Raw genomic sequence first — 144179 nt, forward strand, 5'->3', positions numbered from 1 at the left:
TAAGCAAAGCCTGGCATACTTTTTTGTATGTGATGATCTCTCATGGGTGTCTTGGGCAGTGGTTTTTCCAACTCATTGACTTCTCTCCTTTTAAACATCAATTCAGGAAGTGTGAAACTGGTTGAAGAGTGTGGTGAGTTGTTAATGGCTTGTTGAAATGGTGCAACAAACTCATCCCATTTTGTGTGCTTTGTACTTCTGGGGTGTATGGCCGTGTATAAACCTGTTAAATTCTCTGAATATCCTTTCTATTGGCATTGCATCAGGGTGAAATCTGGATACTAATATGTTTTATCTTGTTTGTGGTAGTAAATTCCTTTCACTTAATGCCTACAAAATACAATGCATTGTCTGTTAACAATCTCTGCAGCTTCCCTACTCTCAGGAGATAATCTTCTGTAATCCTCCTACTAATAGAACCTGGGTCACAGAATGCAGTGCATACAATTTAACATGTTTTGTGAAAACATAATACAAGACAATAACATATTTGACACCTCCCTTCCCTTGTGGAGACGGTTCAGCAGCATTGAAGGACATTAATTCTAAAGGTTTTGTGGGCATTATAGGATGTAGTTCAGTGAACTTGGACTTGTTTGAGTGCTTCGTCTTTTGACCAGTAATGCACTCCCGAATTACTTGGTGATCTCTTCTCCGTAAGTTGGGAAGATAGCATTACGTATTTATCTTGTTGGTGCATTTGAAACTCCATGGTGACCACATACAATGTGAGTATACAAAATGAAATCATCTACACAACTTTCTGGTAACACATATAGAATTGCTTCAAATTCTCATCATTATTTTCAGGCTGTTTACCTTTCTCCATAACAGGTCTTCCTCTTGCAGTTGCTCCAAACTCTTACACAACTTTACATAGTATAGCTGTTGTGTACTGTCCTGCATAAGCAGAACCCTAATTTCAGAATTCTGTTCTGTGAATTCTAAGAATTCATGGAGCCCTTGAGGTAATCTTGACAAGGTGTCTGCAATTATGTTCTGTTTACCTTTGATGTTTATGGTTTCAAAACTGAACTCTTGCAAGTACATGCACCACCTGGCTAACCATTGATGTAATAATTTGCATGCCAACAGAAAAGAAGGTGCTTTATAGTCACAGTAGACTTTGGTGTGCTTGCCCCATAAGAAGTACTCTAATTTCTTAAATGGCGATATAACCCCAAGAGCCTCAGGCTCTGTCATGGAATATGACTGCTCAGATTCAGAAAGTGTTCAACTAGTAAAACTGATTATCTTAGCTGTCGGTTCCCCTTTATCTTCAGTGATCTGAAATAAGCATGCTTCTAGTCCCAGTGAAGATGCATTTCTACCCAAGCAAAAATCCTGTGACATGTCAGAACATAGTAAGGCTTCCTTTATTTTGGTTAAGTCTGCTTCTTGACATTGATCAGTTTGTAGCCATGGACTGTTTTTCCTCAAAAGAGTCAGAATTTCCTAAAAAATGAAAGCAAACCCAAATATGCCTTGAGTTGTTTTTTATTCTATGGCAGAGGAAAATGTGTGATCGCAAGTTTTCCTGGATCGGGTAGTGTACATCCTGTGACGAGATAATATGAGCCAGGAATCTGACCTTTTCTTTTCCAAACTCTGATTTCATTAAATTAGCTGTGGCCCTGTGCCGAACAACTTCTCCCTCCAGAGCCATGGTGAAGTACGTTAGCGGATGGGATCCAAACTAGTTCTATAATCAAATAGACTTATCTGATAGTAGAGACAAAAATGGTTGACTACAGCCTGTACTGAGTTTTGATTATAGAGACTGAATAATAGGCATATGCCCAACAAGCAACTCCTCAGATAATAATAATGTGAGACAGAGTAAAAGATAACTAGTTACATATATATACAAGAAGTAGACAAGAAACTCTTAAGTATAATGGCTTGAAGGCAATGCATTGTTAAATAAATGACTACAAAAACCATAAGCAAGTTGAAGTAGTTTACTGAAATATATTAAAGTGATATATCTATATAGAAAGGCAGATCATTACAGGACAATTTCTTGCATTGCACAGGATGTAAAGTAAGTAAGATGGAGATGCACAAAGTAGATTAACACTGTTTAGCACAATTTATCTCAAATGAAACAACAAAATTGAAAAGATTTGTTATTAAAAATAAAGTTTTATTCCTTTTTAAAGAAGGAACACACATTGAGTATTTTTAAGTTTGTGGGTTGTCGACAGTTGTATGTTAATGAGAAATCAAACTCTTTTTTTGAGATTAGGAGAGATCACAACATCTTTCCTTCAAGTGGGGGAATATGAAGTGTTACATGCCATTAAGGCACACCACATTTCACACTCGTTGTGAAGTACAAGGAAAGATGATCCTAACAAAATAGTGTTAAGTAGGGAGTAAGTCGCAGAACATACACTGTGTGCAGAATTTAAATGGGAGGTGTTGAATATGAGAAGACAGCAAAGTGTGACAACAAGTAAAAGACTTCATATGCTGTGGGAGGGCCTTTTACATTTTGCGGTCACAGCTTGGTGGTAGCTTGACCGCCAAAAAGCAACCACACTCTCCAAGAATGAAATCGAAAGATAAGGTGACTGTCGAACAGAATAAAATATAATGTAATTTGGGATTTCATGTTGAGCCTTCGAGGTGTATGATGTATGAAAAGTTGTGTTCTACTATAATTCACAAGTCACGCTAATGATCTGTACACCCATTCAAGGAAATATATGTTTGTAAAAGGAAAGTAGTGGAAGTGCTTTTTCATGATACGAGTAGAAGTTATTTTCTTTTTCTCCAATAACAGCTGCAGAACATAAAGAAGTCAAGCCTTCCCTCGGCTACAGATGGGATTTCAGAGGCACTGATTAGCATGGACACTATTTCAAGAGAATCACTTACGGAGACCAGACCTTTATAAAAAAGTGATTACATCAGATATTAATTCAGGTGCCACATCTCATGAAGTGTTCTGACTCAGCTTCAACTACAAAGAGTGAGCCAGCATCTTCATAAAACCCTAAACCAACAAGAAAAACACTTAATGCCTCCCCCCTCAATCAGAATTCTCACAGCCACCCCAGTCTATTTTAAATCCCCCTCACACATGGACAGAAGTGCCGAGGCTCTCCATATTCAGGAATACTGCCTCAGCACCAAATGTAAATGGAGGATGCTGAGCTGCTATTGCAGAATATGGAGAGCCTCAGCAATTCTGTTCAGATGTGTGGAGCAATTTAAAGTAGACCGGGGTGGCTGAGAGAGTTTGGATCGAGGAGGTAGGCATGCCTGGGTAATCCATGCAGTTGTGTAACCATGGTGCAAAGGAGGTGACTTAATGGCTAACACAGCTGCCTAGTGAGCAGGAAACATGGGTTCTATTCCCAGCCTTAGTGCAAATTTTCACTTGTCACTTTAGTCTATATACATAAAATCATATCTCTATGAGACCAGTAAAGTCTATAAAATTGTGTCATTTAATTTGTAAAGACAAAGAGGTCATGAATCCTTAGAATTATTGTAGTATTAGCAAGTGTCAAAAATAAGCAGCATAGTACTATAGTCACAAAAAATTACAAGAATAATGTTGTTGTGGTCTTCAGTCCAGAGACTGGTTTGATGCAGCTCTCCATGCTACTCTATCCTGTGCAAGCTTCATCATCTCCCAGTACTTACTGCAACCTACATCCTTCTGAATCTGCTTAGTGTATTCATCTCTTGGTCTCCCTCTACAATTTTTACCCTCCACGCTGCCCTCCAATACCAAATTGGTGATCCCTTGATGCCTCGGAACATGTCCTACCAACCGATCCCTTCTTCTAGTCAAGATGTGCCACAAATTCCTCTTCTCTCCAATTCTATTCAGTACCTCCTCATTAGTTAAGTGATCTACCCATCTAATCTTCAGCATTCTTCTGTAGCACCACATTTCAAAGCTTCTATTCTCTTCTTGTCTAAACTATTTATCGTCCATGTTTCACCTCCATACGTGGCTACACTCCATACAAGTACTTTTAGAAAAGACTTTCTGACACTTAAATCAATACTCGATGTTAACAAATTTCTCTTCTTCAGAAACGCTTTCCTTGCCATTGCCAGTCTACATTTTATATCCTCTCTACTTCAACCATCATCAGTTATTTTGCTCCCCAAATAGCAAAACTCATCTACTCCTTTAAGTGTCTCATTCCCTAATCGAATTCCCTCAGCATCACCTGACTTAATTCAACTACATTCCATTATCCTCGTTTTGCTTTTGTTGATGTCCATCTTATATCCTCCTTTCAAGACATTGTCCATTCCGTTCAACTGCTCTTCCAGGTCCTTTGCTGTCTCTAATAGAATTACAATGTCATCAGCAAACCTCAAAGTTTTTATTTCTTCTCCGTGGATTTTAATTCCTACTACAAATTTTTCTTTTGTTTCCTTCAATTTACAGATTGAATAACATCAGGGAGAGGCCACAACCCTGTCTCACTCCCTTCCCAACCACTGCTTCCCTTTCATGTCCCTCAACTCTTATAACTACCACCTGGTTTCTGTAGAAATTGTAAATAACCTTTTGCTTCCTGTATTTTACCCCTGCCACCTTCAGAATTTGAAGGAGAGTTTTCCAGTCAACATTGTCAAAAGCTTTCTCTAAGTCTACAAATGCTATAAACATAGGTTTGCCTTTTCTTAATCTTTCTTCTAAGGCAAGTCATAGGGTCAGTATTGCCTCACATGTTCCAACATTTCTACGGAGTCCAAACCGATCTTCCCCGAGGTCGGCTTCTACCAGTTTTTCCATTTGTCTTTCGTTTCCATACAGGAACAATATGTCTACAATAATGCAGAAAGAGCTCTAGAGCACTTACTACATATATATGTACGTGTACAAATAAACACCAGACAAGAAGTGCAGAGATAATGCAAGAACTGGAGCTGATGACATGCATTTCCTCAAGTTGATTTCAGAGTGGGGTAAAAGTAAGATAAAGTAATAAAACAAAAACTTGTGCAACTATAGGTGCCACAAAACACAAACAAAAGTGTAAGGGTGCATAGCCAGCATATTAACTGATATATGAATTTCTCCATGTTAATGACAGATAAAATAAGTAACACAAACAATGTGTAGTGATATGGATGGGAAGTTTAGGAACCAATCACTGAAACCGGTGTAATGAGGTCAGTAGCTTGCCAGCAGGAAACCTGCCAGCAAAAACAAAGTTTGAAACGTATTGTGGGACTGGAAGCTGTAACTGGAGTAAGTGCAGAAATAGTTCTCAGTCAGTAGCTAATATGAAAGGTCAGAAAATTACTGTGGAGGAAAGGAAGCACGGCACAATTGTTGTTCTATGGTAGTAGGTCGCAAATATGATTTATGAAACAATTGCTACTAGCAACATTCATACCAGTTATATGGTAAGGTTTAGAACACATTACTAAATTGATGCAGAGGGGCCAATAGCGTGCTCACAGGAAACACACACATGCAAATAACACGCAAGATGCACCATGAGGACAGAAGCAATAAGTGAAGTAAGTAGAGAAACAATCCCTAGTCAGTAGGCAAAATGAAGGGTCAAAAATAACTATAGAGGCAAAGAAGCATGGAAATAGTTATATACTTAAGTTACAGTGAAATAACTCATTCAGGAATGTGTACAAAGTCATAAATGTGCTATGTAAAGTAATTGTAACTAGTGAAATTCATACTAACTGTATGAAATAAGTACAATAGATTTGACCAACTGACATTAAATGACTGAATGGGCTTGTTAACTGTAAACAAAACTTTTAACTATAAGGTAAAACACCTGTCACTATAAAAATAAATGTGTATAGCTTGTATATGGCTAACCATGCTTAGCAAAAAGTATCGGAAACAATGAATGGCTAACTACTTGGTAATGTAAGTGGCTAACCACTTATGGCTAAAAATGAATCACTACTTCAATGTAGACGACTAGCAACCTGTTACTGTAGATTATGTCACATGCCTGCCGAAACACAATGAAAGTGATAACATATGATTTTGCTCTTGATTTCTGGTATGCCATGTGGTTTTTGAAGTTTGGGATTTGTTTCTATTCTCCAAGTTGATGTTCTAATTGAGGTTCTACCCTGTTTAGTGGGACTTTAGAGAATATCTTGAATGTTATGGTTAGGAGTGAGATCCCTCTGTAGTTGTTGTGGTCTGTTTTGGACCCTTTTTTATGGAGTGGGTAGGTGAGAGCCATCTCTCCTTCAGCTGGGATTCTTTCATTTGTCTAGATTTCTTCAAAGATGTTTCCGCGAGAGTCTATGGCATTTTTGTTGACATTTTTCCAAAGCTGAGCTGTAACTTTTTTAATTTTTTTCTAGAGGCTTTATAGTTTTTGAGGTTCGGAATGGCTGTAGTTCCTCAGTGAAGGGTGGTTTTTTCTATGGGTTCTTCACAGTTGAGAAGATTTTTGAAATATTCTGCCAATATTTTGCAAATATCCCTGTTGTTGTAGGCAATATTTCTGTTTTTGTCTTGGAGCTGTAGGGTCGATGAGCTGTATTTGGTTATTTTTGTTAAAAGGTATTGTACAAGTTCCTTCTGTTGTTTTTGATGAAGTCTTCATTGATCTGAAAGAGGAGCTGGTCTTCTTGGGCTTTTTTATTCTTTTGGTATTCTTGCTCAATAATTTTCTTATATTTATCAAGTTTTGTCCACCAGCCATGTTTTTTGTCTTATGCTATGGGAGCTAATTGTTCAGCTTTACTTATCAGGCTTTCTTTTATTTGGTCCCAGTTTTGGTTTTTTGCATTTCTTTGTTGTGAAGGGAAAATCCTTGGAGTTTATTTGTCTTTTCTGAACTGTATTCACCTTTTTGGGATGATTTTGAGTTTTATTTTATAAAGGTAGTGATCAGAACCTAGGTTGGCTCCTCTGAGGACTTTGACATTTTATATTTCTTTGTGGAACATTAGTTTGATTGCCACATGATCAAATTGGAATTCACATAGGTATGGATTTGGTGAGACCCACATTTTCTGTTTTCGAGGTAACTTTTTAAAGGCTGTGGTTTTTGCAATCATGTTGTGTGCTTTGCACAATTCTATCAATCTGATGCCATATTTCTTAGTTCTCTTATGCGCTGGGTACTTCACAACATTTTTTTGTGTTTTTTCTCCTTTCCTATTAGGGCATTGAAGTCCCCCAGAAGCAGGACATTATGTTTTTCTGGGATTTTTTGCACATCAAGTTGTTCCAAAAACGTTCCACCTTTTCTCTGTCCTTTCTATTGTCTTCATTTATGGGGGCATGTGCATTCCCAATGGTGTACAAGTCGTGAGCTGACTTGAAGGCAACTGTGTATAGAGTCTTCCAGATTGTGATTCAGAGTTGATAATCGAGTCTAAAATATTTTTGTCTGTTATGAATCAGTTCCAAGGGTATGGTGCGCTTTTCATATTTTTTTTGCCTACCTTTCCTTTGTACCTTCTGAAGCCTCCAGAAACAAAACTGTTTTAATCCAAGAATTTAGTTTCTTGTAGGACCGTTATGAGAATTTCGTGCTTCTTGAGGATGTCAGTAGGGTGTTTAAAGTTTCCAGGTTTTAGAAGAGAATTTACATTGAAAGTAGCTATATAACTTGGTTTCTATACTTAATCTTGCTTGAGGTTCCAAAATGCTCCGACTCATCTCGGTGTAATGCTGCAGACTCCCCAGAATCTGACTGTCTGCTTGTGCACTTTGGTGTGGTGGATTTCCCACCTGGGGTAATTTGTTTCACTTCACACCCTTTCATGATTAATAATATTAAAGGTGGTGTGGAAACTATTGTTAGAGCCACTGGTTTACAACCATGGTTGTTAGCCCTGGAGGTTTTTCTCAGCCACCCCTTACCTGGGGAACGAACAGATGCTGATCAAAGGCCACTCAGTCTGGTGACAGCCACCTTTGGATTTTGATTTCTGTGTTGGCCTGCGGGTGATGTTTTATTTCCCACCTACCCTGAATATCTGTAGAGCCTTCTCCTATCTGCCACCTGGGGATGCCTGTTTATGTTATTTTTTTGTTTACTATTGAACTCTGTGTCCAGCATATGACAACTTCGGCTTCACTTACTAGTTGTCTGTATATCTATATCTACATATACAACTACACTCCGAAAGCACCTTATGGTGTGTGGCTGAGGGTACTTTGAGTACCACTGTCACTTCTCCCCATCTTCTTTTCCAATCACAAATGGTTATTGGTTTTGGCTATTTATGAATGATACATTACATTTGTTTATGTCAATGGCCATCTGTCAATCGCTGCACATAGCATCGCTCTTCTGCAAGTCTTTAGGAATTTCAATACAATTTCCTAGCATTGCGACTTCTCTGTATACATCGGCATTGTTTGTGAAAAGTCTCATGGAACTTTTGACATTATCCACCTGATCATCTGTGTATCATCTTCTTATTCTTCTTCTTCTATCTATCTGTCCACCCACCTTCTATCTACACATACATAAAATTATGTCCTTTGCTGTGGTTTTGGTCTATTGTTCAGGTTAATGTTAGAAACTAGTGTAGGGATTTCGATAAAGGTTTTCACTAATACATAGACTGATTCAGGAGGAAGGTTTGTGTGTAGAATTTATTCATATTCCATGCAAACTGGCTGAACCATGATGAATTAAACCCTCACACCACTGCGAAAATGATGCCATTGCCATCTAGTGGTGAGTAGCAGATTTCTTGGGATCATCCAAGCAGAGAGTGATTTCCATCAGTGTTACGTGATGAAGGATGCTTTGTACAAATGTTGTGTGGCAAAGGGTACTTCATGCCATTGTTGCATGAATGTCACTAGTATCTATTTCAGTATTTAATCTGACCCTATTTGCTGTGAAATGCAATCTGCATGTGATCAAATTTTTCATTGCTACTAAGTCCATTTAATGTTTTAGATCAACTATTCTTTTCTCACAAAAGACCAAGGGCTACAGTAATGTTACTTTTTATGGCTTCAATGCTTTGAAATGAGGTTTAAAATTAAAATATTTGTGATGTTTCCAACCATTTAATTAACTTGGGCAACTCTTCTGTGTGTTGAAATTTGTGAGTAAACTCAATTGCATTTTATTAGTGTCCCGAATGTTGTGAAAAAAATGTCTGAAATAAGAAGCTATATTAAAAGTAAAAAAAGTGTTACATGTCTGTTTCCCTATGTAGTGAGACTAACCACTCATATGTGCACAATTTGTTTTCATGATCACTGTGCAACACATATCTAGTTAAGTGAATTCTAGGGGTATGTTTACGGTGCAGCCTCGCTGCTGGCACTCGCATCTTGATGCTTGCCAGGAGCCTTGTTGCATTTATGCCGCAGCCTCATGGCTGGCACATCATTACTCGATGGTTGTACGGGCATCTTGCTTCTCACCAGAAATCTTTACCATGCATCTGTTCAAGTCATTAGGTGTGTGGAGTACTTGCACTGTGTGATTCAAAACAATACTTTTGACTTCATCTGATGACAGTAATAGTGGTCTATCATGCTACAAATGTGATTATTGAATATGAGAAGGAAGAAGAGATATGGATCCACTCTTTGAATGTTGAGTATCCACACTGCAGATACTTTCACCTGATCTGCCAACAGCACTTATTCAGACAGTTATGAATGTCGAAACAAATTTTAAAGTTGATTTTAAATCTTATTAGACTAGAATAGTTAAAGATATGAAGATTCAACCCAACATTATTAATATAATTTCTGTGGAGGAACAATTCATAGACCTACTCACTCTGAGGTAATATTTTGTCAGTTTTGAAGGAAGGAAGGAAATGTGAGAGAGTGAGTAAGTAAGTGTGTGGTAGGATACCAGTACTGTGATCATGCAGTCAGTCTTAGAATATTGTTCAAGTGTGTGAAATCCATATGAAATATGAATATACGGAATATTAAACACACAAATGTAAGGACAACACCAACAGCCACATGTTTGTTTGATCCAATAAACAGCTTTACTGAAATGTAGAAAAATCCGAGCTGGCAGATGCATGAAAGAGTCGCAAACTATTTTCTCATAAGACTATTTACAAAGTTTCCAGGACCAGTATCTCAAGGAATCTAGGAGTATACTACAGTCTCCTGCATATCACTTCTACAGTGATCACAAGGACAAGGTTAAGGTAATTACAGCTCACACAGAGGCATTTTCCCATGCTCCGTTCACGAATGGAACAGGAAGGAACTTTAATGTGTTTTACAGTGGGAAGTACTCTCTGCCATGCACTTCATGGCAGTTTGCAGAATATGAATGTATATAAAGATGCAGAAGTGGACTATGACAGCATCCATTGCATGCAGTCACTGTAAAGAAAGTCCTAACGAAACTGAGAGTATTGTATAATAGATGTAAAACAAAGCATAGGGCTATAGACAGAGAGATGGTGAATGAAATGTATTTGGCAGTCATGAGAGCATTGTGTGTGAAGTCTTCAATGATTACTGTAGCAGAATATTGTTAAAGAACCTTAAACAAAATCCAAAAAAGATCATATGTAAAGCCTGTTAGTGGCATTAAAGTTAGCATATAGTAACACACGATTTGAAATTGAGAGCAGAAATGCTTAATTCCGTTATCAAATGTCCCTTTACGAAGGAAAATCCAGGAGTATTGCCCCAATTTAAGTCCTGTACCAATGAAAAGATGAGTGGAATAAATGTTAGTGCCAGTGGCATTGAGAAACGGCCAAAATCATTAAAATTGAACTAAACTCCAGGGCCCAATGAGATACCTGTCAGATTCTACACTGAATTTGCACCTGACTTAGCCCCTCATTTAACTGTAATCTATCCTAGATCCTTTGCACAAAAAACCGTGTTCAGTAGATGGAAGAAAGCTCACGTCACACCTGTCTGCAAGAAGGGTAGCAGAAGTGATCCACAAAACTACTGTCCAATATTCTTGAGATCCATTTGTTGTAGAATCTTAGAACATGTTCTAAGCTCAAAAGTAATTAAGTATTTCGAACAAAATGACCTCCTCCATGTCAACCAGCAAGGATTTTGAAGAGATGGATTGTGTGAAAACAACCTTCCACTTTTCTCACATGACATCCAGAAAGCAATAGATCAAGGCAGTCAGGTAGATGCAACATTTCTTGATTTCCAAAAACCATCTGACTCAGTACCACACCAATGCTTATTATAAAAAGTACGATCATGTATGGTATCAAACACAATTTGTGACTAGGTTGAAGATTTCTTGGTAGGGGAGATGTAGCATGTTATCTTGGATGGAGAGTCTTCGACACATGTAGAAGTAACTGTGGGGTGTACCCGGGGAAGTGTGTTGGGTCCGTTGTTGTTCATGTTGCATATTAATGACCTTGCGGACAATATTAACAGTAACCTCAGATTTTTCACAGATGACACAGTTATCTACAATGAAGTACAGTCTGAACAAAACTGCACAAATATTTTGTCAGACCTTGATAAGATGCCAAAGTGGTGCAAAGACTGGCAACTTGCATTAAGTGTTCAAAAATATAAAATTGTGACTTAAAAAAATGAAAAAATATAGTATCCTGTGAATATAATATATGTGAGCCAGAGTTGAAATTCATAGTCATACAAATACCTTGGTGCGCGTAGTGGAAACATGAAATAGAACAATCACATATGCTCACTCATGGGTAAAGCAGCTAGCGAACTTCCATTTATTGGTAGAATAATTGGGAAATGCAATCAGTCTGCAAAGGAGATTGCCCACAAATCACTTGTGCAACCCATCTTAGAATATTTCTCAAGTGTGTGGCACCCTTATGAAATAAGACTAACAGGGAATATTGAATGTATACAGAAAAGGGCACCTTCACAGGTTCGTTTGGCACTTGGGAGTGTGTCACAGAGATGATGTTGAAACTGAAATGGCAGACTCTTCAAGGTAAATAAGGTAAATGGAAACTACCCTGAGAAAGTCTACTTACAAAGTTTCAAGAACTGGTTTTAAATGATGACTTAGGAATATAGTCCAGTCCCCTACATATTGCTCCTATAGGTATCATTAGGACAAGAGTAAATGAGCACAAACACAGGCATTTAAACAATCATTTTTCCTGCACTTTGTACGTGAATGAAACAGGAAGAAGCTATAATAACTGGTACAGTGGGACATACCCTCTACCATACACTTCACGGAGCACAGATGTGGAGGGAAACTGAGAGTGAGATGCTATGCAACAAGAAGTAAAGGACAATAATGCTACACTGAGCCTGAAATAGCCAAGGACAGCTCAAATTTCAGTATGGGTGGTGACAGTCACAGAACGAAACACAGACCAGTTTGATATCATCTCATGGCGAGAAGCGTAATGAGCAGTGTGGCAAAAATGTCGGTGCAGGTTAAATGGGCTGGTAACATGCATGGGATTTGATTCATCGTTGCCAGGTCATGCCGGCGAGTAGCAAGGTAGCATTGTAAACACACCCTAAGGAACTTGGATGTCACTGGCATAGGGGAGAACTGGAGCTGAATGTATAAAGTAAGAGGACTGAGTAACACTGTTAAGCAAACACTGAAGAATGTTAGTTGCATGTAACCTATTGCAATTAATGTTACAGTTTAAATATATGCAAATGTTCAGAATATACTGTATACGCACTTGGTATGAACTAGCAAAGGCCACAAGTACAAATAATGAAAAGGCCCATTGCTTTCAGTGTAAAACATAGATTTAATAACATAACTACGTTCTCTCAGGGTATTTTGTTTCATGTTAAAGGAGGAACTGTGTGAGCTATATCATGCCACTGTAATTAAATATACTAATTGTTTGAAAGACTAAATCCATTCTGTCCATGAGAGAGAGAGAGAGAGAGAGAGAATCCCAACTTAAATGTTGTGTGTTGTTTGTATTTAAAATTATATGTAGATTTTTTTTAAGCTGTCAACAATTATAGTTTATACAAAGTAATTCTCATCATGAGTTTTCTTTTGCAAACAAAAATATTGCATGCAACAAAAAAGCTGTGTGGAGAAAAGAATTTATTTTCATTTTTTCAGAGTATACAGTGTTTCTTGAAGTTTACCTGTCATGGTACAATAACAAATTTAGCCAGTATTATCTACTAAATAGAACTAAATTCAATAAGGGAAATATAGTTTTCCATTGTAACAGTGTGCAGTTATCCAGTAGCAATTTTTTGTGTGTTCGCGTACTTCATTTATAAATGGGGAAGAGATTAAAAAATACGGCATGCACCTTTACGCGTTGCACATCTGTGGTAAAGGATCACATTTGAGCCCAAGATTAATTTGCAGAAACAGAAAAAATAAACTTATTTAACATATACTGCTCAACCCTGGTGCGGGACAGAGCCAAATTTTAAATCACAATAGCTTGTTTGACAATATTACCTAAGGTTTCCAGAGTGAAATTTTCACTCTGCAGCAGAGTGTGCACTGATATGAAACTTCCTGGCAGATTAAACTGTGTGCTGGACCGAGACTCAAACTCGGGACCTATGCCTTTTGGAGGCAAGTGCTCTACTGACTGAGCTACCAAAGCATGACTGATGACCCATCCTTGCAGATTTATTTCTGCCAACACCTCTTCTTGAACACTCTAAACTTCACAGAACCTTTCTTGCGAAACATGCAGGATTAGTACTTCTGGAAGAAAGGTATTGTAAAGATATGGCTTAACCAGAGCTGGGGGATGGAATTTACACACTGCTGCAGAGTGTGCACAGGTTATGAAGCTTACCTAATGTTACTCATAACACAGACCTGTAAGTGGAATGAGGAGATAATTAAAGAATAACGTCTCTATCCAGTTGTAAACAGGCAGTATCTTCAGAAGCATTTATGTCCCATTCCATTAGGCTGTCACATGAATTAGGGCGAACACTTTTAGTTTTCATACTATTCTGTACCTTGCTCCGTGAACAGCAAATTAACAAATATTAAACTGATACTGCAGTTTGACATTCTCTCCCGCAAGCATTGGGAGAGGGAACAATGCAGGGTAGGAAAAAGTGGGGGTCTAGATTGTGACATACACAAATAATTTCATTGTTTTTATCTTTTGAAAGTCTGCATTTTTTTAAAAAAAAGTAGGAGACTAAGTAATGCATAGTTAAAGAAGATACAAAAATAATAGCAGAAGAATTCAGTTTGAAGCTAGAAGGTTGAGAGGAAATGAAACTAATGGACTGATTCAAAAATTCTGGTTCATTCGCAAGATATATTCATCAAACAAATTTGGGAAAAAGCAACATGACATTTAAACAGTTATTATACATCACATCATACTTGCAAAAAGTAAAAATGTAAGTAGCACTAGAAGAGCTAAAGACTTACTAACATCATAGTTCTTGAACTAATCAGTCACAAATGAAGAGGCCCGAGGAAGAAATTTTGTGATAATTAGTCTGATAATGCTATCTATTATGGTTCTGATTGCACTAAATGTTATTAATATGTAGTTCCACTTACACCCCTAGAAAGTGTTGATGGCTATATGAATCATTTTGTCTTGTCATAGTTTTCTTCTTGTCTGTGAATGAAAACAATGCCATACCACAGAGTAAACATGGCAGTTATGTTGAAATCTTTTAATCGAATAAATAAACGGATGTTTGGACAGCCAGAGAAGTGGTCATGTGTGTGTGAGTTGCATTTATGTGAATGTGAGTTAATGTATGTTGTCTAATTCAGAAGAAGTCCTTTTGGCCATAAGCTTACTTGTTTCCCAGTCTTTTTGCTGTATATGTCAGCGACTCAGCATGTCTACTGTATGGTGAGTAGCAATCCGTCGTCCTCATAATATTTTCAGTATTCCATCCTGGATTTACCATTGTTTGTTTAAGTGTAGCTTAGCATTATACTGCCACCAGTTTAACCACAAATGACAAATGATTTAAGCACAGCATTTATTAAAATTCTGGAGACTTCGTTAATGTTATGAGTACATAAATGTAATGTGAAACATATGCGTGAATGTGTGTAATGTTATTACAGTCTCCCATTTCACCTCGTAACAACAGAAAAATCTATAGTGCTGGTTTAAGGTCCAAGTGAAACAAGCAGCCGCTTGGTATGCCAAGTTGTGTGAGGGGCACCAGGGATGCCCCTAGTGCAGAATTTATATGGCGTACCATAATTAGTAGCCAAAACAACCCATTTCCACACTCACTAGATTTATATTTATTTCTGAAGGTCTTACCAAGAGGCCAAGAACAGCAACTTGTGTGTATAAGGAGGGAGGGAGGCAGAGAGGGAGAGAAATGGTGGGGGCCACCAATTGATATGTTGCTTGTGTGCATAAAAGTTATCAAATACTCCCTGTTACATGTTTTTGGTGCTTAGCATTGTTTTGGTACTAATGTTAAACATTTTGGGTTAGCATTATTTTTATTGGTGTTTAATCCTCTAGAAATGTTTGCCTGTCTGTATTTTTATAACAATGAAAACAATCAATTACTGACAAAATTGTGTAATTGGATAGATAAAAACTCTACTCACCAAGCAGTGGCAGAACACACACATAAAAGACTGTTGTAATTGGCAAGCTTTCGGAGCCAGTGGCTCCTTCGTCATACATAAGGATTGAAGAGGAAGGAAGAAAGGTGAAGGAAAAGGGCTGAAGAGGTCTAGGAAAAGGGGTAGATTTCAGGAAAGTCACCCAGAACTGTGGGTCAGGGGACACTTGCTGCACGGGATAAGAAGGAAATACTGATCGTTGGGGACTGCATCGGCCAAGATTTGAAAACCTCAGGTTTTGGGAAAGTCACCCAGAATGTAAGGTTTTCAAATCTTGTCCGATGAAGTACCCAACAATCAGTTTTTCTTTCTCATCCTGCACGGTAAGTGTCCCCTGACCTGCGGTTCTGGGTGACTTTCCCAAAATCTACTCCCTTTCCTAGACCTCTCCAGTCCTTTTCCTTCAGCCTTATACCTTCCCCTTCAACCCTTCTGTCTGAAGACTGGCTCTGAAAGCTTGCCAATTACAACAGTCTTTTATGTGTGAGTTCTTCTGCCGCATGTTAGTAGATTTTTTATTTATCCAATTATATATATTATATCTAAAAACAAAGATGATGTGACTTACCAAACGAAAGTGCTGGCAGGTCGATAGACACACAAACAAACACACAAAATTCAAGCTTTTGCAACCAATGGTTGCTTCATCAGGAAAGAGGGAAGGAGAGGGAAAGACGAAAGGATGTGTGTTTTAAGGGAGAAAGTAAGGAGTCATTCCAATCCCGGGAGCGGAAAGACTTACCTTAGGGGGAAAAAAGGACAGGTATACGCTCGCACACACACACATATCCATCCGCACATACACAGACACAAGCAGACAGTCTGTGTATGTGCGGATGGATATGTATGTGTGTGCGCGAGTGTATACCTGTCCTTTTTTCCCCCTAAGGTAAGTCTTTCCACTCCCGGGATTGGAATGACTCCTTACCCTCTCCCTTAAAACCCACATCCTTTCGTCTTTCCCTCTCCTTCCCTCTTTCCTGATGAAGCAACCATTGGTTGCGAAAGCTTGAATTTTGTGTGTATGTTTGTATGTCTATCGACCTGCCAGCACTTTCGTTTGGTAAGTCACATCATCTTTGTTTTTAGATATATTTTTCCCACATGGAATGTTTCTCTCTATTATATTCATATCAATTATATATGTTTGTATTTTCAGGAAGAAGCACTGTCTACATCCACTTGAAAGAGAAACAGGAAGTGAGTCACCACATCCTACATCAGGTAACCCACAACACAACTGAAAAAGGAAAAGAATAATTTCTAAGGAGGCAAGAAAAAAGCAAAGACTAAATGAAACCAGACCTTATAGAAATTGTAAAGGGGAGATAGTTTCTGAACATGCCCTTGGAGAACTGAAACGTGACGAAAAACTTTCAGAGGTCAAGAATGATATTTTAATGGCTCCTGGGATCTGCTTGACTTTGACATACTAAATTCATATTTATTTGATCTTATAAAATCATATGCTGTGAAAAGGAGGTATGATCAGCCCTCAGCACTATATTCTTATAAGCGTAAGTGCTATAATTTTAACATCAATAAAGATGGATAATTGTAGAGGGAGGGAGAGAGAGAGAGAGAGAGAGAGAGAGAGAGAGAGAGAGTGTGTGTGTGTGTGTGTGTGTGTGTGTGTGTGTGTGTGTGTGTGTGTGTGTGTGTGCGCGCACAGAAAGTCTTTTCTGGTTGTCAAAGCAGAAAATATAAAGACTGCCCAAACTCTATTCCTGGAATACAGAGTCCAGGATGTCTATGACCATATCATAGCATACCTCCATACGAGATGCATTATAACAAATGCAACACCTGTTAGCAAGATGGCGCCGAATGAAAAATGTAACGACACGTCTGTCTCTACCAAAAAGGAAAAAATCAGCGGTTCTACATGTAAGCAATGCAGAAAACGTGTGATAAAAGGAATCTTATGCGTAAAGTGCAATTTTTGGCTTCATGAGAAGTGTGCAAAAGTGAACCTGAAATTCATTAGTGACAAAGTTCCGTGGACATGCACCGACTGTTTGCAGTGGGAAACATCAGAACTTGTAAGTACCATAAAGTCAAAAGAAGAAATAATTAAAGTGTTACAAAGTGATATCGGAACTCTCAAAAAAGAGATTCAGTCTCTGAAAGAAGAAAACGCAAAGCTAAAAAGTGAATCGGCAAGCTGCGTATGTGGAAACCCATTACAGAACAAAACAAACAAATGTGAGGACTCTTTTGTGCGAACTCCGTTCGCGAGCAAAAAACAAAACCTTGAAAACTTAAATGTGCATATTCCCGCAAAAACAGTGGCAGAAAGCGAAACATGTGGAAATTCAATAAACTCGCGCGTGCAAACTCCGTTATTGGGAAGTAAACAAACCTGTGTAAACTCGTATATGCAAATCCCAGTGAAAACAGTGGCGGAAAACGATTCGTGCGGTAAATCTGTAAGCAAATATAAGTGGAAAACTGTGACGTATAAGAAAAAAGATAAATGTGAAAGAAATCCAGCAAAACAGATCGACAAAAGTGATTTCTTTGTTATCGGTGATTCCATGTTAAAAAATGTAGTGGTTCCGAACTGTAAAGTCGATGTTCGCCCTGGAATCCGACCACAGCAGATTGTGAAACATTTCAACAACATTAGGAACACGGAAAAATCCAACCAAAACAACAATGATTCCAACACAAATTTTAAAGGCGTGATAATTCACGTAGGGACAAACTCTATTAGAAGCAGCAGACAAGAAGAAATCATAAATGATATTCGATATGTAATTCGGTCAGCCAAAGGTTTGTTTACAAGCTCCAGAATTGTTATCAACGGAATTCTACAAAGAAGATCGGTGAGTAACGCGTATACAAACAAAATAAACACCGGCATTAGGGAACAGTGCGACGAACTTGGTGTTGTATTTGTTGACCCAAATAAATTTCTCGACGACAAATGTCTGGGTAGGGATGGCCTGCACCTAAACAGACTAGGTGCAATGACTTTCAGTAAAATGCTCCTGGATTTATGTAAAATTATAAAAAATAAGGGAAACTAATACGGTCTGCAGGGGGTGACTATCCAAGAATAACATATGCAAACAAAAAACGTGAGTGTAATCGTAATAAGGAAGCAGTTGAACCAAAACAGAACGACATTAAAACGAAAAAAAGTGGGAATGCAAATAGCGGTGGAAAAAATTACTTAACAGTTGTTCACCAAAATATATGTTCCCTAGCAAATAAGACCCAACAGCTAGAAGTGGAGCTGGAGTCTACAGAGTGCTCAGTTGTTTGTCTCACTGAGCATTGGTGCAATGAGGCTGAAATTAATCAGTTAGTCTTGCAGTCTTATAATTTAGCGTGTGCATACTGTAGGACTTCTATGAAGTGTGGAGGGTGTTGTATTTATGTAAAACAAAATTATCAGTATAAGACCAGAAGTGATTTATGTGTAATCAGTGAAGAGCAACATTTTGAACTGGCAGCAGTTGAAATCAGGGACCAATACAGGTGTAGGAATTTGATTATCTTATGTATATACAGATCTCCTAGTGGAGACTTCAATATCTTTTTCTCCAAACTTAATCATGTTCTTGACAAGATATCCACTCCAAAGAACCACATTCTCATATGTGGAGACCTAAATGCGGATAAACTGAATCCTGATTCTACATGGGACTCATTACAAAGTCTTGCTCAAAGTTTCAATCTAGTTCCAATGGTTAACAGTGCAACCAGAATAACAAAATACTCAAAGACAGCTGTTGATCAGGTATTAACAGATTTAGGCAAAGAAAAAATAGACATGAGTTTGCCAAACAGATAGCAGGACAAACATGGGACTTAGTATACTCAGAGGTAGATGCAAATGAAAAATTCAAAAATTTCATGACATTGTTTAAATTAAATTTTGAAGAAACATTTCCTAAAGTATTATGTCCACTACCAACAGCAGGAAAAAGCAAGTGGGTCACAAAAGGAATCAAAAAATCATCTGAAACACTAAAGTACCTGAGCTCCATTAAACACAGCCAAACTAATCCCACTTTCTCACTCTTTTATAAAAGATATAGGAAAACATATAGGAAAATATTGTTTGCAGCAAAGAGAGCTCATAACTCAAAAATAGTGCACTCTGCTGAAAACAAAAATAAGGCAGTATGGAAGATTGTGAAGCAGGAAACTGGTACCAGGAAAATGAATCTGTCAAACTTGAAAATCAAAGAGGAAGGGACTCTAATAAAAGACCCAATATATTTGGCAAACTATATAAATGATTATTTTAGTAGCATAGGAATAAAATTACAGGAAAATTTTCTAACAGCCCCTCAGGTCAAAAAGCCAAATAATGGTGTATCACACTCAATGGTGTTATTCCCTACAACACAGGAAGAAGTCTATAACGCAGTCAGCAAACTGAAAAACAAAAAGTCAGCTGGTCTGGATGAAGTCCCCATTTTTATAATTAAGGACTGTATCAAGAGCCTACTTCCACCTTTAGTTGATATTATAAATCAATCTTTCAAGCAGGGCTACTTTCCAGACTATTTAAGATATGCGAAATTACTACCTCTCTTCAAAAAAGGTGATGCAGGAATAATTGAAAATTATAGGCCAATTTCTCTACTATCATGCTTTGCAAAAATATTAGAAACTATTATGAAAGATAGGCTAATCAATTATTTAAATAAGTACAACTTACTGTCTGCTGACCAGTTTGGATTTCGATCAGGGAAAAGCACAGAATCAGCAACAGCACACCTCACAAAACACATTCTAGAAGCATTAGATAAAGGGAACTACACAACAGGTATATTTCTTGATCTAACTAAAGCGTTTGATACAGTAGACCACAACATATTGTTAAATAAGTTAGATGAACTTGGAATTAGGGGACTTGTGAAAAAGTGGTTCCAGTCATATCTAAAAAATAGAAGACAGATAACTGAAATCTCACATATTTCAAGTTGCTCAAACTATATTGTAAAGTATACTTCAGACCCAAATTATGTAAATATAGGTGTCCCACAGGGTAGTGTCCTTGGCCCAGTACTATTCCTCATTTACATAAACGACTTCCCACAGAGCATCAAGCATGGACAAACAATATTGTTTGCAGACGACTCAAATGTTCTAATCAGTGACAAATCACCAGATGCACTAAAAGAAAAAGCCGAACAAACACTAAACAGTGTACGTGAGTGGGCATCCAATAATAAACTAACACTAAATCTTAAAAAAACAAATGCTGTTAACTTCTATGTCTGCAAAAAACCACACTTTAACAACTTTAAGTTAAACAATGAAACTATAGAATGTGTAGACTACACAAAATTTCTTGGTATGCATGTTGACAGTCAGTTAAAGTGGGAACAACACATTAAAATACTTAGTAACAGAATCGCTACAGCATGCTATGCTCTGAGAATTCTGACTGCAGTTTGTGATACTACATGTGTCAGATCTGTATATTTTTCTTATATCCACTCTGTTATTACCTATGGAATAATATTTTGGGGAGTCAACAGTAAAAATATTCAAATAGTTTTCAAATTACAAAAAAGAGCAATTCGTATAATAACCAAGAGTGGCAGTAGGGCTCACTGCCTTGAACATTTCCAAAAGCTGGAAATCCTAACTGTCCCCTGTGAATACATTTTTCAAAGTGTTATGTATGTAAAAAAAAATATTGACTGCTATATGAAAAATTCATTAGTACACAGCTATGAAACTAGAAACCAATTCAATCTGCATCTAGAGAGGAAAAATAAAGTTAAAACTCAGCAGAGCTTGTTCTACAATGCTGTTAAATTATATAATAAATTACCCCAAAAAATAAAAGATATTGACACAATCGGACAGTTCAAAACAAAACTAAAATTTTTTTTACAAAATAAAAGTTATTACGCAGTAACGGACTATCTGAATTAAAACATGTAGTGTAATTAAAGTAGCCTGCATTGTAATACATGAGGAAATAATTATGATATGTAATCAAAAATTGTACAGTACTATAAGAAAATTACAAATTACACAAGGATATAAAACTAATTTAAGATACCTCAAAAATGTGTGTAAATACTAATTTTATGTGTATAATTGTAGGTATATTGTATTGTATATGATTTTGCTGACGAAATCCACACAATGTAAATTGTTACATGGATTAATAAAGAAATCAATCAATCAATCAAAAGCCCAAATAAAGTGTATTTTAATAGTGACTTGAATATAACAGCATTATATCATGGTTACTTTGTAAAGTACTGTGACGAAAGAAACATTCAATCTGTCAGTGAGACAAGTACACGCAGATATTTTGGCAATTGTATAATAATGGATTTCAACTACCAAAGTCAGATACTTTCAAGAGTTGTGACAAACTGCATGTTATACTCACCAACCTGATGAACCCTGAAGATGAAAAGAAAGAAGTCCTTAAAGAAAAACAGCGGTACCTGAGGAGACCTGAAGGTTTTAGGGAGAAATTTCAAGAATTGAATGCCAAAGCAAAAGATAAGCCAGGAAACATACTCACAATTTCTATTGATCTCCAGCAGATGCTATCCCGCCAAAACTTCCATCTGGTCCTGCTTTTTATTTGTGCAAAATTTGGGCATGTAATGTGAGAATTCATGACAGCACCACAGATGTCAACATTACATTTATGTGGGACAACAGTGTTGGTGCTAGAGGCAGCAATGAGGTAGACAGCTATTTACTGAAATAGGTCCATAATATGAAGATTCAGTATGCAGGTGGTAACTGTGATGTCCAAAATAAAAATTACAACATGGTTCCCTTGTAAACTAATTTATCTTAACATATGTCTTTGCAGAAACTGAACATTACTTTCTATTACCTGGTCACTATTTTCTTTCATCTGATCGAGATGCCAAAAAAGTTGAGAAATATCCAAGGAAACAGTCATACTTTTCCACAACTGGGCAGTGAAGAAAACTCATTTCAAAATGTGGGTGTTAAAACACTTTATAATTACACAGTTAACCAGTGAGGACTTTTAATTCCTACACACTGAAAACATAGCTTAACACAGCAAACAAAAATATGATGAGGGTCAAAATATCAACTTCAAAAATAATATTGGTCTTAATTGGATCACAAAAGCCCGACAGTAATGAAGATCAGACACCAAGTAAATGCAAACTTTTTAAATCAAACTATAGAAAATCCAGGATGGAATGTAACAATATTGTGAAAAGGATATTTGCTACTTACCATATAGCGGAGATACTGAGTCACAGGTAGGCAGGCACCACAAAAAGACTGTCACAAAATGAGCTTTTGGCCAGCAAGGCCTTCGTTGAAAGTAGACAAAACACTCACTCACACATGACCAAAGTCTGGCCTTAGCAGCCACAAACTTTCGCTATGTATGTGCGAGTGGTGTGCGTTTTCGACAAAGGGCTTGTTGGCCAAAAGCTCACTTTCTGACAATCTTTATGTTGAGCCTATCTGTGACCCGGTATCTCCACTAAATGGTGAGTAGCAACTATCTTTTTCAAAATATTGTTGCCAACTTTTTAAATGTTTCATAACAAAAAAGAGGGATGGAGACAATTTTCAACATCTTAAAGCAGGCCAGGAATTAACAGTGGCGCACGGCATATGAATTAAAAAAAAATTGAATGATATAAGTCAGTTACTTGCATGTGCACCACCTACACACCATAACTATTTTGAAAGCCCTCGCGTGAATAATGAAGAAACTGGAGATCCGGAGCCACTTTATTAATGTTGTGACTGCAGTTAACTAAAATATGTTGTTTCTTTGTGAGTGTGTTATACATACTGCATTGTAATTTATGTATGTTTGAAGATTTAGTTGCCTAGTATTCAATTTTTTAATGCAAAAGAAAACAAAACATTTTATCTAGTTACTAAATTGTGGATGAAAACTGATGTTGTCACACTGTGAATGTTTCATCATTATTGCAGTAACTGTTTAATCTTTCTTGTGTTTAGAAACTTTCGTATATTATTCTCCGATGTATTATAATAAAGAAGTTTTGCAAGTACTTTTGATGATGAGCATTCAACCACAAAAGTAGGGACAATGTTACAAATAAGAAGTTTTCTGGGACTGACCAAAAATTTTTTACGCATAGATCATATTGTGTAGCTAAACAAATACTGTAACCATCTGTAGAAAAAGTTACAGTTAAATCCATTGTGACACACAATTTGTAGATTCAACCAAACATATAAGATGCAATAGCTCAAAACTATGCTCTTATGGGTTAGCACTTTCTTCCACCGACCCCTTCAAATCATAAGCATGCAGGAATCAGAATGTCTTAAATGAAATTTTGAAGTGCTTCTCTCTGAATCCTGACATTTCACAGTACAAAATTACAAAATTATGAACCTGATACAGCATTTGAACAAATGATTAAAATCCACTCGCTATGTAATCTTCATCTTCTTATTCTTGACTGTGTTTGATATTTTGTCCTCTTGCTTACTTTTCCCACCTGAAAAGGTAAAGAAATTGGGGAATTAAGTGTTATGGCATGCTCTGTTTTATTTTATGAAGATAAAGAGATGAAAAAATTAAAAAAAAATATTCAAAATGAAAGCCAGGAGAAAATGCTTTCTACTGCCAACCAATAAAATTTCAATACCAGGTAGAACAGCAAACAACAAATTTTACTAGAATGAGATTTTCACTCTGCAGCGGAGTGTGCGCTGATATGAAACTTCCTGGCAGATTAAAACTGTGTGCCCGACCGAGACTCGAACTCGGGACCTTTGCCTTTCGCGGGCAAGTGCTCTACCAACTGAGCTACCGAAGCACGACTCACGCCCGGTACCCACAGCTTTACTTCTGCCAGTACCTCGTCTCCTACCTTCCAAACTTTACAGAAGCTCTCCTGCGAAACTTGCAGAACTAGCACTCCTGAAAGAAAGGATATTGCGGAGACATGGCTTAGCCACAGCCTGGGGGATGTTTCCAGAATGAGATTTTCACTCTGCAGCGGAGTGTGCGCTGATATGAAACTTCCTGGCAGATTAAAACTGTGTGCCCGACCGAGACTCGAACTCGGGACCTTTGCCTTTCGCGGGCAAGTGCTCTACCAACTGAGCTGCCGAAGCACGACTCACGCCCGGTACCCACAGCTTTACTTCTGCCAGTACCTCGTCTCCTACCTTCCAAACTTCAGCAGGAGAGCTTCTGTAAAGTTTGGAAGGTAGGTGCCATGCTAGTCTCTTGGCAACTCATGAGCAGGTGACTTCAATGGCTGAGAGATTTGGAGAACCTGCTGGTCAGAGCAGCAATCAAACACCCTCAGTCTCGAGGTAGGTTACGACACCATGTGCAACTTCACTGAAACCTCGAAGGTAAGGCAGCGTTACCATAAAATATGTAATGTTTGGTGTCCAAATTACAGTGTAGGCAAATCAGAGGTGATCATGTTGTGCACACAATAGCACAACAGCACACAATAGCACAACATATCATCATGTCACATGCTGGACCCTCAACAACATAACAATGACAAATGTACCCTGGCAATGTTCATTCTACTCAGATACATCCATCATGATGATGTGTGCACAACTAGTACTTGTTTCAAAAGATGATTCAGTGCTGTTCGTGAGTCAAGGGTTGTTGGGCATATTATTGTTGGCACTTCTCTCTCTGCTGTAGTGTGAAGGGAAGCCATAACAATAACCACCAAGTCAACAGTCTGTGGTGCTCCAGATGTCATCGCCCTATCTGTGTGACTACTTCCCGCAAACAAACCCATTTCCTGATTCGAGGCATGTGATGTGACTGTATGATCCTACACAGCCAAGCAAAAAATGTGTGTGTCCTTTTGGTTAGTAGTCACATGGGCTGTTGAGATCCTCCACGGTGTGGATTATGGAACTCCTGAACCAACTGATTCCATATTTGTATGGCAGTGATGGGATCCCAACCAACACAAACAACAATTATCATATAACTATAGGCCATAATCTCAGCAGGAATCTTGCTGCTGTCGAATTCCGAGATGTACTGGTAGATGCTTCTTATTCTTAAACAAGGCACAAAAAATCGTCTCACAAACAACCAACATTCAGATGGGATACAGAATATAAGTTGTGCTGTTGCATCAAAATGCTAATGATATGCATACCCAAGCACACCAGTTCAACAATTCTTGTTGCTTACAAAATATTTACAGTGGCAAATTGTTATTAATTAGTGTTTTTTTAACTTTATATACAAATGAAGAATTGGCTGACACTATACTAAATTATGGAGAATGATAGCAATGGCAGAAATAGTAACAGCTGTTAATACAGTTATGAAAAGCTTCTGGCTGTTATTTTATGAGCCCACTGAGAATTTTTATCAGAGAGAAAGTAGATTATCAACATCTTTATTACACAAAAAATCCAAAGTGTGAGATGCCTCACCTATATGTGTGGGCTGCAGGAGTAATGTACCCTGAGACCATGAAGGCCAGTTGTTTGAAATTCCCTTGATTCCTATTCAACTGAAAAAGGTCAGAGACTGAATGAAATGGAATAAAGTCCCCACTTCTGGAAAAACTAATCTGTGACCGGCAACTAGCATGTAACTTGGCCACTAGTTTGATCTTGGCATATCCATCACTTACTAGATACAGTGTGCATGGTAATATAAAGTCCTTGGTGGAATATAAATAATAGAAGGACTAAAGGCAACAATTTACTGTTTAGATGAGGCATTAAGTGGCCAACAGTCACATACAACAAACAGGAAATATTACTAAGCTTTCAGATTATCTCCTTCTTCAGAGCTAACAATACATATTACACATACAACCACACAGTTACATTGTCCAGGCTGAGTATATTTAATCAGCACCACAGATCATTTGAGCTGAGGGGTTGCATTGGGAGGAGTGAGCATCAGGTGAAAAGAGGCTGGGAAGGGAAATGGGTGGGCGACAGCTGTGCAGGAAAATTAGAAAGCATACTGGATAGGAAAATGGCACCAGTGAGCTCACTTAGGTAAAAGTAGGGGAACTAGTGAGTGGCACACAATGATGCGGAAGAGGGGACTGTCAACCAAGATGAACGGCCACTGCTAAACTATGGCCATGAGCAGAATTGGCCAGCCACTCACTGTTGAGCACAACACAAGCGGAACTGCTGTGACTGTTTCATAACCTGTGTCATCTGGATTCCCCCCCCCCCCCCCCCCCCCCCCCACACACACCTCCACCTACAGTTGCTTATCTGAACTATACAGATGGAAACTGTACTTACAATATTCCTTATCTCAACTTCCACAAGCCCCTGCCTCTGCCCGCCACTTCACTCATTATGCACTCTTAATCCCCTCCCCCCCCCTCCTCCATGCCATTAAGCACTGCATGCATTACCCCCTGCCTGTAGTCAAAATGAGCTAACCAATACCACACTCCTATTCCATGCACTTATTGCCTGTTCCTCTCAATCATCAGATAACATTCTCTGAATTCCTCTCTACCCTTTCCTTCCTCTGTTCGCACACTATCTGATAAATCCATCATCCCAGTCGAGTTACACAATGTAGTCATCTGGACACTCAATGCCTCACAGTATATGAATTCCTCTCTATCCTTTCCTTCCTCTGTTTGCACACTATCTGATAAATCCATCATCCCAGTCGAGTTACACAATGTAGTCATCTGGACACTCAATGCCTCACAGTATATGGTGAGTTATTACTTTATTCCTTCCATCGTATATTGGTATGTGTGATTTTTATGCCTTTCTATAAAGGAAACAACTATGTTAAGGAATTAGGCTCCCAGAATGCATCTTTGATATGTCTCACAGGACTGTCATCAATAGCATCAATGGTGCACCATTGGCATATGGATATGGAGAGCAGCACACTATTATGCAGGGATGGCATCAATGCAATTTAGTGTGGGTATTTATCACTGTGAACACATCATTCTTACATCATTGCTTTATTGGGTCAGAAAAATCAACAGATGTGTCTTGGACATAGCCCCATCATCAGAACATCGGTCACATGGAAAATAACTGTCATGGAAGTACAAGCTCAATGAGTACATGACAGAAATATTTAAGAACATTCGCAATTAATTAAGTTTACACGCCATACAAATGGCCTAATAGGGTGATGTTACAAGTGGTATGTCCACTGTATAAAGTCTTAAAAAATGGCAGGTTTGGTGGAGCATGGAGCATCATGTAGCTGGTAAGTTACTATGAAGTGACTAGATTACCAAATTGTTTATAACAACACAGACAAATGCTTCAGAAACACTAAATGCGTGCACGAAACACCATTGGATAGGTCTTGGAAGACAGCTGCAAAACAACCATATCTATTTTAATACCGAACACACAATACACAGCGGTGACAAAAGTCAAGGGTACCTCCTAAAATTGTGTCGGGCCTCCTTTTGCCCAGCATAGTGCAACAACTCTACACGGCATGGATTCAACAAGTCTGCCTCTATAATTGTCCATAATTGTGAAAATGTTGCTGGTGCAGGATTTTGTGCATGAGCTGACTTCTTGATTATGTCCCATAAGTGTTTGATGGGATTCTTATCGGGCAATATGGGTGGCCAAACCATTTGCTTGCATGTTTTTCACGCCAATCATGAACAATTCTGGCATGGTGACATGGCGCATTGTCACTCATAAAAATTCCATCATTTTTTCGGAACAAAGTCCATGAATGGCTATAAATGGTCTCCAAGTAACCAAACTAATGATTTCCTGTCAATGATCGGTTCAGTTGGACCAGAGAACCCTGTCCATTCCATGTAAATACATCCCATACCACTACGGAGCCACCACCAACTTGCACAGTGCCTTGTTGACAGCTTGAGCCCATGGTTTCATGGGGTCTGAATCAGACTCGAATCCTACCATCAGATCTTACCAACTGAAATTGGGGCTCACCTGACGAGGCCACAGTATTCCAGTCATGTAGGGTCCAACCAAAATGGTCATCAGCCAGGAGAGGTATTGCAGGTCATAATGTGCTGCTAATAAACGCACTCTTGCTGGTTGTCTGCTGCCATAGCCCATTAATGCCAAATTTCGCCACACTGTCCTAATACATATGTTCGTCATACGTCCCACATTGATTTTTGCAGTTATTTCATGCAGTGTTGCTTGTCTGTTAGCTCTGACAACTCTATGCAAATACCATTGCTTTCAGTTGTGAAGTGAAGACTTGCAGTCACTGTGTTGCCGTGGTGAGAGGTAATGCCTGAAATTTGGTATTTTCCTCACACTCTTGACACAGTGGATTGGGGAATATTGAATTCCCAATGTCCCATGCTGCATTAGCTCCAACTACCATTCCAAGTTCAAAGTCTGTTAATTCTCATCGTGTGGCCATAATCAAGTTGGAAATCTTTTCACATGAATCACCTGAGTAGAAATACCTTGTGTACATAGTAGCACCGCCAACTGTATATGTGCATATCACTATCCCATGACTTTTGTCACCTCACTGTAATTGTTATAAGTAATTTATTCAAAAGTTGTTAATATAGTGCCGTAACAAAGAGTTCTTCACGGATACAGGATACCATTAGCATGAATGATTTGTTCTATTACTCAAGTTTGTTTATGCATGTTAAATACGAATTTTTATAATATAGCGTTTGTAAGATTGATATTTGAGTAGAAGAGTATGGCAGCTGCAAGCTGAATAAAGTTGTGTGTTTGACTAGCTCTTGTCATTCTGTTTTGCAGTTTATAAATATATATCACAGCTGATTATTCCGCAATGTTTAATGTGTAACAAAGTAATAACTGTCTGCAAATTGTCTAAAGAAGGTAGGCTATATATGAGTAGTGTTCAGATGAAAAGGTATTTGAAATTTGCTTATGCTTCTTTGGGATAACGTAGTGAGGCATCTAGGGACATGGATATAGTCTCATCACCTCCTTCAAAAAGATTCAAAAAAATTGCCCTCAGCAGGCAAAGTGATGCTCACCATCATTTTTGATGCCCGAGGTACGATACTCATCGAATTCCTTGAGCACAGGGAAAAACCATTAACAATGACATGTACACTCAGTAGCCTATGCAAGTCCATCAAGAGCGAACGGTCTGGGCTGCTCGCAGAGGTAGTGACTCTGCTCCACAATAATGCACGTCCACATGTCTCCAACATCCCACAAAGGGTAAAGGCCAAGTTCAAGTGGGAGCAGCTTGAGCATCTGCTCTATAGCCCGAACATGCTACTCTGTAAATACCATGTGTTTGGTCTACTAAAAAGACATCTCAAAGCTAAATGCTTCAACTCAGATGACGAACTGAAGGCCACAGTGGAGAACTGGCTCCTGTCACAGCCAAAGGAATCTTTAGGCTCGAGAAACAGTAAGATAGTTGTGCCTAAGCTTATTTCTGTGGAAAGACTTCAATTATATCCACAGTGTTGTTTCATACCTTTTCTTCTGAACACCCCTCATGTGTCTGAAATATGTAAAGATTTAAAATATGAACTTATGAGAATGGTGGCCTAGAGCATGATGCTTACATGACTGTAGTCGTACATCATGTGAAATAAATTTTAATTAGGCAAGCAAGGCATAATTCATGGTCTTTTGATGTTTGTGTCTGGCTGTGCAAGGCCACTGATAAGATCTGAGCAGCCAGTGAGCCGTGTTTGTTTAAGAAAGTAATTGAAAAGTGGGGACTAGTAGAGGTATCAGTGACTGAAGTTTGCTATGGTGAATTGGTTATTGTTCATAGTCTTGAATGAACTTATTGAAGTTCAGGAATTTTATTCAGTTTGAGTTATTTAGTTGAACTAATTGTAAGCTTTGGCTTACATTCATCAATGCCTGTGAATGCTAGGTTAGTTATTTCATCTCTTATTGCTTCACTGTGTTTAAAGGTTATCCTGTGTAAACCCACCATTCGAAGTAACTTGTGTTTGATCTGAACAAAATTATATTCAGTTTTAATCCTGTGGTTAGGCTACATCATTAACCTTTTTTAATCCCTTTATTTAATAATCTATTTATTTATTTGTGTGCTTTTGTAAACTATCCATTGAGTGTCTGCTAGGCACATCATATGAATAATCAGTACTACTTTAGGGGTTTAAAGCAAAAGTTTATGACCGAACCCCTAATTTGTGGACAATCCATATGCAGGTTTAAGTTTGTGTACTCCCCATCTTAGGGTTAGGTAGTAATAAATTATTGGTCTCAACTGGTGATCAATTTCACAATATTTATCAGTTAATTAAACCTACAGTGTAAGTGTAATTGTTTGGTCTCGTCTGGGATTAAAACAGTTGTAGCTAGTAGCATTGCCTGTATGGCCTGTATTTGATCTACAAAAGAACTTGCGCTAACTTGGACCTGCTGAGGTCAATATGAGCAAGCAAATTCAAGCCTTAAGAACATTGTATGTGTGTAATGTCTTTTGTTTTATTCTTGGTCTTTGTCTAGTTCATTTTGGACTGTCTGTGTTAACACATGAGTTTTATGTTGCACTATCATTCCTGTCTAATAAAGTGGTTACATATCAGTATGTGCATCTTATTCCACTTGCTCACCACACTGGCGACCTGTGACGACCGCACAATTTTTATGGACTCAGGAAATGTGCAGCATTACCTGACAACCAAGTAATGAACACTGATACCCAACAAAGGTTATTGGGACTTTTCACTTGTACTGATTGTGTTTCTTGTGGTTTGTTGGGTGCAATGAACAAAACGAACACTATATATAAATGAAGCTGTGAATGGGCACGATTCTTCTCTCACTCGTGTTTAAGAGCACTTAGATCACACAGATCACTGTTCTGTCATACCTTCCTCGGATTGTGTGGATTTCTTTATGGAGATGAGCAAAAGAGACCAATACAAACAGGTGTTCCTGGACTTGCATCAGATTTCTTTGTGCAAGTACTGATTGTGTTTCTCGTGATTTGTGGAGTGCAATGAACAATATGGAACACTATATACAAATGAAGCTACAAATGGAAATGATTACAATTTTCCTCTCACTCATGTACAAGAAAACATGGATTAAGCAGATCACAGTCCTGTCTTACCTTCCTCAGATCATGTCCAACTAGTTCATCAGGCAATTTATTCATAACAGTTTAAGTGGGTGCGGAGGGGGTGGCGGGGTGGGGGGTGGGGGGGGGGGGGGGGGGTGAGGAGGAGGAGGAGGAGGAGGAATGTCTTCACAGCCCTGTACCATCTACAGAACATAGTGGATCCAGTGGATGCCGGACAATACGTTGTGGGCAATATAGGAAAGTGAATTGCCTCACATTACTCAAATGTTCTTGACTGCGAATGAAAGACTCATGTAAAGAAGACCCAGGTCATAGCAATCTATAAAAAAGGTAGAAAATCAGACACACATAATTATTGGCCAATTTCACTGACATCAATTTGTTGTAGAATCATGGAACATATTTTGTGTTCAGACATAATGACCTTTCTAGACTCTTGAGAAGCTCATCTGCAGAAACTGAGAAGCTCATCTGCAGAAACCAGCATGGTTTTAGGAAACAGCGGTCATGTGAGACACAGCTGGCCCTCTTTTTGCATGATATACAACAGGCTCTAGATACCCGCTACCAGGTTGGTGCCATATTCCTCAACTTTCGAAAGGTGTTTGACTCAGTTCTGCACTGTAACTTGCTCCAAAAGTGTGCACTTATAGTCTATCCGATGACATATGCGGCTGGATAGAAAGTTTTCTAACAGACAGAGAGCTGTATATTGTCCTGAATGGAGAGACTTCAACAGAAAAAAGCTTAACAGCAGGTATGCCCCAGGGCAGCGTAATAGATGTGCTGCTTTTTACTATTTACATAAATGATCTGGTTGATGGAATTGACAGTTGCATTAGACTGTTTACTGCTGATGCTGTAGTCTACAGGAAAGTTGTATCACACGAAAGTTGTGAACAAATCAATGAGGATTTGCAGAAAATAAATGTGTGGTGTAATGACTGGCAATTATCTCTCAACATTAGTAAGTGTAACCTACTGCGTATAATAATGCAAAAATCCCCATTAATGTACGAGTACAAAATAAATGCCCAGTCTTTGGAAGCGGTAACATCCATCAAGTATCTGGGTGTGACTATTCGAAATGATCTCAAATGGAACAATCAGATTATACAAGTAACGGGTAAGGCAAACTCTAACAGGTAAGGCGAACTCTAGACTGTGTTTTATTGGTACAATCCTGAAGTAATGCAGTCCTTCAACAAAGAAAATTGCTTACAATACTTTAGTTCGTACAGTCTTAGAGTACTGTTCATCTTTGTGGAGCCCTTACCAGTTGGGTCTGGTTCAAGAGATTGAGAAAGTGCAAAGAAGAGTGGCAAGATTCGTGACTGGTACATTTAGCCATCATGAGAGCATTACAAATCTCATAGAAAGTTTGAAGTGGGACACACTTGCAAGCAGACGATGCGCTAAACGTAAGGGGCTGCTCGCTAAATTCCAAAATCCAATCTTCACCAATGATGTAGAGCATATACTATTACCACCTACTTTCATATTGTGCAATGATCACCATTCAAAGATAGGGGAAATTAGAGCTCGTACTGAGGCATCCAGAAAGCTGTTTTTCCTTTGCGCGATCTGCGAGTGGAACAGAGGGGAGGGAATATGACTTTGGCATGAATAGTGCCCTCCTCACACACCGCTTGGTGGCTTGCAGAGTATATATGTAGATGTAGAATGTCAGACTACAGATCACCATCAATGTTTCCACACTCTAAGATGGACACTTACTATCCAGAAGCCACCAGCAAGCAACACCTAAGGCAAACATATTCAGTTATGACAAGCGTTTGGCAACCAAACAGGGCCAAATGCATCCAGTGTATAATGATGCACCTTCCATGGGTCATCACTTCCTGGCTCCCAAAATTCAATGCTATCAGCTGTATATAATGGACTTGCTACTGCCTGATACCACTAACAGCTCGAACAACAAGTGACTGAGAGCTGAGCACAGGGCACTTTTCTGAGAGGACTGCCATTAGACATGTCAAGAAGGGTGCATACAGGTGTACCAAAGGATCTGTATTCTGATATTAGGTTGGTGATAATGCAAAGAAATAGACCTGTCAGCAGGGAGAAGAGATAGACGTGGAGTATTTTGAGCAAACATTGTGTGTTACAGGTGCGGACGAAAGAGGTTTTTACAGAGGCAGTGTTGCCAAACACATGGAAATAGAGGAACTGGAGGGTTACCGCAGTAGAATTTTGGTAATGGATGTAGTGGTGAACGAGGAAGTGGCAAGCAGCCGTTAAACACAAGGGCGAATCCAAAGTTCACCCATAGGTATTCCTGTTAAAATCAGATGCAATGAATACATATGCAGAGGTGTGGTGTGCAGTAATGGATGTTGTAAGAGGCAAAGAGTGCAAGTTTTTGTTGGGCACAGGGGTGCATGTGTCGGTTACCAGCAGAGACATAGTGGACTGAAGTCAATGGAACCCACCATGCTATACTTGACGTGAGGCCAGGGATAATAATGTGAGACAGTTAGGTTCAGTGGAGACAAATTTTTGTATGTGGGCTGTTTGATTTATGCAGTGTGGAGGTAGTACCGCATGTGTGTGAGGGCTACAGCAGGCAATGTAGAACAGTATTTAGCAGAATGACATCCCAGCTAGAGGAAGCTGTTGACAGTGTAGAACTGTAGTGAGGGACATCTATTGTATGGAACAAACCAGTTGAACCATGTACAACTGCCCTACGGCTTGATTCGCATGAATATCAGTTGGCACCAAGATGTTGCTGTGGGTATGTTAAGTGTTGCAGAGCCTCTGGAAAAGAACAATGAACTTTATCCAGCAAGTTATTTTATTAAGGTAAGTATTATATGCATGCAAGAAAGGTGTGTGTGTGTGTGTATATATATATATATATATATATATATATATATATATATATATATATATATATATATATATATATATATATAAAAAGAAAGATGATGAAACTTACCAGACAAAAGCGCTGGCAGGTCGATAGACACACAAACAAACACAAACATACACACAAAATTCTAGCTTTCGCAACCAATGGTTGCCTCGTCAGGAAAGAGGGAAGGAGAAGGAAAGACAAAAGGATATGGGTTTTAAGGGAGAGGGTAAGGAGTAATTCCAATCCCGGGAGCGGAAAGACTTACCTTAGGGGGAAAAAAGGACAGGTATACACTCGCACACACACACATATCCATTTATATATATATATATATATATATATATATATATATATATATATATATACAAAGATGAGGTGACTTACCGAACAAAAACGCTGGCAGGTCTATCGACCTGCCAGCGTTTTTGTTCGGTAAGTCACCTCATCTTTGTATTTATATATAATTTTTCCCACGTGGAATGTTTCCTTCCATTATATATATATATATATATATATATATATAAAAAAAAAACAAAGATGAGGTGACTTACCGAACGAAAGCGCTGGCAGGTCGATAGACACACAAACAAACACAAACATACACACAAAATTCAAGCTTTCGCAACAAACTGTTGCCTCATCAGGAAAGAGGGAAGGAGAGGGGAAGACGAAAGGAAGTGGGTTTTAAGGGAGAGGGTAAGGAGTCATTCCAATCCCGGGAGCGGAAAGACTTACCTTAAGGGGAAAAAAGGACAGGTATACACTCGCACACACGCACATATCCATCCACACATACAGACACAAGCAGACATATTTAAAGACAAAGAGTTTGGGCAGAGATGTCAGTCGAGGCAGAAGTGTAGAGGCAAAGAAGTTGTTGAAAGACAGGTGAGGTATGAGTGGCGGCAACTTGAAATTAGCGGAGATTGAGGCCTGGCGGATGACGAGAAGAGAGGATATACTGAAGGGCAAGTTCCCATCTCCGGAGTTCGGATAGGTTGGTGTTGGTGGGAAGTATCCAGATAACCCGGACGGTGTAACACTGTGCCAAGATGTGCTGGCTGTGCACCAAGGCATGTTTAGCCACAGGGTGATCCTCATTACCAACAAACACTGTCTGCCTGTGTCCATTCATGCGAATGGACAGTTTGTTGCTGGTCATTCCCACATAGAATGCATCACAGTGTAGGCAGGTCAGTTGGTAAATCACGTGGGTGCTTTCACACGTGGCTCTGCCTTTGATCGTGTACACCTTCCGGGTTACAGGACTGGAGTAGGTGGTGGTGGGAGGGTGCATGGGACAGGTTTTGCATCGGGGGCGGTTACAAGGAAAGGAGCCAGAGGGTAGGGAAGGTGGTTTGGGGATTTCATAGGGATGAACTAACAGGTTACGAAGGTTAGGTGGACGGCGGAAAGACACTCTTGGCGGAGTGGGGAGGATTTCATGAAGGATGGATCTCATTTCAGGGCAGGATTTGAGGAAGTCGTATCCCTGCTGGAGAGCCACATTCAGAGTCTGGTCCAGTCCCGGAAAGTATCCTGTCACAAGTGGGGCACTTTTGTGATTCTTCTGTGGGGGATTCTGGGTTTGAGGGGACGAGGAAGTGGCTCTGGTTATTTGCTTCTGTACCAGGTCAGGAGGGTAGTTGCGGGATGCGAAAGCTGTTTTCAGGTTGTTGGTGTAATGATTCAGGGATTCCGGACTGGAGCAGATTTGTTTGCCACGAAGACCTAGGCTGTAGGGAAGGGACCGTTTGATGTGGAATGGGTGGCAGCTGTCATAATGGAGGTACTGTTGCTTGTTGGTGGGTTTGATGTGGACGGACGTGTGAAGTTGGCCATTGGACAGATGGAGGTCAACGTCAAGGAAAGTGGCATGGGATTTGGAGTAGGACCAGGTGAATCTGATGGAACCAAAGGAGTTGAGGTTGGAGAGGAAATTCTGGAGTTCTTCTTCACTGTGAGTCCAGATCATGAAGATGTCATCAATAAATCTGTACCAAACTTTGGGTTGGCAGACTTGGGTAACCAAGAAGGCTTCCTCTAAGCGACCCATGAATAGGTTGGCGTACGAGGGGGCCATCCTGGTACCCATGGCTGTTCCCTTTAATTGTTGGTATGTCTGGCCTTCAAAAGTGAAGAAGTTGTGGGTCAGGATGAAGCTGGCTAAGGTAATGAGGAAAGAGGTTTTAGGTAGGGTGGCAGGTGATCGGCGTGAAAGGAAATGCTCCATCGCAGCGAGGCCCTGGACGTGCGGAATATTTGTGTATAAGGACGTGGGATCAATGGTTACAAGGATGGTTTCCGGGTGTAACAGATTGGGTAAGGATTCCAGGCGTTCAAGGAAGTGGTTGGTGTCTTTGATGAAGGATGGGAGACTGCGAAACTTGCAGAACTAGCACTCCTGAAAGAAAGGATATTGCGGATCTCCGCAGTATCCTTTCTTTCAGGAGTGCTAGTTCTGCAAGTTTCGCAGCTGAGCTTCTGTAAAGTTTGGAAGGTAGGAGACGAGATACTGGCAGAAGTAAAGCTGTGAGTACCGGGCGTGAGTCGTGCTTCGGTAGCTCAGATGGTATAGCACTTGCCTGCGAAAGGCAAAGGTCCTGAGTTCGAGTCTCGGTCTGGCACACAGTTTTAATCTGCCAGGAAGTTTCATTACTGGGACCGTTGAAAATGTGATTACCCTAAACTGGAGGCTGACCCAAAGACTGTCCAACAACAGCATTTTCAGTACCATGGGACTACTATCAGTTCAAGAGAAGGCTGTTTGGATTGAAAACTACAGCTGCAAAATTTCAGAAGTTATTAGAGCGTGTGTTGAGAGGTTTGAAACTGTGTCAGTGTCTACTTTACTCAAACAATATCACTGCTTTCTCAGAAGACATGGAGCAGCACAAACAATGTCCGAAGGAAGTGTTTAAGATATTGAGGACTTCACATCTGCCATCCAGCACAAAGATTAAATAACTACAATATTTTTGGGGGATCTCAAATTACTACAGAAAAGTCATGAAAGGGCTTGCTGGCATAGCATGACCACTCCTGCAGTTGCCAAGGAAAGATGTGAAATTCATATGGACAAGAGAGTGTCTTGACATCCAGCCCAGTTATAGTATTTCCAGACTTTCAGAAGTAGTTCATCCTTCTGTGTGACTCATCTAATCATAATTTGGGATGTATTTTAAGCCAAGAAATTAATGGTGAAGAGCACCCTGTAGCCTGTGTGTCGAGACGACTGAATGTAGTGGAGAACTATTCAATGACAGAGAAAGAAATCTTGAGGCACATTTATGGTGTCACATATTTTAGTGTTATGTTAATGTTAACAGGGAAAAATTTGAGTAGTGACTGACCTTGCTGCTTTGAAGTGGTTACTGGGACTGTAGACCTCAATCTAAAAGGCTGACAAGATGGGCCCTGAGACTTTGTGAATTTGAGTAAAAAGTACTATACGGGCCAGGGAAGAGGCATGGGAATGCAGACATGTTAAGCAGGAAGCCAGCAGTGTTGAAAATTCTGGGTTGTGGTCTTGCAGAGTGGCAGGCAGTCACTGACAGTGACTAAACAATACAGGATGCAATCACGGTTTAGCACATATGATGGACTTTTGTGTAAGGAAACAAGGATAGGGTCACAGGTTTAAGTGAATCTGAGGAGAATATTTTGAAGAAAGCACATGATCATGTGTTATCTGGTCATGGAGCGTGCAGAGCAACAAAGGAACGTGGCTGAGAGATACTGGTCGAGAAGAAGAAAAATGGATGTAGATCAATATGTAAGGAAATGCATACAGTGAGCTGACTTGAATTGTCAGTGAGTGCCACTGTAGAGGCTACCGGAACCATCAAAACCATTTGAAATGCTTGGGATTGATGTATTAGGACTGTTCAGTCATAAGCAACCAGAAAACCAATTTGTATAAACAATAACAGATCATTTTTACTGCTATGTGAAGATGGTTGATATACTGAATCAGCAGGAAGTGACAGTCACAAATCAACGGTTAGCAACTGGATGTGTAAGTCTGGAGAGCCAGGTATGTTGTTGTTGTTGTTGTTGTGGTCTTCAGTCCTGAGACTGGTTTGATGCACCTCTCCATGCTAATCTATCCTGTGCAAGCTCCTTCATCTCCCAGTACCTACTGAAACCAACATCCTTCTGAATCTGCTTAGTGAATCCATCTCTTGGTTTCCCTCTACGATTTTTACCTTCCACGCTGCCCTCCAATGCTAAATTTGTGATCCCTCGATGCCTCAGGACATGTCCTACCAACTGATCCCTTCTTCTAGTCAAGTTGTGCCACAAACTCCTATTCAATACCTCCTCATTAGTTACGTGATCTACCCACCTAATCTTCAACATTCTTCTGTAGCGCCACATTTCAAAAGCTTCTATTCTCTTCTTGTCCAAACTATTTATTGTCCATGTTTCACTTCCATACATGACTACACTCCATACAAATACTTTCAGGAACGACTTCCTAACATTTAAATCTATACTCGATGTTAACAAATTTCTCTTCTTCAGAAACGCTTTCCTTGCCATTGCCAGTCTACATTTTATATCCTCTCTACTTCGACCATCATCAGTTATTTTGCTCCCCAAATAGCAAAACTCCTTTACTACTTTAAGTGTCTCATTTCCTAATCTAATTCCCTAATCACCCAACTTAATTCGACTACATTCCATTATCCTCGTTTTGCTTTTGTTTATGTTCATCTTATACCCTCCTTTCAAGACACTGTCCATTCCGTTCAACTGCTCTTCCAAGTCTTTTGCTGTCTCTGACAGAATTACAATGTCATCGGTAAACCTCAAAGTATTTATTTCTTCTCCCTGGATTTTAATACCTACTCCAAATTTTTCTTTTGCTTCCTTTACTGCTTGCTCAATATACAGATTGAATAACATCGGGGAGAGGCTATAACCCTATCTCACTCCCTTCCCAACTACTGCTTCCCTTTCATGCCCCTCAACTCTTATAACTGCCATCTGGTTTCTGTACAAATTATAAATAGCCTGTCGCTCCCTGTATTTTACCCCTGCCACCTTTAGAATTTGAAAGAGTGTATTCCAGTCAACATTGTCAAAAGCTTTCGCTACGTCTACAAATGCTAGAGACGTAGGTTTGCCTTTCCTTAATCTTTCTTCTAAGATAAGTCGTAAGGTCAGTATTGCCTCACATGTTCCAACATTTCTACGGAATCCAAACTGATCTTCCCTGAGGTCGGCTTCTACCAGCTTTTCCATTCGTCTGTAAATAATTCGTGTTAGTATTTTGCAGCTGTGACTTATTAAACTGATAGTCCGGTAATTTTCACATCTGTCAACACCTGCATTCTTTGGGATTGGAATTACTACATTCTTCTTGAAGTCTGAGGGAATTTCGCCTGTCTCATACATCTTGCTCACCAGATGGTAGAGTTTTGTCAGGACTGGCTCTCCCAAGGCCGTCAGTAGTTCTAATGGAATGTTGTCTACTCCCGGGGCCTTTTTTCGACTCAGGTCTTTCAGTGCTCTATCAAACTCTTCACGCAGTATCGTATCTCCCATTTCATCTTCATCTACGTCTTCTTTCATTTCCATAATATTGTCCTCAAGTACATCGCCCTTGTATAGACCCTCTATATACTCCTTCCACCTTTCTGCTTTCCCCTCTTTGCTTAGAACTGGGTTTCCATCTGAGCTCTTGATATTCATGCAAGTGGCTCTCTTTTCTCCAAAGGTCTCTTTAATTTTCCTGTAGGCGGTATCTGTCTTACCCCTAGTGAGATAAGCCTCTACATCCTTACGTTTGTCCTCTAGCCATCCCTGCTTAGCCATTTTGCACTTCCTGACGATCTCATTTTTGAGGCGTTTGTATTCCTTTTTGCCTGCTTCATTTACTGCATTTTTATTTTTTCTCCTTTCATCAATTAAATTCAATATTTCTTCTGTTACCCAAGGATTTCTACTAGCCCTCGTCTTTTTACCTACTTGATTCTCTGCTGCCTTCACTGCTTCATCCCTCAGAGCTACCCATTCGTCTCCTACTGTATTTCTTTCCCCCATTCCTGTCAATTGTTCCCTTATGCTGTCCCTGAAACTCTGTACAACCTCTGGTTTAGTCAGTTTATCCAGGTCCCATCTCCTTAAAGTCCCACCTTTTTGCAATTTCTTCAGTTTTAATCTACAGTTCATAACCAATAGATTGTGGTCAGAGTCCACATCTGCCCCTGGAAATGTCTTACAATTTAAAACCTGGTTCCTAAATCTCTGTCTTATCATTATATAATCTATCTGATACCTTTTAGTATCTCCAGGATTCTTCCATGTATACAACCTTCTTTTATGACTCTTGAACCAAGTGTTAGCTATGATTAAGTTATGCTCTGTGCAAAATTCTAACAGACAGCTTCCTCTTTCATTTCTTAGCCCCAATCCATATTCACCTACTATGTTTCCTTCTCTCCCTTTTCCTACTCTCGAATTCCAGTCACCCATGACTATTAAATTTTCGTCTCCCTTCACTACCTGAATAATTTCTTTGATTTCATCATACATTTCGTCAATTTCTTTGTCATCTGCAGAGCTAGTTGGCATATAAACTTGTACTACTGTAGTAGGCATGGGCTTCGTGTCTGTCTTGGCCACTATAATACGTTCACTATGCTGTTTGTAGTAGCTTACCCACACTCCTATTTTTTTATTCATTATTAAACCTACTCCTGCATTACCCCTATTTGATTTTGTATTTATAACCTTGTATTCACCTGACCAGAAGTCTTGTTCCTCCTGCCACCGAACTTCACTAACTCCCACTATATCTAACATTAATCTATCCATTTCCCTTTTTAAATTTTCTAACCTACATGTCCGATTAAGGGATCTGACATTCCACGCTCCAATCTGTAGAACGCCAGTTTTGTTTCTCCTGATAACGACGTCCTCCTGAGTAGTCCCTGCCCAGAGATCCAAATGGGGGACTATTTTACCTCCAGAATATTTTACCCAGCATGATGCCATCATCATTTAACCATACAGTAGAGCTGGATGCCATAGGGAAGAATTATGGCTGTAGTTTCCCCTTGCTTTCAGCTGTTTGCAATACCAGCTCAGCAAGGCCATTTTGGTTGGTGTTACAAGGCCAGATCAGTCAATCATCCAGACTGTTGCCCCTGCAACTACTGGAAAGGCTGCAGCCCCTTTTAGGAACCACATGTTTGTCTGGCCTCTCAACAGATACCATTCTGTTGTGGTTGCACCTACGGTACGGCTATCTGTACTGCTGAGGCATGCAAGCCTCCCCACCAATGGCAAGGTCCATGGTTCATGGTGGGAAGTTATATTAGTGTAGTGATTTTTTCTCTTATAGTTGTTGTATGTGAATAGGCTTGCTAATGGCAGCAGCCTTCTGGGAAGGGTGGTCCTAAGGTTGTGATACATCTAGGGCAAGAATGGAAAGAATGTGAGTTATTTCATTTTATCGCCTGGATCAAGGTGCAGGCAGTAGAGAATCATCACCTGGAAGGAGGAGTGCTGTTCTTGAAGAAAGAGGATGTGATAACTACCAGCAATCGGTGGGCACTGAAGGTGGTTTTTAATACATGGGAAATGCTGAATGAACTGAGGAGGTTGGTAGAAGCATTCAACAGACTTAGGTAAAGTGCGAAGAGTATAGGGGTACACAAGAAAGTGGCACAGGAGGTGATAAACTGCATAGATCCTACAAGCAACTACAAGAACAAATGACACAAGTAGTGGAAGTTGTGCCACATATATGGCAGAAGAGAGGATGGTTGAATGCTGAGGGTAAAATTTTGAAAACAGTGTTAGGAATGCCAGAGAAGAGTGATAGAGAATTAAACAAATGTGTGGAAACAATTACAAAAATTTGGTGAGCGAAATAGGTCAGCAGAAGAACGGCATGCTACACAGATAAGTGAAGTGCTTAATAACACATGGTTGTTCTGGAACTTAACTTGTAGAGTAATAGATTATGCTAAAGCATTGGAGGATGTGATGTATCAGAATTTGGGAGTGTTGCAAGCGTGGGTAAAAGTATGGGACAAGGGAATTGTAGTGACAAGGCTGTTACAAGCATTAGTGGGTAGCATATGGGGGCATGCACGAGTGGTAGTGTCAAACTTGTAAGAAGCCATATATCATGCATAGCATGGACAACTGAGTGCTAATCTTTTGTCATCTGGACAGTACCTGTTGTGGTTACAGGGAGCACAGCATGAGCAATTGGCTGAGTTAAGTCTGATTATGGAACTCAGTAGACAAAACGTATCCTTCTGCTACCACATAGCATCAGTAGAAGTGGAAACTGACGAAGCACAATTGCACATTCTAATTCGATTCCCAGAAACAAGGAAACACACACCATTTAAGTTTTATGCCATTCACACATACCCAGTGAAATGGGAAGTTCTTGGGAAATTTGAGCAGTTGAGGATCCAAGCGGTATTATTAATTTTGGAAGATAGTAGCAGGTATGCAGTAATGATGGAGGAGGAGTTTCAACATTGTCGAAGGGGGGCAGTCATGGTGTGTCCAACCAGGATACTACAAGCCACCCAAAACACATGTGCAGTACAGTTGTTCTTAGCCAGACAGAAGGAGCTAGACTGTCTGGGGATATTGCAGAACCCAGACTGCATTTCCACAAGCAGGTTTTCACTGGATTTACACCCACTTATGATGACATGGTAACAGTGGGAGTTGGTATAAGCATGAGAAGTTCATGGAGGCCAGACAGATTGCAATTAAATGAAATGTGTTATTGATCAATGGGACTACACGTGACGTAACATGGCCAACCTTCCACATTCCACCCACGATTATGGAAATCACACAAGTGAACATCTCACAGCCACAGTTGTATTGGCTAGATGTAACTTTGGAATTATTGCCAGCATTGAATACAACATTCCTAAATCAAACATCCACCCCATGAACCATGGACCTTGCTGTTGGTGGTGAAGCTTGCTTGCTTCAGTGACACAGATAGCTGTACCGTACGTGTAACCACAATGGAGGGATATTTATTCAGAGGCCAGACAAACGTGTGGTTCCCGAAGAGGGGCAACAGCCTTTTCAGTAGTTGCAGGGGCAATAGTCTGGATGATTGACTGATCTGGCTCTTGTAACATCAACCAAAACACCCTTTCTGTGCAGGTACTATGAACAGCTGAAAGCATGGGGAAACTACAGCCGTAATTTTTCCCGAGGGCATGCAGCTTTATTGTATGGGTAAATGGTGATGGCATCCTCTTGGGTAAAATATTCTGGAGGTAAAATAGCCCCCCATTCGGATCTCCGGACAGGGACTACTCAGGAGAAATGAAACTGGTGTTCTGCAGATCAGTGTGTGGAATGTCAGATCCCTTAATCAGGCAGGTAGGTTAGAAAATTTAAAAAGGGAAATGGATAGATTATAGTTAGATACAGTGGAAATTAGTGAAGTTCGGTGGCAGGAGGAGCAAGACTTCTGATCAGGTGAATACAGGGTTATAAATACATAATCAGATAGGGGTAATGCAGGAGTAGGTTTAATAATGAATCAAAAAAATAGGGGCATGGGTAAGCCACTACAAACAGCACAGTGAACGCATTATTGTAGCCAAGAGAGACACGAATCCTGCGCCTACCACAGTAGTACAAGTATATATGCCAACTAGCTCTGGAGATGAAGAAGAGATTGAAGAAATATATGGTGAGATAAAAGAAATTATTCAGGTAGTGAAGGAAGATGAAAATTTAATAGTCATGGGTGGCTGGAATTCGAGAGTAGGAAAAGGGAGAGAAGGAAACATAGTAGATGAATATGGAATGGGGGTAAGGAATGGAAGAGGAAGCCGCCTGGTAGAATTTTGCACAGAGCATAACTTAAATCACTGCTAACACTTGGTTTAAGAGTAATGAAAGAAGGTTGTACAAATGGAAGAGGCCTGGATACACTGGAAGGTTTTAGACAGATTATATAATAATGGTAAGACAAAACTCTAAAAAATCAGATCACCAGGAAGTGCAAAATGGCTAAGCTGGGATGGCTAGAGGACAAATGTAAGGATGTAGAGGCATATATCACTAGCGGTAAGATAGATTCTGCCTACAGGAAAATTAAAGAGGCCTTTGGAAAAAAGAGAACTGCTTGTATGAATATCAAGAGATCAGATGCAAAACCAGTTCTAAGCAAAGAGGGGAAGGCAGAAAGGTGGGAGAAGTATACAGAGGTCGATGTACTTGAGTGCAATATTATGGAGATGGAAGAGGATATAGATGAAGATGAAATGGGAGATATGATACTGTGTAAAGAGCTTGACAGAGCACGAAAGACCTACGTTGAAACAAGGCCCAGGGAATAGACAACCTTCCATTAGAACTTGGGAGAGCCAGCCACGACAAAACTCTACCATGTGGTGAGCAAGATGTATGAGACAGGTGAAATACCCTTAGACTTCAAGAAGAATATAATAATTCCAATCCCAAAGAAAGCAGGTGTTGACAGGTGTGAAAATTACTAAACTATCAGTTTGATAAGTTGCAGCTGCAATATTGACAAGAATTCTTTACAGACGAATGGAAAAACTGGTAGAAGCCGAACTTGAAAAAGATCAGTATGGATTCCATAAAAATGTTGAAACACGTGAGGCAATACTGACCCTACGTCTTATCTTAGGAGATAGATCAAGGAAAGGTAAACCTATGTTTTCAGCATTTGTTGACTTAAAGAAAGCTTTTGACAATGTTGACCAGAATACTCTCTTTCAAATTCTGAAGGTGGCAGGGGTCAAATACAGGGAGCGAAAGGGAATTTACAATTCATACAGAAACCAGATAGCAGTAACAGGAGTTTAGGGGCATGAAAGGGAAGCAGTGGTTGTAAAGGGAGTGAGACAGGGTTGTAGTATATCCCCGATGTTATTCAATCTATATATAGAGCTAGCAGTAAAGGAAACAAAAGAAAAATTTGGAATAGGAATTAAAGTCCAGGGAGAAGAAATAAGAACTTTGAGGTTTGCCAGTGACACTGTAATTTTGTCAGATACAGCAAAGGACTTAAAAGAGCAGCTGAATGGAATAGACAATGTCTCAAAGAAGGATATAAGATGAACATCAACAAAAGCAAAATGAGGATAATGGAATGTAGTCAAATTAAATCAAGTGATGCTGAGGGAATTAGATTAGGAAATGAGACACTTAAAGAAGTAGATGAGTTTTGGTATTTGGGGAACAAAATAGCTGATGATGGTCAAAGTACAGAGGATATGAAATGCAGACTGGCAATGGCGAGGAAAGCGTTTCCGAAGAAGAGAAATTTGTTAACTTCGTGTATAGATTTAAGTGTTAGGAAGTCTTTTCTGAAAGTACTTGTGTGGAGTGTAGCCATGTATGGAAATGAAACATAGACAATAGTTTGGACAAGAAGAGAATAGAAGCTTTCGAAATGTGGTGCTACAGAAAAATGCTGAAGGTTAGATGGGTAGATCATGTAACTAATAAGGAGGTACTGAATAGAACTGGGGAGAAGAGGAATTTGTGGCACAACTTGACTAGAAGAAGGGATCAGTTGGTATGACATGTTCTGAGACATCAAGGGATCACCAACTTAGTACTGGAAGGCAGCATGGAGGGTAAAAATCGTAGAGGGAGGCCAAAAGATGAATACACTAATCAGATTCAGAAGGATGTATGTAGGCTGCAGTAGATACTGGGAGATGAAGCAGCTTGCACAGGATACAGTAGCATGGAGAGCTGCATCAAACCAGCATCTGAACTGAACGCCACCACCACCACAACAACAAATCAAACATAAGAACTCAACCTAATACATTCCCCAGTTCAAGTCATTGCCAGCAATGAAGGGCACATTTCAGCTGAGCAGTTCAGAGAAGGACAACATGTGATGGCGATATGGAGTGCCTCAATGCCACAGTGGCTTTAATTCTGCTGTGTGCAGCTTCTATTCTTTTGAGGAGGAGAACCAACTGTTAGCATAAACTACCACTAGTCCAGTTTCCAATAAACTGTATCCTAGAGCAGAAGAGACAATGATAATAAAACCCTACGTGTGAATGAAGAAAAAATGTAAACGGTGAAGAGGAAAGGAAGCAGTCTGACAAGCCGTGAAGATCAAATTGCTAGAAGTGCAAAACAGTTGTGATAAATAGATTCATATGGAAAGCAGCATAGTAAGTACAACTGGATGCATTGCCTAACCTATGTGGGCAAGCTGCCAATCTCCAAGATCATGTAGTTTAATATGAAACTGGTTTTAAGTTTGAGCCAAGGGACAGGGTCTTGTACATAGAGGGGAAGGTATGTGTAATGTACCATACCGATCATATCTTGGCATAATACTGCATGCATGAGCAATGTGGTGCAGTCTAATGCAGAAAGGGTCAAGGCAGATACCAACAATGACTGTGGCAATGTGTTTTAGAATACATCACTGATAGAGGCACATATGCACCATAAATGCACCACTGTTAACCATATGTGCTGGACATTTTTATAATACAATTATTCTAGTCTTGCAGCCCTGCCAGAATGATGGGGTAGTGTCATATTAGGCTGTCACATGAACACATCAGCAGAAGTCACCAGTTCGAGGCCACGGCAGAGCAGGCAGATGGTCACACTCCATGCACACCAGTCATCATCCACCGTCACAAGACGGGTGTCTCATTGTGGTGGCCATCGACTTCCATGACGCAGCCAGGCATTGCCCTGGGCCATAGTGAATACAGTGTCGTTGGCTGCATACTGCTGGTGCAGGGACCACATGGCCACCTTATGTAACAAGGCCACCAGCATGGTGGAGTAAAGGTAGCGATGCAATGCTCTGCAATGATACCACACGAGCAGCTATGCCCTCACGAGATGCTACAGTGTGGAGACCAAACATTCCCTATCTTGCTTAATAGCAAATGAGCAACTGTCTCTGTCCAACACCTCAAGCCAGTTTTGATGCTGTGGGAACAGGAAGATGAGGATAACCTACCACAATTACTGGAAGATTCTACATCTACCTCTATTTCAACCAACATGAGCCTTCATGCCAGCTACTTTTCCTCCTATGAGAAATACAGTGCCTCACCACCGTCACCATTGTTGAATGGCATACCTCCCTGTAGCCTATCTTTCCAACAAGAGTATCTTTCTGTGTCCCACACTGGAGAGTGTGTGTGCTCTGAGGTGATATAGACCTGTAGAGGCCAATATGAGCAGGCAAAATTGAGCTCTATGAACATTATATTTATGTAATGTCTTTTGTTTTATTCTTGGTCTTTGCTTTTTCATTTTGGACTGTCTGTGCAAAAGCACATGTATTATACTGTATGATCATTCATGTTTAATGAAGTTGTGAAATCAGTACGTGTCTTGTTCCATCTACTCACCAGGGGAAAGAAAAAAAAAAAAAAAAAAAAAAAAAAAGACTTACAATCAGGTGCCTTAATTGTACTCATTATTACTAGTCCATCAAAAGTAAAGAGAATAAGAAATGTGAATTGGAATAGTGTGTGCACTTCCATCTGTTCATGCACACACACTGCCACAGTTAGATTTGGAAAGGTACAACAACGGTCAATGACTGACGTGCTGAAACATTCTTTTCTATGTTTTTTTTAAGAAAATTTAGTAGTCGTAGACAAAGATTATCTCACCAGGTATCTTATATCATCACAACACTGTGTCTGCAATCAGGATGAACGAACTATGAGCATATATTGAAAATTCTTAAATCCAGGCACTTCTGCAGCCAATTAGTAACTCATATTTGTTTCCTTGTGATTTATTTCTCTTTGGAATGCAAAGGACACCATCCCTATGAATAGTTCAAAGGTATTGAAAACAGCTGCATCTGACTCCAGAGCATTCTTGTACAACACTGCCAATGTGGTTTGAAAAATATGTTGGGAGCAGTCAATTTTCTTTGGGGAGACTTTTGATTACATATTACAACTATCAGAGTGACCTAACAAATGTACACTGAATGTGCTACCTCACTACCTGTCAGATGGGGACATTAAAGCTTGGTGGCCCCCTTGGTGCTGCCCATCAAGGTATCATAGTCAACAATGCTATACAACTTTACTATACCTCACTAAGATTATTGGTATTTCTCCCATTAAAGATGAGGAAAACAAAATTCTGATTGCTGTGCTGCCAGGAGAGCAAGACATTTACAAGACGGAAGTTAGAAGATTTATACATTTACATGAAAGCTGGTACAGGAAAACAGGCACATATGACAAAAGAAAAGTACAGATCATTCAACAAAGGCAAGCAGAAGGAACTTTGCCTGTTTATGTATATTAGAAGGGAACATAGAGTGAAGAGTTCCTGAGGACTTATCAAAATTTTGAAACAATATTTTGTGTTACTTCAGAGGAATGCATAGGGCCTGAAAAATTTACAAGTTGAATAAAGAAACTGACAAAATGAAAGAAATTCCTTCATACCCCCCAAATCAACTGACTACAGCCCAACCCTATCCTTGCCAAGTCCCCACACTCTCCCACAAGCAGCACTACACCTTCCCCCACATCTACTTTGATATCCCTCCCTGACCCACACTTCCTCTTTATCCCCACCACTCACACCAGAAGCAGCTGAACTTCAGTCAAGTGCCCAGAGACAGTGGTCATGTGTGCATTAATTCTGCTTGTGTGAATTTGTGCGTGTTTTATACTTCAGAAGAAGGCTTTTCGATCAAAAACTTAAATTTATAGCAGTCTTTTCATTGTGCCTGTCTGCGACTCCACGTCTCCTCAATAATGTTGTTGACACTCCTTTTTATCTGACATATTATGAGACGTGGTTATGAGAGGTTTTCCAGCCTTTACAAAGAGGAATGAAAGGAAGAGGGTTAAGTTTGACATTTTACTAGGCTATTACCAAGATAATAAGAAGCAGAGAGTAACCCAAAGGACAGGTGAAATAATTGCCCATGCTCTTGCTGAAACAAGACCAATATTCCTCTCAAATAATTTAGGGAACCATGCAATATCTATAACATAGTAGGTGGGTGATAATTTGAACTCTGATTCTCACAAAAGTGAGTCAACTGACATAAATCAAAACTGTTAATACATGCTGGCTTTTAAACTTTCTATTTGAAAACTGTAGTTGATTTCACAAAAGCACTCATGTCCATTTCTTTTCCCCTTATTTATTTTCCCGTCCATCCAATTGTTTTCATCTGCTTGTATATAAATTGTTAATTTCTACAGTTTTCTTTTCAACGTGTTTATTAATTTTGCATTCAAGAAATCATTCATGCAGGAGAATCGTACACACATACCGTCATTTGACCATACTGGCTCCCATATGGATGACATAGTAATGAGCATCCCTGGTGTAGAGAAACAACTGAAAAATTTGAAAGCAAAAAAATAACCACGTCCAGATGGAATGCCAATTCGGTTTCACAAGAAATACTGTGCGGCATTGGCACCTTTGCCTAACTTGCATTTAGCATGAATCTCTCACCCAAGCGACTTGAAAAAAGTGCAGTGACTCTTTATATAAGAAGGGTAAAAGAACGAACCTGCAAAATTGCAGACCAATATCCTTAACTTTGGTTTGCTGCAGAATCCTTGAATATATCCACAGTTTGAATATATTAATTTTTCTTGAGACCGAGAATCTTATGTCCACGAATCGGTATGATTGCAGAAAGCATCATTCGTGTGAAACTCAGCTTGCCCTTTTCTCACATGATATACTGCAAACTATGGATAAAGGGCATCAGGCAAATTCCATATTTCTAGATTTCCAGACAGCATTTGACACAGTGCCCCACTGCAGACTGTTAATGATGATACCAGCATAATGAACAGGTCCACAGATATGTGAGTGGCTCAAAGACTTTTTAAGTTATTGAGCCCAGTATGTTGTCCTTGGTGGCGAGTGTTCATCAGAGGCAAAATATCATCTGGAGTGCCCAACGAAGTATGATCACGGTGCTCCATTGCAGACTGTTAATGAAGATAAGAGCCTATGGAATAGGTTCACAGATACGTGAGTGGCTCACAGACTTTTTAAGTTATGGGACCTAGTATGCTGTCCTCAATGGCAAGTGTTCGCCAGAGGCAAGGGTATCGCCAGGAGTGCCCCAGGGAAGTGTGAAAAGACTGCTGTTGTTCTCTATATAAATAAATGATTTGGCAGATATGTGGGCAGCAATCTGTGGCTGTTTGCTAATGATGCTGTGGCATATGGTAATGTGTCGAAGTTGAGTGACTGTAGCAAGATACAAGATGACTTAGACAAAATTTCTAGTTGATTATGAATGGCAGCTAGCTCTAAATGAGAAAAAAAAGTAAGTTAATACAGATGAATAAGAAAAACAAAGCCATAATGTTTAGATACAGCATTAACAGTGCCAGCTTGACACAGTCACATCGTTTAAATATCTGGGTGTTACATTGCAAAGCGGCATGAAATGGAACGAGCATGTGAGGACTGTGGTAGGGAAGGCGATTGGTCGACTGCAGTTTATTGGGAGAATTTTAGTAGAGTATGGTTCATCTGTAAAGGAGCCTGCATACAGGAGACTAGTGAGATCTATTCTCAAATACTGCTTCAGTATTTGAGATCCGTACAAGGTCGGATTAAGGGAGTACATCGAAACAACTCAGAGGTGGGCTACTAGATTTGTTACTGGTAGGTTCAAACAACACATAAGTGTTATGGAGATGCTTCGGGAACTCAAATAGGAATCCCTGGAGGGAAGGCAATGTTCTTTTCGAGGAATTTTATGGAGACAAATTTGAAGCTGACTGCCGCCACCATACATTGTGGGTAAGGACCATGAAGACAAGGCTCGAGAAATTAGGGCTCATACGGAGACATACAGACAGTCATTTTTCCCTCACTCTAATTGCTAGTGGAACAGGAAAGGAAATGACTTATAGTGGTACAGGGTACCCTCAGCAACACGCCTTATCGTGGCTTGCGGAGTATCTATGTACATTTAGATGTAAATTATACATTCTTTCACTCTTATTATAAATGATTTTCAGGCTTACTTTAAACCTTAACACAGTAAATTCTTTCATTAATTGTAAAGTTTATGTGCACTAGAGGTTACAGTTCATTGTTATCAACAAAATGGGTTCAGTATGTTCCATCAACATATCCTCCTTTATTTTCCCAGTTTACAAATCTGAAAACTTCATCTAGGACTGATGAGAACAGTATTGGTGATGTGGTCTTTTCTTGATTGATTTATTATAGTATTCTAATTTTCCACTATCCTCATGATTTCTAGTGGAAGTGATCATATTAAGGTATAGATTCTTCAGTATCTAACACAGATCTAATCAGTGCTTGCTTTTCAAGGACTATTAGTACAGATTCAGTAAGAACTTAAATTTATCACTTTAAATGAAAAACAAGTCTGGAATTCCATATGTATGCTTTAAGGTGTTTCTTACTATGTAAAGCAGTGCTAACAAAATACATAGAAACAAACAAAACAGTGATAATGGAATTGATAATATACACAACACTCTACCACTACTGATGAAGGCTTTATTTTACCAAGTGGGTCATTTACATTTACATTTCCTACCCAAAGAGTTAAATTCTTGCCATGAAAACTGAACAGATTTTTGAGATCTGTCACACAAAGGCAATGAAAGATAACAAGGAGTTTCAAATAATGGTTGACATATTTTTAAATGTTTTTATATGAAACAGTTATTGGAGTGCTAAAGTATTTGGTCCATAAGAAAAAAAAATTCAAAAATATTTCCTTGTATCCCATGATCAATGTTTACTCATTCAACATCATGTTCTTTAAATTACATCAAGAAGGAGGCCTTTCAGGGATGCAGAAAGCATCAAGTTCAATATTAACAGACAGAACTAACCACTGCAGACTAGTTTGGGTGACTGTATGAAAAACTGTATTTGGCTAGTACTAACTGAAACATTAACATCTGTTTAATATGAACATAAGTGTTAACAAGAACTTTCCTCCCCAAACCTAAATATTCTGGTAAACTATAGGAGTGGTTTATAAGTTTCCACATAATAACAGCTGAGCAAGTCTTCTCTCTCATAGTAATTTTCTTAACAGGTAATGACATTCTTATCTCTTTTGCAAGCACTCTTAATGATAATAATGACAAGGATGATGGTGATAAAAATGTATTCACTACACTAAGTTCACCCACCTTTCCACCTTTTGTATGCCTCAGACATTTTGCTTATGTTAATTTTGTAAACATCTTCATGTATCACAATTCTTTTCGGATAATCTTCTCCAACAACACAACCAGCTTGTTTCTGCACAGAGAGTGGTGCTTTCCATGGTTCATATATATATTCTGGAGGGTATTTACGCAAAACTGGGACATATTTCCTGCAAGATAAAGATTTACTTAAAAATTCGTATTCAGTGACAGACTCCAGTAATACAGCACTTAATTTGCATAAATTACTGATAAATTATACACTTTGTAGGATGTCAAGCCAACAAAACTTTACCTCAGTAACTGTCAGGTACCGTAAGAAAAATACATATAAAAATATGGCACAGAAGTCTAAAATGCCTAAATGGTGACCATAAATATTTTATTTAATATTTAAAAAACAATGTAAATCTAGGTAGGAATATCAACAATATAGGCAAAGACAGATTGCAACTTACTGTAAAGAAGACATGTCAAGTTGCAAACAGGCACAATTAAAAGACACTCGCATAAAGCTTTTGGCCACAGTTTTCGTCAGTAATAGAGAGACACACACACACACACACACCATTCACACACACACAGCGAGCACACCTCACGCACACATGAATGCCAACTCCAGCGTTTTGGCCTGAGATGCTGGAGTTGGGTGTGCGCGTGAGGTGTGCCCGAAAGGTTTATATGAATGTCTTTTAATTATGCTTGTCTGCAACTTGATGTGTCTACTTCACATTAAGTAGTAATCTGTCTTTTCCTACATTATTTAATATTTAAAACCTTACATGGTCTGTAGTTTCGAATCAAACATTCACGTATTTTTCAACATTCAGTATTATCATTTGTTGGTTAAAGAGCACATAACTACAGTTTTAATAAACTAGTTTCAATATTCACTACTGTGACAGTTTTTTTCTGTTGTAACAATTTATATTTCACACTGTTTCCTCTTACATAAGGAAAATTATACAAAAAGCAGTGTGTCATACTCAAGTAATACAAATCAGGTATTTACAAGCTGCATGAACAATGGCAAATTGGACAGTGCCAAGACGAAATGGCTAAGATTAAACTTCTAGATTCATAATGCATCATTATTAAAAACTAGATATTATAAAATATATATGCATAAACATGTAAGGGGTAGCAGAGAAGACAAGCTGCTTACATATTTTGTTTGAGAGACTTTTGGTTTTTTTCTGATAGAAAAATTATGTTCAGTATGAAACTACAACCAAAGCAAGATAAATTACCAAATGGGAACAATATATGAATCCCCACACAAAAAATACATTTTCCCTCTGTTGCTTCTACCACTTTTTCAAACATCACATTCAACCCTGTGCTCATTTTCACTGCTAATGCAAAAACCCTAACTTTTGCACATCCTGGCCTACAAACTAATTGCACATGACATTTCTTTCTATTTTCCTAATACTAGTCACAAACCTATTAACCCGTCATGAGAAAGAATTTACTTTGTAATGAATACCATGTCAGGATAGAGTAAAATAAGCCCCATCCTCTTCCAAGCTTTAGATGCCTTTTTTTAATGTTGTGAAATGATGAACAGTATCCTAAAATCATTCCTGCTTCTCCCAAATGTGTATTATGTTGCCATCGTAACTTATGTAATGTCATTGTGCATTGTCTGCCCCTGGTAGCTGAGTGGTCAATGCAACGGAATGTCATACCAAATGGCCCGGGTTCGATTCCCAGCTGGGTCGGAGATTTTCTCCACTCAGGGACTGGGTGTTGTGTTGTCCTTATCATCATCATTTCATCCCCATCAACACACAAGTCAACGAAGTGGCGTCAACTTGAAAGACTTGCACCAGGCGAATGGTCTACCTGACGGGAGGCCCTAGCCACACGGCATTTCCATTTCCATTGTGCATTCATATGGCCCTACTGTTCTCAGTTCCTTATTACTTTAAGCAATGATTCTTCCCACTCTTGAAAGGAAATGGAATGGGGAGAAACCCTAATACACAATACAATGAGAAGTATTGTCTACCATGCACTTCACATTGATTTGCCAACTATGAAAATAGATGAAAGATAAAAGTGGTTAATATATCCGATGTTCCTTCCAACACCAGTTCTGTCATTAGCATATTCAATTGCCTCTTCTCATGCTTAATCTCCTCACACTTCTCCAGATATCTTGTTACACATCCCATTCTGCCTTTTTAAGGTTACTTTAATTTGTTTACACTCCTTTTTTGTTACGAATTCCCCTATTTTCTTAGCAGTCTACCCCTACCTCACTTCATTATCCCTCTGCTATCTGATGTGCCAATAAAGAATGCAAACTTATGAAACTGAGCAAGAATCTCACAGCATCTGCTTTGAATAATGAGGAGGGTTATCTTTATAAAACAAACAGATTCTTAATTTTGTACCAATAAATATTAGGAAACAACCATACACGACATTTTTTAACACATCCAAAAAGTCTATACATTTTTCTGAATCAACATTATTCATATATCAATTCAGTGTTTGGATAATATTATTGGAAAGCTGAACTGATATTTATTTTAATTCACTAGCAGTATCAATATTTTTTTATCAATTACATTCCTCAATTATGTATTTTGTAATTTTGGTCAGGAATTTTGAAGTTTACTGCAAAATTTATGCTCAAAATTAAAGCAAAGAGTAAATGTTACAATACTTAACTATGGAAATCCAGGCTGGAATAGTGAGAGTATTATGAGAAGGATGGATTCCTACTCACCATATAGCGGAAGTGCTGAATTACAGGTTGGCACAACAAAAAAGACTGTCAAACAAATAAGCTTTTGGCCAAAAGACTTCCTTCCAAATTAGGCAATACACACACACGCACACACAAAAATGCAACTCACACACACATGACCACTGTGTCTGCTCTGAAGTAAAACAAGTCACTCTTGTATCTCAATGTTTGAAGTTACTTTTGCTTTCCTTCACTCCTCTGCATATATTCTTCCCTTTATTTTTCCCAGCTCTGTATCCAGGTTAAAGAGATTTGTTTTTAATTCTGAAAACCGGATATTCAACTCTTTTCATTTCTATGTTTGTCTGACCTGATCAGGAACAGTATTATTTACAGATATTAACTAGATGCACTAATATGATTTTAAATTTTTGCCACTTGTATCTAACCCTTCATCTGACATATGAAATGCTTCAGACATCCACTGAGATTTAAACAATAAAAAAATTAATTTATAGTTTTCATGTTTCTGTTGGCACTGCCCAAATTGCTACAGTACCTTCACAGGTGTTAAGCAAAACTTTCCCCAGCCCTCACAGTAATCTCTCAAATCATTTCATTGTAACTTTGCTTTACATTTATTATGATGCAATTCAATAAATTAAAATAAAAGTTACTTTATGTATTCTCCAAGTTTGTCAGTTTTCTTGCCAAATGCGACAGGGCTATAAACCCTGAAGAACTGATGAAAAAATGCAGAAGCTGATAACCACATCCAGTTACCAGCATTTAGTGCCCAGTCAGCATCCAAAAGTAATTCTTCAAACACCTTAAAACATATACGAGACAATGTTAATGAAAACATTGAAACATAACCACAATAACTGGACACCCTGTTCTAACCTAGTAATATAATAATAATAATTTTATGACAATTCATTTAAGAACACATCATAAATGCTTTGCATTAAGAAATTTTAACCATGTAAAAAAAATAAAAAAATAAACATGTAAAACATACCTTCTGTCCATCTTCCCATGAAATCCAAAGGTCTCCGCGTGTTAGGAAACATGCTACAGCATGACGACTTAGGTGATGAATCCACCCTTCAGTGCGTAACTGAATCATTATTGCATCAATGAACGGGTATCCTGTTCTACCCTAGTGAATATAATAATATTTTTAATGACAAGTAATTTAAGAATGAAATAATTAATGCTTTACAATATGCAGCATTTAAAACTGGTATTCATAAATTATTATTCCAATTACAGGTGCAAACCTCTGCCCATGCTGCAAGATGTTCTTCATTTTTATTCCATGGTACTTGACAACATATAGGATTTCCAACCATTTTGTCAAAATTTGGAGTCTCTGCAGCCACAACATAGTAAAATTCTCGCCATAAAAGTTGTCCCAACAGTGACACAGGAGGTTTCGTGTGTGGACATGTACCAATAACCTAGTAACAGTGCTAGTATTCACATAATTATTTACATGTATTTTTATAAAAATGATTCTATGAGCAATTTCTCTTACCTCTTTTAACTTGTAATAAAATGTCCGTGCAGAAAGGCAACCAAATTTCAAATATGGGCTAAGAACGGTTGTGCTGGGTTCCAAGCTATTGGGAGAGGTGTTTGGCTTTTCAAACTTGCGTACCCACTCCTAAATAATGAAAAATGAAACTATAGTTTATATATTTAAAAAACAGAGGTTTTGCTTGCTGTAACATTTCAAGTCAGTTAATTTATAGGATCTCTGTCAAAACGGATTTTGGTTCAAGGAGCCATCTCTACAACATAAAGCAGCAATACAGCTTACAGTTATGGTCAAATTCAGGAATAATGCCAGACATGACACATGAATATTAGATGATTTTATAACAAAAAACTTGTGCTGTTTGAGAGTCTCCTAATGTAATAATTGCTTGAAACATACTCTAGACCAGTGCTGATGGTATTGTCTAAACTACGCTATGTTCTTAATTGTGCCCGTCAGTTTGTGCCACATCTAACCTGGATCCGCACAATGATCTCCACCTGCCACTGTTTGAGTTTGTGTATTGTGGGCTCTGACTGTGGACTTCTGCTGTACCACTTAAACCAACTTCATCACCACCATCCCTTTCAGCAGCCACCTGCTTCTCCGCCCCCAGTGGACCATTCAGTCCCATGGCAACTCAGATATCTCCACATCTCCCATCAAGCCTCATCCTGTCTCAGCATTTTACACAAATGCACTAAAGAGTAAGCACCACCTGTGTCTTCTCCCTCAGAGGTCGCTGCCAGGGGTAACAGCGAGGGTTGTGCACTGTGAGTGATATAGTAAGCTACTGGCTACACTGTATTATAGTATTAGCTAAAATGTTATTCTGGTGGACTCTGTTTGTAATAGTCAAACTACTATTTCACATAATTATTGTTGACTTGATGAAATGTTCTTGAAAATGTACTTAAGATACATTCAAGTTAACATAATAAAGTAGCATACCTTATTTTTCATCTTTAAATTGAGTCGATCAAGAGCAGCAGATTCTCCACCAGGAAAAATTGTTGGTTTTAATAGTTTCTCATTCACTCCAAGCTCAATAAGGGTTGGCACACAATGATTATGATCATCAATCTTCACAGAATTTAAAGTTATTCTCTCAGACAATTTAGATGGTGATTTCACAGGTTTCTCAGGTGGCCCAATGATGTCTACCAATGACAGCAATTTCTGATATGTTAGAGGAGGTTTCCCCATATTTTTCTGTACAATACTGCAAAAAAGGAATAAAAAAACATGGATATTTACAACAACAAAACTGGAACAGAAGAAATAAAAGGATGGTCATTTCTCTCTAGTAATGACTAAGACATAAATCAAATATATATTTTCTTTACTCATTGTTACCTAGCATTTGTTGTGACTTAATTATCTATCTAAATCCAAAATATTGTCATTAAAAACATTGCTTCTGGATTTTTTTCCTGAAAACCAGAGCGAACATTGCTGAACAATTGGATTATGGGTGGATTTTCCTCGGCAAAATAAAGATTCTGAAATCTAGTTATTCAGAACATTTAAATTGAAGGGAGTGGTACTGCAGACATTCCTGTAATAATAAAAAAAATTAACTGAGCTGCACCCACTATTGCCAAAAAGACAATTAGAAATAGTATCTTTGGATACAGCTGGACCCTGTCCACAAGAGAAATGGGGTGTAAAATATATTGTTGCTTTGTATTATGTTTTTTTTTTTTTCAAAATACATCAAACTGCATGCTGTGCAGTTGAAGACTGCAAGGACCATCATTAGAAGAATCACAGAAGACTATATCTTGTGGGTAGGTGAGCTAGAAATATTATTAACTGATAATGCATCATATTTTGTAGGTAACAACAGAAAGGAGTCATTAACACTAACAAAACAAAACACATACTAGTGTCCACCTACAGGGAAGCCCGATAGAGAAATATTTAAAGAATTCAATAGCTTCACTCGCACCTATACCTCTCAAAAACATACAAAATGGATCAAATATGTTAAGCCATTCCAACAAATCATCAACAATCTTCCCCATACCTCTACTGGCTTTACATCAATTGAATTAATGTTTGGAAAGAAGATTGGTAGATGACTGGGAAATACTACTGCCTAAAATTCCTAGAAAAGAAATTCCACTTGAGGATAAAATACGCCAGGTGTTGGTCAATCTTGAGAAAAAGGCAAAGCAAAGAAAGAGATCATATGATAAGAAATCAGGACACACTGTTCAGTTCCATGCAGGTCAACAGGTACTCCTAAGAAACACCAAAAATCCACAAAGAATGGGAATTAAACCACAAATGGCAGCTTTGTATACAGGGCTATTTGTCATATCTAAAATCTTACATCCAGGTGCTTATATGTTAGTCTATGACTCTAAGTGAATGGTAGAAAGGACAAAGGACTCCAGCCACACAAGGATTTGTGGGAATTTGTGCACTAGGCAAAGTTAGCATAGGTTAAAAAAACCAAGAAGTCGTATACATATACACATAATGACGTAGTTCATTTGAACCTGTAAATCGCAATTTTATGCTTAATATTAAGGAAAGATATTCATATACTTATTTCATGTTTGTTGTTGAATAGAATGTAAGTTTTACTTATTTAAGATTTCGATTAAATGTCCATGAGCCATCGAAAGCTCTGAAAACACTTCCATCGTCAAACCCAAGATTTATTTTGATAATCTTTGCACTCTCTAAAGACACTGTAGTAATAAGCCTGAGACACAAAACACATGATGTAATGAAGAGAGGGGGAGACTAAGCACACGCAGTGGGCCTAGCTTAAAGGTCAACAGCTGCTATGCATGCGCACAGCACAGCAGTCCAACACACTGCATAGCCGACAGACTGAAGCAGCTTAGCAAATGAACACCAACCACATTGTACTTTAGAAATTTTACAATATAAGTTAACTACTATAGCAGTGAACAGTCTACATTACAAAGCTGAAACTAAAAGGAGAGAAGAATTGATCTAAGGAATATTTACAGCAGACAAAATAAAAAAACTATCTACGAAAAAATATCCAGACACTGTATTACTACGTACAGTATTTAAACATTAACAAGCTCTGCATACAAGCTACACTAAACACTGTAGGAGGATATCTATGTACAATGAAGGAAGGAATAGGTGTTAAGTTTTGAATAAGCTACGAAAGATAATGAGATTGTGCCCCACATATGACAACACTTGTATTAACACTTGCAATTCAGCATTGTAGCATAGTCTCCAGCCTTCTTCCTCCATTATTGGACCATAGATTTTGTGTAGTATTTTCCACTCATAGATTTTTAGTGCATTTTTGTCATGTTCTGTCAACATCGATACCTCTGACCCATATGTGATAACTGGTCAGACTAGGGAGTTTTATATTAGCAGTTTTGTTTTTCTTGTAACATGGTGATTTCTGGAAAATTGCATGTTTGCAAAGTAAGCTCTGTTTCCTGCTTGTATTCTTTCCCTTATAGCCTTTCCAATACTGTTATCATTAGCTGAAAGAGGACATTCCTTTGAAGCATTTCCCATTGATGTTTAGGTCTTTTGGGGTTCTGGCCACAGATGGTGACATTATCATATATTTTGTTTTGTTTTCATTTACTATGAGGCCAATTTTTAAGGCCTCTGTTCCCATTGTCCAGTATATTTCTTGTAGTGTATTGATATTTCTTCCTACTATAGCAATGTCACCAGTGTATGCACATATCAGGCAAGTTTTCATAAATATGGTGCCTCTTTTGTTGATTTTATTTACTACACTATGCAGAGCTGTATTGAACAAGACAGTGGAGAGACTATCACCTTGCTTCACGCCTTTATTAAAGTGTTAATACAAAGTACATAATAAAATTTGGAAAATACAATGGCCAGAACATGTAGAGAGAATGGCAGACGATAGGATTCCAAAGAAAATGTTAACAGGTGTGATCCATTCAGCAAGGTGAAAAGGGAGACCTAGAAGAAGATGGATTGATGACGCAATAGTAGATCTCACCAGTAAGGGGCACCAGGGGTGGAAAAGAGCAGCAAACAACCAAGAGATGTGGATGAAGATCATTGAAGAAGCCAAGGCTCACCAAGGGCTGTAGCGTTACCAAAGAAGAGATGACAACACTTTTATTTTCAGATGCAAAAGGTAAATCGAAATGACAGCTACACTATAAACATTTGCGCTCTCGTAACATGAGTTGACTGATGAATACAGCTGCGTACAGATGGAAAATGAATATGTGTATATTGGAAAAGTGATGCATTAGTAGCCATCAAGCAACTACATGCCTAGTTTTAAGTTACTATTAAGTTTCCTTCCAGCGAATGTTGCATGAACGCGTCCTGGGATAAATGAGGAACACAATCGTTTCACGTTAGGTACCACAGCAAAAGGGTTGCACCATAATACACACATCAAAAAAAGTTTTGTATTACCCCAGTTCCCAGAATTCCTGAAGATAGATGTTGACTGTCGATATTCTATCACAGACACAGTCCCTTTGGCTGTTCAGAGAAGCCACTAAACCTGCCCAAAGATGTAAACAACCAAGCATGAGCAACACCTACTACACAGAGGGAGTTCCAGTCATTCCACCAGGAAGGAGATACGCCGGTTGTGTTGTGTTGTGTTTAGTTCAACCATGCCTAGACGGTCAACACCGTGGTTTGATCACATTTGCATTATTACTTTGTGCATGGAAGGGCTCTCAACAAGGGACGTGTCCACGCGTCTTGGAGTGAACCAAAGCAATGTTGTTCGGACATGGAGGAAATACAGAGAGACAGGAACTGTTGATGACATGCCTTGCTCAGGCCACCCAAGGGCTACTACTGCAGTGGATGACCACTACCTACGGATTATGGCTCAGAGGAACCCTGACAGCAACGCCACCATGTTGAATAATACTTTTCATGCAGCCACAGGATGTCATGTTACAACTCAAACTGTGCGTAATAGGCTGCATGATCAACTTCACTCCCGACATCCATGGCAAGGTCCATCTTTGCAACCACAACACCACGCAATGCGGTACAGATGGGCCCAACAACATGCCAAATGGACCACTCAGGATTGACATCACGTTCTCTTCACCAATGAGTGTCACATATGCCTTCAACCAGACAATCATCAGAGATGTGTTTGGAGGCAACCCGGTCAGGCTGAACGCCTTAGACACACTGTCCAGTGAGTGCAGCAAGGTGGAGGTTCCCTGCTGTTTTGAGGTGGCATTATGTGGGGCTGATGTACGCCGCTGGTTGTCATGGAAGGCACCATAATGGCTGTATGATACGTGAATGCCATCCTCCAACCGATAGTGCAACCATATCAACAGCACACTGGTGAGGCATTTGTCTTCATGGACGACAATTCGTGCCCCCATCGTGCACATCTTGTGAATGACTTCCTTCAGGATAATGACATCGCAAGACTAGAGTGGCCAGCATGTTCTCCAGACATGAACCCTATCGAATATGCCTGGGATAGATTGAAAAGGGCTGTTTATGGACAACATAATCCACCAACCACTCTGAGGGATCTATGCCGAATCGCCGTTGAGAAGTGGGACAATCTGGACCAACAGTATCTTGATGAACTTGTGGATAGTATGTCACGACGAATACAGGCATGCATCAATGCAAGAGGATGTGCTACTGGGTACTGGTGTACAGCAATCTGGACCACCGCCTCCCTGAAGGTCTCGCTGTATGGTGGTAGAACAAGCAATGTGTGGTTTTCATGAGCAATAAAAAGTGCAGACATGATGTTTATATTGATCTCTCTTCCAATTTTCTGTACAAGTTCCAGAACTTGGAATCGAGATGATGCAAAACTTATTTTGATGTGTGTATAAACAATTATAAGTATAAAAATATGTGTGCGAATGTATGTGTATGGAAAAGATACAGTACGTCAAACATTATAAAAGTTAAATTGAAGTCTCATACTATCAAACCACAAGGGGTCAGACCAGGTACTATAAGATGCTGATAAAGAGTATCACGCATGTGTGTTTATGGTGCATCTGCATATAATCACAAGCTACCCAAACATTGTCTTACAGCTATTCCAGCTATTCACTAACACAATCTTCGTAGCGATATATTTATACACATCATGTAGTGAAAAAGTTATAAGTCACAAACACTGAACAACGATCAGTGCAGGCATTTTCAAACAGTTGTGCTGATGACTAGTATAATATGGTACTGTACTGTCAGAATTACCAATAGGCAGGAAACACTAAATAAGTGAGTTAACACAAAAACAATTATATGTTAACAAAGAATGTACTCAGCAGTTCTCTTATAGATATACGAAGGACTGTCATAACTGAGTAAAATGAATGCTTCTTCCTTTCTAAATAACCATTCCTGTAGACTAGTAGACACCTTCTAGTAGACTTGCAAGAGGCCTGGGTAAGTGTAGCTGTGTTGGCTTATTGTGATTTGTATGCCATGAAATTTTCTTCTCTTCAGCATCTGGAATGACAGATGTTCATGTCAATAGGATGCGTGAATGGGGGTTTATGCTCGTGTCAATACGATGCATGAACGGAGGTTTATGCTCTTCATGCGAAGCTTATGTAAACATGTTGTCCTGTTAATATTGAAAGATGAAACTCAAATTGGGTTCACAAATGTCTTATGTAAAGCAAAACTATGTGAATATGAAACTTAAAAATACCAGCTGCTTGTAATGAATATATAAAATAAAAGGTACTGACCTTGAGCAAAAGGTTGTAAAATTGTAATGTAGTGCTGAAAAGTTCCATGGGGTCAAGAGGGTATAAAGGAATGAGTATAGTAGTAATAGTTTTGAGTGGTGCCATTACAGCAAGAAATGTAACTAACACCTTAGACACACACACACACACACACACACACACACACACACACACACACACACACAGATGTAAATACCTAGTTTAATACAATAATGAGGTATCGTTAAATTCATTTCTATGTATTTCATTGTAAGACCAGGGCTATGTTGAAAGATGGCATCTCAAAAAAGGACTGTGAAGTTATACAAACACTTAACAAATGCAACCAACTAGTGGACCTATGGGTCAAAGTGAAAAACAGGTGTGAGTGGTTACCAAAAGCAAAACATTTCAACATTCGGTAGAGGGTTCAGAATAACATAGAAAACATTGTTAACTTACCTTGACCTCGATCAAATGTCAATGTGGTACTAAACGCACAAGATGGGTCTGATCACTGAAATATGTGAATTATGATGGTGAACCACTGCCCTGGGCCATAAATTATGAGCCTACTCATTGCAGCATTGATAATCCAAGAACTGTTTGTCCACGACAAGTTGCAACTGGCGCAGTGGCTGTCAGGCTGCCCCCACATTATGGCTGCCAATGGGGGAGGAGCGGGGAGGGGAAGCCAGTTTCGGCTGCTTGCAGCAGTACTGGCACCACTATCCATGTTTCGTACTCAACACGAAATCAGAGACGGCACTCGCAGAAATACTGCGCACTTAAAAGACACTCGTAATTTATTGACATATTCATGCTCAAGAGTTTTATCTACAACTTATGTATTACATATTTATCACAAATAATGAAAAATGAAAGTAGATGAATGTATAACTTACAGCACTATGAATCAAAAGTCAAAAACATGAATTTTGAAACTGTTTGCGCACTGCATCTGTTAAATACGGCACAGCAGTAATGTTTACAAAGAGTGATTAACTGTGCCTGAAAGAAATTGTCAAAATGATGTTCACTATAGGTCACTGTCATCTGTATTTGACTCAAGATCATCTTTGTCATAGCTTGAGGGCACGGTATTGATCATACCTTAATCAATGGCCATTTACTTTATTCCATCCCGTGTCCAATACTCTTGCACCAGTTGTTCCACCTTCCTGCAGTAACCTTGCCAGTCCTGTGCAGTAACTGAAAGGAAAGCTGCATCAACAATATTCTGCAGTCATTCCTTCGACATGTCACCAATGAACCGTTCCTTGAAACGGTCTTTTATTTTGGCCCATGCCAATTCTATTGGATTTAGATCGCAGTTGTAGTCCAGTAAACAGAATATTTTGTGGCCTCTGCTATCAGTGATTTTATCCACAATTTACACTTTCACTGCTGGTTTGTTTCCTTTATAGACAACAGGTCAGTCTTCCTCATTGAATTGTTGCACTTTATTTGCTTGTCTTGCTAACACTCTAATATGATAATCCTAAAATCATATTTGTTAGGCTGTCTGTCAAACTTCCTGCTGTGGTATGGCGCATTATCCATACAATAATAAGCGTGTGTGGAATATAGGAACCGTTGTACCTGCAAACACTCCCCCCCACCCCCTCCATCGATGTTCAGCGGTTTTGGTTGGTAACTTCAAGACAAGAAATTCGCAAGTTAGTGAAAACAATTTCTTGCATGAAAATTTTTGCCAAACTAAAACTGTATGCCAGACTGGGTTCCCATGTTTGAGTTCCAGCCTGGCACACAATTTAATTTGTCAAGAAGTTTCAGATAAACACACACTTTGCTCTAGAGTGAAAATTCATTCAAGTTTCTTGCATCTTGCTGCAAGTACTTGCCGAATTTGTCATTTTGTGGCAGTTTTTCTTAAACTTACAGACGTTGTGTGTGTTCAGTACTGATATGAAAAAGTCAGAGTCGAAAATGAGAATGGCACAAAGACAGGTGGGTCAAAACAAACTTACCATTGGAACCACCAATCAAGGAAGCGCAAAATGAGTTTACCAATCAATTTGTTTCACGAGAAGGGAAAGTAGAATGGCAGTATAGATGTCTTTAAATTTTAGCTGATTTTTTAAAATGTTACTATAAACCTAAATGCATCACATTTATAATAAAAGCAGTAAATACTGCTTGCAAAAATCAAAGAGTAATTAAAACTATTGGTGAGATATGGTGCCACATTTTTGTCTCCTGTTATTGAATATTTGATTATACAGCAGTCGAGATGTTCGAAATTTGCATATGACATCCTCAAAGCTTTTAATCTAAGTAGAGTTGTCTGGTTTTACTTAATTGAGTAGTGTTTCTTGGTAACATCAATATACACTACTCTAACATTTTTCTATTTTTTTATTTTTATTTTTCATCAAATTTTATTCCTTAATAACAATGCAACAACAGTGAAGACTGCTCTGGTTTTAAAGAACAACTACACTTCTGCAGCAAGTACTTGCAGAAATTTCCTGAAATAAACTTTCCCCCGTTACTTGAACGAATAACTTGAGTAAGATTTTGTTCTTAATGTAAACATCTCAGCAAGTGCTTACAAAAGTAACTTGCTAGTAAACACAAGCCTTTCATAATACATTGCATCTAGGGCAGCCTGATGTTGGCAGTGCTCGGAGATAAATAAATATCTTTTAAATGGTGTTGATTTTCTCTGCTTCCGGCAGCAAAAGCACAATCGTCAAATTATTGTGGCCAAACAGTATACATGGGCCACAGTGCATCACTTTGAAACAATGTGATGAACACTTCCAGCAAACTTTGTGATAAAAACTGAAATGATATCACCAACTCAGACAGCCTATCTGAAGCTGCAGGACCAATGGACTCACACGGTGTACACCATGTGACATGCACAAGCTTAACGCTGCCAGTAGAAGACAACAGTTATACTCCAATAAGTGGAGCAAAAACTTTGACTTTCAAATTGTTATAAATAATCTGCAAGCATTAATGTACATATTATAACAATGACATGTCCTTGGCAAAGAAGAAATTAAAATTTTAGCCACCACTAAAGCTCTTTCATACCCTTTCAGGGCAAAAATCATAATTTAAAGTGTTTAAAGATAAAAAAAAAAAATGAAGATGTTGTATTGCGCCGCCACTGTACACTGTCGTCCAGTGATAACGGACAATGTCAGTACACAGTAGGGGGCAACTGTGTAGGTACCTATAAGGTTTATCTACGTAGACAAATGAGACACATTAATTCATACAGGCACTAGTTGAATGCACCAAAGATATATTAATTCAAAGTATGACACATTAATATAATCAGAGAGTGTGGAGGAAAAATTAAAAATTATGCAACTTCAGATTTTTTACAATACCTCTCTTGTTTTAATGCTTGTTATATAGCTCTTCTGTTCTTGTCTGCCGCAGTGTACAGACGTATTTTTGTTTCTATGTGTCTAACTGTAGTGGACTGACAAGGCAGCCAGTCCACAGTGACGGGTAGCCGAAAGAAAGGCACGCGTACACACACGCCGACTGGCATGAATTCTGGAACAGGATAAGTAGTGAATTCTAATAAGAAAAGTATGCAGCTCCTCGAATAATTAACTTTTATTCTTTGTTGGTTTACAACGTTCTTGATGAGACATTTCATACGATAACTATCAAACTATGTAAGGCTAATGGCGCCTTGCTAGGTCGTAGCCATGGACTTAGCTGAAGGCTATTCTAACTGTCTCTCAGCAAATGAGAGAAAGGCTTCGTCCATATAGTCGCTAGCAATGTCGTCGTACAACTGGGGCGAGTGCTATCTCGTATCTCGAGACCTGCCTTGTGGTGGCGCTCGGTCTGCGTCACACAGTGGCGACACGCGGGTCCAACATGTACTAAATGGACCGCGGCCGATTTAAGCTACCACCTAGCAAGTGTGGTGTCTGGCGGTGACACCACACTAACAACTAAAAAGTGGATAGTGTAATATTGTGCCCTGCCCGCAATGTAATTTCCTATCAAAATATCAAGAGTTAAAGATATAATTTAACCACTGAGTCAATGAACTGTGCTGCAAGTCAGCAAATATGTGTGCCCAGGATAATGAGAGCGGCGTAAAATTATCATCTGTATTTTGTTCTATATAAGAATGCGGATCATCTTTTCTCTCTCTTCTTTAGTCACGTGCCTTTCCAACAGCATCTTACATCATCAGTCTCTTATTTTCTTCCATTTTGTTCAAATGAATTGAAATTGTATTCCTGTTAGGAATTTGTTTAATTGTGCCATTATTATTGCCAATTGCGATTACTGATATGACTTTACTATGAATACTTTTTTCTTTCGCTCCACAGTCGGGCTAAGATTATTGCAATTTCTCCGTATTTCGCCGGAATACAGCAAAAATTCTTTGTTATGTCCAAAACTGTGAGATTATTGCATGAGATGTCAGATGGTTGTATAAAAAGCTTCTTTCATTAAATACTAATTGTTTAATTTGGCATTTATGTTTTCATTTCATAGTAACGAGCCCCCCCCCCCCCACCCCCCCACCCCCAATGACCCTGGACCTTGCCGTTGGTGGGGAGGCTTGCGTGCCTCAGCGATACAGATAGCTGTACTGTAGGTGCAACCACAACGGAGGGGTATCTGTTGAGAGGCCAGACAAATGCGTGGTTCCTGAAGAGGGGCAGCAGCCTTTTCAGTAGTTGCAGGGGCGACAGTCTGGACGATTGACTGATCCGGCCTTGTAACATTAACCAAAACGGCCTTACTGTGCTGGTACTGCGAACCGCTGAAAGCAATAGGAAACTACGGCCGTAATTTTTCCCGAGGGCATGCAGCTTTACTGTATGGTTAAATGATAATGGCGTCCTCTTGGGTAAAATATTCCGGAGGTAAAATAGTCCCCCCATTCGGATCTCCGGGCGGGGACTACTCAAGAGGATGTCGTCATCAGGAGAAAGAAAACTGGCGTTCTATGGATCGGAGCGTGGAATGTCAGATCCCTTAATCGGACAAGTAGGTTAGAAAATTTAAAAAGGGAAATGGATAGGTTAAAGTTAGATATAGTGGGAATTAGGGAAGTTTGGTGGCAGGAGGAACAAGACTTTTGGTCAGGCGAATACAGGATTATAAATACAAAATCAAATAGGGGTAATGCAGGAGTAGGTTTAATAATGAATAAAAAAATAGGAGTGCGGGTAAGCTACTACGAACAGCATAGTGAACGCATTATTGTGGCCAAGATAGACACGAAGCCCATGCCTACTACAGTAGTACAAGTTTATATGCCAACTAGCTCTGCAGATGACACAGAAATTGAAGAAATGTATGTTGAAAACAAAGAAATTATTCAGATAGTGAAGGGAGACGAAAATTTAATAGTCATGGGTGACTGGAATTCGGTAGTAGGAAAAGGGAGAGAAGGAAACATAGTAGGTGAATATGGACTAGGGCTAAGAAATGAAAGAGGAAGCCGCCTGGTAGAATTTTGCACAGAGCACAACTTAATCATAGCTAACACTTGGTTCAAGAATCATAAAAGAAGGCTGTATACATGGAAGAAGCCTGGAGATACTGACAGGTTTCAGATAGATTATATAATGGTAAGACAGAGATTTAGGAACCAGGTTTTAAATTGTAGGATGTTTCCAGGGGCAGATGTGGACTCTGACCACAATCTATTGGTTATGAACTGTAGACTAAAACTGAAGAGACTGCAAAAAGGTAGGAATTTAAGGAGATGGGACCTGGATAAAGTGACTAACCCAGAGGTTGTACAGAGTTTCAGGGAGAGCATAAGGGAAGAATTGACAAGAATGGGGGACAGAAATACAGTAGAAGAAGAATGGGTATCTTTGAGAGATGTAGTAGTGAAGGCAGCAGAGGATAAAGTAGGTAAAAAGACGAGGGCTAGTAGAAAGCCTTGGGTGACAGAAGACATATTGAATTTAACTGATGAAAGGAGAAAATATAAAAATGCTGTAAATGAAGCAGGCAAAAAGGAATACAAATGTCTCAAAAATGAGATCGACAGGGAGTGCAAAATGGCTAAGCAGGGATGACTAGAGGACAAATGTAAGGATGTAGAGGCTTATCTCACTATGGGTAAGATAGATACAGCCTACAGGAGGAGAAAAGAGAACCACTTGTATGATTATCAAGAGCTCAGATGGAAACCCAGTTCTAAGCAAAGAGGGGAAAGCAGAAAGGTGGAAGGAGTATATAGAGCGTCTATACAAGGGTGATGTACTTGAGGACAATATTATGGAAATGGAAGAGGACGTAGATGAAGATGAAATGGGAGATACGATACTGCGTGAAGAGTTTGATAGAGCACTGAAAGACCTGAGTCGAAAAAAGGCCCCGGGAGTAGACAACATTCCATTAGAACTACTGACGGCCTTGGGAGAGCCAGTCCTGACAAAACTCTACCATCTGGTGAGGACGATGTATGAGACAGGTGAAATACCCTCAGACTTCAAGAAGAATATAATAATTCCAATACCAAAGAATGCAGGTGTTGACAGATGTGAAAATTACCGAACAATCAGTTTAATAAGCCACAGCTGCAAAATACTAATGCGAATTCTTTACAGACAAATGGAAAAACTAGTAGAAGCCGACCTCGGGGAAGATCAGTTTGGATTCTGTAGAAATATTGGAACACGTGAGGCAATACTGACCCTACGACTTATCTTAGAAGCTAGATTAAGGAAAGGCAAACCTACGTTTCTAGCATTTGTAGACTTAGAGAAAGCTTTTGACAATGTTGACTGGAATACTCTCTTTCAAATTCTGAAGGTGGCAGGGGTAAAATACAGGGAGCGAAAGGCTATTTACAGTTTGTACAGAAACCAGATGGCTGTTATAAGAGTAGAGGGTCACGAAAGGGAAGCAGTGGTTGGGAAGGGAGTGAGACAGGGTTGTAGCCTTTCCCCGATGTTATTCAATCTGTATATTGAGCAAGCAGTGAAGGAAACAAAAGAAAAATTCGGAGTAGGTATTAAAATCCATGGAGAAGAAATAAAAACTTTGAGGTTTGCCGATGACGTTGTAATTCTGTCAGAGACAGCAAAGGACTTGGAAGAGCAGTTGAACGGAATGGATAGTGTCTTGAAGGGAGGATATAAGATGAACATCAACAAAAGCTAAATGAGGATAATGGAATGTACTCGAATTAAGTCGGGTGATGCTGAGGGAATTAGATTAGGAAATGAAGCACTTAAAGTAGTAAAGGAGTTTTGCTATTTGGGGAGCAAAATAACTGATGATGGTCGAAGTAGAGAGGATATAAAATGTAGGCTGGCAATGGCAAGGAAAGCGTTTCTGAAGAAGAGAAATTTGTTAACATCGAGTGTAGATTTAAGTGTGAGGAAGTCGTTTCAGAAAGTATTTGTATGGAGTGTAGCCATGTATGGATGTGAAACATGGACGATAAATAGTTTGGACAAGAAGAGAATAGAAGCTTTCGAAATGTGGTGCTACAGAAGAATGCTGAAGGTTAGATGGGTAGATCACATAACTAATGAGGAGGTACTGAATAGGATTGGGGAGAAGAGAAGTTTGTGGCACAACTAGACTAGAAGAACGGATCGGTTTGTAGGACATGTTCCGAGGCATCAAGGGATCACCCATTTAGTATTGGAGGGCAGTGTGGAGGGTAAAAATCATAGAGGGAGACCAAGAGATGAATACACTAAGGAGATTCAGAAGGATGTTGGTTGCAGTAGGTACTGGGAGATGAAGAATCTTGCACAGGACAGGGTAGCATGGAGAGCCGCATCAAACCAGTCTCAGGACTGAAGACCACAACAACAACAGTAACGATCATCAATCCCCAATTTATAAATGTTACAGATTTTGCTTTACTACATTTTTTCTTACGTTGCCAATGCGATATTCATGAAATTAAATCAAACTATTCTGAATTTTCTTGCAAGGCAAGAAGACAGCTAGTAATTTCCCTGAGATTATAGAAACCCAAATTAAATGGTTTTCAGCACATCAAGAGTCTACCGACCTTCACTTCAAACAATAAAAAAAGGTAAAAAAAGAGTAGAATAAACTAAGGAGTGAGGTGATTTTTTTTTACATAGTTGATAATATCGTGTGCATTTTTGGACAAAAAATAATTTTCATTTTAGAAACTAAGAAAGTGGTGTGTGTGTGTGTGTGTGTGTGTGTGTGTGTGTGTGTGTGTGCGTGTGCGTGCGCGCGTGCATGTGAAATATTTAAGTTCATTTTACTTTTCATTTAGTAGATTATCTTTTAATTATTTATTTATTATCAATTATTATTATTATTATTATTATTATTATAGCTCATGAAAGAAAAGTATTTTATTTCTACAAGCTTCAAGTACACCTGTTCCCTCTATGCACATAATGAGCCATTGCAACAAATCTTCAGATGCACAGGAATAATCCTCAAGAAGACGACCACCGCATCATCATCAGCATTGTTGTACTATGAGAGAGAAGTGGTAATCATCATTAATAGGAAGAGAACATTCAAGACTAATTATTTTGAGTTCATGTTGCAGAAGATTGAAAGCAGTACCTATTGTCATGTCCTGCATGGTGTTTGTCTAAAAGAAAGAAAAAACTTTCCCAATCAACAAGCGCTGCTGAGTATGATACTATCATCATACCCTGTCCCTTGCCAAATTAATTATATATAAGTGGGAGGCACTGTGTTTACAAGCTCCCACAGTCAAGGAGGTACTGGCTATTGCTCAGCTGTTCAAAGTGTCCAAGCTGCAACCAAACAGTTTGAGGATATGACGGACATAGTGCTGATGCACTCAGTTCCACAGTACATGTGTTGTTCACCAACACAATCATCATTTTTTACTCATTCACACTATTCACAATCGGACTGTGGCTCTTCTCAATGCAGTTTCCCCTTGTATCTTCATTCGTTTCCAAACACACTCCTGTAGTCACTGTCTGCACCGGCAAGTATGATGTGCAGCTTGCTGTAAACGTGGTCATATGGCAGCTGTCTGCCGTGGCTCCCCAACTGGCCTGTCCATAGACTTGGAGTTTATTGAGATTTATAGTGTGACGCTGGTGCTCAGCCGAGATCTCAGTGTTCCCAGCAAGATCTATATCATACTGCAAACTCAGCAATGCCCATTTCATTTTCAGGTCAATACCAGGACTTCTGTGTCTCTCATTAATCTGGAAGCACTTGGGATGCCCTTCTCTTTCCTCCACTAATCATTGTTTGATCAGTGACAGTGAGCAGCCCTTTCCTGTTGAAAGCCATTCCAGAATCAATGTTGAGTATCAGCATGTCACAAGGCCAGTCACATTTTTTGCTGTATACAGTGTGACACCTGAAAAGATTTTTGGTCTCAATGCGGGACCTGTGGTTTCCAAGTTTGAGGTGCTGTGCATCTCATTTCTCACTCCATCCAGTTTCAGACATTAGAGGATCTCTGCCGCAAGTTTGTGTCACTTTTTTTTTTGCTGGTATTGGATGTGGCAGAAGACTACAAGGCCTACATCACCATTACACAAATGGCCATTCCTAAACTGTGTCATACTCTACTATTCCGTGTTCTCTGCAGCTGGCTGTAGAGGAATAACTGGACAGGGTGCAGGGCCTGGGCATCATTGAACCTGTTCTATCCAGCCAGCAGGATATTCTTCTGGTGGTTATTCAAAAGCTTATGGAGTATTTTGTTTGTGTGGGGATTTTAAGTCCACCATTAATGCCCATTTGGTAGTGGTTTGCTACCCTACTCCCTGTCCCGAAGAAATACTCGTGATATTAGTGGATGGTGAGTGTCATTAAAAATCTGAGTTGGCAGACGCACACCTGCAGCTTCAGCTGGATTCTGTCTCTCAACAGATTACAGTCATCAACACTCCCTTCAAGTTGCACCATTACACGTGCCTGCCATTTGACATCGCGAGCTCTCCTGCCATTTTCTAGAGATTTTTAGAGCATTTAATGCAAGGTGTTCCATGCTGTGCAAACTATCTTGGTAATATTACTGTCACGGGTTCCTCATGGCAGAACCATTCTGCTAACCTTTAGATCCTCTTCACTAAATTGTAAGAGGCAGGCTTGAAGTGAAATCTCCTGAAAGGAAGCTTTTTCTGAGAGAAATCAAATATTTGAGCCACCTCCTTTCGAAGGATGGCATAAAACCTACAATGCACCACATAACAGCTACCGATAACCTACCTGAACTGAGGAACCCACAGAAACTCCTATCATTTCTGGGCAAAGCCAATTATTATTTGAAATTTCTTCCCAGTGCAACAGATATCATTCATCCAGTGAAAAATCTGCATAGAAAATATGTTCCTTCCATTTGATCTGCAGACTGCAACAGAGCATTTGTCCACATAAAGTCTCTACTGAAGACATCACTGTGCCTTGGTACCATTGCACTGAGCAAACTGACAGATGCTTCCCAAATTGGGGTTGGAGCAGCTTTGGCTCACAGAAATGATGATGGCTCTGAACAGCCTATCATGTATACCTCCAAAACTTTGATAGCCATTCAACGCAGTTATTCTCAGATAGAAAAGGAAGCTTTAGCCACAGTGTACACAGTCCGGATAAGTCACTTGTGACATTCTTTGGCCCCCAATCGCGACTTCCTGACAGGATTGTGCAATGACTCCAGCATTGATCTTCGTTTTTAAGTGTGTATTATTATGAAATTCATTATAGATCCACAACACAGCAAGCTAACGCGGGAACATTGTGTTTGCCCATGGGATCCCCATCAAGCCTTCAACAAAGCTGAAGTTGTCTGTTTTTAGATGAATGATCACTTGCGGAATGCAGTGGATAGACTTCCGGTAACATGCCATTGTGTTGTGCAGGCCACCCAGCAATATCTTGTGCTCTGACAAGCAGTTGATTTTGTGTGTAACGGTTGGCCTGAGCGACTGCCCACCAAGCAGTCTGGTCTGCTCTGCATCTATTTCCTCCTCTGACAATGGCTGGTCACTGTTGACAGCACTCCCCTCCTTCACAATGACTTGGACAATTCCCAGATCATTATCCCTCTGGTCCTGCAGGACTAATATCCTTGCTCTCCTACAGCGTGGCCATTGGGGTGTGACTCGCATGAAAGTTCTTGCGTGGCATTTTATTTACTTGCTTGGCACTGACTTGGCTACTGAGTAAGATTATCTGTGAGAGCAAGCAGTGTGTTGAGCAACAGGCAGCACTAGCAGGAACTTTTGCTCCATGGCCCATGCCGAGTTAGGTAGGGTACTACGTTCACATGGACTTTATAGGTCCATTCTTTCTTTCTATATGGTTAGTGATGACCAATATACTATCAAATTACCCAGATATCCTGTCCTGAGCACTTTGCTGTGTCATTACATTTAAGTAAGTGATAGAGGTATATGTGTTCAGTGACCAGTTGAATGCAACACAAAATGGTGCTCATGATAAGACAGCACGTGCTCATTGTCGAGTATTAAGTGAAAACTGTGTGGAACTGTTTGTCCAAGAGTTAATTACTGAAAGTGTTCTGGCACAATTTCCAGCAAAGTCTGCAGCACAAAATCGATGTCAACAATGACCATTTCCAGCATCTTCTATCATTAACATGGGTCAATCCTGCCTCAGTCTTATTGTAAATATTTTCCAGGTCCATTTCATTTTGCCCATCCTGTATGTGATCCAATTATTGCCACATGTTATCAATTTAAGGAATAAATCAAAAGCCACATGGAAAGTCATCAAAAAGTATTTGGCAAGAAAGGCAAACTCATGCATCAGAAAGACGGACATCATTATTTGTTATGCTAAAATTTATGTTATTTATAATTTACATGCATAAAATCTGGTTACAAAATCTTCTTCTTCTTCTAATACCCTCCCATTCTTCCTTTCCTCGGATCTGTTAATATTTCCAAGGTCTCTATTTCTTAGTCCAGCAACAAAATCTGAAATAACAGGCATTACGAGGCAGAAATCAAGGTTACTCTCATATGATTTTGATGGTGTATCCGATTACCTCCTTTAAAAATCTATCATATTAAGTCTTGTCATTTCTCAAATATGATTAGCCCTGGATAAATAATGCCATGAAGTGCGTTTTTAAGCAGAACTGTTTATGCATGTATAGATCAGAGGACACATTCAAGTAAGGGCTTTGCATAGAACTTGCAAGCTGGTACTCATTTCAAGAGGATGATTCTATGGGCATGAAACATTCATGGAAGATATGGAGAATGATAAATCAGCTATGAGCACATGTGACACAAGTATGTATTAGAGTGGTCTGCTTCTTCAGTTCAGTGTGGTCTTGAAGATTTATGGAAGCAAGTGAGAGTGCCACTGATGTAGCTTAGTATTGGGATGAAAAAGTGTAAAACGTTGATGACCTTCTGGCATGGAAATAAAGACAGAAAGATGAAGTTCTAGCGATAGTCCTGATATTGCTGACTTTCCACTATAGTGATGCCTTGAGGCATTAATGGCAAATGTGGTTTCACGAGGCATGGTCTTTACAATGAAAGATTTTGAAGAGGAAATTGGTAGAGCTGATTAAGCAGAATATAGTGATTTGAGCTTGGAACATCCATGGCGAAATTCCTATCATTACACATGGGACAGCCAGTCTTTTATAGGAAAAGATGAGTGTCAACAAAAACTTCAGTATCACAACATCCTGCATCAACAAATCCGTCAGTATTTTTTTAAGCATCAAGCAGTCATTCCCTAAATGAGGTAAGAACAGATCTATCATTAAACATGGGGAGTCATCAAGTACATGAAACACCAATAAATTACTAAGCACTCCAAGAGAGATATTTCTGTATGCATCAAGAAAATGGCCAGACAGAAATATTAATGAATAGTTAGAATTTTTTATGGCATAAGATGCCCTGACAGAAAAAAATAAGTGAATATTGTCCTGGTGTTCACCTCTGCCAGCACACCCGTCAACACGAGGAAACATTGTATAGGAGGCGCTAAACTAGGCACGACTATGACAAGAGAAGACCAACACACACCCCCAGGCAATGCGCTGATAAAAACCCCTGGGCAAAATGCATATAGGCCACCACCACCGAACAAGCTGGCTTTATCTCTCAATCTCTCAACCTCAGTACCTCTGTACATTGCATCGGGACTCAGTTCGCATCGCATCTCAATACTTTGCACTGTGCTCTAGTCTTCCACCGTGATCGTTGTCGCCTCGCACCTTGGCTACCTGTGGGGGAATGTTAGTCATTGTATAAAGTTGTGATATGGACACGGACAACACTCACGAATTAGTACATGTCATTTGATTGCTGTTAATCACATAACTTCAGAATGGACACCATTGACGTTAAGTACTCAATTGGTTTCTGTAATAAAGTGTATTTTAACAATGCACACATTTTGTGTTGTAGTGAGAGGAAACTGGCCACCTACCTATCATACGACCCTCTCCTCACCCAGCTAGGAACCAAAAACATTACAAGAGCGCACAGTCACAACAAATAAAACCGACTTAGCTATAGAAGATTAAGCAATTGTACAGAAATGAGCCTTAAGAAAGGAGAATCACAATTTAGGTAAGCAGAGAAGTCAAGGACAACACCCCATGCACAGCATGAATACAAATGTTCAAGAGAGGGAAGAATCCTATATTACACATACAAAGTACTGACCAAAATTCCTGAGAATTTGAATACTACACCCACACAATCAGCAGTACAGTCTTCCATAACTACACACCTCTAGTTGTGTCTTTCAACTGCCAGTCTGCCACATGGCATGTTTGTGAGTGCACTGGTGTGAATGTTGTCTGTGAATTTCAAAATGACTGACTTGAAGGAACAAAGGATATCTGTGAAGTTTTGTTTTTAACTCCACAAAACTTCAGCTGAAATGCATCTCATCCTCAGGGAATCCTCTTGAACCAAGCAAGAACATTTGAGTGATTTAAGCAATTTACAGATGGCCAGAAGTCTTTTAAGCCCTTAACCTTGGCATGAAGTAACTCGATATTAACTGGAGGTTAAGGGCTTAAAACTGGATGTTTTGGAAGAAATGCAGATCTTTAAGCATCTGCAACATGCTAAAGACAATATCCTTAACGACCAACTCCTACTAATAAACAGAACATTTTTTGAAGGTTTCGCACCTTTAATTTGTTCTTCATACTTGTAAATCTGATGATCTGGGGATTTTCACATGCGTGCGCTGATTGGCAAGCGCAGTTGGTCAAGCTGTTCATCTTCTTTCTTTTTATCCTCATTTTAGCCCGTTGAACACCTCACGTTTTATCCCCATAACTTTATTACCACAACGTCTTTAGATAGATTACATCCCCTTAGCCCCCCCCCCCCCCCCCCCCAGGCTAACTACTGGCTTTAGGTATAGTTTTTAAGAGTTCCTTCTGTTGTCATAAGTAGCTTCATATATGTTTCTTTCCTAGCATAAGCAACCGTGTGCGGTTATTTTTATGTTTCAGCTCCTATTTAGCTCGTCACTTATTCTATCCATTCCATTTTTTTATATACGTTGATCCACAGTTGGGAATATATGGGCTATTTAGCCCCGAATTACAACTAGCATACAAAACCTATCAGATAAATGAAACTCAGGACAGATCTGACACTTATAGAGAAAAGAAGAAAGCAGGCAGTACACTAATACAATAAAGCAAACACTGCTCCTACCAAAATGAAATTCCATTTTGAAATAATATTAAAAAGACTCTGTGGTTCCAGGAAAATAAAAACATGAGATGTTCTGATAAAAGAGATGAAGTTGATAAAATATAAGGCAGCGCAGCTAAGGCCGGTGACATTTCTAATCAGCATCATGATGGGGTAGTGCATAAACTCACAAGTGAAAAATCTCTGACAGAATGTTTGTTTAATCCATTGTTGTTGTTGTGGTCTTCAGTCCTGAGACTGGTTTGGTGCAGCTCTCCATGCTACTCTATCCTGTGCAAGCTTTTTCATCTCCCAGTACCTACTGCAACCTACATCCTTCTGAATCTGCTTAGTGTATTCATCTCTTGGTCTCCCTCTACGATTTTTACCCTCCACGCTGCCCTCCAATACTAAATTGGTGATCCCTTGATGCCTCAGAACATGTCCTACCAACCGATCCCTTCTTTTAGTCAAGTTGTGCCACAAACTCCTCCTCTCCCCAATTCTATTCAATACCTCCTCATTAGTTATGCGATCTACCCATCTAATCTTCAGCATTCTTCTGTAGCACCACATTTCGAAAGCTTCTATTCTCTTCTTGTTCAAACTAGTTATCGTCCATGTTTCACTTCCATACATGGCTACACTCCATACATATACTTTCAGAAACGACTTCCTGACACTTAAATCTATACTCGATGTTAACAAATTTCTCTTCTTCAGAAACGCTTTCCTTGCCATTGCCAGCCTACATTTTATATCCTCTCTACTTCGACCATCATCAGTTATTTTGCTCCCCAAATAGCAAAACTCCTTTACTACTTTAAGTGCCTCATTTCCTAATCTAATTCCCTCAGCATCACCCGACTTAATTAGACTACATTCTATTATCCTTGTTTTGCTTTTGTTGATGTTCATCTTATATCCTCCTTTCAAGACACTGTCCATTCCATTCAACTGCTCTTCCAAGTCCTTTGCTGTCTCTGACAGAATTACAATGTCATCGGCGAACCTCAAAGTTTTTATTTCTTCTCCATGAATTTTAATACCTACTCCGAATTTTTCTTTTGTTTCCTTTACTGCTTGCTCAATATACAGATTGAATAACATCGGGGAGAGGCTACAACCCTGTCTTACTCCCTTCCCAACCACTGCTTCCCTTTCATGTCCCTCGACTCTTATAACTGCCATCTGGTTTCTGTACAAATTGTAAATAGCCTTTCGCTCCCTGTATTTTACCCCTGCCACCTTTAGAATTTGAAAGAGAGTATTCCAGTCAACATTGTCAAAAGCTTTCTCTAAGTCTACAAATGCTAGAAACGTAGGTTTGCCTTTCCTTAATCTTTCTTCTAAGATAAGTCGTAAGGTCAGTATTGCCTCACATGTTCCAGTGTTTCTACGGAATCCAAACTGATCTTCCCTGAGGTTGGCTTCTACTAGTTTTTCCATTCGTCTGTAAAGAATTTGTGTTAGTATTTTGCAGCTGTGGCTTATTAAGCTGATAGTTCGGTAATTTTCACATCTGTCAACACCTGCTTTCTTTGGGATTGGAATTATTATATTCTTCTTGAAGTCTGAGGGTATTTCGCCTGTTTCATACATCTTGCTCACCAGATGGTAGAGTTTTGTCAGGACTGGCTCTCCCACGGCCGTCAGTAGTTCCAATGGAATATTGTCTACTCCGGGGGCCTTGTTTCGACTCAGGTCTTTCAGTGCTCTGTCAAACTCTTCACGCAGTATCATATCTCCCATTTCATCTTCATCTACATCCTCTTCCATTTCCATAATATTGTCCTCAAGTACATCGCCCTTGTATAGACCCTCTATATACTCCTTCCACCTTTCTGCTTTCCCTTCTTTGCTTAGAACTGGGTTTCCATCTGAGCTCTTGATATTCATACAAGTCGTTCTCTTATCTCCAAAGGTCTCTTTAATTTTCCTGTAGGCGGTATCTATCTTACCCCTAGTGAGATAGGCCTCTACATACTTACATTTGTCCTCTAGCCATCCCTGCTTAGCCATTTTGCACTTCCTGTCGATCTCATTTTTGAGACGTTTGTATTCCTTTTTGCCTGTTTCACTTACTGCATTTTTATATTTTCTCCTTTCATCAATTAAATTCAATATTTCTTGTGTTACCCAAGGATTTCTACTAGCCCTAGTCTTTTTACCTACTTGATCCTCTGCTGCCATCACTACTTCAACCCTCAAAGCTACCCATTCTTCTTCTACTGTATTTATTTCCCCCATTCCTGTCAATTGCTCCCTTATGCTCTCCCTGAATCTCTGTACAACCTCTGGTTCTTTTAGTTTATCCAGGTCCCATCTCCTTAAATTCCCACCTTTTTGCAGTTTCTTCAGTTTTAATCTACAGGTCATAACCAATAGATTGTGGTCAGAGTCCACATCTGCCCCTGGAAATGTCTTACAATTTAAAACCTGGTTCCTAAATCTCTGTCTTACCATTATATAATCTATCTGATACCGTTTAGTATCTCCAGGGTTCTTCCATGTATACAACCTTCTTTCATGATTCTTAAACCAAGTGTTAGTTATGATTATGTTGTGCTCTGTGCAAAATTCGACCAGGCGGCTTCCTCTTTCATTTCTGTCCCCCAATCCATATTCACCTACTACGTTTCCTTCTCTCCCTTTTCCTACACTCGAATTCCAGTCACCCATGACTATTAAATTTTCGTCTCCCTTCACAATCTGAATAATTTCTTTTATTTCATCATACATTTCTTCAATTTCTTCGTCATCTGCAGAGCTAGTTGGCATATAAACTTGTACTACTGTAGTAGGCGTGGGCTTCGTATCTATCTTGGCCACAATAATGCGTTCACTATGCTGTTTGTAGTAGCTTACCCGCATTCCTATTTTCCTATTCATTATTAAACCTACTCCTGCATTACCCCTATTTGATTTTGTGTTTATAACCCTGTAGTCACCTGACCATAAGTCTTGTTCCTCCTGCCACCGAACTTCACTAATTCCCACTATATCTAACTTCAACCTATCCATTTCCCTTTTTAAATTTTCTAACCTACCTGCCCGATTAAGGGATCTGACATTCCACGCTCCGATCCGTAGAACGCCAGTTTTCTTTCTCCTGATAACGACATCCTCTTGAGTAGTCCCCGCCCGGAGATCCGAATGGGGGACTATTTTACCTCCGGAATATTTTACCCAAGAGGACGCCATCATCATGTAATCATACAGTAAAGCTGCATGCCCTTGGGAAAAATTACGGCTGTAGTTTCCCCTTGCTTTCAGCCATTCGCAGTACCAGCACAGCAAGGCCGTTTTGGTTATTGTTACAAGGCCAGATCAGTCAATCATCCAGACTGTTGCCCTTGCAACTACTGAAAAGGCTGCTGCCCCTCTTCAGGAACCACACGTTTGTCTGGCCTCTCAACAGATACCCCTCCGTTGTGGTTGCACCTACGGTACGGCTATCTGTATCGCTGAGGCACGCAAGCCTCCCCACCAACGGCAAGGTCCATGGTTCATGGGGGGGTTAATCCATTACCTTTTGCAATTTCCTCACATTTTTTGTTGTTCCTCACTCAGAATGTTATGAACAATACTTGAGAAGTGTAGTCTGTTGCAGTTGATAGCCTTCCACTTCTTTGATTGTGCTAAGTTATTCCCCAACCTTTACAGAAACTTGCAGACCACCAAGATACCATGCTCTGATCCACTACACAATTCCCACACACCTCTCTCAAAGCACTGTAAATTTCTGTTGATTTACTTCCATGTAGTTATTCAATGTTGATGTAGGAACACTGGGCATTATGTGTAATCCAACCTGACTCGGTTTCAGCTTCCATTTTAAAACTAAATTACTCATGACACAGCCACATAAACCAGCAAACACATAAACCATTGTCATGCCTGAAGTCCAGCTCACAACCGGCATGAATTCCACCACTGTAATTGATGCGCATGCACAGTGTGCAGGACTTTTAAAAGGACCCTCATATAATGTGTACAGAAGATGAGGATACATACAAATTCTGGTAGTAATAATTTCATATGGCTCAATGCCCTGGTGCAAATTTTTCAATTGGGCAGTACTTTAATGACTTGCATATCACTGACTTATCCCTGTTAACCAACTGGGGCAAGGGAACATGCAGTTAAATGTGGAATCCAAACAACATGTTGTTTCTCGTGAATCTCCACATCACTGAGAGAAGAATTCTAAGTTAAAAGGTGGACTGCAATGTCAGTCATTCAACCAGAATTCAATCCCGCAAACTGTTGATTTCAAGGCATGTGCTTTACTGCTAGACCAGCAGGCCTGACAAAGAACATGGCTAAGATTTACTTCTCTCTGTAGCTGCGGATATCACGTCCTCTGTAGCTGACCAGCTTGCAGTTCCCATCATTGTCACAAGATGTCACTCCAAACGCCAATTAAGTGTGGAATATATAACAATACATACATTACATTCTCATCATTACTTAGTGGTAATACACTATATACACAAACCTTCCTTCTGACTCATCTTATCTATTAGTGAAATCTGTATGAAAATTCCTAGACATTCCTGACATTTGCCTGAACACACAGTCAGAATCTGCATTGGGGGACTTTAATTTATAATACGTATACAATAGATATAGAAAATAGAGTCATACTTGCTTAGTCTGTAATTTTTATCATCAGTACAGACATGTCTGAGCAAATGATGTCAAGTTGAGAGGCATCTTTGTTGTTTGCAACAGTTCATTTTAGGAATTATACATAATTAAAGGCTTGGCTAATTTAGAATCCAGTTAAATGGTTTTGCTGTGTACAGAAGCATTGTTTTGCATGACAAGGTAATAATGAAGAGAGAATAAGTGAAATAAAGCATAATCAATTCTCTGTTCAGCCTGTTGGAGATGTTAGGCAAGAAATGAAATATAGGATTTTTGGCTGGTATGCTCAGAATGCTGCAGTCCAACATCCATTTCATCAGCAGTGGTTATAACACATAGTGGCATGTACAATGGCAGCTTCTGCCTCATCTTTGTCTCCCCTTGACCTCACAGTAGGTGGGTCTTTCTCAGGCTGTGGTCTGAATGGCCTTCCCTCCATTCTAATCTAATTGAACTTATGCCTCTTTTCTGACGAAGAAATTAACAGTTCCCGATGCTAGCATAGTCTTTTAGTGTATGTGCACATACTACCTGCATCTGTCAGCTAAATATTAGAATTTTGCTCCTGAAGATGTGTACTGGGCAGTCATTCTTTCTCTCTCTAATTTTATAATGTAATAATGTATTTAAATGAATCAAGTGATTTTCTCAAAATTATAAATATTTGAATGAGTAAAACAGCTCTCTAAGTATGGGTTACTTACTTTTACCTAGTTTTATAAACAGCTGTAACCACTGAATATTTAAGTCTTGAGGAATTATAACTTACTTAACTGGCTGCAAAAATAAAACAAAGATTGGGAGGGATTGAGTCAAATAAATAGAAGATTTTGATATTTTGCAACTATCTCCTTCACAGCAGGAAGAATTATTGTACCTATAGTGACATGTGCAATGTCTGCCCCACAAAGTTTAACACGCTTTTATCTGAGTGTATGTTTGTAGTTACGATACTCAGTGCAACTGGTTCAAAAAACTAACTGTATATAGACAGCAATGACTTTATATGTTTTTACCCTGCTCACCTGTTACCATGCAATTCAGCAAATACACTGAATAAATAAACTGCTACTGCAATGAGTAAAATTGCCACATATAGCATGAAAAAAGCTTGTTTCGTGAGTCACACATCGCACAATGTGGGTGGCATGCATCTCTCATGATCTCGTAGCACATGAAGCTCACAAAGAATCAGTAAAGTTAACTGGCTTTTATTAAAGGGACTTAGGTGCCTGTTATATAGTAAAGTAAATATTTTATATCTAAAAACGAAGATGATGTGACTTACCAAATGAAAGTGCTGGCAGGTCGACAGACACACAAACAAACACAAACATACACACAAAATTCAAGCTTTCGCAACAAACTGTTGCCTCATCAGGAAAGAGGGAAGGAGAGGGAAAGACGAAAGGATGTGGGTTTTAAGGGAGAGGGTAAGGAGTCATTCCAATCCCGGGAGCGGAAAGACTTACCTTAGGGGGAATAAAGGACGGGTATACACTCGCGCACACACACACATATCCATCCACACATATACAGACACAAGCAGACAAATATTTTCTTACTTTCACAAGTATTCTAAGTGCACCTCATGATGAATTGCATCTTCCACACTCAGCAGATATGGTGTCTACCAGGACGGTGCACCACAATTAAATCCTTGCTGTGATATGGTTATAGAAGCTCCATGGACCAACAAGTTCCACCATGGAAGAGTGCTAACTTCCTTAGAGTTCATCAGCAATGTCAATGTTAGAAAAAAGAAGCACATTTGATTACATGCAGACAGTGTAGGCTTGGTCTGGATGAAAGACAGTTGGTTCTTGTATAACAATATTTATAGACAATATACTTTAAATGTTCAGTTGCCTTGAAAGTGTTTTATCTTAACTATAGGTGTTGATGTTGTTTGATGTAGTGGAGCATTGCAGAAAACGTAAGTCTGAGGTTATTTGCATAAAATCTGAAAGGGAGATTGAATTTCAAGTGAATGAGTACTTGGGGACTGTATATAGAGAAAACATAGCATTGCACTATGATGGTAAATTTATTGACAAAACTTAGTGATGTAGCTGGATACATAGCCAAATATAGTGCTAACATTGCCATTATTTCAGGGTTATCACAGAAATCAAGGAATGTAAAGCACTTTGTTGAAATCTGCTGCCTTCATTGGCAATAAAAAAAACTTGAAGCAAAGCTTACATATTGACATTTCCTTGTAAAACTACAATACTTACTGTTCAGGATCATACAGTGTATGTGACACCTTCTGAACAACTCTTGCTCCTGCAGTTTTGGCAATCTTTATGACACTTTCATCCCTTTCTCTTGCATATGGTTCTATATCTGCTTCAAAAGTGATAACTTTGACATTCCATTCTTGAAACTTATCTTTGAAAGTCTCCTCAGGGGTACCACGCAAAACATACAATCTGCAAGAACAGAAATACCAATGAGAAAATTCTTATATCCCAAATAAGACTTCACTTGTATTTAAAATAACGTAAATGAACAACTCTGAATAGATTCTCGCAATAGATTTATCAGTTTCTTGTTAAAGTATACTGAAATTATAACACTGATTAGTGAGGTGTAAGCAGCAGCATAAAATGTTATTTCCAAGTGATGGATAATCATTACATAAATGAGAATACTTGATTAAGCAAATACAAGAAACTTCTCTGCAACATGAACAATTTTAGGTCAAAAAATTCACCACCAGCTCTGTTAAAGATAGAGTAAAATTGAGGAAGGTTATGGTTTAACATCCTGTTGAAAAAGATATCATTAGTGACAGAGCACAAGCTAGAGCAGAACAAGTATGTGAATGAAAACTGGTCATGTCCTTTTCAAAGGAACCATCCCAACATTTAATTCCAATTTGAAGTACAGATAGATATCTAGTATGGCACAAAGTAACAGACAAAATGTCATAGAATGGGTACAACTTAGTAATCATTTGCTTCATAACACATGATACAATTTCTATGCTTTGGCTTTGAAATTAAGAATCACTCAAGCAAACTTTGCCTCTAGCTTATAATTATTGATGACCTGCCTGCAACCCAAACTGATCAATGAATATTAAACATTCACGTTGTGTAATCTGTGCAGTATTTAACTTTATAGTTTTAGCTCCAACATCATATTATAAATAACAATGTCCCTTCATCTTTCCCATTAAAATTCTATAATGATTCTTATTATCCTTCCTCTGAAATACAGTAGGTTAACTTTCAACTAGTAAATTATAATCTGAAACTTAATGAAACTGGTTCAAAAAACTAACTGTATATAGACAGCAATGACTTTATATGTTTTTACCCTGCTACCATGCAATTCAGTAAATACACTGAAACTTACATTCCAATTTACAAAGACACTATTTTAACACACGTGTTCATCACAGTCATGAGTAGTTGAATTAAATGACTGATGAATAATGGCAGCAGCAGCACACTATAGTATGGATTTCACACAAAATCATTAAGGCATCATTGTGATCCACGTTCCCCATAACTGTTGTTGTTGTGGTTATAACTAATTCTATGGTGTGTACATCTCACAAAGTAGCATCCCAGTTGTACTCATTAGAATATGGAAGTCATCTGACTGGGAAGAGATTGGAAGGGGGGGGGGGGGGATAACATAGGAGTACAAACAACTTTATGTCAGGCACAGGTCACCTATGAGGTGCAACAGGTTGCCAAACAAAGGCCCATGATTATATAATAGGTTCTTGTATTGCGCGCCAGTAAGAGATGATCACATAATTTTAAGCTAATCCCCACTCATCTGAACAGTGCTCTGTTGTCAAGGAGGACGCATTGTCTGTTAAACATAATATGTGAGCTTTTTCATACTTCAAACATCCAGCGACAGTGCTCCTGGGCCCATGTTAATCTTGGTGCCGTGGGACATGCGGAAAGGTATTTGAATGTGGCTGTGGCTACAGTACCCTAGAGCAAAGAGGTGATTCTCAGTGGTACAGCTACTTACTTGTTCTTGATATCTGGCTTTGAATTAACAAGTGACTTGCTGCACTGTGGCCAGTTCATAACCAGTACAATCCACAACAGTGACTGCTGGCATAAACAAGTTGCCCACAGCAAGTGACTCTAGTGTTGGCACGTGAAAAGCCCATTGAGTGTATGACTTCAAAGCTGGAGTGTCCTAGGCACTGAGCATCCACAATCTGATTGCGCGCCGCTGCGCTGCGCGCAGCGCGCGCTGCGCGCACACACACACACACACACACACACACACACACACACACACACACACACAGCAATAGCAGAGTAGTGTAACTGGAAAAGCAAGAGCAATTTCAGATACACCTATTCTTCTGCTCTCTCTCTCTCTCTCTCTCTCTCTCTCTCTCTCTCTCTCTCTCTGTCTCTCTCCCTCTGTGTGTGTGTGTGTGTGTGTGTGTGTGTGTGTGTGTGTCAGAGGGAGAGGGAGGCAGAGATGGAGATGGGTTGGGGGAGGGGGAGGGGGGAGAGGGAAAGAGGAGAGGGGGAGGGCGAGGGGTGAGAGGTGGGGGAGGGGAGAGGGGGGAGGGTGGGGGAGGGAGAGTTATACACTCCATAACATCTACGGCCTTGCTGGATAAAGATAATCATGATGTGTTAGTTATTGTTTCAGCCTTATTTCTTGTGACACAACATTCAGTAAAGAGCAGATTGGTTGTTATGTTCATGAAGCATCATCTGTGAGTTCCACAAGGTCTCTCAAATCAAGGGATCCCCTATCAGGAATAAGTAAGCCTGTTACCTCATCAGAAGTGAGTTTGTGTCATACTCTCACCCTCTGACTGATACAGTTACTACATCCAAAAAACCCAGAAGCATCCCTTTGTCACCCAGTACCAAAAAGGCTTTGATAGCTCAATGGCTAAAGTGCACTTACTGTGTCAGCAGACCTTTCTTTGCATGCTGAAGTTGGCAATTAGTTTGACATTAATCATAGCCAGTCAGGTGATTGTACACGGTAACCAATGGGAATCTCTGAATATAATGATTTCTTTTGGCAGATGATACAAACTTATTACGGCTTTTTTCAATATGGAGAGTGCCAAAATTACTTTTACTGATCTGGTTATTACGAATTTTAAGATTTCTTACTGATTGTTGCATTTCTAAGGTGACTGGAAAAAACTAGATGTTCTGATAGATTGGCCTCTAGTTGAGACTGAAGCATAGGGACAGACTGACCTCTAGTGAACACTAAAGCATAGATTAAGTTGGAATGTGATAATTTGGTCGAGAGTTGGCGAAGCCAACAAATGTAAATTTAAGAAAATGGGATGTACTGACAGATTGCCCTGCAGCACAGCCTGAGGCCAAGGTTAGGTTGGAATGTGACAGTTTGGTTGTCAGTTGGCGATGCCAACAAATATGAATGGAAGAAAACTAGATGTCAGCCCAGCAGTATCAAGACTGATGTTATTTGTTTCAAAGAACACTGGCTCAAGAAAGATACCATATCATTCTTGAACTTTACAATTATACAATTGGTAACATTTACTTAGATCTAACAGCCAGGGTTGGGGATGGGATGGGAGGGGATGGGTTATTCAGCACATACTATGAAACTGCCCACTTGAATACTGAGAAACACTTTGAACATTTTCCTATAGAACTCAAGCAGTCTAATATTATAATAGTCTGTCTTTACTATTCTCCCAGTGGAAACATAACCCAGTTTTTGAACAGGCTTGCAAGTGTCATGTATTTTACAAATTGCAAGTAAAGAAGGTATTATGTGGGGATTTTGCTAACAATTCATGTACAGCAAACAGTGTCAAAAAATCTTTTAGCAACTTTCAGTACTTAAAACATAATAGCCCATCAAATTAGAATAACACACAATTCAAGCATCTGGTAAATGCAGTGTTCCAGAATGCAGAATCTCTTCCATTTATGAATGTCCTCAACTGATCCAATATACACTCTGACCATCAGGGTATCATCCACTTTCATCTATAGAAGACATATCAAAGACCTTAGCAATACCGGCCAGTTTAAAAATCTATTCCGGTCTCAGAAAGACGATGTAGATAAGAAAACTTCACTATTCCTTTGCATAGTGTGTCTTCATTTCACTGTGGTGTTCCCAGTAAAAGAGCCAAAGTACAATATTCAGCCTGGAAAACTGATAACAGATGGATCACAATAAGATAAGAATGTCATGTAAGAATAAGAAGTCACTCTATGAGCAAAGTGTAAAACCAGATTATCCAAATTTCCACAGTTATTTAATATTTTACAAAAAGGTTCTACATAAAGTAAAATCTAAAACAAAACAATTAGTAAATAAACCCTGCATAAATGATTCTAATAACAAATCTAATGCCATGTGGGATACTATCAGAAAAATTTCACAAATATATATCAAATGGAAAACACCAGAATCTCTTCAACATAGTAATCAATCAATCAATCAATCTCTTCATTCATCCATTAACAATATACATTGTATGGATGTAGTCAATTACAATACAGTTTTTTATCTTTAATTTGTTTAAAAAACTTGGATAATAAATACAAATCTTTTTTATCAGAATATATAAATAATATTACTTTTCCATATTCAGATATTCTTGAATGCTATAAAAACTATGTGTTAGTAAAAATTGTTTAAGATCCACCTTGAATTTATGAAATTATTTAATTTTCTTTATTGTAGAAGGTAATGCACTAAAAAGTATTTTGGGCTGGTAGTTTACACTTTTTTCGTACAGTGCTCCTTTGTGGGTGTGTCTGTGAAAATCATCCCTGTTCCTTGTTTCATGGTTCTGAACATGATTATTTAATGTTGAAAATTCCTGGTGAGTTTTCAGAAAGCATACACATTCATAGATGTATAAGCTAGGAAGAGTCATTATTTTAAATTCTTTAAATATTTCCCTGCATGACACTCTGCAGGGAACCCCTTTCATTATTCTACTAGCCCTTTTTGAAGTTTGAAAGCTTGTTTTGCCATACCTGTATTTCCCCAGAAGATCACACCATATCTAAGCAAACTATTCATGTAAGCATAATACGCACACAGCAATGATTCAGTGTTGCAGCATTCCCGAAGCATTCTTAGCACGTAGCAGCATTTACTTAAATTTTTACTCAAATCATCTAGATGCTTTTCCCATCTCAAGTACTCATCCACCCATATACCGAGGAATTTTGTGTATGGAGCCTGTGCAATAACATAGTTCCCTAACTCAGCTTTTACTCTTCTTCTAGCTTTACTTTTAATTTTACTGAAATTCAACAATACCGTTTTATCCTTATTTATGATCAAAGCATTATCACTAAACCATTTTCCTGTCTCATTTATTGTCCTAGAGACACTCTGCTGTAGATCATCCTCAGTGTATCCTCTTATAAAAATGCTAGTGTCATCAGCGAACATCACTGTTTCTGCAACCATCAGATGGTTTGGCAAATCGTTTATGAACATCAAGAACACCAGAGGGCCTAACACAGAACCCTGAGGCACTCCATAGCTAGGGTTTTTTTTTTTTTTTTTTTTTTAAAAAAAAAAATCTGAAAGACACTCTTTGCATTCATGACATATTTGTACTTTCTGTTGTCCATCAGAGAGATAAGACTTGAACCATTTGAAGGCAAGTCCCCGGACCCCGTTACATTCTAGTTTCATACGCAATAAGTCATGGCTGATTAAATCAAATGCTTTAGATAAATCTAAGAATATTCCAAAGCTTAATTCGTTCTTGTCCAAGGCATTTAGAACCATTTTCATGAATTGGAAGACTGCCGTTTCTGTGGATCTGTTCTTTCTAAACCCATTTTGAGCATTAGTCAGTATTTTATTTTTATTCAGGAAGTCAGCTAGCCTTTCATACATTACTCTTTCAATTACTTTAGAGAAACCTGACAATAATGACATGGGCCTATAATTATTTATGTCATGAACACATGAAAGACACCAAACACATTTGTGATACATTTAATAAACACTTTTCTAAAATAACTAGTAGCCTTTCAGCTGGTTGCTGTCCACCAACAAAATCTTTACCTCCACTGTAGTTAACATCTGACAAACTGGTAACGGTGGAATTATGGTGCTTTCGCTTTGCATGCTCCATTTGTTAAATACTGAGAAATGAATATGGTGAATGATGAGTCAGATGTTTAGACAGGATGACCAAACCACGGAGAAAATAGTGTTTGATAAAGGTCATCCATGATGTGGAGTGTATGAAATTGCATGGCAGCATAATGGAATATACTGAGCAGAATGCTGTCACATAAAACAGAATAATCTGTAAAATTTAAAATGTACTCTTCGGTTCCTGCATAACCACAACCTTAGAAATCACAACATATCAAAAATACCCCACAAAGTTTTCAAAACAATCATTCATCTATGATACAGATCAGTCCATCACCAGTCAGTTTTACTCCAGTCACATTTTTTGGCCTTACCAACTCACAACCAAACTGTAACATTTCAATCTACCATATACATTGGACTAAGCTGCGGATCAGTCCACTATCACAAGCAGTTTTCTTGCACTCACATTCATTGGCTTTGACAATTCTCAACCAAACTATAACACCAAATTACGAAACTATATCCAAAAACTCCTATCATATTCTGAAACACAGACAATATAAGAAATACATACGAAAACCAGCAACCATCTTCATGATTCATAACAGCCAAATCAGTAACTGTCAATTTCCAGTACCCATGCCGAAAAAAATAAATAAATAAATTTATATCTTCCACTGAAAAAAGTTATTAGACCCAGCTGCTAATCATTGTGTACTGTATGCTATCACCCAACTGGCTATAACCAACGGAACTAATTGCCAACCACAGTATGCAGCAGAAGATCCGTCAACACTGTAAACGCAGTTTAACTGACAAACCACTTTTTCTAATACCTGCAGCTTTGAAGGAAGTTCTAATTACTAGGAATATGAAAAATTACCTCTCATCTGGCCTTGAAGGTTAAACTAGATATTTCCTCTCATCTGGCCTTGAATATTAAACTAACTATGTAATAAAACATGTTACTAATGAAATAGCATCACCACCCTGCAATATAATCAACTCATCTACGAGTACCGTCATTTTCCCACAACCACTGAAAACGTTCAAGAGAGTTTCAATACACAAGAAAGGGAGCAAGCACAAGGTCAACAACCATCAACCTATATACCTCTTCCCAGCTGTACCAAAAGTAATAGAAAAAATGGTATATGCTTCAGCAATGTCTTTTCCTTGAAAGTAATCCCTACAAACAGCACAGCAATTCAGCTTTCATAAACATAAATCCATCAATGAGTTTATATTCACATTTACTGACCAGATAGCTGGTAGAAATAACAACACGTGACAGAACAACAACCTGTTCAAAAATAATATGAATCACATCAGAGGTCCCATAAGTCTCAATTTTAGGACCCCTCCTTTTCCTTCTCTTAGTTAATGACTCCACAGAACACCAACCCTCAACACTGTAAAAGTTACATATTGGACCCCTTGCATTTTTCAATACCGCACAGACATAAACACTAGGAATCACTACCAGTCAATTTGTTACCACAAGTACATTTTCTGGTTTCACATTTGTTGGCTTTTCCAACTCACAACCAAAGTGTCACCTTCGAATCTAACCCAGAATTCGGGCTGTGCTACAGATCAAGCTGTCAGCACAACCAAGAATTTTCTTTTCTTTTTTTTTTTTTGGGGGGGGGGGGGGGGGGGAGAGATGGTCAATTGTTTCTTACCCATCACCTTTAAGTAAATACATTAGTCAGGTGAAGATGATGGGTACAAAACTCACTGAAACTTTACAACAAGACAAAGCCACCACTCAGATGATCACCCAATACGACTTTATCATTGGAATATGCTGAGAAAGCCTGCAATCACTACTTTTGACTGTTCAGATTGCCAAAAAATCAAATAAAAACTTAAACACTGACATAATTTTTTTAATATATAGTGTCCATTTTGCATGTTTTTGTTTTCCATATGCATAAGTTTTTTCAGTTTGCATCATTTGTCAGTTAGGTAAAAAAAAAGGCAGTTACAACTGAACTGAGGATTTTTTGGTAGGGAGAATGCAGCAAGTTAATTTGGATGGAGAATCATCAACAGATGTAGAAATAACTTCAACAAGGAAGTGTGTTGCGTCCCTTGCTTTTTATGTTGTGTAGTAATGACCTTGCAGACAATAATATTAACCTCAGACTTTTTGGAGATGATGCAGTTAAATGTAATGAAGTGCAGTCTGAAATAAGCTGCACAAATACTCAGGTAGATATTCATAAGATTTCAAAGTGGTGTGAAGATTAGCAACTTGCTTTAAATGTTCAGAAATCTGAAATGTGTACTTCACACAAAGAAAAAACAAGAACATAGTATCCTATAATGTCAATGAGGCATAGTTGGAATCCACCAAAGCATACAGAAACATGAAAAAAAATGAATCTGAATCTGTGTCAGTCTGGGTTAAAGGTACTGACAATTGCAAAAAAATTAAAGTCGTGGGTGATCTCACTCATTATTATAGAAATTAAATAAATTGTTCCCTACTACACACTGATCTTGCCAAAAGCCGAGAAGCGATTCTTCTTAGCGTTGTAGCTCTCTGGGGCACTCTGGGATGCACTGTACAGATATGAAGTGGAACGACATATTGTCTCAACTGTGGGAAAGTCAGGTAGCAGACTTCAGTTTATTGGTAGAATACTAGGAAAATGCTATCAGTCTACAAAGGAGATTGCTTACAAATAATGTATGACCCATCCTAGAATACTGCTCAAATGTGTGGAACCCATACAAGATAGGACTAACAGAGGATATTGAACGTATATAGAGAAGGGCAAGATGAATGGTCACACGATTGTTTGACCCCAAGGAGAGAGTCACAGAGATGTCAAAAGAACTGAACTGGAATACTCTTCAAGATTGGCAAACTATCCCAAGAAAGCCTATTTACAAAGAACTACTGGAATACACTGCAACATTCTACATTTCACTCTCATAGGAATCATGGGGGCAGATTAGATAAATTACAGAAGACACAGTAGCATTTAAATGATCATTCTTCCCACACTCCATATGTGAATGGTCCTGGAAAAAGCCCTAACAAATGGTACATATCCTCTTCCAAGCACTTCACAGTGATTTATAGAGTACAGATGTAGATGTAAGGATGAATAAATATTTTACATAGACGTTCAAAAACATAAAAATGTGTAACCAACCATTTAAGTCCGTATTCATGACAGCTACTAAGTTAACTGAATACAGAAAATTTCAACATGCCACAGCTAGACAAAGTCCAACAAATAATTGATCCCATTAGATAAATTCCATGACTGTATTCACAGAACAGAAACACTACCTCCCATCTCATTTATTGCTATTCTGTATCCATTTACCGCATTCATTTTTTATGTACTGGTATCAACCTACAGTCATGTGTATATTGCGTAACACAGTTTATTCTCTTTTCATTTCGCATCGCTTTTTGGTGAGTGCACATAATTACAGTATATGTGTTAGAGTATCCACGTTGGTCTCCTGTCGTACCAAAACAAATATTTCCAGCGTATTCAGGAATCTCATTTATTTCCTCCTGTAACGCTACCCCACAGAATACAAGTTGCCCTACCTTGTTTGTTCTGTTATTGTCATGATTACGATTTTAACTGCGTATAGTATCGTGTGTTAGTTGTACATAATTTTAAACAATATTTAGCAGTAATACATGCAGGCTAACCTTGTTCCGATTTTACGGAGATTTGCGTCCAAATCACACAACGATTGCTGTAAGAACCTCCAACGATTTGGGCCAACGCGCAACTTCTTTATGATCCAAGGGTCGAGGATAAAAACAGGGCATAATTCCAGGTTTTCATTGTAACACTGAAATATACAAAAATTTCGTAGCCCTAATATCAATATAACAGATTACACGTTTATAAATTGGTATTAAGTTAATACGCACAGCGGATATCGCTTCCAGAAGCGCTGGGTTGTCATGTATCCTAAGGCCTTTTCTGAACCAATGTATTGCCACTCCTTTGGCCATTTTACTGGAATACTAATATACGGTATAAAAAGAGAACTAGTGTGCGCGCTTCCCCCTCATGTTACGAAACATCCACAATACCACAACGGTAACATGATCTTTCGTCGACAACAGCCCCAAAGCAAAACCAGTTTGGTTACGGTAAACGAACACACATCCAGCTCAAACTTGAAATATTTAACATGTGTGTACGCGAACGCTAGGTCATGAAAGTCACTAGTCCATTGGGAACTACTTTCAAACAGGCGCGTTTCAAAACAGACGACTCACTAAAGGGATTGGAAAATGTCAGTATTTGAAACCATTATTTTCAGACAAAAGCATATTAAACTTTAGCTTTATCATAATGTATCAAAAGAGGAAAGTGGTTCTTAAGATCTACTTGACTTCAATTCTCATTTACATATCGACACAACATTCCGCAATTCTGAAACACAGACAATTAAACAGTAACTGGACAGTAATCTATCGATTGTTAGCACGCAAAACTATCGAACTAAATTGTGCTTCTCGAAAGTTTCAAATGAAAAGTGCGAGTTGCATACGACATCAATTTACAATGCTCCATATTAGGCGGCAGAAAGTGGACAAGTTTCGCCTAAAATAGTCCTCCAGGAATTATTAACGATCAGGCTAGGCCCTCAAAAAGTCATTCAACAGTTGCTGATGAATTCACTGTGAAATACGTGACAGCGGATATTTTTTATTGTAGCTGCCACGTGCATCAAAGTTACCTTCCGCTCCATCCCCAGATGTAACGTGGGGAAAAAGACTTAGTGAGAGACATAGGTCCAGTTTTATCAGCAATACCTCAATGGGTTCGATAGGTTAAATAGGATATTTGTAGAAGTGTTCAAGTAAAGGCACCACATACGAGTAGAGGTGGCAAAAAATAACTTAACTAATAGAGACAATCGGTTACTGAGAGGTAGCAACTACTGTAATAATTGCTCATCTGTTAATATCAATTTATTTATTTAATTTTTCCATATTTCAGCATTAACATGCAATCGATGTCGTCAGAAGAATTACAGCTCTTTGTACATTAAGTTTTACACAACAAAATATTACATGGTAAAAATATAGCAGTGTTGTACCCCATTAGATTATAACTGCCTCTACACCCATTTCTATACATAACAGTAAGCCTTAATTTATCAGCATTAAGATGCAATCTATGTCGTCAGAAGAATTGTAGCTGTTTGTACATTATGTTTCATATAACAAAATATTACATAGTAAAAAATATAGCAGTTTTGTACCTTATTAGCTTACAGCCTCCTCTACAACCATATCTGTACATAAAAGTAAGCCTTCATTTATCAACAAATTTGGTCATCCTTACAACTATTCTGACATTCTTGTATGCCATAGAAAGTATTTTCCTTCATCCGCTCTTTGGTTTTAGTTTTGAAAATATCCAGTAAAACCAATTGATCATGTACGGGTAAAGTGTTGAATAATTTTATGCCTATGTTTTCATAGCTAGTTTGGGTTTTCTTAAGCCTGATTGTGGCTGTATCAATCATATTTTTTGTCGAGTATTGTATTGATGAACAGATTTCCTTATGGTGTAGTGGTTTAAGTTTTCTTTTATGTTTAATAGGCAACAATATGTGTAAAGAGATATGACTGTGAGAATTTTTAAGTCTTTAAAATAAGGTCTACATGAGGTCTTGTTGTCACTGATTCCATAAAGACGTCTAATTGCTTTTTTCTGCCAAGTGAAATTTTTTTTGGTTCCTTGGGAGTTATCCCATAAAAGAATGCCATATTGTAGATGACAGAGAAAGAAGGCATAGTATGAATCAAGTAATAAATCTTGTGTAACACATGTGTGTAGTTTGTCTAGCAGGTAGGTAAGTTGTGATAATTTTTGACATACATAATCTGTATGTGTGTCCCACATTAATTTCGAGTCCACGTGTATTCCTTGTAGTTTAACAGATGATAACTCAGGGTTACTGTTTGATAGACTGAAGATTATCTTCACAGTCTTTTCATGGTTCATAGTTAACTCATCAGCTTTAAACCAGATATTAGATATTTTGAGACATTCTTCACTTTCCTCCTTCAATTTGTTTATATCCTTTCTGGAATTAGCTAATGTTGTGTCATTAGCATAGAGGGTGGATCTACAGCGTAAATTACTGAGAAAGTCATTCACAAATAATATAAATAGTAGAGGGCCAAGCACTGAGCCCCGAGGAACACTTCGTTTTATACTTAGAGTCTGTGACTTTTGCCCATTGTGCTTTACAATTTGTTTTCTATTGCTGAGGTGTTATTCAATTAGTGAGAGTTCCAAGTGTTTGACTCCACAGCATTGTGGTTAACTGAGTCAAAAGCCTTATCCAAGTACATTTGAATGGCTTCAGCAGACATTTCTGACTCGAATGATCTTAGTAAAAAAGAGATAAGGTTTTCAACTGCTTTGACTGTTGATAAGCTTGACCTAAATCCACATTGAGAATCATTTAATATATTATTGTCTGACAGGTGTATGCATATTTGCTGCAGTATGCAATATTCTATTATTTGTGAGAGAATAGGCACAAGTGAAATTGGTCTATAATTATTAATACAGGAGTTGTAACCCTTTTTGTAAGATGGTATGACAATTGTCTTTTTGTGACATTCTGGAAAGTGTCCACTAGAGAGCATCCAGTTTATCAGTATGCAAAGGGGATATGATATGAGATCTACAATTTTTTTAATTACAAAGTTTAACAGACCATAAACATCTTCATATCTGGAGTATTCTAATTTAGAGGTTGCTTTAATTATATCAATTACTTGTACTACTCTCCATTTACAAGCTGACACTATGTTTGTAATGTTTTGTTGAAAATTTCTGCCAGATGTGGGGTGTGAAATAGATGTATGTGTAGAATTGGAATTCTGGTTGCCCTGAGTTGAGAGGCTAAGTTTGGTAGACTTGACAAAAAAGCGATTGAAACCATCAGCAGTGATGTTAGCAGCATTTGTGTTGTCTATATAGTTTATATCCATACCTAGCTCTGCTTTTATTACTTTCAAGGCCGCCTTACATTTATTATGCGATTTTTTAATGAAATCACTATTTGTCTTACACTTGGCTATTTTAATTTCAGATCTGTATTTTCTTTTCAGGTTTTTGTAAGTTTCTTTATCTACTGCTCCCTTTTTGACATTATTGTGGCAAGTAATTACCAATAGTCTCAGTTTTTGTAATTGAGATGAAAACCACTTCTGTAAAATTGAGTGGCTAGGTATCCTGAATTTTTTGTTTTTATCCAGTGGATAGCAAGTATGGAAGATTTTGTGGAATTTGCTGAAGGCTTCATCAACATTTCTGGGGGAATGTATAACAGTATTCCATTCTATAGACTTAAGTTCTTCTCTATACTTCCTAATATTTCTATCTGTAGAAAGTCTCACACACTGAGTTTGTTCCTGATCTTCTTTTGGTTTTTCAGTAATTAATTTCACCCATATACCTCTATGGTCCAACAGGTAAACGACATTAAATAAGCCTAGCTCAATATCATATTTGTATACATTTGTTATTAGATTGTCATGACAAGAGAAATGCCTTGTAGGTCTTTCATTAGCACAAAAGAGATTATAGTATCATAACATATTTACTACATTAACATTTCTGGCTGTCATTTTCCTAATGTCTATGTTAAGCTCCCCAAAAATTAACATTTTGTATTTAGTATACTTTCATATACTAATTATAAGTATTTCTAAACATTCTATAAATTGTTGTACATTACTTTCAGGAGTGTGGTATAAAGAAACAGTTATGAGCTGTATACTAGGTATAATCAAAGCAGCTGCTTCAAAAACGCCTTTAACGCGTAAGTCACCAACTTCAAGAACAGAAAACTTTAACTCTAGATCATTGCTAACATATATGGATGCACCCCCATAAGATTCACTGGGTCTGCAGTAGTAATTTGAAACCTGATGGTACACACAGTTTTATATCTTCTTCCTTTCACCAATGTTCGTTTATACATAAAATCATTCTTTTGTTACTTTTTAATAGTATACCAAGTTCATCAGCTTCATTTTTCAGAGACCTGACATTTAAGTGCAGAAATAAGATAGAGTTTCTGTCACAGGAGGGGAGGAGTACAGTATTATGGGGTAATGGAGAACATTTAATTGTTTTTCCAGCTCTGGAATCTATGTTAGGTGGCGGTTGGTCTTCCTTGGAATAATCCATAAAAAAATCTTCATTTCTCTTTGGTAATTTTGTGGGTCTGCCTGAAACACAGTTGGAAGTTTGTTTAACTTCACTGTCAACAAGTTTTATAAGATCATGTTTTCCAAAATCATTTGGTACCACTTTGTCATGAGATAAAGATGATACTTTACTTACTGTGACTTGTCTATTCTTTTCTGCTACCCCTGAAGATGATGGAGGAGGAGCTGGTTCTGTTTCTGCTGGTGGAGAAGTTGGTTTAGTTGCTGCTGGTGGAGGAGTTGATTCTGCTATTACTGTTAAAGGAGTTGGCTCTGCTACTGCCAGTGTGGGAGATGGTGCTGCTGCTACAGGAACTGGTTCTGCAGCTGGAGGAGTTGTTTCTGCTGTTGCTGATGGTATTTCTTCTGCTATTGCTGGTGAAGGAGTTTGTTCTGCTACTGCTGGTGAAGGAGATGGTGTTGCTGTTGTAGGAGCTGGTTCTAACGCTGGAGGAGTTACTTCTGCTTTTACTGATGGTGGTTCTTCTGACACTGCTGTTGATTCTGCTGCTGTTAGTATTGCTGCTTTAGGTACTTCTGCTGCATTTTCTGTTACTGTATCTGATTCTGCATTAGTCATTCCTGGAAATACCTTCTGTGTGGATGATACAGGTACCCCTGATGATGTTGTTGGTAGGTGTTGCAGTCTCCTGATAATTTCCATTAGCTTTAATGTAACAAGTTACTTTCCAAGGCCATTTAAGTGCAGTCCATGAGTAGTGTGGAATTTTCCTCCATTGGTATTAATATTAACAATAAAAACATTTCTATAATGCTTGCTTATACTGGAAAAAAGTTCTTTGCCAGCACCAATTTCCTTGTTTACAGATGACAAGGGCATCAAGTTGTGCCTTTGTGGTATATTTACGAGGATAACATTTGTATGACTTATTTCAGATAAACACTTCTTTAATTCGCAGCAGGCTTCAGATGTATCATTTTCGTAAATGTCATTAGACACGTCAAAGAAGACTACAAAATCTTTCGAAGACAGCTGTTTTATTTCTTCAGAAAAAACGAATTTTCTTATTTCTGAGAGGGGCGCCCCAGGCTTTACAAAGCTCATTTATTTCACATTTTAAATTTTATTTATGCATGACACAATAACACGGCTGTGGCCATCGCCTAAAATGTAAAGTTTTGGAACATGTTGGGGAGTTTTAGACCGATGTTTTGTTTCGCACTTGCTACATGTAACACCACTGTTTATTTTAATAACAGCCAATAGCTCGTGGTGCCATCTGTTTACCGAAGTGCGCACTACGCTTTCACATCATTAAATGATTTGATGTCCAGCCATGGATAAATGACAAAGGAGAAGGTCAGACCATCTAGAATAATTCCAGAAGGATATTCTATAGGCCGGTATTACGCTATCAAATTTTTTTGTCAAATATCTTTGTCCAAAATCTTTGTCAAAGATATTTGATGGTGTAATAGGAACTTTGTCAAATGTCGTCCAATATTTGACCAGATCTAGGGCCTTGCTGTAGATTTGATCAAAGAAATCGCTTGTCTTCTGTTCACTTCAATGTGACATGTTACCACATGGAGCGCTAGCATCGCTGTAGCGTTCTGTCGTCTGTAGTGTTTTTATAAACATTGACAGTAAATACAATTGGTGTGTGCTGACAACTACAAAATTAATAGAGATGTATGAAGCTGACGAGGCGCTTTACAACGTGAGGCACCCTTAATACAAAAATAAAATAAGAAGATTGGAGACGAGACCTAACCTAACACAACATAACCCTCTCCTGTAGCAAGGAATCGGAGTGTTACAGTGAGCCTGTCTTCTGAAGATGTAGCAGTTCTTAAGTGAATATTGTGCTTTGTGATATGAGGATACACTTCACTGAGCACATACAGGAATGTATGCTCATCCATTCTTAAGTAATTGATGTACCACTTGACATCTTCCACTGTAAGCTCACGTAAGAAGTTTTGTTGAATGCTTTTATCGTGTCGTCGTAAAACCCACGGCTTCACCCAGATTAAATTAGTTTTTCGTTCCATAGATCCATGCTAAGGAGATCCTCGTGGATGTGGAACATGTCAATTTTTTAAAGCTGAAATAACAATACTAACAGTATGAATAAATACAATACATCATTTGTTTCTATTAAAAATTTCGTCAATGGAGTAGGAGTTGGCCACTGGTAAGTCTTTCAGGCTCCTTTTAAACTGATCTTTATTTGTAACTAAATTTTTTATGTTTGCTGGCAGATTATTGAAGATGAGTGTTCCTGAGCAGTGGACCTCTTTTTGAGCCAAAGTAAGTGCTTTTAAGTCCTTGTGTAGATCATTTTTGTTCCTGGTATTGTATGTATGAACTGAGTTGTTTGTTGGAAAAAGGGATATATTATTTACGACAAATTTCATTAAGGAGTAAATATACTGAGAGGCAGTAGTTAGTATACCCAGTTCTTTGAAGAGGTTTCTACAGGACGTCCGTGAATTTACTCCACAAATAATACGTATTACACGCTTTGGACTCTGAAAACTTTTGTTTGACTGGAAGATTTACCCCAAAATATTATACCATATGACATTATGGAATGAAAGTATGCAAGCTTTTTCATTTTTATGTTGCTTATGTCTGCTAACACTCGAATTGCAAACATATTTGTTAAGGCCCTTCTGCAGTTCTGGGATGTGCTCCTCCAAACTGAATTTATTATCAAGTTGTAATCCCAGGACTTTTAAGACTGTCAACCTCGTATGTATGATTTCATTTTTTCCCCTACTTCTTTTCCGCATGTGCACACAATGCAATTGGGGTACGTACAACTGCTGCAGTTAATAACAAGTTGTTGTCAGCCATCTTGAACTTCGACGAAAAATTTGATGACAGTGTAATACCCCTTCTAGCGCTCGTCAAAGATCTTTGTCAAATATATTTGACGGAATATTTGATCACATCTTTGATCAAATCTTTGACAAAGAAATTTGATAGTGTAATACCGGGCTAAATAAGTGTAACCGCGCGCCATCTGTTTATCGTAGAGTGTACTACGCTTTCGTGCGAAAAAAAGCTACTGCCCGTGCAAACTAAGTTGACAAAGGCGCGTTGCTAATGGGAGCGCCCATTAAGCCATTTCCGATGTAAGGCCGTTCCCATTAGCCAACGCGAAAAAAAAGAAATGTAGTTTTCGCAGACAGTACGCAGTGACCATAACCGCCAGACGTCAGGAGATTGTGCTGGCCATGGAAGATGCATGCTCTTCCTACCACGACTGTACTGTCCTGGCTGTGTGAATGGGTGCATTATCGTCCTGAAATATGGCATCATTGTTGGGGAACAACATTTGAATTATGGGGTGCAACTGACCACCAAAAATGTTCACTTAATCGTTGCCTGTAACACCGCCTTTGAAAGTAATTATGGGACCAGCAAAATACCATATGGTTACTCACACCATCACACTTCCACCTCCACACTTAACTGTTGGAATCAAGCAAACAGAACTGTAGGCTTCTTTCGGCGTTCTCTAGACGCAAACATGGCCCGATGTTGGAAATGAAAACATTGACTCGTCAGACCATATGACGTGTTTCCAATGATCAATCGTCCAGGATATATGCTCCTGACAACCTGTTTAACGCTACTTTGTGTTGGTTGTCGTCACTAATGGTTTCGGTATAGCAGCTCGCCCATGAATATTCACTTTATGGGGTCTCGAAGATGGCTATTGAGCTCTGCAGTCACTTTAGCCACTGCAACTTTGTCTTGTTTCGACCCAATTCGTGTTAGCGTACGACGATCTCTGTCATTTAGTTTTGATTTGCGCCCACTATTAGATTTACACGATGATGTCTTACCATGTTTTGTGTAGACTGTCATGACTGTTGAAACAGCTGCTCTTGAAACATTCCATAAGTTTGCTGCCTTGGTTACTGATGCTCCAGCTAATCGGGTCCACACAATCTGTCCTCTTTGGAACTCTCTAACGTTTTTCATTGCAAGTCGATTTCGTAAGCAACCTGCACTGATACCTAGTCCGTACTGAATATGCACAGTTCAGCCCGACACGTACCGTAGCTGTACTGTTGACTGTCGAACACAACCATCCCATTACTACCACAGTTCACTTTTTTTTTTTTGCCTATCCCCTGTATGTCTGTTTCAGTAAGTGAGTATTTTTCTGTGGAAATGATAGTATTCGCTTACAATTCTTACTCCCTGTGAGTTAACGAACTACCACTACAGTTAACATGGAAGTTGCTAAATGTGTTGCAGACTCCAGTAGGTCGTACAAGCCGATGATATTATTCAGAAAGGATAGATATTGCAGTGAACAAGTATTTTCTTACTGCTACGGAAATAACTGCCGGCCATCAGGAAGTTCCACCATATAGAGTATAAATCTGATGAACGAGTGTAAAGTTTGTATAATTACTAACATTGTTTGCTCAAATGTGCTTAATTTCCTTCTGACACTCAGTTATCATGTTTATTGGTGTTATGTTGATTTCTGTATGTGGGCTTCCTTGACTTTCTTTTCCAATGGGGGCCTTCTATATACAAAGTAACCTGTTGTGAAACTTCCTGGCAGATTAAAACTGTGTGCCGGACCGAGACTCGAACTCGGGACCCTTGCCTTTTGTGGGCAAGTGCTCTACCAATTGAGCTACCCAAGCACGACTCACGCCCCGTCCTCACAGCTTTACTTCTACCAGTACCTCGTCTCCTACCTTCCCAACTTCACAGAAGCTCTCCTGCGAACCTTGCAGAACTAGCACTCCTGGAAGAAAGGATATTATGGAGACATGGCTTTGCCACAGTCTGGGGGATGTTTCTAGAATGAAATTTTCACTCTACAGCGGAGTGTGCGCTGATATGAAACTTCCTGGCAGGTTAAAACTGTGTGCCGGACCGAGACTCCAACTCGGGACCCTTGCCTTTCACGGGCAAGTGCTCTACCAGCTGAGCTACCCAAGCACGACTCACGCCCCGTCCTCACAGCTTTACTTCTGCCAGTACCTCGTCTCCTACCTTCCCAACTTCGCAGAAGCTCTCCTGCGAACCTTGCAGAACTAGCACTCCTGGAAGAAAGGATATTGCGGAGACATGGCTTAGCCACAGCCTGGGGGATATTTCTAGAATGAAATTTTCACTCTACAGCGGAGTGTGCGCTGATATGAAACTTCCTGGCAGATTAAAACTGTGTGCCAGACCGAGACTAGAACTCGGGACCTTTGCCTTTCACGGGCAAGTGCTCTACCAACTGAGCTACCCAAGCACGACTCACGCCCCGTCCTCACAGCTTTACTTCTGCCAGTACCTCGTCTCCTACCTTCCCAACTTACCTTACCTGTTGCTTGTGTTTATCCTAAAAAAGACTTATTTGATCTACCCATTACCAAGTTAATACATTTCATGCTAATTAATGCCCCAAATTCAAGCTTTCATGGTTTTACTTTCCTGGTCATATGTAGATTATTGTGTACTCGTCTGAAAGACGCCAAAGAATAAATGAAAACTGAAGATAATAGTGGGCAAGCAGATGGTGTAAACTTCTTATTTACTGTAACAGTCCATGGCTCCAAATGTGTTTGTGTGTGTGTTTTTTTTCATTCTCACCCCCCCCCCCCCCCCCTTGACACTTTGCTGCCTTATACAATGTCTTCTTAACGCAAACAGAAATTCGACAGTTTGAATAACTGTAGTAGAAAACAAAATAAAATCGTTGTCTGTCACTTCTTTTTCACGTAACCGAGAAAAAAGGAAGGAATGTAGAATCCGAGCTATGACACAAAAGCACAGTATCCTTGACCTTTACGTGTTTAAACGAAATTCAGTTCCAGGTATGAAATTGTTAAGATGTCTATAAATGCGTATACGAAGATTCGCGATATTTTTTAAGGTGTTCTACGTGTAATGACACATTCAAAATGATTTGAGCGCTACATGGACTGTAATGCGCGGTTCCAATGCCACATGACTTGAGCGCAGGAGACGCTATGGGCGGTGTTGGAATTGTGTGAACAATATATTTCGTGTGTGACGGCGCGAAGTGCACTGTGTAAAATAGACCTCTTTGACATTGTCTAACACTCTTTGTGTGCACTAATTATTCTGTTGCGTTCGCTGTAAATTTTTTTTGTTCTTGAATGTGCAAATATAGTTATTAGTAAAATGTCCTTTTTTTCTCCTTAATATTTATTCAGCTGCGCAAATTCCAATAGGTTATGGGCCCAGGCTGCATTTGGAATAAGTATATCAATAAAATAGTAGGGAGAAAGTATTGGAAAAGTTCCAATTTACGTGAAGTGCGAGTTATCCTTACAAGACGATCGCAATTTTTTTTCCGCATTATTTTTCGGTGTTCTTTACGGCAATAAAAAGCAAGTTACCGTTAAGAATGAGTGCGGCACAAATTCCACAGATAGACTTATAGGTCGCGAAAACTATGCAACCTGGAAGTTCGCAGTAGAAGCGTATTTACGTTTAGACAACCTATGGGACGTGGTAGATGGGACAGTGAAATCCACAGGTCAGAATTATTCAAATAAGGATAGGAAAGCAAACTCAAAATTGATATTACTGATTGATTCGGTGAATTATGTTCACGTTGAAAAAGCTGCTAAAGCGAAAGAAGTCTGAGACAATTTACGAAGTGCATTTGAGGATGGTGGTCTTACAAGAAAAGTAGGATTATTACGCGAGTTAATTACCACTCGTCTGGACAAATGTAAGAGTGTAGACGAATACGTTAACAAAATAATAACCACGTCGAACCGACTGAGAAACATCAGATTCGAGATCGCTGACGAATGGATAGGAACATTGCTGTTGGCAGGACTGCCCCAAAGGTATGCACCTATGACTATGGGACTTGAAAGCTCGGGTATACCAATCACAGGCGTCAGTGTTAAGGTGAAAATCCTGCAGGACGTAAAGAGTGCTCCAAGCTGTTGTACATTGGAGAAGGAAGGTGCGTCTGCTCTCTACTAAAAAAAAACAAAAAGAAGAAATCGGTGAGGTGCTATAAATGTCAGAAGATGGGACATATTGCGTCTCAGTGCAAAGAAAAAGTAAGCCCAAGATCAGACACGCAGCAAAAGAGGTATGTTACTGATAGCCCAGAGAGAAGGACCAATAACAAAGGTAAGGCACTCTCATGTTTTTATTCTTTTGGTGGGATGAGTAATTGTGATATGGAATGGATTTTAGACTCAGGTGCATCTGTGCATATTGTTAAAGATAAATCACTTCTGTATGACATCAAAGATAAGACTCATATGGGAATATCTACTGTTGATGGCAACCAGCTCCAGTGTCACCTGGCTGGGAAACTAGATCTACATGTAAGTGTAAATGGTGAATCTGATGTGGTTACAGCACACAATGTTCATTATGTGAAAAATGTGGCAACTAACTTGCTGTCTGTAGGGGAAATTGTCAAGAAAGGAAATACAGTCACTTTTGACATGCAGGGTGCAAGAGTAATCAGTGAAAGTGGTGAAGATATAGCTACAGCAAGTAACGAAAGGGGCATTTTAAGTTGGATACCATTGACAGTAAACATAAAAATGTTAGTGATTCAGTATATTCAGCAGAAGGTTTTTTATGGCACCAGAGGCTTGGACATCTAAATAGAAAGAGTATGTCTATAATAAAGGATATGGTAAAGGGAATACAGAATTTTAGTGTGTCCAAGGATCCTTGTGAGACATGTATAAAGGGAAAACAAGCAAGGTTACCCTTCAAGACTAGTAAGAGTAAATCCACAGAAGTCTTACAGTTAATCCACACAGATGTATGTGGCCCGATGGAGTGTGAATCCATAGGTGGGAGTAATTATTTTCTTACGTTTATTGATAATTACTCACGATATACTCATGTTTATTTTCTTAGTTCTAAAGACCAAGTGAGAGATATCTTTGAGGAATATTGCAATATGGTTGAAAGGTGGATGGGAAAGAAGATCAAGATCATCAGGTCTGATAATGGGAGAGAATATATTAACCAGAATTTGAAGAAACTTCTGGCAGAAAAGGGAATCAGGCATCAAACTACCATAAGGTACAGCCCATCTCAAAATGGGGTTGCTGAGAGGGCTAATAGGACCATTGTTGAGAAAGCAAGGAGCATGATGACTGACGCTGAATTATCCAAAGATTTTTGGGCAGAGGCAGTGTCAACAGCTGTATATTTGAACAATAGATCACCTACAAAGGCATTAAAGAATAGAATCCCTTGTGAGATATGGATAGGAAAGAAACCTGATCTAAGCAATATAAGGGTTTTTGGGTGTGATGCAATGGCACATATTCCAAAACAGCTAAGAGGAAAATGGGATCTGAAAGCTATAAAGTATATTTTTGTAGGCTATTGTGAAAATTCAAAAGGCTACCGATTAATGGATCCATTGACTAAAAAGATTGTCACAAGTAGAGATGTAATATTCTTTGAAAATAGAAAGGACCCAAAAGAGAGCAAAACCACTAAATCAACTGCACCTAGTTCAGAAGGTGAAACCTTGTGTGAGGAAATAGAAAGTGAAGAAGAGGAAGACGACAGCCAAGGACAAATGGATACAATATATGATGACAATGAGTTAGAGGATGAAAAAATGAAGAAAACAATGTAAGGCGTTCTTCTCGTGTACCAAAACTGAAGGAATATCCGGATTTTGAGATGTATACAGCACAGTCTTTTAATGATGAGCCAAGAACAGCAGAAGAAGCAATGAGTGGCCCAAACTCTCAAGAATGGAAAGAAGCGATGAAGAGAGGATTAGAATCTTTATATCAGAACGAAACCTTTGAATGGGTAGATATGCCAGGAGATAAGAAACACCTGCAGGCAAAATGGGTATTCAATTTGAAGAACCCTGAAAGCTCATCACCAAAATACAAAGCAAGACTTGTGGTAAAGGGATATTCACAAAAACAATGGGTAGATTACGAAGAAACTTTTTCACCTGTAGTCAAGTATGCATCATTGAGATATCTTTTAGCCTTGGCAGTAAAACGAAATTTAATAATTCATCATATGGATGTTAAAACGGCATATTTAAATGGGAAATTGGAGGAGGAGATATATGTCATTCCACCAAGGGAAGCCATAAAAACCAGATCAGAAAATAAAAAGATTTGGCGTTTGAGAAAAAGTATTTATGGACTTAAACAAAGTGGACGTTGCTGGAATCGATGTCTACATGAAACTCTAATAAATATGAATATGAAGCAATCCAAGGCAGATCCCAGCATTTACTATAAAGGGAGAAAAGAAGAAATAATAATAATGGCAATATGGGTGGATGATTTCTTTATCCTGACTGAAAGTGAAGGCCAAATGAGAATTTTCAAGAAACAGCTGCAAACCAAGTTTAAGGTGCATGATTTGGGAGAAGTCAAACGTTATTTAGGTATGCAGATTACTAAGGATGAAGAAAGACAAGAATTGAGCATAAGTCAATCATCATACACGGAAAAAATATTAAAGAAATTTGGCATGAGTGATTGCAAACCCATAAGTACTCCAATGGAAGTAGGAGTGAAGTTAAGTGTAAATGAGACTGATGTGGAATGTGACAAGAATGTTCCTTATTTAGAAGCAGTAGGGAGTCTGTTATATTTGTCTCAAACGTCACGACCCGACATTGCTTTTGCCACCAATGCAGTGAGCAGATATTGCAGAGACCCAAAGGAAAAGCACTGGAAAGCTGTAAAGAGGATATTCCGATACCTAAGAGGAACCTCAAACTATGAGTTAAAATACCATAGAGATGGTAACGCAAAACTAGAGGGATATAGCGATGCGGACTGGGGGAGTGAATTGGGAGACAGATACTCCACCACTGGCTGCTGTTTTGAATTAATGGGGGGCCTCACATCATGGTCCCGTCAAAAGCAAAAAACTGTTGCATTGAGCACCGTAGGGGCCGAGTATATGGCACTATCTTAACCCCACAGGAAGCATTATGGCTACGAACATTAATAAGTGAAATAGAACCCAATTTAATTGAGGAACCTACAACCATCTTCTGTGACAATAAGGGAACCATAAACCTAGCTAAAATGATGTTACTAGTGCTAGGACAAAGCATATTGATATACGGCACCATTTCATTCGGGACCACATAGAGTGTCAGAATATTGCCGTGGACTATCTGCGCACAGAAGACATGTTAGCTGACCTTCTGACCAAACCCTTGGAAAGGGAGAAGTTTGAGAAGATTGTGGGACTATTTGGTTTATCTTGTGGAAGCAACACACAAAATATAAGTTCAAGGAGGGGTGTTGGAATTGTGTGAACAATATATTTCGTGTGTGACAGCACAAAGTGCACTGTGTAAAATAGACCTCTTCGGCATTGTCTAACACTCTTTGTGTGTGCTAATTATTCTGTTGTGTTCGCTGTAAATTTTTTTTGTTCTTGAATGTGCAAATATAGTTATTAGTAAAATGTCCTTTTTTTTCTCCTTAATACTTATTCAGCTGCGCAAATTCCAATAGGCGGAATACTCATTCTGTGCCTCCAAATCAAGGAGGTTGTTCCAAATGCTCATTCTATAGATATTTATATTCTGTGAATTCCACCACAGAAAACAAAAATATAAGAAGTGTAAGGTCTATATTACGATATACAGAGACCGACAGTAGCGCTCAAAGTGGCCTTAAATGAACTTCAAACTCGGGAAAATATGGCACGATAATTTGTGTTCTAGCAAAATACGAGTATTAGATTATAACATTTTTCATTTATACTTCACAGGTAGGTCTGGTAGCCTGATGGTAAAGCGTATTTATTTGTAAAATCCAATATTGCAGTTTGGACTGTGTGCCTGTTATCAAGAGGAAATTTTGTTCCTTGTTACGACCTTCACTGTGTATTGCGCTCTTTGGATTACATTGTAAATATGTTGCTCATATTGAGTTTAATTTTTGCTATCATCTGTAACAATGGCAGGGCTAAATGAGTCCATTCCATGTATTATATGAAACAAAAGCCGGTTTTGTCGCATGGTATCCTGTGGACTGATGTCTGCTTTTTACTACCTACTCATCCATGTTCGAACTGTTCCTTTTAAATACATTGGAAGTATTTTACACGTATACTACGTTATCGTTGTACTCTAGCATTTTAAGGAGGCCACCGAAAGTTTCATTGACTTATGCTAAAATGTACTGTTTGTAGTACCGTATGTGTAATTAATGTGTGAAACAATTGCAGAACTACTGTCGATTTTTAGTATTTGCAAGGAAAAAATGCTCTAGTCACTGAGACTACAAATCATTATCATCTACATCTACATTCATACAATGCAAGCCACTATGAAATGCATGGCATTCAGTGGTTGGAAACAACACCATTCAAAGCAGAGTTACATATTCCTTGACGAGATGTAATAAAGCAGAGTACCGATATCAGTATCGTGAAAATCTGCCAAAAAAATAAATAAAATAAAATAAAATAAAATAAAGTGGAACAGAAACACTGTACTTAACATACATTTAAATCGTACAGTTTACACACAGATTCGTAAGCAGTAACAAATACACAAAAGTCCACAGAACACCGTGTGACGAAGCGAATTTCTGAAACAAAACCAAATATAAGATCTTTTATCCCATCCAATGTTAAGGAGCAGATCGAGCGGAACTCAATCAGCATACGAGAGGCATATTTACAGCGCAATTCAAAGAGTGAAATATTCATGAGAAGTCGTAAGCAGAAGCACATTATGATGAAATCAGCTTCTGTGTTTCTGTTAACCACGAATTGTTAGCTGCAACAGGCAGATGTGCTCTGTTGGCCTTGCACCTCTTCGTGATAAACTCACGCGGCAGTGTTCTTCGGCACACCAGTGTAGAAGTTGACACAAAAACAACTAAGTACAAAAACCCGTGCAGTTCGCATGTTTATTTATATGTAAAAGCTGACTTTGGAATTTTCCTTTGAGTAAGACCACACGTGCAAGATTCATGTGCCGATTTGAAATTCTGCCCTCGCATGTTGGACGGTTTGCGAAGCTTCTGCATAATCTTTCACTGACTGTATCACAACCCGTTTCTATGGTGACATACTGTGAAATTTGGAACATTCGCGAGTGCCGCGATAAACTCGTACTGTTGTCGTCAATCGTATGTTTAAACTTATTTATGCTCTTTTAAAATTTTTTAGAACAGTAAGTCTGTCCTCTTTCGAAACAAATCATTCTCTAATTTCGTAGTACAATTACATGAGAAACAGGTTATTTTTAAGAATTTTCGGCGCTTACAAAACTCTATTTTCGTAAGTTATTGGTACGAGTGTTTTGGATAACTTATTCCGTAGTAAATCGGCGTTTGTGATTCACAGTTACTGCCATGGAACAGATACCCTGAATTTCGTTGTAAATCAACACAAATAACTGTGTTTTTTTGAGAATTTTCTGGAGTAACTGTTGGCCTCCGCATAATCAATTTGTAGTAAAACGGGTTTTCTGATTTAGTTACCCTAGCAGATTTTGCAGCTTACATATTGCATTACATATACACTGAAGAGCCACAGAAACTGGTACAGCTGCCTAATATCATGTAGGGCCCCCGCGTGCAGGCAGAAGTGCCATAACTTGACGCGGCACGGACTCGACTAATGTCTGAAGTAGTGCTGGAGAGGATTGACACCATGAATCCTACAGGGATGTCCATAAATCCGGAGGAGTACGGAGAGTAGAGATGTATTCTGAACAGCATGTTGCAAGGCATCCCAGATATGCTCAATAACGGTCATGTCTGGGGAGTTTGGTAGCCAGCGGAAGTGTTTAAACTCAGAAGAATGTTCCTGGAGCCACTCTGTAGCAATTCTGGACGTGTGGGGTGTCGCATTGTCCTGGTGGAATTGCACAAGTCCGTCGGAATGCACAATGGACATGAATAGCTGCAGCTGATCAGACAGAATGCTTCGTACGTGTCACGTGTCAGAGTCGTATCTAGACGTGTCAGGGGTCCCGTAGCACTCCAACTGCACACACCCCACACTATTACAGAGCCTCTACTAGCTTGAACAGTCCCCTGCTGACATGAAGGGCCCATGGATTCATGAGGTTGTCTCCATACCCGTACACGTCCATCCGCTCCATACAATATCAAACGAGACTCGTCCGACCAAGCAACACGTTGCTGGTCATCAACAGTCCAATGTCAATGTTGATGGGCCCAGGCGAGGCGTAAAGCTTTGTGTCGTGCAGTCATTAAGAGTACAGGAGTGGGAATTCGGCTCCGAAAGCCCATCTCGATGATGTTTCCTTGAATGGTTCGCACGCTGATACTTGTGATGGCCTTGCATTGAAATCTGCAGCAATTTGCGGGAGGGTTGCACTTCTATCACTTTCAACGATTCTCTTCAGATGTTTTGGTTTTGCCTGATTCCTGATATTCAGGTACACTCGTGAAGTGATCGTACGGGAAAACCCCACTTCATCGCGACCTCGGAGATGCTGTGTCCCACTGCTCGAGTGCCGACTATAACACCACTTTAAAACTTACTTAAATCTCGATAACCTGCTATTGTAGCAGCATTAACCGATCTAACAACTGTGCCAGACACATATTGTCTTATATACGTTTTGGCGACCGCAGCACCGTATACTGCCTGTCTACATATCTCTGTATTTGAATATGCATGCCTATATTAGTTTCTTTGGCGCTTCAGTTTAGTTTTCTGTTAAAGAGGAGTATATAGCATCTCAATTTATGATAAATTAACTCTCTTTTCGAGTTTACTTTAAAAGTTTTAGGTGACCAGTAGTTTTTACCACACGTTTTACTGTTACCTTAACTGAAATCTCATTTTGTGTGTTTGCTTCAATTCTTATAGGGAATTAGTAAATATTTTAGCTCAATAGATTAAAACATAATCAGGAGGCTTACTTTAAAGTTATTTCTTCATTGTCCTGTAAAACAATGCGCCAGCCAAAATACAGCCCCTGTGAATGCTGTTCTTGAACACAAGATAAATTAGTTGACGTTCATAAGCTGCTGGCCATCGCCCTGACTACTATCAAATCATTGGCAGCTGCTGCGAATCGGTATGTTATAATAGCTCCCAAGGGTCATGTATCTGTCGTGTTGGAACCAAAGGTATCTCAAGTGCTATCCTCTCCTGTGGTCGTAATTCATCCACTTCACTGCGGGTGGTGTTTCGATGATAGATTTAGGCAACCAAAATGTGGTGGATGGGGACCAGGGAGGACTCAGAGTATTATATCGTTGTCCCTAACCAAAAAGTTGGAGGTGCTGTTTTTCACCAAAAATGAAACTGAGTCAGTGGGACTCACTTCGCCTGTTTTGGGGAAACCTGTTTTATCTGGTGTCAAGAATAGGTAAACGCAAAAGAGTAGGGATCTGGTAATTGTCAGCAGTTCAAATGTATGGTGAATGATGTTACCCCTTAGAGAAATACCAGCATGGGATAAAAAAGGACATGAGGTACACCCAGCGTGTATGCCTGGAGGCCTAATTCAACATAGTGAAGAGGCTATTCCAATAGCCATTGAGGGAACGGCGTGCAACCAACTGCAGATTGTGGTATGCATTGGAACAAATGATATTTGTCATCTGGGCTCCAACGTCATACTTGGATCATTTTAGCGACTGGCAGAGAGGACTGGAAAGACCAGTCTTGTCCACGGAATTTCAACAAAACTCACAATTTGCAGCATTGTCCCCAGAACTGATAGTAGCCTCTTGGTTCTGACTCAAGTAGAAGGACTGAACCAGAGACTCGAAGGTTCTGTGATAAGCTAGGCTGCTACTTCCTGGACTTGCGTCATAGGGTTGAGAACTGTAGGTTCCCTCTAAATGAGTCAGGTGTGCACTACACATCTCGGATTGCTACCTATGTAGCTGTGTATGAGATGCACACAAGGGTTTTTCAGATTAGGCGAATCTTCACCCAGTCCGGAAAACGATAGCTTTAGGAAACCCAGAAGTATCAGAGTAAGATCGAAATAAATGCCTCCCGCCGGTAACAGTATTAAAATCTTAGTGGTTAACTGCCAAAGCATTCGCAACAACGTGCCTGTGTTCGAAGTGCTTCTGAAAAGCAGTGAAAATCACATAATACCAAGTACAGAATGCTGGTTTCATCCTGAAGTTGAGAGGAGCAAGATTTTGGGGAAAATTGAAATGTTTCTGGAAAGGATAGACTAATGGGAAATTTAGGTGGTGTATTTGTCGCAGTAGACAAGAAATTCAAATCCATCGAGATGGAAATTGAAACCACAAGGGAAATTGTTTGGGCGAGATTCACTATGAGGACTGGATATAAAATGATTGGTTGGGTTGGGTTGTTTCGGGGAGAAGACCAGACAGTGTGGTCATCGGTCTCATCGGATTAAGGAAGGACGGGGAAGGAAGTCGGCCGTGCCCTTTTAAAGGAACCATCCTGGCATTTGCCTAGAGTGATTTAGGGAAATCACGGAAAACCTAAATCAGGATGCCGGACGCGGGATTGAACCGTCGTCCTCCCGAATGCGAGTCCAGTGTGCTAACCAATGCGCCACATCACTCGGTCATAAAATGGTAATCAGATCGTTATCATACACTAGATCCATCTCATGATGTAACCGAAAACTTTAGAGGAAACCTCAGTTCACTTGTGCATATGTTCCCCAGTCATCCTGTAATCATCATGTAGAATTTAATCATCCAACAATAAATTAAGAAAATTATAGTTTTTTTAGTGGTGGGTGTGATAAGACATCCTGTGAAATACTGCTGAATGCTATCTCTGAAAACTATCTAGAACAGACAGCGTGGATCACACTCATGATGGAAATATATTGGATCTAATGGTAAGAAGTCGAAGTGTGTAACTCTGTTTTAAGACGTTCCTTTACAAAGGAAAATCCAGGAGAGTTGCCACAATTTAATCCTCAGATCACTGAAAAGATTACTGAAATCAGTATTCGTTTCAGTCGTGTAAAGAAGCAGCTGAAATCGTTAAAACTTAACAAAGCCCCAGGGCCTGAAAAAATTCTATACTGAATTGGTGCCCAAATTGACCCTCTTTTATCTTTAATCTATCATACATCCTTCGAACAAAAATTCACGCCCAGTAGTTAGAAGAGAGTGCAGGTTACATCTGTATACAAGAAGGCTAGTAGAAGTGATCGAGAAAAATACTGTGCTATAGAATCTTATACGATACTTTGAGCTCTAACCTAATGAGCTATCTTGAACATAACGATCTTCTACATGCCAACCAGCATGAGCTCCAGAAACATCGATCTTGTGAACCGATCTCGCACCTTTTTCACATGACATACTGAAAGCTTTAGATCAAGGCAGTCAGGTAGATGCTGTATTTTTTGATTTCAGAGAAGCATTTGACTCATTACCGCACCTATGCTTATTGTCAAAAGTTCTATCATATGTCGTGTCATGTGAAATTTGCGACTGAACTAAGGACTTTTTGTTTGGGAGGACGCAGCATGTTGTCTTGGATGGAAAGTCATCGCCAGATGTAGAAGTAACTTTGGGTGTGCCCCAGGGAATTGAGTTGGGGACCTTGCTTTTCAAGCTGTGTATTAATGACCTTATGGACAACATTAATAGTAATCACAGACCTTCTACAGATGATGCAGTTATCTATAATGAAGTACTGTCTGAAAGAAGCTGCATAAATATTGAGTCAGATCTTGATACGATTGTAAAGTGATGCAAAGACTGGCAACTTGCTTTAAATGTTCTGCAATGTAAAACTGTGCATTTCACAAAACGGAAAAAAGTAATATCCAATCACTACAGTATCAGAGAGTCACAGGTGGAGTTAAACAACTCATACAAATACCTGGATGTAACACTTTGTAGAGGTATGAAGTGGAATGATCACATAGGCACTGTTACTTCATTTAATTGATAGAATACAGGGGAAGTGCAATCAGCCTACAAAGGAGACTGGCTACAAATCACCTGTGTGAACCATTCTAGAATACTGCTCAAGTGTGTGGGACCCATACCAAATGAGACTAATGGATGATATTGAACATAAACAAATAAGGGCAGCACACATGGCCATTTGTTAGTTTAACCCTTGGGAGAGTGTTTACTAAAGAAACTGAACAGGCTAGCTCTTGAAGATAGGTGTAAACTACCCAAGAAACTCTACTAACCAAGTTTCAAGAATCAGCTGTGAATGACGACGCTAGGAATATACTACAACACCCTATGCATCACTCACATAGGGATCATGAGGACAAGATTAGAATAATTACAGGACAAACAGAGGCATTCAAACAATCATTCCCCACACACTTTATGTGGATGGATCATGTTACTAGAAGTCCCTATTTGAATTTCACCCACATGGGTTTCACAGAGTTTACAAGTAGCAGGATCTTGTACATGAGCTTAAAGCATGCGCTGTTCTGGAGGGCAGCCTCAGAAGTGACATCAAAATAACGTGTCTGTGTCTAGCAGTATATTTGAAGTAAACTGAGCATGACACTGATACTTCTTTGTCCTGTAGGTGAGTGGTCGCTCGGAAATCACAGAAAAAACGGCTAATATTTCACTAGCAGCTATATGGTCCGACTGGGGACGATAGATTTCATTACAAATGTTCGCACTAGGCAGAGTTGAAGTAAATAAGGACAAGATTCTATTAAAAAGGAAAAGCACAAATCATTTCCGTGAATGTAAACAAACGGAGTGTACATTTATTATGCTGATTAAAATTAAAAATATGCAGAAGATCTTATCATTCTCGTTGCTATTTGAAATTTCATGCCTGAAGTATCACTGCCATGTTAGAGATTTTTTATGATAAATAAGAATAATTTACCCAGGATTATGGTATCTGTCCTCTAACAACTAATATAACTGATTTTATTAAGTAATCGTGTGACAAGTCACATTTATATTTCACATTTCATTAGTCGGCCAGGGTGGCTGAGCGGTTCTAGGCGCTACAGTCTGGAATCGCACGACCGCTACGGTCGCAGGTTCGAATCCTGCCTCAGGCATGCATGTGTGTGATGTCCTTAGGTTAGTTAGGTTTAAGTAGTTCTAAGTTCTAGGGGACTGATAACCTCATAAGTTAAGTCCTATAGTGCTCAGAGCCATTTGAACCATTTTTGAACATTTCATTAATCATTTTTATTGACATTATTTCCCTTATATGTACTTTAATGAAATCCTTGAAGTGCTTCACATAAGTCGCTACAAAACACCAGAAACTGTCTCAAGTATAGCAGCTACTGAAATTCAAAACAGTCACTAATATAAATGTCTCCTAGTGTTAATAAACAGAGTGTTAATGCTAGTCTTTCGTCATGTTATGTTGGTTGTCAGTAAGTCGTGTTCTGCTTTCAAATTTCCTCCTTAGTTGCAATGAGAATCTAGCAAAAAGTGACAACTCATATTTGTTCAGTGCTAAGCTCGAACTGCAATTCTGGGCTAAGTGCACTACCTCAACATATTTCACGTTTATATATATACATTTCGCAGTACTTAAGCACCACAAGCCATATAAAAATGAAGAGATCTTTATTGCAATGCAGTGTATCAAAAAACTGCATATTTTAAGCAACAAACAATTGCACATATGGAAACCACCAAATAAGGCATGTTAGCTTTGCACAAGATCGAATACAAATGTGATTGTTAGTCCCAGAATCGGTTACAAAATGCAATGATGAAAAGAAAATTAGCATGCATTAGGACATAAACCTACTTCCTTCAGCTTTTTAAAGATCACAAAACTTTGATTTGGTATGTACATACAATTAGCAAAAATTATTAAGAAATCTTACATTACTTTTCGTTTCAGTTTTGCCTTTTAAACTTTTCTCTTTTACATTTTCATTCAATATCTTTTCGGTTTTTAGAGTTCATTTTGTTTTTGGTTTTACGATAATTTTCTTTGCATTCTGTTTTTGGAATGCTTTCAGTCTTTTTGTGAAGTTTTCGAGTTAGGCTTGTTGGCTTCTTACCTCATTGTGTATGTGGTTTTTGTTTCACAGTTAATGTCAACAAACAAATAATTTTGTGGTACTAGCATGCAAATTTTTATAGAATACGTATGTATGAGAGTAGGTTGACAGTCTGCACTGTTGCTAGTTTGCAGTGGGATCTTCAGTATATTTTTATTTTTGGAGGACTTCACTTCATACTTTGGAGGACCACATTTTATGTGGAAAAGGTGTCCCAAACATTTATTGTGGGGCAATGCAAATAAAAAACCCTTTATGGTTATAACATGGCTTACAATTTTAACAATATTAAGAATGTGATAGAGAGATTATGACACATAATGGTACCTAAATAAAGATAATATGGCAAAACAAATTGAGGGATAGTTTCAATCAATCACCTCATGTTTAGAGTGATTTGGTGTCAGATTTCAAAGTAGAATTTATCTTTTTGTATGGGTGCATTTGACCATAGTTATATTTTTCTTTAATTTAAGCATGTGACAATTAATAAAGCACTAAATTTTTTGGCTAAAATATGACAGAGCATATCACACTTTTCTGGAAGATAGGGAATATCAATTTTTCCTTTCGATTTCTCCTTTCTCTGCTATTTACTGTTCACTGGCGCTGACGTTGACATTGGATGGAACTAACACAAAGCAAGTCACACGGCACTGAAACACTGCACTTTTGACGTTTTTCAGGTGAGGAATCTCTGCAGTCAGGTCGTGGCCATGGCCTGGAGCGGCGGCAGCACCGTGAGCTGCAGCCTTCCCTGAGCTGGACTCCCATTTCTGAGGAGCAGAAGCGGCGGCATCGTCGCGTTATTTGGGGCTTCTTGAAGGCCGCCGCGAGGGCTACTTTTAGAAATGTCAAGAATTCTGATCTGCATCTTTTGCAAACCATGGCTTTTTTATTCTCCTCCCATAAGGATGATAAGTATGACATGTAAACTACGTTGTCTTTGTGCTTTAATTCGGTTATTGAATACACAATCTGACCTAAAAATCCAAAGAGTGCTTAGCCTGTTTTGTTTGGGTAAGGGGTTTGTGTATGGTGTGGTCAGTATCTCTAAGTTTACATTTGTCAGAGTGGTTCTGTTGATGAGCATTATCATTTCTTTGCATGTTAGCCATATTCTTGCTTTCTTTGCCCACTGTATGCACTAAATTGTCACTGGAGTCCTAATTATGGCGTTTGCCAGTTCAGTTGCTCTCAGATTGCTTAGTGCAAGTTTTACATTTGTGGCCATGACGTCGTTTATTACCTTACACCAGGCTTTTACCTTTGGTATTTTAAGGCAACTTTGTCCAAGTTTTGCCACATTTGTTTCCATATAAGTTTTTTTATTTCAGTCTTGTTGCATAACACTCCTCCTCTCAGTCCTGTGTATAGTTTTTTTGTTGTCCTTATATGTGGGTTACCAGCTGTTTCTAGTATGTATCCTTTTGCAAGAAATATTCCCTTACATCTTTTAGTTGAAATGAATCTTTGGTAGGTTTAAGGCACTTTTTCTTACTCTTGCCGGTATATGTTTAACATGGGAGCTGTGAAGCAGTTAGTTTTCTGTGGTGACACCTAAGAATCGCAGCACATTTTCATTGTAGGTCGATAAAGCTTCTCTTCCTTCGTGTATATCCAGTATGCACGTGGTGCGCTGCACTTTAAAAGATTTCGTGACGCCATAAAATATAGTGCATTGCCCCTTCTATAGCTGTTTCTGTCGCTTTTGGTGGACTTGACGCTTGCGCCAGAAACAACAATTTTTATAGTAGCGTCATTTCATCTCACATCACTATTTCAAAGTTGAATGTTGAAGTTCCACATGATACCTCTCCAAAACTACAATATTTTGACTTTTTGATGATTTGTTAAAACGCTAAAAAACCTATCTAAATGAGAGCATTTGTGAAAGTATCGTAACAAAAGGGAAAATTGAGAAATGTAATAAGGAAACCGAAAGAGTTAGAGATCTGTATTTATTTTCAATAAATACTTTGTTCCCAATACTATGAGACATGATTAATACATGCACACTTCTGAGCTTTTTCTCAATTTTTTTTTTGAGAAATAAACTAAGAAAATTTGGAACTTTTTGGGAATTTCAGAATCATGTTTTGAAAATATGAAGAGTCACAGGAAGTTAACTGTCTTGAGAAATGATAAAGTGGAAGGACTACTAACTGTTAGTTATGACATTAGTTCATGAAATTCTTAAACTGTCAACATATTTGTACATAAAGATGAAAGAACATGAAATTTTTTGGTTATTTAGAAATTATATTCTCCAAAACCCCCATCCTAAATGTTCTATAAATTTCATGGTACATTAGTTGGTCATTGTACTTAAGGAATGTACAATCACGGTGGGCAGTACTTTAGGTAGACATATCTCCACTCGCAAGGTCAAAAAATCATGGACACTTAAATATTTAAATAGATCGCTGATTTTAAGTATATGTCATGAAAAACTGGTATTTCTGAATCACAATAATTACATTACAACATTATAAGTGAGTGGAAAAACAATTCATATTTTCAAAATGAAATTTTCACTCTGCATCAGAGTGTGTGCTGATATGAAACTTCCTGGCAGATTAAAACCATGTGCTGGACCGACACTCGAACTTTGGACCTTTGCCTTTCGTGGGCAAGTGCTCTAACATTCATATTTTGTTAGAAACCATTTTATAACAAAAATGTGATGTAGGATATTTATACCCATTTTTCTTTTTATGATATTATTCACAAATTATTATTGTCTTCTGTCATGATTTTACTCCTTTTTGTGTTTCTGTGAACTAAAGTTGCCTACAATGTAAAAATCAACACAGCACTGTTGAAAAGAGTTCATTTCTTTTTTTTAGTCTACTTGAACCTGCATAGCCAAGCTGAATTTGCACACAGACAAGGATGATCCAACAAGAGCAGTACTTGGGAAATGAGAACTGCGTACTGATATTTTGATGATGGCCATTTGAAAGCATTAGCAGGACCATGGGGTGTCATAATGGCGGCATTTAATCTTGCAGCTCATGAGAGACACTTATAATCTGTCACACCCACCACTGATTTTCATACACACAAGAAATGAAGTGGCACACTACAAAGTCTTCTAATGTATACTGTGGTCTCCGCATTTCACACACAGTAACAGGCTACATTTTGTGGAGAACCGTTCTTACAATGAATGTGCCACTCTGGGATGCAACCTAGTAGTGACTTGACTGAATTCATACCACAGGCTTCATAGCAGACCACTCTTCTTTCCTTTTTAAACCGAATTCCCTTAATGTACTTTCATTTAGAATTAAGAGTTATATGTTTGTTACTAATGTTAATATGGTGTGTACAAATCCAGTAGCATCTCTTATCGCATCAACAGCTTCATGCTGGAGATGAAATCTTGCTGCAAGATGTTTACAGAAACCTCCTACCCCATCAGATGCATTTTTTGTGACCTTTCGCTGAAACTTTCTATTTTTCGCCTTATTTCCTGTTCTGCAATGTTGACCAAGCTCATAAAGCTGAAAGCAGTTTTTAAAATGAGGTGCTGCGCCATCAGTCACATACACATGTTTGGGAAATGCATGGCCTCTGTCATCAATTGTCATACTGACAGCGTAGCATGCATGTGCACTATTATAAATGAGATCATCACTGACAATAGCAAAATAGTGTGGTGATCCAAGGAAGTGAGCAACACATGTGAATATTGATACCTGTGATGTGTGCCAGTAGTAACTATGAATTTCGTTCTGCAAAGCAACTGACCAATTCACAGCAAAGTAGAAATGAAGAACTAATGTGTCAGTATTCTGGGATATGGCTGATTTTACTTCTGCTCCAGGTATCATGGTGAGCTATTCCTTTCGTGAGCCAATGCCTAAACTCTGTAATAAATTTCTCTGGCTCTGTTGTCTTCTTCACCAACTCTCCTCCCTCCCACAATGCACAGGTTACGTCGTTGTCAGTATCCTGAAGGTCTAATGCGTCAATAGTCATCACTTTGGCACCAGGACACATTGCATACTCCTGAAACCAACATTTATCCTGTGTCTCTTGACATATATACAAAATCATCAGGTTCATGTCTGTGTACTTCGTTCCTGTGACACTGCCTATGCTCTGGTAAGTCGGGGAGGTGGACGGACCAGCCCAACCAGATGGTCACCCACAATGCCTGCCCAAACGTTGAGCGAAAATCGTTCCTGATGTCCCTGGATGTACGTGACGTGAGGATTTCCCCCTACACAGTAATGAACGTTTCGAGTGTTGTAAAGGCTATCCTGATGGAAGGTGCACTCGTTGGAAAACAACACAATGGCGGGGAAGACGGGATCTCGTGCAACACGTCGCAGGAACCACCGGCAGCACTGTAACCTGTGTTCATAGTCCGCCACAGGATTCAGGTCTTGACAGGGTGGAAACTGAATGGATGCTGGCCGTCATCTCTCAAAGCCTCCCACACTAACCGACGAGTGACCCCCATGTCATGTCCAACTGCTCGAGTACTTGTCGTAGGTGCTTCCTCAAAGCGCTCGAGAACAGTCTCTTCAAATGCAGCATCCCGTCGTATTCGAAGTCTTTCAGCATCACCATGATTTCCTGCTAACGAGCCTGTTTCGCCAAGTCGCCAGTGAATTGCTGTAAACATTTGTGGGTGTGGGTGGCGTTTCGCTGGATACCATTTCTCAAACATCTGTCGAGCTTCATGTGCATTACCGGAAAACCATGTCTCGTTGTTCTTCAAACGGATACTGTGCTGCCATGCTTACTGTACGGCTAAATCGTAGGTGACGTGTGTGTGCTCCAAAGCGAAGCTTACATGTGAATGCCTCTGACGTGAGGTGGAGACAAACAGCAAGACCTATTCGACACGTGTGCATATCAGGTTGGGCAGTGACGGGGCGAGGGACGTTTGTATGTGTGAGTCGACGACCAAAGCGCTGCCCGTCAACCGACGAACGGCACCAGGGCAATTCCCTTATGTAAACATTTTACATGGAGACAGTATTCTAAACGCATATTTTTTTCTTATAGTAATTCATGCAAGAAGCTTCGATGCTTATTTAAGGTATTATTCTGATAGCTTTATGCAGAATGAGAACTTGTAGTGTCTAGTGGACGAAGGTTTTGATGAAGTTAATTGTATATACACTGTCCAGGGATGTTGCATGTTTGAGCTTTTCTTTGCTTTGACTTACCTCACGCGTGACTTAAGCACGATTCCGATTTTTCTTGCTGTGCCGTGTGCACATATTTCCTGTGTGATATAGGATGTGCCATATGCCTGAATTTGAAATAGTGTAGCGCCGATATCGTACTGAGTATTCAGAAGACCGGGTCGGTCCAGCTGCTACTCACTCTCCTTTATCTGATGTAATGATACACAAATTAAACGCTTTTGTAAAGGACAAGGACAGACTAATAAATGTAAAGGAAAACTATTGCTGTTTCTAAGTAGAACATGCAGAATAAGCAGATTTGTTTCTTGTCAACATCCGAAGGGACAGAAACCAGAACTGCTATTCTGCCGTGTAAAAAATTATGATGAGCTACGAAATGAAAGTGCTATATCGGAACTAGAGTGAAAACTATTGGAAACCATTTTGCGAGTGTGTGTGCCTACTGTGACGTGTTCTTGAAAGTAACTGTCTGAACCTAGATAGGGTCGAGCGTTCAGTCATTTTGCTTACCTGAACAACATCCAGTGTGCATTTGATTACTTGAGAACTATGATGCGAGATGCTGGGTGCCACTGGACTCTTTCTAGCGGCATCATTTTGCGTTTCTCATTCGAGGACACGTTTTACCCTCAGCAACTGCTCACACACTACGTTTACAAGCGACAAGTCTTCCGAAACACGAAAATCGATTTTCAGAAACCGTTCTTCACTGTCGTGTTTAGGTGTTAAGGTCTGAAGCGAATTTGCTAGCCCAGTTAAATATGGCGCGTGGAAAACAGCTGATACAGTTTCTGATTTAGTCAGCACAATCGCTAATTCTCTTCAATTAGACAAGGTGTAAACAGCTTCAGTCCAATATTTCAGCTTCTACTTCATTGTACAAAAAGTAACTGAAAATTTTTAAAAACAACAGGAAACCGAACAGCCTAAGCACACTTAGAAATCAGCTGCATTTACGTGGGAGCGAAAATCGATTGCAGAATTGGAAAACTGGCAACTAGAAGAGAATTTCCAAAATCGATTTTGAAATGTTTACATGACCACGGAGAAAGGGTCTGAGAAATCAGTTAACAAAATTCGGTTTTGGGAACTGCATGTAAACAAGGTGACTGCTTCGCCACATACACACATCCAGGAACAATGGCAATTACGTGAGTAGTAGGACAACATGCGTGTCCCCCACCCTGCACTGTTGCCATGTTTATTCAAAATGGCGGCCATAGATGTGGCAACATGACAGTGATGTTATGGCCGGAATTTCAAATTTTGGAGGGAAAATAGGTCCATTGCGCTACCTCCACAGACCTAACCCTACCCCCTCTCTTCTCCCCTTCCCTCCCCCTATCCTCTTCTCTCCCTCATTTGGAAATTGGCAGGAAAAGGACTCAGACTGTGCTGGGCTGCTGAATAGGACAGATGAAATTCTTTATTTTGTATGCATTGTGTATTTAAACAGTTTGAGTTGTTGTAGACAGTATCTCTATCCTGTGTGTTCACCATGAGGTCCTGAGCCAAATGACCTACTTCACAGCACCACCACCAGATGGCGCTGTTGGCCCTACTTCTTCCCCTCCTGTGACATAATCCAAGATGGCGGTCTGAAGGAAAATGGCGGGAAATTCGCTCAGTCTGTGTCTAGCTGCTGGACCGGGAGGACGAAATAATTGTTTACTGTGTGTACTATGTGTTCAATGGATGAGATGTCTGTACTAGAGAAGGAGGAATTTAACAGGTATATTAGCTGTAATCATGCAACTGAGGACTGTGTCCAAAGCCACCTGCACAATGTTTGGAAAGCAATGATATTTGGTGAATGTATGAATAAGACAAATACACTTCATCAAATAATGAAGATATAGCAGGATGGTGCTAAGTGACATTTCGCCACTCATGCTGATAAATGTATACGTTGTAACTTTAGACCATTCGATAAAAGTCCAGGCAGTCTTCCGAGTGACCGCTATGGTTGCAGGTTCGAATCCTGCCTCGGGCGTGGATGTGTGTGATGTCCTTAGGTTAGTTAGGTTTAAGTAGTTCTAAGTTCTAGGGGACTGATGACCTCAGCTGTTAAGTCCCATAGTGCTCAGAGCCATTTGAACCATTTGAACCAGTCTTCCGAAGAGCATGAGGTAAGACGTTCACCGTGGGTCTAAGCACCCTGCTAGAGGAGGCCACATGCTGGGCTCACAGCACCAGCACATGGTAGCCTCAGGGGCAGTGATGTGCTAAGCAGGAAATATCCACAGCCTTCCTTGATTCCATTCCTAGTCCATGGATACCCATTGTCGTTAAATACAAACCGCTGATGTTTAAAGCAATGTCACATACATAGCCTGAAGATGTCACAGGAACTAAATTCACAATTGCACGAAGAGAGAGAGACCTTTGCAGATTTAAACAATTTGCGATGTAAATACACGTTTTATTCTGAGGAATACCACCACCACCAGCAGCAGCAGCACCACCACCACCACCACCACCAACACCAACACCTGAACACGACATCTAAAAACAAAACCACGGCACCCTTGTGAAACCTTCCCTGAGACACTTTGGGCGATTTTGTTGGGAATACAGCATCCTTTCCTTACCTTTGAACATGAGCTGCTACAAGAGTTAGTAAATCGTATTGAATATTTCTCTAAATACACTTTCAGAAAGATCGTGGCACACACTTGTGAAACCTGCCAGTCTTCCTCAACCATTCTGGAATACTGGATTGCATAAACAAATTAGGTAAAGTGTTTAACGCCGGAATCCATTTGCAAATATTGCTTTAAACAATTTGTTTCAAATATACTCACACACAAAATATTGCACTGTCTTTCCAGATGCATGTGCAACGGAAATACATTACAGCAAATACACTCGAAAATTCATCGTATGTGAATATTGTTTACAAATTGAAACTACACAAAATGAGCGCAAATACACGGCGTCTAAACTCTGAAGACGAGCCTACATCACCTAAAAAATTGTTACATACACTATCACAGTAGTTTACTACACGAGGACCGGTCGTAAATGGGGACCTGAGAAGCAGGGCATCCGTCAGGGGCTGCAGCTCGCCACAGAGTGAAGAGGGGGGCACTCCAGCACACAAAGAACGGATCAGCGAAGCAAGTTGGTATTTCCAGAACCCTACATGCAAAAGCGCGCTAAATCCGTGGCCAGCAGACCAGCACCAAGTTGTCCAGGGCACTCAGACCAGCATGCATTGGTACGTGGGATGGAATGCTGAACTCCTATTGGCTCACTGGGTAAAATGCGGGTAGAGGTGGATACAGGTTATATAAACCACTGTCGTGATGCAATTGCTCTCATTCTGCCTTCATTGGTGGGCCTGTCTGGTTGACTGTGTGTTCTTCTGCCTTTTTTATTGTTTCGGGGAAAAATGAAGCATATAATTTCCAACGAGAGCATCAGCAGTGGTAGCAGCAGCAGCGAACACCTTCGCTAGGACACTCTACCATTTAAGTTAATTGTTCTAATCATCCAAAGTACCTGTGTGCCCCGTAATTTTAGTATCTATCACAGCACTTATTTAGGTTGTAGTCGTTAGAGGCATACCTCTATACTACCAAGCTTATGTATGACTTGCTGCTGAATTTTAGTGTGTAACGAATTTTTATTCCATAGCTGTTATTACAATCCCCGTTTCTTTCTTGTCATCGTAACTTTTATCCCTGAGATGTTGGCTGATCTAGATCGGCAGCTGGAGGCTGAGAGACTATTGCAGCAACTGCCTCCAGTAATAATAACCGAGTCGGCGCAGCAAGAACGTAAGTGAATTTATTTTTTATTTTATTTTATTCTTTTACATGTGAATGTTATAGCAAATACACTCATGCTCATAAATTAAGGATAATTGCAGAATGTGGTGCCACACAATGTGGCATACACAAACTGAGGCGAATAGCATAGGCGCATAGGGAACACACAAGACACAGATTTATAATTCCACAGTGTTGGTGATAAGTTGAGAAAACCATCCCGAAACACATGTGCTACAAAACGCCACTGTTTCCTGCGCATGTACCCCGACATTAATATGGGATACAATCACCATACACACAAACGCAGGCCACACAATGAGTTGGCATACACTGCATCAGGTGGTCGAGCAGCTGCTGAGGTATAGCGTCTCATTCTTGCACCAGTGCCTGTCGGAGCTCCTGAAGTGTCCTACGGGTTTGAAGAGGTGCAGCGATACTTTGGTCGAGAGCATCCCAGATGTGCTCAATGGGGTTTAGGTCTGGAGAACAGGCAGGCCACTCCATTCGCCTGATATCTTCTGTTTCAAGGTACTCCACCACGATAACAGCTCGGTGGGGCTGTGCATTATCATCCATCAGGAGGAACGTGGAACGCACTGCACCCCTGAAAAGGTGGACATACTGGTGCAAAATGACATCCCGATACATCTGACCTGTTACAGTTCCTCTGTCAAAGACATGCAGGGGTGTATGCGCACCAACCATAATCCCACCCCACACCATCAAACCACGACCTCCATACGGGTCCCTTTCAAGGACATTAGGAGGTTGGTATCTGGTTCCTGGTTCACACCACTGTTCAGACTATACCTGAACTCGTCCGTGAACATAACCTGGGACCACTGTTCCAATGACCATGTAGTGTGTACTTGACACCAGGCTTTATGGGCTCTGCTGTGACCAGGGGTTAGTGGAATGCACCTTGCAGGTCTCACGGTGAATAAACCATGCCTGTTTAGTCATCTGTGGACTGTATGTCTGGAGACAACTGTTCCAGTGGCTGCGGTAAGGTCCCAAGCAAGACTACCTGCAGTACTCCATAGCCGTCTGCGGGCACAGATGGTGAGATATCGGCCTTCTTGTAGTGTTGCACACTGTGGACGTCCCATACTGTACCTCCTGGACACGTTTCCTGTCTGCTGGAATCGTTGCCACAATCTTGAGATCACAATTTGTGGCACACGGAGGGCCTGTGCTATGACCTGCTGTGCCCTAGTATTCTACCCCTCACAACGTCATCAGTATGTGTTCTTTGAGTCATTTTCAACAAGTCACCATTAGAACGTCTGAAAACGTCTGCACACTTACTCGCTGCACCGTACTCTGACATGCACCAACACACCTCTGCATATGTGGACTGATGCCAGCGCCACTGTGTGACGACCGCAGGTCAAATGCACGGGATGCCCATACCCTGAGGTGATTTAAACCTGCAAACCGCCCACCAGAGCGCTGTTTCACCATGTACCAGCATTATCCTTAATTTATGAGCATGAATGTATTTCTATTTATCACGTAATGTACTATGGCTCTAATGATAAGGACTGGTGAATGTATATACATTTATTTTTCGTAACTTAGTGTATTCAGTTGTTTGAGACATATTCTTTGCTTTTCTAGGTGTTTCTATTGATGAGGAAGGAGACATAGGGGCATATGTCGAGACCAAGAGCCAGAAACAATCGATTCATTCTTGTAAGTAGCAGAGTTCAATTTTCAAATTCAGTGTGTTTCGTATATAAGTAATTTCAGTGAACTAGATAATATGATTTCCTGTTTATATTTCAACGAGATAAAGAAAACGAAATTCTGTACCATTTTCTGTTAGTATGTCTCTAACATTTTCTGCAAACAATTACGTTCAATATCTTATTGTTGTAGGTAGCGGCAGTGAACAAGCTAAATGGCCCCAGGGTGAGGATGAAATACGAGAGCGGTACATGAGATGGCGGCTGCTGCAGAGGAAGCTGAAAGGCAGCGCCATCTCGCTCTTTCGGAGGAGAATGAAGAAATATTGGGTTAAGTGGGAAAGGTACTGCAAAACCTGACTGAACCGCTGAATCCTTGGACCCAGATTGGAAAAGATGATTATAATACAACCGTCGTCGTTACAGCATATAATTATTATTATTTGAAATGTTATTTGTTTACAGCATATACTTTTTTAAAAAGGTCTTGACTGTTGTACTTAATTATTTTCTTAGTCATATGTTGCAGAGGCAACACAGTCGCCACCAGCACCATAATCGCCACAAGCGCCACAACAGCTTGCTATGGCACGAGTGCATAGAGCAATGGTTGTGGGGACAGGAATGAAACATGTGCCTTAGTGGCATGCACCACCGTGCAAAGCACCACTCATGGCTGCACAATAGGCAGGACCATCAGCTGCAGCTGCTGCAGCGCTGGTTGCTGCACCATCACACTCCCTGGCGTCCATGGGTGGTTTAGTCAGAAGAAGAACAGCAACGATCTCCCCCCCCCCCCCCCAGTGTGGTGATGGTGCAGCAACAGCACCATCGCCAGACGCTGTCGCCACAACCAGGGTGTTCCCACTGGCCCTCACTGCCACCACCTCATCATACTCCGGTTCTGACTGTTTGCCCTCACCGCCAACAGAAGGTATGTGAGCCTCAGTGCAGGCACCTGTGTACCTTGCATGCTCCATCATCAACCGGATAGACCTCATCACTTTGTAACAGCCGTATTATTAGTAATAGAGATGATCCTGTGGCTAGAAGCAGTTCCTTCTCCCATCCTTTTAGTGAAGGACATCAGGTCAGTGACACCATACCGCATTTAGAATAGTTGGTAATTGCAGACACCTCTGAGGAAAGAATCCAGAAGGATCGAGAATTGGGTAGGAGGGTACCGCGACCCTGTCGGGTTTCTAATGGTGTGCCTTCCTGTCGTGGAAACGGAGCTCCGCAAAGTAGCCAGTGTGGTGCTCTGTGTCGAACTATCGCAACCCCCCCCCTCCCCCAAAGTTTCCTCTGGCATTGAAGAGACAAATCTTTGTTATCTTTGGGGGAGGGGGATGGCGTGATAACGCGGAGCACGCCAATCACGAAGTGGTTTCGTGAATCCACCTTGAGTGCTATTCTGGCCCAGTTTTTCGAAATGGAAGTGAGGTCAGCTAACCCACTCAACCGAACACTACTTCTCAACATCCATACACATGTCTATGATCCAGTAAATGGAGGGTGTATCTATATCAAGCTCCCTACAGATATAGTTAATAAGAAAGAATACATTAATGTCGAAAATAGAAGGGATCAGGCTTGCTTTGCATGATCAGTCCTGGCTTGCATGAAAAATTACAATTACAGAGATAATCCTGAGCGCCCCAGTACATATAATGTAGATGATAATATTCGTGGGTGTTATAACTTTGATGGTATCAAGTTCCCTGTCAAGACCCAGGACATATCAAAATTTGAGGTGCAGAATACTGGAATATCGGTTCTTGTTTATGCCCTGGAGAAGAAAAGCAAGCCAAATGAGCAGGACAAGCATAGTGTCGTCGGCTCCCTCAGCTTGTCAAATTTTGCTGGTGAGCGTGAGACGCATGTAAACATGCTCTCTGAAGGTGATACAACTAATTAACATTATGTTTGGATCAAAGATATGTCCCAACTCCTTTTCACCCACTATAAACCAATCGTTATGTGAAGTGTACTTGCTTAAGATGCCTAAATTAGTTTTCCTCAGACAAGTTGTTAGCAGAGCATCTAGTATATTGTGCTTCCAATGACCCAGTACGTGTTATTATGCCTACTGCAGTAGACAAATTCATAAAGTTTAAAAATGCTCACAACCAGGAGCAATGCCTATTTGTAGTCTACACCGACTTTGAATGTCTCCTCGCTCCTGTGATCCACTGTGAAGACGACCCCCGACCTCAGACACCTGCTTTATAGAAAAACACTCACCATATGCGACAGCATATTGTCCGATGATTCAAGTCTTAACCACTACAAATCTTATGTCAGCGATAATTCAGTGGTTTGCTGCTCACTGAGCTCGAAAAACTTTCATGGGAGGTTGATAAGCTTTACAGCGATAACGTTCCCATGACCAAATCTAAGGAGAATGATGATTTGTGCAACAACGCAGTTGACTGTCATATTTGTGGGCTGCCATTAGATAGAAAAGTGGGGACTCCTTGTAGGGATCACAGTCATCTTACAGGGAAGTTCCGTGGCGCAGTTCGCAATATGTGGAATTTGAAGTACCGGTTATCAAGGCACATACTCGTTTTCTTCTTTAATTTAAGTGGGTATGACGCTCATTTTTTAGTTGAGCACCTCGCTGATTTCGACATGGAGAAAGATCAGGTCAGTGTTCTACCCGAAAGTGTTGAGAAATACATTTCATTCTCTAAGCGAATGATGCAGGGAATTATGCTCCGCTTCCTTGAAACGCTACGTTTTATGCTCCAGAAACTTGTTGAAACTCTACGTCGGAGGGAAATGCATATCTCTCTAGCCGCTTTTCCTGACGAGAAAAGCCGGCCGCGGTGGTCTAGCGGTTCAGGCGCTCAGTCCGGAACCGCACGACTACTACGGTCGCAGGTTCGAATCCTGCCTTGGACATGGATGTGTGTGGTGTCCTTAGGTTAGTTAGGTTTAAGTAGTTCTAAGTTCTAGGGGACTGATGACCACAGATGTTAAGTCCCATAGTGCTCAGAGCCATTTTTGACGAGAAAAAGTTTCAGCTTGCAACTAGGAAAGGGGTTTTCCCATACTAGTACGTTGATATTATGGCAAAAGTCAACAAAACCAGGCTACCCAACGTAACTGCATTCTCCAGCAACCTCAGAGGTGATGCCATAACGAATGTAGAGTATGAGTGGGATGTGGATGTCTGGCAGGAATTTAACATCTCCACTTTAGGAGACTACGCATGGCTTTACATGGACACAGACTACGCTTTCTTGAGGACGTATTTGAGAAATTACGGAATCTATGGATGACCACATATTCTCTGGATACCACCTTTTATTACACAGCACCTGTGTTGTCTTGGGACGCAATGCTCAAGAAAACGAAGCACAGCGTCGAATTGTTGACTGATGCTGACATGCTTCTCTTCTTTTGAGTGAGGGATCTGTGTTGGACTTTGCTAATATGTCCATAGGCAAGCGAAGGCAAATAACTGATGGATGGGTGACAGGTTCAAAACATCCCTTGTTTTGAGTTAGGTAATGTACTTGGATTTAAATAACTCATATGGGCATGCCATGCAACAGTCACTGCCAATTGGTGAGTTTCCATGGGTGCCCGAAGACGAATGCGAGTGATTAAGTCGAAAAACCGTTAGGGGAATGGCGGTTGATTCCAATGTGAGGTATGTGAGTTCTGCCTCCATCAGTTTTCATCAGCTTTCATGACGCACACCAATTTGTCGCTGTGTCCAGAGCAACTAGTTCCATGAGGAGGCTCCATCAAACTGATGAGGACACTAACAAATAAGCGGAGATATATTATTCATCAGTGTAATCTCCAGCAGTGTCTCAGTTTGGGGATGGAGCTGGTTAGAGTCACCCAGGCTATCTCATTCAAGGAGACCCCTTGGTTGAAGGAGTATACTGACTTGAATCCGAGACAGTGAGCTTCCGCAATGAGTGTCATTAAGAAGGATTTCTATAAGACAATGGAGAATTTGACGTGAAATTTTCATTATGGGATGGGCATTATGGCGTAAGAAAATGCATTGTCAGACCAAATTTGGAGTTTATGAAACCTATTTATGTGGGGATGCGCATACTAGACCTATCCAAACGCCACATGTGTCACTTTCATTATGAGTTTGCAAAAACTCAGTTTGCAGATCCTAAATTACTTTATGTGCATACAGGTAGCTTCATCTATTGAGTGAATAACTGCAATCCATATGAAGTAATGAGGTATCATGGTAATGAATTCGACAGATCCTATACACGTCTCATAATCCTTATGTTATTGTTCCACAGAACATGAAGGTTATTGGCCTCGTGAAAAACAAGGCGAATGGACTGCCAATTGCAGAGTTAGTGGGTATGTGATCAAAAATGTATGTATATTGCACATTGGAAGGTGCCACCCAGGGGCAGGCTAAGGGTGTGCATCATATGGCATCGGAGGCTTCTCTGACAAAGACTGTTTGTGGTGCTGTAAAGGGGTGTTCTTGGTGCTGCACCGCAGCCACTACATATAATATGGCAAACTAGTATTAGATCGAGAGGACACGGGGTGTACACTGTGCTGCAGTCTAACATCGACCTGTCATTTCATGACGATAAAAGGTCATTTGTGACAATGGGAAAGAAACTCTCCTGTACTCACACTACTCACTTGTAGTGAGAAAAGGGGTGGGGGACTCTGATTTAATGAGATAGAGAGAGAGAGAGAGTTTGCAGACCAGTAATATGACCTTTTATCATAGTACAAGTAATTTTGTATGTGTGTTTGTTTGTGTGTGCGTGTGTGTGTGTGTGTGTGTGTGTGTGTGTGTGTGTGTGCATGTCATGTACACACACACACACACACACACACACACACACACACACACACACACACAAATGATTGAAGCAATTTCATAAATTCACTGTAGCTCCATTCATTGACATATGGTCACAACACACTACAGATACGTAGAAAAACTCATAAAGTTTTGTTCGGCTGAAGCCGCACTTCAGGTTTCTGCCGCCAGAGCGCTCGAGAGCGCAGTGAGACAAAATGGCGACAGGAGCCGAGAAAGCGTATGTCGTGCTTGAAATGCACTCACATCAGTCAGTCATAACAGTGCAACGACACTTCAGGACGAAGTTCAACAAAGATCCACCAACTGCTAACTCCATTCGGCGATGGTATGCGCAGCTTAAAGCTTCTGGATGCCTCTGTAAGGGGAAATCAACGGGTCGGCCTGCAGTGAGCGAAGAAACGGTTGAGCGCGTGCGGGTAAGTTTCGCGCGTAGCCCGCGGAAGTCGACGAATAAAGCAAGCATGGAGCTAAACGTACCACAGCCGACGGTTTGGAAAATCTTACGGAAAAGGCTAAAGCAGAAGCCTTACCGTTTACAATTGCTACAAGCCCTGACACCCGATGACAAAGTCAAACGCTTTGAATTTTCGGCGCGGTTGCAACAGCTCATGGAAGAGGATGCGCTCAATGCGAAACTTGTTTTCAGTGATGAAGCAACATTTTTTCGTAATGGTGAAGTGAACAGACACAGTGTGCAAATCTGGGCGGTAGAGAATCCTCACGCATTCGTGCAGCAAATTCGCAATTCACCAAAAGTTAACATGTTTTGTGCAATCTCACGGTTTAAAGTTTACGGCCCCTTTTTCTTCTGCAAAAAAAAAAAAAAGTTACAGGACACGTGTATCTGGACATGCTGGAAAATTGGCTCATGCCACAACTGGAGACCTACAGCGCCGACTTCATCTTTCAACAGGATGGTGCTCCACCGCACTTCCATCATGATGTTCGGCATTTCTTAAAACGGAGATTGGAAAACCGATGGATCGGTCGTGGTGGAGATCATGATCAGCAATTCATGTCATGGCCTCCACGCTCTCCCAACTTAACCCCATGCGATTTCTTTCTGTGGGGTTATGTGAAAGATTCAGTGTTTAAACCTCCTCTACCAAGAAACGTGCCAGAACTGCGAGCTCGCATCAACGATGCTTTCGAACTCATTGATGGAGCCATGCTGCGCTGAGTGTGGGAGGAACTTGATTATCGGCTTGATGTCTGTCGAATCACTAAAGGGGCACATATCGAACATTTGTAAATGCCTAAAAAAACTGAGTTTTTGTATGTGTGTGGTAAAGCATTGTGAAAATATCTCAAATAATAAAGTTATTGTCGAGCTGTGAAATCGCTTCAATCATTTGTAATAACCCTCTATATATTACAAATGATTGAAGCAATTTCACAGCTTGACAATAACTTTATATATATATATATATATATATATATATATATATATATATATATATATATATATATATATAGGGTGGTCCATTGGTAGTGACTAGACCAAATATCTCACGAAATAACCATCAAAGGAAAAACTACAAAGAAAGAAACTTGTCTAGCTTGAAGGAGGAAAGTAGATGGTGCTATGGTTGACCCGCTAGATGGCACTGCCATAGGTCAAACGGATATCAACAGCGTTTTTTTTTTTTTTTTAAATAGGAACCCTCATTTTTATTACGTTTTCGTGTAGTACGTAAAGAAATATGAATGTTTTAGTTGGATCACTATTTTCGCTTTGTGATAGATGGCGCTGTAATAGTCACAAACGTATTAGTACGTGGTATCACGTAACATGCCGCCAGTGCGGACAGTATTTGCTTCGTGATAGATTATCCGTGTTAAAATGGACCGTTTACCAATTGCAGAAAAGGTCGATATCGTGTTGATGTACGGCTATTGTGATAAAAATGCCCAACGGGCATGTGCTATGTATGCTGTTCGGTATCCTGGACGACATCATCCAAGTGTCTGGACCGTTCGCCGGATAGTTACGTTATTTAAGGAAACAGGAAGTGTTCAGCCACATGTGAAACGTCAACCACGACCTGCAACAAATGATGATGCCCAAGTAGGTGTTTTAGGTGCTGTCGCAGCTAATCCGCACATCAGTAGTAGACGAACTGCATGAGAATAGGGAATCTCAAAAACATCGGTGTTGAGAATGGTACATCAACATCGATTGCACCCGTACCGTATTTCTATGCACCAGGAATTGCTTGGCGATGACTTTGAACGTCGTATACAGTTCTGCCACTGAACACAAGAGAAATTAGGGGACGATGACAGATTTTTTGTATGAGTTCTATTTAGCGATGAAGCGTCATTCACCAACAGCAGTCACGTAAACCGGCATAGTATGCATTATTGGGCAACGGAAAATCCACGATGGCTGTGACAAGTGGAACATCAGCGACATTGGTGGGTTAATGTATGGTGCGGCATTATGGGAGGAAGGATAATTGGCACCCATTTTATCGATGGCAATCTAAATGGTGCAATGTATGCAGATTTCCTACGTAATGTTCTACCGATGTTACTACAAGATGTTTCACTGCATGACAGAATAGCGATGTACTTCCAACATGATGGATGTCTGGCACATAGCTCACGTGCAGTTGGAGTGATATTGAATGGCATATTTCATGACAGGTGGATTGGTCGTTGAAGCACCATACCATGGATTGCACGTTCATCGGATCTGACGTCCCCAGATTTCTTTCTGTGGGGAAAGTTGAAGGATATTTGCTATCGTGATCCACCGACAACACCTGACAGCATGTGTCAGCTCATTATCAATGCATGTGTGAACATTATGGAAGGCGAACTACTCGCTGTTGAGAGGAATGTCGTTACATGTATTGTCAAATGCATTGAGGTTGACGCACATAATTTTGAGCATTTATTGCATTAATGTGATATTTACAGGTAATCACGCTGTAACAGCATGCATTCTCAGAAATGATAAGTTCATAAAGGTACATGTATCACATTGAAACAACCGAAATTAAATGTTCAAACGTACCTACGTTCTGTATTTTAATTTAAAAAAACCTACCTGTTACTAACTGCCAGACTGGGTGGCCGAGAGGTTCTAGGCGTTAATCTGGAACCGCGCAACCGCTACGGTCGCAGGTTCGAATCCTGCCTCGGGCATGGATGTGTGTGATGTCCATAGGGTAGTTAGGTTTCAGTAGTTCTAAGTTCTAAGGGACTGATCACCTGAGAAGTTAAGTCCCATAGTGCTCAGAGCCATTTGAACCATTATTTTGTTACTAACTGTTCATCTAAAATTGTGAGCCATATGTTTGTGACTATTACAGCGCCATCTATCACAAAGCGAAAAAAGTGGTCCAACTAAAACATTCATATTTCTTTACGTACTACACAAATATGTAATAAAAATGGGGGTTCCTATTTAAAAAAAAACGCAGTTGATATCCGTTTGACCTATGGCAGAGCCGTCTAGTAGGCCAACCATAGCGCCATCTGGTTTTCCCCTTCAAGCTAGAGAAGTTTCGTTCTTTGTAATTTTTTCGTTTGGCACTTATTTCGTGAGACATTTGGCTCGGTCACGATCAATGGACCACCCTGTATATATGTGTATATACACTCCTGGAAATGGAAAAAAGAACACATTGACACCGGTGTGTCAGACCCACCATACTTGCTTCGGACACTGCGAGAAGGCTGTACAAGCAATGATCACATGCACGGCACAGCGGACACACTAGGAACCGCGGTGTTGGCCGTCGAATGGCGCTAGCTGCGCAGCATTTGTGCACCGCCGCCGTCAGTGTCAGCCAGTTTGCCGTGGCATACGGAGCTCCATCGCAGTCTTTAACACTGGTAGCATGCCGCGACAGTGTGGACGTGAACCGTATGTGCAGTTGACGGACTTGGGGCGAGGGCGTATAGTGGGCATGCGGGAGGCCGGGTGGACGTACCGCCGAATTGCTCAACACGTGGGGCGTGAGGTCTCCACAGTACATCGATGTTGTCGCCAGTGGTCGGCGGAAGGTGCATGTGCCCGTCGACCTGGGACCGGACCGCAGCGACGCACGGATGCACGCCAAGACCGTAGGATCCTACGCAGTGCCGTAGGGGACCACACCGCCACTTCCCAGCAAATTAGGGACACTTGTTGCTCCTGGGGCATCGGTGAGGACCATTCGCAACCGTCTCCATGAAGCTGGGCTACGGTCCCGCACACAGTTAGGCCGTCTTCCGCTCACGCCCCAACATCGTGCAGCCCGCCTCCAGTGGTGTCGCGACAGGCGTGAATGGAGGGACGAATGGAGACGTGTCGTCTTCAGTGATGAGAGTCGCTTCTGCCTTGGTGCCAATGATGGTCGTATGCGTGTTTGGCGCCGTGCAGGTGAGCGCCACAATCAGGACTGCATACGACCGAGGCACACAGGGCCAACACCCGGCATCATGGTGTGGGGAGCGATCTCCTACACTGGCCGTACACCACTGGTGATCGTCGAGGGGACACTGAATAGTGCACGGTACATCCAAACCGTCATCGAACCCATCGTTCTACCATTCCTAGACCGGCAAGGGAACTTGCTGTTCCAACAGGACAATGCACGTCCGCATGTATCCCGTGCCACCCAACGTGCTCTAGAAGGTGTAAGTCAACTACCCTGGCCAGCAAGATCTCCGGATCTGTCCCCCATTGAGCATGTTTGGGACTGGATGAAGCGTCGTCTCACGCGGTCTGCACGTCCAGCACGAACGCTGGTCCAACTGAGGCGCCAGGTGGAAATGGCATGGCAAGCCGTTCCACAGGACTACATCCAGCATCTCTACGATCTTCTCCATGGGAGAATAGCAGCCTGCATTGCTGCGAAAGGTGGATATACACTATACTAGTGCCGACATTGTGCATGCTCTGTTGCCTGTGTCTATGTGCCTGTGGTTCTGTCAGTGTGATCATGTGATGTATCTGACCCCAGGAATGTGTCAATAAAGTTTCCCCTTCCTGGGACAATGAATTCACGGTGTTCTTATTTCAATTTCCAGGAGTATATATATATATATATATATATATATATATATATCTGTGTGTGTGTGTGTGTGTGTGTGTGTGTGTGTGGACAGAAGATAAAAAAAGGATATATATATATATCCTTTTTTTATCTTCTGTCCACACACACACACACACACACACACACACACACACACACACACACACACACACACATATATATATATATATATATACAGGGTGGTCCATTGATCGTGACCGAGCCAAATGTCTCACGAAATAAATGCCAAACGAAAAAATTACAAAGAACGAAACTTTCATGCTTTTTTTAACTTTTCACCCATATATATGAATGTTTTAGTTGGATCACTTTTTTCGCTTTGTGATATATATATATATATATATGGGTGAAAAGTTGTAAAAAGCATGCCGAAGATCGCGATGTATTCAAGGCGGCCCACACGCTCGGTGGTAGCGTGCCAGCCTTCCGCACTGGGGGCCTGGGGCCGAATCCACCGTGGTTCCGACACATCCATTGTATTTTCATGGTAAGATGTACCAGGTTCAAACACGGCAACAGCTGTTAGTTCCATGCAGAAAGTCTTCCACCCATATATATATATATATATATATATATATATATATATATATATATATGGGTGAAAAGTTAAAAAAAGCATGAAACAAAAAAATATACTTACATTTATTAAAAAAGCATAAAATGACAAAAATTTGTATTTTTATTTATCCATATGCAATGTATGTGCAGCATATATTACTTCTCTTCAAATCACATTAATCATGGAATGGAAACACACAGCAACAGAACGTATCAGTGTGACTTCAAACACTTTCTTACAGGAAATGTTCAAAATGTCCTCCGTTAGCGAGGATACATGCATTCACCCTCCGTCGCATGGAATCCCTGATGCGCTGATGCAGCCCTGGAGAATGGCGTATTGTATCACAGCCATCCACAATACGAGCACGAAGAGTCTCTACATTTGGTACTGGGGTTGCGTAGACAAGAGCTTTCAAATGCCCCTATAAATGAAAGTCAAGAGGGTTGAGGTCAGGGGAGCATGGGGGCCATGGAATTGGTCCGCCTCTACCAATCCATCGGTCACTGAATCAGTTGTTGAGAAGCATACGAACACTTTGACTGAAATGTGTAGTAGCTCCATCGTGCATGAACCACATGTTGTGTCGTACTTGTAAAGGCACATGTTCTAGTAGCACAAGTAGAGTATCCCATATGAACTCATGATAACGTGCTCCATTGAGCACAGGGGGAAGAACGAAACTAAAATGAGCTCTAACATGAAAATTAAGCGTTTCCGGACACATGTCCACATAACATCTTTTCTTTAGTTGTGTGTGAGGAATGTTTCCTGAAAGTTTGGCCGTACCTTTTTGTAACACCCTGTATATATATGGTGGAGAAAAACTGTGTCACGAAATTTTAGCCCTGGATAGCTGATACCAGTAGGACCTAAAATTATTAATGTTGTGTAGGTCGACTGTACATCATTTTTAAACTAAGGAAACTTGGCGCCCCGTGCTCTGATTGGCCATGGAATTGCCATTCATCAGTTGACAGGCAGTGCTATGGTTGTCGGTTCACACATACTAATGGCCCTTGCACCGTCACTGCCCAACCTGATATGCACACATGCCGAATAGGTCTAGCTGCTTGTCTCCACCTCACGTTAGAAGCATTCACCCCTAAGCTTCGCTTTGGAGGACACACACATCAACTGCAATTTAGTCATACAGTAAGCATGGCGGGACAGTATTCGTTTGAAGAACAATGGGATATGGTTTTTGTTTAGGGACTAGGCGGCGGTAATAAGCATGCAGCATGACTGATGTTTGAGGAGTGGTACCCAGCAAAACGCCACCCACACCCACAAATGTTTACAACAATTCACCGGTGACTTGGTGAAACAGACTCGCTAGCAGGAAATCATGGTGAGGCTGGAAGACCTCGAATACGACGGAATGCTGCATTTGAAGAGACTGTTCTTGAGCGCTTTGATCAAGCACCTATGACAAGTACTCGAGCGGTTGGACATGACATGGGTGCTGCTCATCATCTAGTCTGGGAGGTTTTGAGGGATGACGGCCAGCATCCATTTAGTTTCCACCCAGTCTAAGACCTAAATCCTATGGTGGACTAAGAACACAGGCTGTAGTGCTGCCGGTGGTTCCTGTGCATGTTGCATGAGATCCTGACTTCCTGGTCATTGAGTTGTTTACCGACGAGTGCACCTTCCATCTGTATGGCCTTTACAACACTCGAAACGTTCATTACTAGCCAAGGGTAAATCCTCACCTTATGTACGTCCATGGACTCCAGGAAGGATTTTTACTCAACTTTTGGCCAGACATTGTGGGTGGCCATCTGATTGGACCAGTGTGTCTACTTCCTCGACTTACCGGGGCAAATTACCTTCATTTTTCGCAAGAAACTCTACCCTGCCTGCTAGAAGATGTACGGCTATGTACGTCACCCCACCAGACATTTTCCCATGAGGATTATTCAAGGTTCTAGTTTACCCACCCAGACGCAAACCACCTAGAAATGAAGAGGAATTAATGGATCGCATTCAGCACGCCACCAATCACATAAGGGCAATGCTAGTTATCTTTGAAAGAGTTTGGCAAAACACTGTTCGACGTTATCAAGCTTGTGTCGCGTCAGAGAGTCGCCAGTTCGTGCACCTGCTTTAAGTAAACAATGTCCTAGCTACAAAAAAGGCCCTTTTCAGAGCCGACACAATTTGTGAAAGACTTTCTGCATGGAACTAACAGCTGTTGCCATGTTTGAACCTGGTACATCTTACCATGAAAATACAATGGATGTGTCGGGACCACGGCGGATTCGGCCCCAGGCCCCCAGTGCGGAAGGCTGGCACGCTACCACTGAGCGTGTGGGCCGCCTTGAATACATCGCGATCTTCGGCAGGCAATGCATTCATGGTCATGCATTGTCCAGAGCATCCGGCAAAAGGGCAATCCCGTGGCCAACCAGAGCGCATGCCACCAAGTTCTGTAGTTTAAACATTGTGCCTTTTCAACCTACACAACATTAGTAATTTTGGTTCCTACTGGCATCAGCTATCCAGGGTTAAAATTTCGTGATAGAATTTTTCTCCACGCTGTATATAAATACGTATATGCACCATGTGCGTCTTGCAAATAGAATAGATTGTAAGTTTTCACCTGAAGCTAGTCATCCAAGACAGATTAGTTTCTAAGTGTACAGTCCATCAGAATGATTGTAAAAGCTATGCTACTGGGTCTGTGGACTTTAGTTGTAATAAAAGTATTTCTGCATTAGTTTTTAGTGTAGATTTATATACCTGGAAAAATTATAAACATGCTCATACAGTGCCACAGGAAAAAAATGTAGAAAACAAATTCTCAACCAGTGTTACTGTTGTAGAATCTAAGTTAAAAGTATCTCTGCTTTGGAATAGCACAACCAAACTGTACCTCAAGAACCACATTGTACCTCAAGAACTGAACTGTACCTCAATAACTAAACTGTAATCTCAGAACTGACTTGTAGCTCAATAACTATATTGCATCTGTGTGTACTGAATAAACAAAAAACCTATCCCCTATTGCATTGTATATATATATATATATATATATATATATATATATATATATATATATTAAGGCTCTGCAGGACACAAATGACATTAGTTTTTCTGGAGATCAGCGCTGCTAAGGAGATGGAGTTTAAGACAGAGAATAACAAAGTATATAGAATAGTTGCATGGAATTATATCTGTTGCGCAATATGTATTGGGTTATGGGAGCAGGAGGCATGTGGCTGTGTCTGCTTCCAAAGCATGGCTATAGCAAACATGTCTAAAATATATCTCCTGTGCTTGAAGAAAACCTCAGTCATAGTATCTGGATGAAACTGTATACTATCAAAGAGGGAACAGGGTTAAGAGAAATTTTACACATACTATGAAGTGAAAATTCATTTATTTCTCATCCAACTTAAAAGCAATTTTGCATTTTCATAAGCAGACACATCAACACTATTTTCACACATCTTCTCCTTGAGTCGATGGAGAATAGGACACCCATAGAATTCCAGGTCTTGAATAGCAGCAAACTTGAAGATTCGGCGCATCCATGAGATCTTCTGCTTCCCCTTCACGTAGATGATGGCATACATGTGGTCGAACAATCGCAGCGACGTCATCATATCTTTATAGAGTATGCCAGGATCACACCAGTGAATTCCATGAAATGTGTTAACCACTTTGCACTCTTCCTTGTTTTAGCGCACTTCACATTCTTGAAAGACTTCGGTGATGTAATGTTTGCTGAGAATGTGTCTATTATTCCGCCATCTTCTGTGTACCTTACGAATGCAACATCTTTAAATATGAACTGTCTACACTCATCATCATAGAAACCCCAAGTGTGTGCAATGATGTTCACACCTTGAGATATTGTGGAATTCTCTGGGTATGGTGCAACACCTGATCATTTATACAGCTAGCTGCACAACGTTGGTGAGCAGGCAGTATTTAATCAAATTGTCATGTAGAACTAGGGCATATGCTCAGTGTATTCTGGAAAATTTGCTGAAGATTCAAATTCAATTCGTACATCTGTATAGTCGTGTTTCGCCGGCCGGAGTGGCAGTGCGGTTCTAGGCGCTACAATCTGGAACCGACCTACCGCTATGTTCGCAGGTTCGAATCCTGCCTCGAGCATGGATGTGTGTGAAGTCCTTAGGTTAGTTAGGTTTAAGTAGTTCTAAGTTCTAGGGTACTGATGACCTCAGATGTTAAGTCCCATAATGCTCAGAGCCACTTATAGTTGTGTTTCGAGCAGCCTATAACGATGATTGATGACAGCTCCTTGAATTTCCATAGATTGGGTAGACACCCTCCTCCTCCTTCTTCTTCAGCACTTTCATATAAGAAGCATGAAGTCTCACATACATGTCGTATACTAGATTGTATGCATTTCCATCCCGCTGCAGGTACCAATTGTAATATGGGTAGAATTCCGAATTCAGATAGACTTCGGCATTAGTTAACTCGCAGCTGCTGAATACAGTGGAATCATTTGCTATATTCCCTCTTCTATCAGTCTGAAACGCAAGTATGATGAATCAAGGCATCTCTAGCTGAGAAGAGGTTTTAATAGCCCATTTTCGTCTGCTTGCAGTTGGTAGCAATGGGTACTCGAGAGCCTCCAAGAGAGGAATGTTAGTGACAGATATGTACTGGAATTCAGAACTTTTAAAAGCTTAAAACGCTCCACGTCTGATACACTGATGTGACGTATTTCCCATATTATCTTGCTGATTGTGATCATATTCTCCTCTTGAATTCATTGAATGTGTGAGTTATTATCTGTCGCACTTCATACAAGAATGAGTTCCTATTTAGCATTCTTAATAATCTGCTTCATGTCCTCAAAGTAACACATAAGCATTTCCAGAGGTATACATGCAGTAAATCGTTTGCACTCTGCAACTGTTCTGTTCACTGAATCGCCTATGAACCATCCAGCATTTTCTAAACCGTTCAGATCCGTGGGCGATGCAGAGATGTAGGCTATGTTTTAAGAGTTGATGTTATGCCAACATTGTGTGTACGATCGATCTCAGACCTATTAAGTTCATAGGCTATCTCTTGAAACAGGAAT

At 39.7% G+C, this 144179-nt stretch overlaps 2 protein-coding genes across 4 annotated transcripts; both read right to left on the reverse strand.

The window, feature by feature from the left end:
* Nucleotides 1–21651: 21651 nt before the first annotated feature.
* LOC124776497 (cryptochrome-1) lies at nucleotides 21652–95300 on the reverse strand. 3 transcript variants are annotated; one of them, XR_007015629.1, is made up of 11 exons: nucleotides 94775–95300; nucleotides 94547–94692; nucleotides 85020–85214; nucleotides 57756–58026; nucleotides 56802–56930; nucleotides 56545–56724; nucleotides 56283–56423; nucleotides 55939–56090; nucleotides 52543–52730; nucleotides 22324–23956; nucleotides 21652–22182 (listed from the first exon to the last, which is right to left on the reverse strand). XR_007015629.1 is itself a non-coding variant. In XM_047251515.1 (10 exons), exons 1-10 carry the CDS (start codon nucleotides 94856–94858, stop codon nucleotides 23889–23891), a joined length of 1554 nt encoding a protein of 517 aa, XP_047107471.1. In that variant the 5' UTR covers nucleotides 94859–95300; the 3' UTR covers nucleotides 21652–23888. The 3 variants fall into 3 exon arrangements, 1 of the variants encoding a protein (XP_047107471.1); XR_007015630.1 differs by having other exon boundaries at nucleotides 21652–21919; nucleotides 22000–23956; XM_047251515.1 differs by having other exon boundaries at nucleotides 21652–23956.
* Nucleotides 95301–99034: 3734 nt separating this feature from the next.
* On the reverse strand, nucleotides 99035–99674 carry LOC124775373 (extensin-like). The gene is made up of 2 exons (XM_047250208.1): nucleotides 99231–99674; nucleotides 99035–99115 (listed from the first exon to the last, which is right to left on the reverse strand). The coding sequence occupies exons 1-2, from the start codon at nucleotides 99672–99674 to the stop codon at nucleotides 99035–99037; spliced, it is 525 nt and encodes a 174-aa protein (XP_047106164.1).
* Between the last annotated feature and the right edge of the window lie 44505 nt (nucleotides 99675–144179).

This window comes from Schistocerca piceifrons, chromosome 2 (assembly GCF_021461385.2).
Source record: "Schistocerca piceifrons isolate TAMUIC-IGC-003096 chromosome 2, iqSchPice1.1, whole genome shotgun sequence".
NCBI lineage: Eukaryota > Metazoa > Arthropoda > Insecta > Orthoptera > Acrididae > Schistocerca > Schistocerca piceifrons.

Coding starts and splice junctions, on each gene's coding strand:
- LOC124776497 (XM_047251515.1), bottom strand. CDS start 94,858: ATGGCCAAAGGAGTGGCAATACATTGGTTCAGAAAAGGCCTTAGGATA. Junction 58,027..85,019: donor ACACTGTATGATCCTGAACA/GTAAGTATTGTA, acceptor CCTTTTTTGCAG/TATTGTACAGAAAAATATGG. Junction 56,091..56,282: donor CATGGGAAGATGGACAGAAG/GTATGTTTTACA, acceptor ATATGTTTTAAG/GTGTTTGAAGAATTACTTTT.
- LOC124775373 (XM_047250208.1), bottom strand. CDS start 99,674: ATGACTAATGCAGAATCAGATACAGTAACAGAAAATGCAGCAGAAGTA. Junction 99,116..99,230: donor AAAAGAATAGACAAGTCACA/GTAAGTAAAGTA, acceptor ACTGTGTTTCAG/GCAGACCCACAAAATTACCA.